This window comes from Prionailurus viverrinus, chromosome C2 (genome assembly GCF_022837055.1).
Source record: "Prionailurus viverrinus isolate Anna chromosome C2, UM_Priviv_1.0, whole genome shotgun sequence".
Classification (NCBI taxonomy): domain Eukaryota; kingdom Metazoa; phylum Chordata; class Mammalia; order Carnivora; family Felidae; genus Prionailurus; species Prionailurus viverrinus.
The window spans coordinates 43,369,533-43,492,600 of record NC_062569.1 but is presented as its reverse complement, the minus strand read 5'-3'; the positions used below and the strand labels follow the sequence as shown (position 1 = coordinate 43,492,600).

At 37.7% G+C, this 123,068-nt stretch overlaps 1 protein-coding gene across 1 annotated transcript; it reads right to left on the bottom strand.

The window, feature by feature from the left end:
* Nucleotides 1-10,855: 10,855 nt before the first annotated feature.
* AGTR1 (angiotensin II receptor type 1) lies at nucleotides 10,856-64,144 on the bottom strand. Its single transcript, XM_047876573.1, has 3 exons — nucleotides 63,919-64,144; nucleotides 48,213-48,297; nucleotides 10,856-12,895 (listed from the first exon to the last, which is right to left on the bottom strand). Exon 3 carries the CDS (start codon nucleotides 12,847-12,849, stop codon nucleotides 11,761-11,763), a length of 1,089 nt encoding a protein of 362 aa, XP_047732529.1. The 5' UTR covers nucleotides 12,850-12,895; nucleotides 48,213-48,297; nucleotides 63,919-64,144; the 3' UTR covers nucleotides 10,856-11,760.
* Nucleotides 64,145-123,068: the final 58,924 nt, after the last annotated feature.

Below are 123,068 nucleotides of genomic sequence, written 5' to 3'. Positions count from 1 at the left end.
GGGGTGACTTGTCATTTCCTCTAATTGCCTTTTCCTATTATCAGGGTTGACCTATGGTGTGATTTTAAGAGTCCTAGAAACATCTTCTCCAAAGTTCTCTCCCTTCTGTCTGATATTTAAGAGTTGGAATCCCATTTTCAAATCCCATTTCTTGTAAGGTGTTGTCCTGTGTTAAAGCAGAAAGCCTCCAAGAGGGCTAGGTTTACCTTGTAGGTAATGAGGGGTTGCAGAAGATCATATTCAATGACTTTTCCTTTCCTAAAGTTGATAACGTGTGAAACTTTATTAGATCCTTTATGGTGAAACCGATAATGGACAGGGGAAGAAAATTTATAAGAGTGTAAGGTATTTGGGAAGTAAGACATTAGCCCTGAAGGTTATGAAAAGAACATATAGTTCAAGGGGACAAAAATTAATCTTTAACTTCAGTAAAATTAATCACCTGCCACCAGTATTTTTTAAAACGTGAGGTTGTATTAACACTGATAATTTTTAAGCTCACATATGGTAAATTGAGACTATTTTACTTAGAATGTGTACATTTAGGTATTAGCTACATAATGATTTATATTTAAAAATAAAGATGATGTCATTTTAAAATTTTCAAGCAATTGTAGAATATGAGAGAGCTTAGGAACTAAGCCCAGTAGATATGTTAAATGGATATAAGGGGAAAAAGGTTGAGAAGCTGGTTCTACTTAAAAATCCACTGGATGAACCCCAGGAGTGTACCTTCATGAGTGGATGTCCACACAGATCGTGAGGGCACTTTCATATACAAAACAGTAGATAGTCCCTGGCAGGTAGGAATAGCAAGAAGTGACATATCAGACTGGCAGAAAAATATGAAGATTGGTGGAGGATGAATCCTGAATAAATAAAATTATGAGATCCTCTATTCCATGAGGAGTTTTTCTGCTTTCCACCATTTCAGACTGGTGCTGATATTGAGCATCATTAAACTATCAGTAATGGGTGAACAATTGTCTTAGTTGTATGTGTTAGAATTTCTCTAAGGAAGTATTCTGACGATCCGCTTTGGGGAGAAGACGACTCTTTGCTTCAGGTCTGGTTGATATTCAGCAGTGGGGAGCTGTTGGGATGAATGGCCAGGCTGCTTTATGTGAGAAAATAAGGGCAACTGGGTTTGGTTTCTCAAGGGAGGTGGTAACAATAGAGGAAAGTGCAGAGAAAGAGAGGGTTGTGGGTGAGATGGCATGAGGCTGCGGACTACATGGGGTCTCGGGAGAAATGTCCAGAGGGACGGAGGGCTCTTTGAATCAAAGGTGTCCTTTAATGCCTATGAATGTGGTGCGTGTGTGTAATTGGAGCTGTTTTACATGTGTATCACATGGAACAGGGGCATCCTACAGCCTGTATGGAATAGTGAGATGATGTCTAAACTGAACTGGGGGAAGCAGGTAGATAGAATGAGACCATGGAAATGTAAACTTCACAGACTTCTGCAGAAAATTTTGGAGATCTTGAACTTCCTCATGGAATGAGTCAATCTTATCTAACATTTTAATGGACCCAGAGGTCCCCACTGACATCACAAATCCATCACTACTCCTGACAAGCACACCATTGGATGACTCATACCACAGTACTGGATACCCTCATGTCACCACCTTCCTTGAATTGCTGGTGTCATGCTCTTGCTCTTTATGGAAACGGTACAAGACCAATCACATAAAAGTCAGGCCTAAATGAAAGATGCTGCTTGAAAATGATCCATCATATGGCTTTTTATCTGCATCAACAATCCTCTGTGAGAGATTCTCTTAAGGATTCTAGTGTCAGGAAGACTCCGCTCCATTTGGGAACCTGGTCTGCTGTTAATAACAAGAACTGGAGGTGTTGTAATGTTCTTCTTTTCATCCCAGCTGTGAGAAGTTCAGAACCCAGTGTTTTCTTTTTCAGTCGCAACTACTCTGTTAGCCTGCATTGTCAGTGGTTTTGCTTTTTCTCTTCTGTGGCCCTTATTTCTGGTTTCTATAATATCACCCTGTTTTACTGTGCTGTTTATTGGAAGCTGCTCAAATCCTCTGTGGAAATATTTAGAGTAAAAATAAAATACACCTTTGATTTTGCTCAATAAAAATTTTCATTAGAATCACATCAAATGCTAGAAATCCTATAGAGTGCCCTGGAAGAGCAACCAGCTGTCCTGTCATGCCCACGTCTTTCATTTTTGGACTTGGTGTCTTCTCTGAGGATTAGCTGCTCAGTGGGACCCACACCTTCATTTTGTCTCCCATGCAAGTGGAAGTGCAACCACAGGCTTTACATCTTGCTACCGGCTGCCTTTGTTCCCCACATTCATGAATGAATTTAAAATATAAAACATTTTGCACAAGCGTAGTAGATTTACCTACTTAGCCCCGGAAATGATGCTGCATTTTCTATTACAGTTTTTCCACCAAATAGATTGTTTGGATGAAGTTCATGTGCAGTGCGGTTTAGAAGGTGAGTGGGAGCACATAAAAGAGTTGGGGGGGAGAGGAGGGGAGAAACATGTAAAAGAGAGGGGGTCATAAAACCTGGGAGACCAAATGCTTTCTTATTTACCCCCATATATGGCTGCTAATACACACTGCTTGAATGGTGCTCTTCCCTTCCTTCTTGATCCCAAGGGTTGTCAACCTTGGCCCTAGTGACATTTTGGAGTAGATAATTCTTTGTGGGACTGTCCTGGGTGTTATGTAGCAGCATCTCTAGCCTCTCCCCACTGGATGCCAGTAGCAGTTTCCTCACCTGAGTTGTGATAACCAAAAGTTTTTCCAGACATTGCTAAATATGCCCTGGAGCACAAAATCATCCCCAGGTGAGAATCAGTGATCTACCTCTATGCCCTCCTTTCCTATCATGATAGGTTTCATCATTACTTTCTGATTCATCTTGGCTGCTGGAACTTTCATCATGTCATGGTCATTCTTTCAGCCTGTGGCCGAATTGCCTTGTTTTTTTAATGTTTCGTATGTAACTACTGCTTTCTGTCTGTCCTGCAGCTAGAAGCAAAAGGTGGAGTGGTGAGCGTGTTTTGCCTTAACAGTTGCAACTCTCTTCTTATCTCTCAGTTTTAAGTACTATCCACTTTGTGGCAATTTTCTGTCATCCTCCTAGAACTGTCCTCAGGACTCATGGCTGTGATCTTATCACCTTTATCCTCCCATTTTCTGGGCATAGTTGAAATAAATCATACTTTGTTTTTATCCAGGTGTATTCTTCATCTAAATTTATTGTCAAATCTTAACTGTATACCTTAAAAGAAAATCTGTCTCAGAATGTAATATAGTTTTCTCCACAATGCTTTTTTTTTTCTTTTCTTTTTCCTTTTTTTTTTTTTTTTTTTGGAGAGGGAGTGAGAGAGAGCAAGTGTGCAGGCGCACATGGGGGTGGGACAGAAGAAGAAGAAGAAGAAGAGAGAGAGAGAATCCCAAGCAGGCTCCACACCCAATGTGGAACTCAATGCAGGGCCCAATCCCATGACCCTGGGATCATGATTGGGGCTGAAATCAAGCATTGGGCACTTCAGCGACTGGGACACCTAGGTACCCCCATAGTGTTTTTTTTTTTAAACATCATTCCATTAGGTTGTAAGAAGGTGAAATTTGTAATGAAAATTATTTTAGGAATTTCCTTACCCCTCCCATTTAGGAAATGCTATCTAAAATCTTGGATACAGAGAGGACCAGAGAGAACTGAACTAATTACTGTGACGGTTAGCAGTCATAGCCTGCTTATTTGCAAGACCCAGGATAAGCTCATCCAAAATCAAATTACAATAAATGTAAAATCCAGTGTTATATTGTATAAGGTCAATTAGTACTTTCCATTAATGAGCCCAACTTTCAAGGACAAAGACTGTTGAAATTCTAGCCTGAAACCCAGTAAGTATGGGTTTAAGACAAAGTAAAATATTACTTACATTGATTTTGAATAAGTAGATATGGGCAATATTTTGGAAGGTACCTATATGATTTGTGTTTATGATGCCCCCCCCTTTTTTTGGAGGGATGCCACATAGTTTAGTAAATATGAGCATAGATGGTGAAGTCAAAATGACTGTCTTCAAATTTCAGCTCTAACAGTTAACAGTCATGTTATCTTGCACTGACCGATTATACAAAATCTCTAAGCCTCTTTTTGTCTCATTGGATAATGATAGAACTGATAAGATTGGTTGTTGTGAGGATTAAATAATATAATACATATAAGCAGAGATCTCTGATGGTCCTATGTAAGCATTTGATAAATGGTGGCTGTCATTTCGATTTTGCTGAAGATTGGATTTTGGTGGATAATTGTGAGAGCAATCCCATTCGCAGCTGGTTTAAGAGAAAAGAGAAGTCTGTAGGGTAATGCTATCTCCTGGAACAGATAGCGAATTTTAAAATGATGTCGTCAGGACTTGGTTTCTCTCCATTTCTTGGTCTAGACTTTCATATGTTGGTTTCATACATGGACTTTGTTCTTAGGCTTCCTGTGAAAATGCCAAGAAATTCTCACCTCTCCCTTTGGAATAATCAAATGGTTACAACCACTCCTCAGGCATTTTGTCTCCTAGCCCCTTTGAAAATCAGGAAATTGACCTTGATTGAGATTATTTAGGTTATGTGCCCATCCCATTGCAATCAGAGGAATATGATGGGCAGATTTGGTTAGGCCTTCTCACATTCCCCATTGGATATACTGGCAATGGGAGTAGAGCCCTAACCATACTCTGGACTAACTGTGGGAAGGGGCGGACACTGAATGGAGATAGGGGGCTGTTTCTGGAAGAAGGTGGAACAGATAGGGGGACTCAAGGAACAGCCATAAAAGTGATATCAGTGGAAAGTTTCCTTCTTTCCTCCCTTCCTCCCTTCCTCCCTCTCTCTTTCTCTCCCTCTCTTTTTCTTTTCTTTTCTTTTCTTTTCTTTTCTTTTCTTTTCTTTTCTCTTTCCTTTTCTTTTTCTTTCTTTCTTTCTTTCTTTCTTTTTCTTTCTTTCTCTCTTTCACTCGTTCTTTCTACTATCCACTTGCTACACGAATGAACGAAAAACACAGTTATTTATTTGTAAGGGCATCAGATTATGTATCTGGGGACTCTCTTCTTCTTTGTTGGTGCATATCTTCAATGATTGAAATTGAGATACAGTTTTAAAGAAATACTCACATGTCCTCTGGCTAATATACTTTGCTTTGTGTCCATTCAATACTCCTTAGAAATGTGGCTATAACAATAGCAGCCAGGAGAATGCCAGATCAAAGAGAATCCAGATCTGTGGTCTTTCCCATCATACGGTGCTGGCTGATTCATAGCAACTCTGCCTAAGAGTCTGCATATATGATGTTCTCCTCTCTGTGGTGAACTCTATGAGGGCTTCTTTCTGTTGGTGAACCCCAGCGTGCTTTCAATCTGCCATTTAGTAGAATTGAAGCTTATTTTGTGAAAATTATCATTTAGCAACTGTGTATACTGATATGGTACAGCAGAACATCGTCATGCATAGAGGTTCTGTGAGATAGATCCCAACTCATTGGGAGGGTCAGCTAGGATTACTATTTGTCATTTTGTTCAGTTTTTCAAAGGAAGCTTACTAGGACATCGAAAGAATGAAGAAATGGGCTCAGAGGCATATATGGCTCCTTACCGTTTTGATATTTGAAGCAAAATAATTATAGTAGCAAACTGGCTTTTAATAGTTTAAAAATTAACATTAATCAAATTTACATCTCTTGTGCACATAGATAAGTATTTTTCAATCATTCTGCTTGAAGGGCAAAACTTAGGGTATTTAAACTCATAGAGGGTTATTATGCAGAGCGTTGTGTATGAGTGATTTAGAATTAAACACTATTAAAGCTGAATTCTCTTCTTCTAACTTACAGTCTTTTGAAAAAAAGATAGTAATCTAATTCTGGCTCTTTCTGATTGTGAAAATTTATTCCGTTGGACCTCATTTACCTTATTTCTCAAGTAAGTTAGATTAACTCACTGAACGAAGGTCTTGTCCATTCATTGGATTTAGGCAGGGTAGGAAGTGGTACTCACAGGTTTGGTGAGATTTAGAGAACATGCAGGTCATTTGAGCTCTCGAGTGATATGGGGTGCTCATTTCCTCTCTGTACTTACCATTTCACATGGTCCAGATCATATAATTGTTTTGGCAACACAAGAGTGTTTTATCAGTGTGCCACCTCAGGGGGAGATCTCCATTTACAATAATGTATAATAGTAAGTACTATCAATAAGTACCCTTAGTTCCATCCAACTGCAAATCCTTCCATGTCACCACACCTCTTTCCCTCTAACATACACACTACGCTGGATGTCCTGTCCCCACCCTGTCATGAGGAGACCTATGAAAGAGGGACAGCCCATATGACCCCTTACTTTTTAAAATGTTTTTAAAGTTTATAAATGTTTTTTAAGCCTGTTTATTTTGAGAGAGAGGGAGAGAGCAGGGGAGGGGCAGAGAGAGAGAGAGAGAGAGAGAGAGAGAGAGAGAGAGACAGAGGGAGAGACAGAGGGAGAGAGAATCATAAGCAGACACCACACTGTCAGCACAGAGCCCCACGTGGGGCTTGAACTCATAAACTATGAGATCATGACCTGAGCCGAAATCAAGACCAGATGCTTAACCAACTGAGCCACCTAGGTGCCCTATGTGACCCTTTAAGTTAGGGACCAAGAATATATTTTGGGACCTAGACTGGTATCATTCCTGCTGGATGGCAAATTAATGATGTCCTGGCTGCTACAAAAAAGAAAAAAAATACATTTTTTCAATTAAGCATTTTTTTAATTTTTAGAATTTATTTATTAATTGAAGTATAGTTGACACACAATGTTACATTAGTTTCAAGTGTACAACATAGTGATTCAATAAGTCTATATGTTATACTGTGCTCACCACAAGTGTAGTTACCATCTATTACCATACAACATTATTACAGTACCATTGACTATATTCCCTATGCTGTACCTTTTATTCCTCTGACTTATTCCATCACTAGAAACCTGTATCTTCCACTCCACTTCACCCATTTTGCCCATCCCCCTACCTACCTCCCCTCTGGCAGCCATCAGTTTATTCTCTGTATTTATGGGTCTGTTTTTCCTTTTTGTTTGTTATTTTTTAGATTCCACATATAAGTGAAATCACATAGTATTTGTCTTTCTCTGTCTGACATATTTCTCTTCGCATAATACCTTCAAGGTTCGTCCATGTTGTTGCAAATAGCAAGGTTCATTCTTTTATGGCTGAATAGTATTCCATTTTGTGTGTGTGTGTGTGTGTACACACATATATCAAATCATCTTATCCATATCACTGGACACTTGGGTTGCTGCCATATCTTGGCTATTGTAATAATGCTGCTGTAAACATAGGGGTGCATATATCTTTTTGAATTAGTTTTTTTTATTCCTTTGGGTAAATTCCCAGGGGTTTAATTAGTGGATCATTTGGTATTTCTATTTTTAACTTTCTGAGGAACCTCCCTGCTGTTTTCATCAGTGGCCACACCAATTCACATATCCATGAGTGGTACATGAGGGATCCTTGTTCTCCACAACCTTGTCAACACTTGTTATTTCTAGAATCAAAAAGATTCTAGCCATTCTGATAGGTTTAAGGTGATATCTCATTGTGGTTTTGATTTGCATTTTCCTAATAATGAGTGATGTTGAGTATCTTTTCATGTGTCTCTTGGCCATCAGAGAGGAAATTCTTATTGGTCAAGCAGGAAGGAACACATATAGATATTAGCTATGCACGCTGGTTCTGAAGTATGACATGGCATTAGACACAGGTAGAATCAAGGACTCAAGCATCTCAGGACTTTTTGTCTTTTCTGTTAACTTCACTCTCACTGGGGATGTGGTTACTAATAGATTCCAAACTTACATTTCACAACTTTCAGCAGTGGGGAAGGACCAACTGTTCATCAGTGTCTGTTCGAAGGATTCTTAGGGAAAAATATATGTAATTGGTTCACTTCAAGCCTGGGCCAATAAATGGTGGTGGTCCTGTCCTTGGGTGAGGTGGGGAAATTCCTATGATAAAGGGTGAAGGCACCCTGTGTAGATAGTTGCACAGGTGTTCACTACACAAATATATCAGACAATGGTGAATATAGTTACAGAATCATATTTTAACTTTCAAATTTTTAAATTTTAAAAATCTGACTCTCTGACCACTAGCTCAAATATTCCACCTCTTCCATTTTCTTATTCCCATTACATTTATTTTTCAGTCTTATCAAAGCCTCCAGTGTGGTTCTAGAGAGGACCTTTTCCTTCCTAACATGCAGCCTGAAATAAATAAAAATCATACAGTTGAGTGTTGCCCCATACCATTGTCTACTGTTTATAACTTGCTTCCCTCCTTAATATTTAGGTCTCATCTTCTGGTTGGTCTGGGTCCAGGGGAAACATGGCTCTGGGGACCTAAACATCCCTGTGCACCTCTTTTATGAGGGTTGCATCCTGACCATTGAGGCAGTGGGTGGCTGCCTCCAGACTTCTTTTCACTCCTCAGTCTCATCTGCTCCTAATTTACTTCCTTCTCTACCCTCAGGGAAATCACCTTTTGTTCCAATATCCAAAATTCCCTGGGACTCATTTGCTTCATTCACTTCACTTTTGTGATTTGTCTAAATCTGTTTTCTCTTGTCTGGTTCCCCATTTTGGCATGTTTTCTTGGGGGAAGAAAAGTGGCCCAGTGTATAGAGTTATAAAACTGAGACTGTGGTATCAGATCTCTGTGAGTCTTTCCATGGCTGCCAATCAGGGTACTTCACACTTGGCTCGATCTCATACTGCCCATGGAAGCTGATTGAAATGTTTACTGTTGGACTGTACATGGGGATGGGTGGGCACCTGTCTTTCTGAATAGTTTTATTCCTTTATGGTTAAATTTTAAAATATCCCAGAATATGTCCATGAAGCGTAAATTATGGCATCTCATCCTAACATTTTGGTAAGTAGAGTCTCCACTTCAATACTAAGTTGTTCTTACTGAAGAAGCAAGATTAATCACTGAAGTTACCAATGTCCATTTCACAAAATGGGATTGGGAAAAAATCACAATATAATTTGATGAAATTGAAGTGAAAATGAGGCTTGGAACATGTTATTCATGCCAGTTAATAAATACATGAGATAGAGGGTATCTAAATATAGTTATCTGCCAGAAATCTTATCAACTGTAATTTATCAAATGGTTCTGCAAGTTTGAAGTACTTGTAATCACTTAGTTTGGGATGACTATTGAATAAAAAAAATGAACAGTCATATGTTTGATTTGGAGGGAATTCAAATAGGATAAGTTTACACTATAATTTGGGATGAGCTAGAATTTATTTTTTAGAGGTAATACTTTGTGAAAATAGTAACAGAACTTTGGAGAGTTAGCGGCTGCTATTATATTAATGAAATTAAAAACAATGTAAAGGGGAAATAATATGAGACATATGTAACCACATTTATTCTCAAAATAAATTCTCTGTCCTTTGGAATGTGAATGTAATAGGCTGCGTTGTGGAGATTCTGGCCGGCCCACTAAGGGCTCTCTGAATGCCCCACCCCTTGCTTGTAGCTTCCATCAACTATTTCATACATCACCCCAGTCTTTTGATCACTGTTCATTGAGTCAGATAATCACATCAGCCTGTTCCAGGTGGACTCTAAAGCCAATGATGCCTCCAGTGAGAAAAAGTAGGCAACTTCCCAAGGGGAGCAGAAATGTTACTGTACTTTCTTTAGGGCAGGTGCATCCCTGTTTGTGCGTGTAGAATGTGGATCCTTACAGTAAATTTTACTTTTCTGTTTAAATCTAGTAAATATTTCATGCTGCTGGGACTGTGGTGAGATATGTTCAGACATATAACAATTGTAAATTGTTATAAGGTTTCTGTAAAATATTTGATAAAACGTATTAAGAGTATTAAAAATGTTCATAAAGTTGTACCACATCTAGAATGTGAGGAATTTATCACGTTCATTACTTGAACATTTACCACAGTGCAATTTATAATACCGAAAAATCAGAAAAAGCTAAATGTCCCAATTTGAGGACTAGCTAACTGTATCAGAATGTCTTTCTCTATTTTGTAATGTTATGCAATTATTAAAATATCTTAGGAAAATATTTAACGGTGTAGCAAGCTACTATGCTATGACATTATGAGAAAAATCTGTATACAAAGTACATATTCTGACTCCAATATCACAATTTATGTATGGATGTGTGTATAATGAATACAAAAATGTAGAAGAAAATGCACCCAAATGTTAAAAATGGTAATTTTTAATAAGGAGAACTAAATATAACTTATTTTTTAACACTTTCCTTATATCTTCTACATTTCCTACAATGATCATTCATGTATGTAATCAGAAAAGTCCTACTATTAAAAATATTATGTGGGGGTGCCTGGGTGGCTCAGTTGGTTAAGCGTCTGCCTTTGGCTAAGATCATGATCTGACAGTTCATGGGTTCGAGCCCTGTGTCAGGCTCTGTGCTGACAGCTTGAAGCCTGGAGCCTGCTTTGGATTGTTTCTCCCCTTCTCTCTGCCCCTCCCCCATTTGTGTTCTGTCTGTCTGTCTCTCTCAAAAATAAACATTAAAAAATTTAAAAATAATTATGTGTAAAATAATGTTTTATTTTAGTGTTATAAAAATTAATTTTTTCTTTGTTGTATGAAAAGCTTTGAAAAACTCAAAAGGGTGTATTTATTCCATGCTGTGGATATAAAACCTATAAGCAATCGTATTAAACTATCTGTTGTATTAAAAATTTGAATGGAATTGGGTTCATAATTACACTTGTTTGAAAAATAAATCAGCATATATTTTAAGCATTGAAGATTAAACACATTACAATAACAGTATTTTAATGTAAATATAACTTTGCCAGATTTTAATCAAGTGCAACAGTTTAGAGATATAGAATACATATACAAGTAGAACATACACTTTCTAAAACATAAGGCATACTTTACGGTATACAAGGTATACAATCTTTTTTTTCCACAAAATATATATACTTCTCAGATATGAAACAAAACTGATATGACTGGGAAGACACTACTTCCTGGGACCAGAGTAACACTTTTACAAGTAGTTTAACTTTAATATATGACTTTAGTAATATCTGTATACAAATAGGCCAATTAGCTGGCGTGTTTCGGCCGTGTGAATCTATAAGACACTAGCTGAATTTCGCAAAAGTGTCTGAAAGTTGACAAGTACTGCTTAGCAAGTCTCTGCACAAAAAGTGCAGTGGCAGGTCCAGGTGGGCCACAGCTGCTAGTAACTCCATAGGCACAAAAAAGCTTTACTGCCCCTTGGAAACTGGGCAGAGCAATCTTAAGCTCTGACCTCCTGTCGCTCCTCTCAAGGTTGAACACATTCCAAATACCTTCATGTGGAAGAGTCAAAAATAACAGAACAGGAGCCGGCTGCGGAGACGGCATTTCTGCCAGTAAAATTTTCCCAGTGAACACATTCATCTAGCTTCTGACATCGTTCTTGGAGTGATCGTTGTCTGTCTGATGCAAAATGTGGCAAAATGTGGCTTCACTTTATGTTTTGTTGCACAGGGAAAGAAAAGGTTTTGTTCAGAGCTTTAGAAAGGTTTGTTGAGACCACATAACCTTTTTCTTATTAAATTCTGGAAAGTAGCTAATGTTCCTTTGGTAGTGAGGTGCTGTAGAGGAATGTGTTTCTTGCTTCTCCTTTCACAGGATTACTTCACAGATAGGCTTCAAGTGTGTGACTCAACCTCAATACATGAGGCAGGCTTCTTGGCAGATGTGTTTCCATTATCTGAGGGGCGGTAGGAAAGTGTGCTCATTTTTGTTGATAGGTTTGAGTGGGATTTGGCCTTTGGAGGGATGTATTTCAGAAGCTGGAGAAAATATTTTTTAAATTTTTTCCCCAGAAAGCCATAAAAGAGAGGATTCAGGCAATTGTTAAAATAAGCTATGCAAATAGTGATGGGCATGGCGGTGTCCACAATATCTGCAATTTTACAGTCATGTATGATGCCCAGCTGAATCAATACATCCAGAAAAGTGAATATTTGGTGGGGAACCCAGGAAAAGAAAAAGAAAAGCACAATTGCCATAATTATCTTGAAAATATCATCATTTCTTGGCTTGTTCTTTTGAATCTCATAAGCCCTCTTCAGAGTCTTCCAAATAAGAGTGTAACTTGTAAGAATGATCAGAAAAGGAAACAAGAAACCCAGTATATTCTTAGTTAAGCCCAGCCCAATGGGGAGGGTTGAATTTTGGGATTCATAATGGAAAGCACAAACCGTGATATTGGTGTTCTCAATGAAAAACACGTTTCGGTGGATTATAGTTGGCAAACTGGCCAAGCCAGCCAATAACCAAATAACGATGCAGGTGACTTTGGCCATAAGCATTGTACGCCGAAGGCGGGCTTTCATTGGATGAACAATAGCCAGGTAACGGTCGATGCTTAGACATGTGAGTAGAAACACACTGGCATAGAGGTTGAAACTGACACTGGCTGAAGCGATCTTACACAGGTAATTGCCAAAGGGCCAGCGATATTCCATGGCAGTGTAGACAGCCCACAGTGGTAAGGTCAGTAAAAAGCATAAGTCAGCCAGTGCTAAATTCAAAAGAAAAACACTGGCCACAGTCTTCAGTTTCATGTAAAAGTAAATGACAATCACTACCAAGCTGTTTCCAAATATTCCCACCACAAAAATGATACTGTATAAAGTAGGGATCATGACAAATATGTAATTGTGCCTTCCAGCTTTAGGACAGTCATCTTGGATTCTTTTAATACCATCTTCAGTGGAAGAGTTGAGGATCATTTTTATCTCCTGGGTTAATTAGTCTTAGACACTATGCCAGATGCACCTGGAGAAAATAAAAGTGAAAAGGTAAAAAAAAAAAAAGAACTTTCAGATATAAACAAATAGTTTTATTTTTCAGTCATAAATACAGTAACTCCACTTTAGTCTTAGGAAAAAAAATAGATCATATTTTCTGGAGAAAAACTGAACCGAGAAAGGGTAGGATTACACATTTAAATTAATTTTTAGAACATATCGCTTTTCTAGAAAGTAATAAATATCCTCCAGGTAAACAGAAATGGGGGTGCTATGTGAATAAACTTATCTAGGTTCTTTGCATTTTTTCTAGAAGTAAATCCCAGCTTCCACATTGATTAAAAAAGCATAGTCTAAATCTCAGAAAATGCTACTGAATTAAATTAGTTATTCAGGAAGACTTGAGTTTTTCCAGAAGCTTCTGCAAATATTTGCTTCAATATTTTACATAGTCAGTAAACAAGCTATTCACTTACATGATTTAGAAAATCAACATACTCTTCCCTAGCAGAGTCCATCAGAAAACCCTTGGGAGGGAGGCTGAGGATGCTGTGGGGGTAACATCACAGGATGAGGTACAGGCATACTCTGAGGTAAAAAGCTCAGCGTATGGCATAGGCAAGTCTGTCTGGGCAGGGGGCGGGTGCTGGGTAAAGATCCTCTTGCTACCCCAGGAGCAGGTCCCTAGATGAGCGTGGCTGTGCGTTCTTTTTGTAGCAAAGTGTCCTGGGCAAGATGAGGAACAGGAATAAGACTTCCCAGGATAGCTATGCTTGGCATCCAGGAGAGCTGTATGAACACACACACCTAAGGTAGTGTCCATCTTGGTGTAAAGTGGTGCCGTGAGAGGGATGAGACTCAGGTAGCCAGGTTTTAAGAGAGAACACTAGAAAGAAAAAGTTTCTTAAGTGGCCTCTTTGCCTTCCCCAAGGAGGTAGTTATTCTCCTCATCCAAGATTTTTTTTAAATATAATTTATTGTCAAATTGGCTTCCATACAACACCCAGTGCTCCTCCCAACAAGTGCCCTCCTCAGTGCCCATCACCCACTTTCCCCTCTCCCACACCCCTCATAAACCCTCAGTTTCTTCTCCGTATTTAAGAGTCTTATGGTTTGCCTCCCTCTGTCTCTGTTTGTAACTTTCCACCACCACCCCTCCCCCCATGTTCTTCTGTTAAGTTTCTCAAGATCCACATATGAGTGAAAACATATGGTATCTGTCTTTCTCTGACTGACTTATTTCAAGGTTCTGGCTTCAAGTCCCCATTATCTTCTCCTTTTGTACTCAGCCTTATATAATTTAATTTTTTCCCTCTCTTTTTGTTCATGGGGACATTAGCATCCACAAACAAGCAAATGTCACATCCTCTGTGGAGCCTTCCTGACTTATCTGGGCCATTGACTGTTCCATTTGCCAAGCCACTTCAGCACTTTGGATGTAGCTTTTGACACTATGTCATAGTGGTGTTGACCTGTCTTCTCTATTGGTATGTCAGCTGCTTGAGGGTAGGGCTTGTTTCGAATAATCTCATTTACTAATGTAGGCCCCAGCCAATTCCAGGGGACAGATGATACATGTCTGATGAATAAGACAGCCAATGGATGAATGAATGAGTAAATAGCATATAACTTAAAAGCTAGGAGTATAGCATAATGAGACTAGTTTCTGTGGGGCTAATAACACAATTTACATTTTGCTCCTGAGAGGATCAAGATAGAAAATAGTCATTGTTAACCTAGGCTTCACCTTGGATTAAAAAATCGAAACCAAAACTAAACAAAACAGAAAAATCCTTGGTACTTTTAGAAATATGTGGTTTCTAAAACAGAAGATGAAAAGAGGGAATAATATAATGGAAACTAGGGCTAGGCTCTCAGGGAGATATGACCTATTTCTTTCTCACCCAGAAGGATTTCCCTACATTTTGCTGATTTTTCAGTTTATTTTATTATAGTTATTGAAATTATGCCAGTTTAGAAGTATAAATTCCTTTAGGTAAACAAATACTCTCTATTAAAAATTAAATACTTCATGAAAGGTTTATGTGCTAGCAGTCATTTACACCTTAATGTGTATTAATTTACTTATTCTTCTAACATCTGGTTGAGTTCAGTTGGATTTTGCCTAGGAAAAAAGTGGAAATGTCAAGGTTAAAGAATCTCAAAGATTAAAAAGCAGCCTGGGTGAACTCCATAACTGAAAACCAGGGCAGAGGTAAATATTTGTTTCAGCTTGGGCACAAGGACACTACTAACAGATAGGAAGGGATAAACTTAATGCATTGGAATCCCTTTGGTGCCCTGAGCTTGAGTGCTTGAAAGCAGGGAGGAAATTCTCCTCTTTTTCTTCTTTTCTCTCTTGAGCCTAACTCTAAGACTATATATCTCAGGCTGGTTCCACTAATACTGTATCTGGAATGAGTAGAATTTTATTGACAAGGTGAGAATTGTAACCATCATTTATTAAAAAAAAAAAAATCTATGGGAAAAAGTTTGCATTTGAAAGGACCAAGTTTTAAACATAGTTTTGGACTCCAATTCCATCACAATCTGAGGTCAGTTTCTTCTTCAGTTCCCATTGATCCATATCGACTAATATGTAATACATAAAAGGTTGCTCTGAACATATAGGGGAGCATCCCTGGAAATTTTAGTAAGGAATTTATTATTTAAATGAGAATATCACTGGAGAAACTCTGGACATCACATTAAATATACTAATAATACTTTACATCAATGTTTATATAAGTAATGACTAAGACTTCCTGCCAGGAAAGGAAACAAATTCTCACATACTGGAGGGTAGAAGAAAGGGGAGAGGAATTTTAGGTTATAGGACCAGTGGGAACAAGCACAGGAATTTTAGGTTATAGGACCAGTGGGAACAAGCACAAATGAAAATAGTGCATCCAGTGGGCTGTCATCCATTTATCCCATATTCACTGAACATCTACTAGGTGCTGGAGTTAGGGATGCAAAGTGAACAAGTTCACAGTCCTTCTCCTCTTTTGAGGCATTTGAGTCTAGTTGTGGGGGGACAAGAGATTTAAAGACAGAATTACCTCCAGTGTTGAATACTATACCATAACAGGGTCATGTGGAATGTTCTGTATTTATCATTGACCCAGTTTGTTGGTGGGGGACTTGGGTAGTGATCAGGGGCACTTCCCAAAGAAGATGGCATTTGGACTTTGGAGGATACATGGAAAACAAAGTGGTTAGAACTTAAAGGCAACAGCTGGCCAGCCGAGGTAGAGTAGAAATTGTCATCACTTGAACTTCTCTCTCCTTATAGATGTCTGCAGCATCAGCTATGGGAGGCTGCTCTTGTAAATTTACAGATATCGCACAACCCTCTTGGCAGTGGTGTGGGGAAAATGGAATCTTTGTGACTGGTAGGCACCTATGATTGATGCTAAGTGAGTGGGAAAGAGTAGGGTTCTTTTCCCTTTGAAGCTGAAAGGATGCTGTTTTGATGAGGAGCTGAAGGAAAGAGATGTGATCTATTAGGAACAGCAAACTTATGAGTCCCAGAAAACAGCTACATTTCATTCTTCTCCCAGTTGAGTTTTAGGCAGGGAGGATATACTGATCAAAAACACAGGAGGATCCACCTCTCCCTATTTTTGGGTCTCACCATAGCTTTTACATAAACTCTGTGGCTTATATGAATTCCATAGCACCATTTCTTCTTGGGGGAAAGAAGATGGGATTTGGACTCAAAATACTTATAATAGACTCTTTCTTTGCCAATTACAAATATGTACGGCTCTGGGTAAATCACCCCATTTCTTTGAACATGAGCCTCAGTTTCCTTATCTGTAAGAAATGGGAACAGTGATTTTTATTGCACATATTGTTGTGGGAATTAAATGAGATAGTATGAAAGTATTGGGCATATCTTTCAAAAAGTAAGTGTTTAATTAGATGTGTTTTTTAAAAATCTCTACTATTATTTTTTGAATGCAAGTTAAACATTGACTTAGCCATGGCTTAAAAAAACATGAAAGATTTTTTTTTTAAGGTTTATCATTGGTAAGATCCTTCTTGTGCCATTAAAAGGCTAAAAATACCAGGATGTTGTTCTTTCAAACTGTGAGTAAAAAAATCATCTTAAGCAGCTGAATACATTGGCCATGAGTCAGGTGGGAACTTTCAGTCTGCTGTAAACACAAGGTTGGCTCCTGGTGGCTGCACTATTTATCCACAGATTGCTTTCATACCAGATACCTTGTATTTCTTGACAGCTTCCCTCATTCTTAAAAACAAGCCTAAGAAAGAAGATTTGTCCCTCCCTCCCTCCCTTCCTTCCTTCCTTCCTTCCTTCCTTCCTTCCATCTGTCCTTCCAAGAATATTTCACCAAGACTTTTGATTAGAATATTAATACCTTCTTAAGCTTTTAGGCAAGCCAAAACCAATCTAATTAAATTGTTCATTACATGCTCCTTTTTTAATGAGTTTGCAATCTAAGGGAAAAAATACCACATAGTTTCCTATGATAATAAAGAGAGAACTAAAAGACAAAGTAATTATATTTTAGAATAATCTTCTATCAAAGTATCTTTCTCAAATATCTAAAAGAGTAGACTAGTGTTTGTAGGTCATTTGCTTGTAGTGCTGGGCAGCGCAATAAACCATCCTGTTCAAAAGTCATTGTCTTTATTGCTTTTATTTTATAATTCAGACTTTAGAAGGCAAGTGTTTCTGTTCCTGTGTGTTTTTCCCCCTCAGTAATGAATGAGGCATTCTACAGGGAGCAACTGTTAGTATCCATTTGTGAATTCATTGAATCATAGAAGTTGGCAGTAAAATTTTTATGGTTTCTACTTGTTTCTTTTTCAAATTCACTTGTTCTTATTTCTTAACCTTCTGTTCTTATTTTATGGGGTCTATTTGTACCCTTTTCTCTTTAAACATGTTGAACATCTGTATGTTAAGAGCCCCTATCAATTGCTTTACTATTTGTAGGTTGTAGTTCTTGTATGAATTCTATTTGTTTCATCTGTGGACACTCCTTCTTGGCATTTGCTTTCATCTTGGGTTTTATAATCTTTGACTACGAGTTAATCTGTAGTGGGAATTAACTTCTTTAGGAGGCCTGGCATCTGGATGGTGGTGGCCTGTGAAATTTCTGCTTGGGCATACAACACTCACTTGATCTGGAAAAGTCTTTAACGCTAGTTCTCAGCCTAGTTTCCAATGCTGTATTTTTTCTTCAGATACTGCAAATGAGGCCCCCACCCATTCTCAAATTTTTGTTGGTCTGCAGAAATTATCTAGTCTTTGGTCACAATAGGCAGTGATTTTCCAGTTTCTGGCTTTAACCAAGAAAGCCAGTTTCATTTGTCTTCAGTATGCGCGTCTAATGATCCTGACTTCCATCCTGGTAGACTTGTTGAAACTTTATCTTGGCTGTGTAACTGGTATTGGTTCTTTTCTGGCCCATGTGGTCTCAATTCTTATTCAGAGCTGTGATTTTCTATTTTATATGTTTCGAGAAAGAAGGGTAGTGTTCATTATGCTTACGTTCATTGTCTTCATCTTGACTGGAATTTGTCCTACACATTATTTGGAGATAATGGTTAAATTGCTTGGACCCCCAAATCTTTAGATTATAGTCTTGCCCCTATTCATGCCCACCCCAACCCCCATCATGCCTTTCAATGAATAATCCAAGACCTTCTGGTGGTACTCTCCTCCATGGTGGTAATCCTGGCAGCCATGAAGAAGAGAGCATGGTAGAGAGCTTGGCACCATGGGGTAAATGACCAGAACTGCTTTTAAATCAGATGCATGAGAAAATGGCTGGCAATCCCAACCTAACTTCTCTATGTTGTTTTATTTTTAATTATTTTTTCATGTTTACTTATTTTGAGAGAGACAGGCAGAGAGTCAGAGAGAGGGAGAGGGAGAGAGGGAGAGGGAGGGAGGGAGGGAGGGAGGCAGGAAGAGGCAGAATGAGAGGGAGAGAGAGAATCCCAAGCAAGCTCCACACTGTCAGCACAGAGCCCAATGAGGGGCTGGATCCCATGAACCTGAGCCGAAATCAAGAGTTGGACGCTTAACCAATTGAGCCACCCAGGCGCCCCTAATCTCTCTATGTTAAATACTTTCCTTGGAGCTGATTTTGCTCACCTGTGCAATTCCTAGGTGAATGTTTCTCTTAGCATACACAATATATTTGATTACATTTACTAATGCCACACTAAATAGGTACTCAAGATTCAGTGTCCTTAATGAATGGCTACATGATATGTGTAAGTGGTAAACGGTGGTTTCTGGCCCTCTTCCCAAGTCGACAGCATCCACTATGGCCTGCCCTCACAGGAAATGAAAACAGCACAAGCTGCCATCTTATTTCTACACACACCAATTGTAACCACCTGTGGTGATGGTGGTTAAATGTCCTGTCATCCTCAACTAGCCCTCCCCTTTGCTTTCCAAAATATCCCCCAAGAATAGGAAGAACTTAGCTTTATGAAAGGAAATTCAGTAGTTCCTTCCAAGTTAGGGTATACATTTCAAGGAAAGTAAATTGTGATCCTAAATTTTTGCTTGTTAGAAATTATTCAATACTTTAATATCTAGTAATGTAACACTAAATTACAATTAAATTTCTCTCTGTTTCAGAAGCTTCTACTTATCATGTTATAGTTTAAGCAACCTACTTGTCATGAATATCCCAAGCCCCCAAAGAGCTCCTTTCATTCCTATGATATTTCTTCCCATTCTTTTCTATTCTAAACTCTTGGCTGTCTTTGTTGTATGCTTTTTTTTTTCCCCCAAAAAGAAAAGAGAAGCAGGCAGAGATGAGATATATGTCATTAACTCTAATCATATGCTAGAAATCTTCCTCTGACATATTGGTGTTAGTAGAAAATATTGTTATGTTCAATATAGAGGCCCATTGAAGGCTTTAGTGAGCCTCAAAAGAGCTGTGCTCTGCAGACTAGGAGAAAAATAAAATAAATAAAACTTGGAAAAAAGCTTGTATATAAATAAACTCTCTTGTCCTCTTATACTCCCAAATTCCTCAAACTTAGGGACTTGGAGAATTTCCTCAAGGGAATTTTAACCACATTTTAAAGAATCAGCATCTCGGTCATTCATCAAAGGGGAGGAAACATAATTTTTAATAATATGGCTCTTGGAGACTGTTCACAAGCTTTTCTTTTTCAACAGATGAAAAAGGCAGCTCCTATGTGGGCATCTCAGTCAACAGCTGTTTTATCTGACTTGTGAGCAAAACCCACAATTTCATATGTTAAGCCACTGCATATTTGCTTCTCTGAGACTCTAGATCAGCAGCATAAACTGCTTATCTCATTTCAGATTCCACTTTAAGGGGTATGAGGGAAGTTACTGGGAAGGAGAGGAAGCACCAATTAATTTATATTTTTAAGAAATTATGAAATTTTTATAGAATTTCTATGTGTTATCAGCTTTATGTTAGAATTTACTGGCCACATGACAATTCATTTCAGATTAAAGTTTTTAACATTTTGGAGCCCCTGGGTGGCTCAGTCAGGTACGTGTCCGACTGTAGCTCAGGTCATGATCACGTGGTTCATGAGTTCGAGCCTTGCGTCAGGCTCTGCTGACAGCTCAGAGCCTGGAGCCTGCTTCAGATTCTGTGTCTCTCTCTCTCTGCCCCTCCCTTGCTCATGCTCTCTCTCTCTCTCTCTCTCTCTCTCTCTCTCTCTCTGTCTCTCTCTCTCTCAAAAATAAACATTGAAAGAGTTTTAAAAAATAAAGTTTTTAACATTATAGAAATCACATAATCATAAATTTTAAGTGAAGCTAGAAGGATCAAATATTCCCTGTATTATACATGTTTCCCCCAATTGCCCAACGTTCAAATTGGTCCTACACAATGTATAAGGAGACTAGGGTTCTAATTTTGGTTTTCTTATTCACTAGCAAGGTGACCTTGAACCAGTCACTTAGCTTTTCTACACCTCTGCATTCTCAGGGAGCTGACACATGGCTAAAGAAATCTCCTGAAACACTGAAATTTTATAACCTTTTTTTTTGGAATAGGTATTTATCTTTTGAAGATAAAGGCAATGATGGCTTGACAAGTAGAAATGACCTGATAAATCATTAAATCAGCCAAAATCTATCGATTGATATAGATATTATTAATGCCACAATGATTTAATAACATTCTCTAGTTAGATACAAGAAGTCTTTTTCTTAAAAACGAAATGAATTTTACCTTTTACTGGGGATAAATAAACTCCACATAAGAGTATTATATTACAGTGATATTCCCCCCCCCCCATTTTTTAGATTATCTACTCAAAGAAATGTTTTCCCAGCACAGCATTTGGATAGCTGGTTGTGACCCTAGGTTATCGTGGTCAAGGTTATAGAGGTCGACTATCTAGACTAGCTAGATTAGTTTCTAGACTGTGAGTCTCTCAGGCATCCCCTGTGTTATTCATTGGCCATTCCACATGAAAAGGTAGAGACAGATTGTTTCATGGCTGCAAATCAAAATTAGAAGCAGGCCCTGCAGTTAGGGAGTCGGGATTATGTTATTTTATGAAGAAGGTGGCAGAATGTGTTATTGTTAAAATAACTCCTACAAAACAAACCTACTTTCAGGTAATTTTTTTTTTTTTTGGTGGGGAAAATACAACTTTTTAAAGTTTAGTAAATAGTTAATGTGATTCATTTGCCCAAATAAAAACACACAGATGAGGACAGAGAATTATAAAAGAACCCACGGTAATATATTATTTGCAATAACATTTTCAAGTATTTTATTAGTCAATATTTTGAAGTGCTAAGTGGACTTTTGTCCTAAGAAAATGAATTCTGTAAGGTAATGTTTGATTTTATCATAGAGTTACTTTTTGTTTTTTGAAACACAGTTTCATATGCTTCATTTTTTTTTAAACATTAAAATGCTATAAAAACTGAGAGCAGAATAGTCTGGCAGAGAAAACACTGGACTAGAGTCCGGTCAAAGAGCCTGCTCTGTCACTAACCAGTGACACAATCAGACACAGGTAATTTAATCTCTTACTTTGTTATCTCTTAAATATTAGAAAATACTTAGAATGGAAATACTAACACTTGTTCTCACCTCTGTTTCATAGGTTGTTAAAGGTAAACAGTGAGGTCTTAGGAAAAGATAAAAGCACTTTGAAAATACAAATTTTATAATATCATTTATGTAATGCAAGGGTAAGTAAAATTTAATGAAAGAGAGCTCAGAACCTCAAAAATAAATAGAATTATTTTCATTCAAAAATTCAGCAGAAGTATTTTTCATTATTTTCATCTAATGCATTTATTTCAAGCATTATAATGAGGCACTTGATGAATGTGGAAAGAAAGGTAAAATGGTAGATCTTGCATGGCTTCCACAGTTAATACTTGTGGCAACAAATGTTTAGGTACAAAGTGGAGCCCTAAGGTTAAATCTGACCAACACATATATTTTCCTTGGCCCCCAAAAACTCTATAATATATCTTCTGGAATTTGAATTTTCTGTAGTTTACTAACCGCTGCCACTCTGTTTTCTGGTTCTGTTGGTCAGTGCTGTCTAAAAGAAACTTAATGTGAACCACATACATAATTAAAAATTTCCTAGTAGCCACACTAAAAAAGTCAAATTAAACTCCTCAATAGTAGACTCCTGAAATACAGCTTGGGAATTATTCATTAGACTGTGTATTTCTTTCAAACATTCAGGACTGGTATAGTTAAAGGGTGCCCAACAGGATGCTATCTGGTAAAATACTCCTTGCGCTCATTCATAAATGTCTAGAATTTCTTTAACTGGGATTGGGTTGGCAATACCCACTTCCATGCCTCCAACATCTCCCTGAGGAAGGAGATACACTGACTCAGATGAAAGCCAGACTAGCAGTAGAAGGGCATGGTGATGGTAACCAAAAAATCTGAGGCAGTATGTGATTTACCTCTTCTGACCTATGGGGTCTTTTGCTTTTCTCTTAACCTGTGACTCATTTTCTTCATCTGGAAAATTATAATAATAATAATAATGAAGTTAATGATAATGATGAAGTAAAAAAATATCTGTCTTGTCAGGCTCACAACGTTGTTGGGAACATCATGAGGTGATACATGTGGAGATATCATAAGATTCTGTAGATTTGAGACTTTTGTTAGTGTTCTTAACTTCATACTATGGTATAAATGACTAACTTCCCCTGTACCAGCAAATCTGGATAAGGAGAATTGGGAAATTGCACTCAGTGCTGGAAGTGGAAGAAGAGGCTAATGTACCAGAAAGAGGTAGAGAGGCTCAGAGAGGGAGGCTGATGCACTGACAAGCTACTTGGATTGGACACCTCTGCTAGCTCTAATCGTTCTCTTCAATACCTATATGATTTTTAAGTATAAATTACAATGATACTACACCACTGATTATAATGAAAAGTTTAGACCATTCTGTCTGCTGTTATATTACCACTCCATTCATTTCTATGTGGGACTACTTGTGTTTTCTAACGAAACAGCCTGTGATGAGCGGCACAAATGCTGGGCCAATAAAAGGTAACAACGCTTTGCCGATTGAAAACTACGATGAGATACTGGTGACTGCTGCTTCCTGTGAAAACTTCATTAGCAATAAATGGGTTACCAGATGTCACATGTCAGATTTGAAATTAAAATATATTCCCAGTATTTGTGTGCAGTCTGAGCGGCGGGAAAAAAACGAACTCTTTCCAAGAGAGCTGCATAAGATACTGTACCACTTTTGCCTTTGATTGTTTGTTTCTCCTCTAAATGTAAAACGAAAGCATCCCTTGGTTTGTAAAGTGGAAATACAGCATTTCTGCATAGAGGGGCTATGTGCTGAAGTGGCACATTACCCGTGCAGCAACAACTCTTTAAGGACAAGGGGAGTATTTTTGAATATTCTCTGCCACACCAAGACCACCATCTCCTCTTGTTTTGCCATAGCAATTTCTCCTTTTCTTGGCTTCCCTTTCATCAAGCCATTTCTGCTTTTATTACTGACAACAAAACTGTTTAAGTCAGCAGCTGTCAACCTTGACTCCACTCTTCCTGAACCTGCTGTAACAATAATGCTTCCCCCCTTCGTGATAGTAAAACTCTCTTCTTGTTCTTCGAGCTAGCTAAGTCACTCTGTTCTGGTCCTCAAAGTTGCAAGCCTCCAATCCGAAATCAACTGTGGTTAGGGAGGGAACCCCACAATTGGAAATAGGACAGCACAATTGCGCTTGAACCAGCAGAAATTTCAAATGCTAAGCCGGTGTGACAGAAGTATCTAACACCCTCTAGTTTTTATAAACAAGTATTTTTGGCTAAAGAGGGTCCATGTTCCTTTGCAATTTCAAAATCTCCAGTTATTCAGTTCCAGCTGAAGACCATGGATGTTTGAAACTATTTATTGTTTTTTTCCCCAATTTATTTTTGTTCTGTCTTCTGTAAGATAGATGAAGCTTATAAATCAAATTAAGAGGGTAAAAGTGAATTATCACTCTTAAGCATCTTCTTGGAGAAATATTTACAGTACTCCTCCCTTATTTGTTGGGATACATTCCAAGACCCCCAGTAGATTCCTGAAACCACAGATAGTATCAAACCCTACATATAGTGTGTTTTTTCCTCTACAAAATTACTTATGTTTCCTCTACAAAATTACCAATGACCTATGATAAAGTTTATAAATTAGGCATAGTGAGAGATTTACAACAATAACTAAAAATAAAATAGAACAATGATAACAATATACTGTAATAAAAGTTATGTGAATGTGGTCTCTCTCTAAAATATCTTGTACTCTATTGACTTTTCTTCTAATGATGGGAAATGATCAAGTACCCATGTGGTAAGATGAAATGATGTGAATGACATAGGCATTGTGACCTAGCATCAGGCCACTCTTGACCTTCTGATGGTATGTCAGGAGGAAGATCACTTGCTTCTGAACCACGGCTGACTGCAGGTAACTGAACTGCAGAAAGCGAATCCACATGTAAAGGGGGAACTACTGTACCTAGAATTCCTTTACACACAGAAATTGCCCAAAGTACTTACAAGTTTGTTTCTGGAACATTACTCATCAGATGCTGGTGATGCAAGAGCTACTGCCCTTTGACCTTCGCATAAAGGAAGACAGAGCACCCATTAAGTGATTAGCTATGTCGGTGGGGAAAATGTCAGTTTCAACTTTTCAGTTACATAACTTCAGCACAAAGTGACACACAAGAGTTCAAATAAGCTTATTTAATGTACAGTTGTTTTATGCTCCTCTAGGATTTTACTGGTATCTGTTTCACAAAGAGGACTTATAAAAGTGGCTTAGTATTAACATTAGTAATATTTATGAGTTGTGATTAATTGAATGTTTATTATGTGCCAAGCATTGTGATAATTGCTTTCATATCTGCAAGAACCCTGTTATGGACTGGATTGTGTCCTTTCAAAAGCCATAGTACCCAATGCGACTGTAATAGATATAGATGTAATTATGGGTAAATGAGGTCATGAGGTTGGGGTCCTAATCCAATGTGACAGGTGTCTTCATAAGAGGAAGAACACATCAGGAATGTGCTTGTACAGAGCAGAAGCTATGTGAGGTTAATGAGAAGGTGGCTATCTGCAAGGGAGGGAGAGAGGTCTCACCAGAAACCAACCCTGCCAGCACCTTGATCTCGAACTTTTAGCTTCCAGAACCATGAGAAAGTAAATTTCTGTAGTTGAAGCCACCCAATCTGTGGTATTTTATTAAGGTAAACATAACAAACTACCACAAGGCCTATGAGGATAAGCACAATTATTCCCATTCTTCAGATGAGGAAACTGAGGCTTAGAGAACAGGTCCTTTTTTTTTTTTATCAAAAATAGAATCTGTATTTTTGAGATTTTAAAGTTTCAAGGTTCAGTTATTTTTTTGAGGGGTAATGTCATCATTTCATATTCTAGTTCAATGCTTCTCAATGGGGGATAATTTTTCCCTCCAGGGACATTTGGCAATGTCTGGAGACACTTTTGGTTCTTACAACAGGGGGGAGTTGGGAGAGGACAATGTTACTTGCATTTAGTAACTGCTTAGATGAGATACTGCTACTCATCTTACAAGGCACAACGCATGACCCCACAACAAAAAATTATCTGGTCTAAGATGTTAATTGTGCTGCTTGAGAAACCTTATTCTAGTCCCTATTTTTTTTTTTTTAAATTCTTGATAATCTGTAGTTCTTGTCTTTTATGGCATAAGTTAACTGTATACTATATTGGTAGTGCTTTTTTCGTGTATTATATTCATATCATCCCAGGGAAACTACAGATCAAAAGATAAAATCCTGTTGAGTAACCTTCAGATATCCAAGACCATGTTGAGTACTTAGTAGGAGCTCTGAAACTGCAAGTTGACTAAATATTTGTTGTGTCAGATCATTCTAGAAATTACCCTCTCTAAGCATTTTCCAGAACTCTAGGATTCTGCACCAGAAAAGAGAATTTGAGCTGGGATTCGTTATAAGGTCTTTAACGGGTTTGATGGCTATTGTAGGGGCCCCAAAATTGCTTCTAGAAATAGGAAGCCACCATGTCCGGAAGTCAAACCCTGCCCTCTGGTGGCATCACTGCCATAGACACTGCTGGGAATCTGACAGGGCCAGAGTCAATCTGCAGTGTTAGGTTCTAAACTGATTGCAATATTTAAATGGAAATTTAACTTTATATTCACATGAGGGCTTTTCTCCCCCTGCAGAATAACATATTAAGTGTAGCCTGTCATCGAGGCTCTCATAGAATAAAACAAGTACACTCATTTTTGTGAGAGAGGATGAACATACCATTAGTTACAAGCCATAGTGTGCAAGTTTGGCAACCCGAGAGTTTCAGTTACTTAGTTTGTCTCTCTTACTTGCCTCCTCTACCCAACTGCTTTTCTGATCCATAAAGGCACTAAGTAGTTGTTTTTGTAGCCAAAGAAGAACATTTCTGGAAAAAGGATTTCTAAAGGAGTAATATTGATAGAGTCCCATGACCAGAATTTTAAGTATTGGTTCATGTGGTATTGTCTCTACAAACTCCTTATAGGTTAGTTCTAGAAGACAAGTACCATTGTGTTTGAAATACCAGCTAAATCTGAGGAAATTATATTGCCCCCTTTTCCCATGAAGAACTCTATTCTCTCACTAGGAAAACACCACTGTACTTCTTATCACAGAGTGCAGCCTTTTCTGTATACTGATGCCAAACGGGTAACATTTTAGTGAGGCATTTGAAGTTGTGATATGCAACTCCATGGGAGACAAACAAGGTCATTTAGAAGGTCTTTTCATTGAGAACATCAGAGCTTTAAAAAGATGTAGGCAGCCTTTCCTGGATAATTGGGGTAAAGTAAATAAAAAAACCCAACAAAGTACAAAAATAAACAATCAGATGGAAACATTCAGAATTAAGAGTGAAATGATAGCAAATGCTAATGTCAGATCTTAATAATACATATAACCAAAGCCATAAGTGAAAAAGCAACATAATTTAAGAAGTTGAAGAGTAGAAATCAGATGATTGCAGGATTTAGCAAGGGTAAAAAAAGACTTAGTACAAACACTAATCTAGAACTGGGGGTAGGGGATTTGGAGGCTTTTTCTTTGTCTGTCTAGAAATTGAGACCTCAGGCAAATTATTAAACCTTCATTCAACGTTGATCTGACAAATGGGAATGAGACCATAAAGCCTCTACCTTGCCCTCGGAAGAATGTTGTTAAGATGATGTGTTTAACATAATTTCCTCAAAACACAGTATATCATACCCATTCATTATGAATAGACTAGATACAGTAAAAACAAGTTTAACACATGGCTGAAGTGGAAAGCTAATGGTTATATCAAGAGGCATATATTCAACATTTAGAATTTTAAAAGGAAGCATTAACTTTAGCAGAGTCTGTTGGCTATCAAGCACCATAGAAAATAACTCAGAAGCTTTGCAGTCACAAAGTCAGTTAAGATCCTGGCTTCACCTCTGACTAATCATGTAAATGGTTAAAATACTTACCCTCTTTGAGCCTTAGTCTTCTCATCTTTAAAATGGGATAAAAACTTAGTATATGGCACCAAAACAGACACATAGACCAATGGAATAGAATAGAAACCCCAGAACTAGACCCACAAACGTATGGCCAACTCATCTTTGACAAAGCAGGAAAGAACATCCAATGGAAAAAAGACAGTCTCTTTAACAAATGGTGCTGGGAGAACTGGACAGCAACATGCAGAAGGTTGAAACTAGACCACTTTCTCACACCATTCACAAAAATAAACTCAAAATGGATAAAGGACCTGAATGTGAGACAGGAAACCATCAAAACCTTACAGGAGAAAGCAGGAAAAGACCTCTCTGACCTCAGCCGTAGCAATCTCTTACTCGACACATCCCCAAAGGCAAGGGAATTAAAAGCAAAAGTGAATTACTGGGACCTTATGAAGATAAAAAGCTTCTGCACAGCAAAGGAAACAACCAACAAAACTAAAAGGCAACCAACGGAATGGGAAAAGATATTCGCAAATGACATATCGGACAAAGGGCTAGTATCCAAAATCTATAAAGAGCTCACCAAACTCCACACCCGAAAAACAAATAACCCAGTGAAGAAATGGGCAGAAAACATGAATAGACACTTCTCTAAAGAAGACATCCGGATGGCCAACAGGCACATGAAAAGATGTTCAGCGTCGCTCCTTATCAGGGAAATACAAATCAAAACCACACTCAGGTATCACCTCACGCCAGTCAGAGTGGCCAAAATGAACAAATCAGGAGACTATAGATGCTGGAGAGGATGTGGAGAAACGGGAACCCTCTTGCACTGTTGGTGGGAATGCAAATTGGTGCAGCCGCTCTGGAAAGCAGTGTGGAGGTTCCTCAGAAAATTAAAAATAGACCTACCCTATGACCAAGCAATAGCACTGCTAGGAATTTATCCAAGGGATACAGGAGTACTGATGCATAGGGCCACTTGTACCCCAATGTTCATAGCAGCACTCTCAACAATAGCCAAATTATGGAAAGAGCCTAAATGTCCATCAACTGATGAATGGATAAAGAAATTGTGGTTTATATACACAATGGAGTACTATGTGGCAATGAGAAAAAATGAAATATGGCCTTTTGTAGCAACATGGATGGAACTGGAGAGTGTGATGCTAAGTGAAATAAGCCATACAGAGAAAGACAGATACCATATGGTTTCACTCTTATGTGGATCCTGAGAAACTCAACAGAAATCCATGGAGGAGGGGAAGGAAAAAAAAAAAAAAGAGGTTAGAGTGGGAGACAGCCAAAGCATAAGAGACTGTTAAAAACTGAGAACAAACTGAGGGTTGATGGGGGGTGGGAGGGAAGGGAGGGTGGGTGATGGGTATTGAGGAGGGCACCTTTTGGGATGAGCACTGGGTGTTGTATGGAAACCAATTTGTCAATAAATTTCATATAAAAAAAATAAAAAAAATAAAATAAAATAAAAAAGGTATCATCTAAACAAACAAACAAACAAACAAAAAACTTAGTATATACTGTTATTGCGAGGATTAAATAATAAAACATGGCGGGGTGGGGTGGGGTGGAAGATTCCCATATAGTAAACAGTAAATGTTATCTGTTGTTACCATTATTTATACTCTCAATATATATTCATATGTCCCCACACTAAGTAAATTACCCCATAAAATTCTACTTTACATATGTGTAATTTGTCACATAACCTATGGTTATTACACATAGCCAAGAAGCAGATTGGAATGATGTGAGGAGCCCTGTCCATACAATACAATATGGTGATACAATCTGTTATTAATACCATAAAGCAATATAAAGGACCCAGGAAGGACCCAGTTTTTAAAAGAAGTGAAAGTATGAACATCTGAAGGGCAGATGATTTTAACATTACTTTAAGTTGGAGGAGGAAAAAATATCACACTATAGACCTTTGGTTGGTGAATCAAACCTCAACTAATTAAATGGGAAAATTTTTCCTCAAAATGAAGAATTCAGAGAAAAAAATTTCTTTGCCAGCAACTCCCCTAGTATTCATATAAGTCTCTTCCTTGAATTATCTGACTTAACATGTGGTAATTGTTGTTCTTTAATATGATTTCATGAGATTCACTTTCTAATAATTATACAACACTATTGTTTCTGGTAATAACATTTTTGGTATTACTTTATTACTATATAAAATAATGGAAAAACAAATTAGGCTAAATATTTTGTACTCAGAATAGAGCAGGCAGATTTGTGAAGTTCATTAGAACTTTGTGAGAATAACGTAATGTGCTAATAATTTTGGTTATATTGATATGAAGACATCTAATTCAAAGGAAGTGTTTAGAAATCAGTCTGTTTCAGTAGGCATAGTTGTACACAGGTCAGTGATCAGTTTAAAGCCATTGTCTAGATAAACTACACGATTTATGTTATACCAACAAATTAAAATGTTCTCTTTACATAAAAAGTCATTCTGCTGTGGTCTTTCAGCAGCTTTATCTCAATGTGGATCAGAAAGTCACAGAAATTTCTGCTATAGAAGGAAATTGATAAGTCATATTTATTCCTTTTCTTCTTCAGAAAAATACAGAAAATACAGAAAAATATATATGTATGCCCTTTGTCCCTGTAAAAATGCACAATTACTATACTCTAAATGGTGTTTTTGTTGTCAGGTTCTTCAAGCCAAGTCTATTTTCACCTATAATGTAGTTGAACTGTTATTATCTACAGTCTTGCTTTTATTGAAACAACTTAAGTTAAAGATTCATAACATTTTATTGCTGGAATAGTCTCTAGAAATTACATGCTCCAAGGTTCACATATGCAAATACTTACAGGGGCTGGGAATAACAGAGTTGAGTGAAGCAGTCATGTTGGTGAATGGAGGATCCTTCCTTTTTCTCAGAGGAGGTGGGGGTTGGGGAGCCTCACTTCTCAGGTGTAGCCACTTATGCTAATTACGATATGGGGAGACGCAAGCCGATTTTTTAAAAAGATGAAGCTGGAAATTTCAAATTTTATTTGAAATCTCCTATTTTGAAATGTTTTCAGTTAATGCAAATAATGATAATTAGCAGTAGTAGTAGTAATAAATGTAGAACTAAATAGAACTCTTTTGCAGATCAAGTTGGGTCCAAGGGCTGTCAATTTATAACCTAGGATCCAGGCCAACTACTTAATTTTACAACTGAGTAAACAGACTCCAACCACCAGCAAGATTCTGCAGACCCCCATATTTCAGTGTTTTTATATTACACTAAATATTTGAAGCATACCTCTTTTAGAAATCCCCCCTTCCATTTCCACATTCAACAACAATCTGTGATGGAGGAATTAGAGATAGTGGGAAAACAGAGATGCGATGGGCTGAGGTTATTGTTCATCCTTGCTCTCTTGCAGCCAGGCTGCCCCACCTGGGTATGCAGAAGGGTAGTCCAGCTCAGAGTATGAGAGCTGTCTCAGAATGTCTAGATGTCACTACCTGCTACACTGTTCCAGACAGAAACTTATTTTTCCCTTTTAATTGTTCCATATTGTTTAAGGTACTATTAGCCTTTTAGAGCTGTTGGTGCATTTCGCCAAAGTGATGTCTCCAGATGGGTGAATACAACATTGAATCTGCGCTATTTGGGTATTCTTGCATATTACTTTAACATTTATTCAAAAAAATATCTAGTACCAAAAGGATGATCAATAATGAAAGGGACTGATGTTATTTCATAGAGCCATATTGACCTAATGACCCTGGTTACATAACTAGTAATGAGGTTAAATTTTAAAATATTTTTAATAAGTGCTGAAAAATATTTATCTTCATTGTCAAGTAAAGTGTTTCTAAAGTGAACTGTGATGCTCCAAGCATGGAATTATCTACACACTGGGTGTATGTGTGGTTTTAATGTTTATTTATTTTTTGAGAGAGAGAGCATGAGCAGAGGAGGGGGAGAGAGAGAGGGAGACAGAATCCGAAGCAGGCTCCGGGCTCTGAGGTGTCAGCACAGAGCCCTAGCAGGGCTTGAACTCACAAACTGTGAGATCATGACCTGAGCTGAAGTCAGACGCTTAACCGACCGAGCCACCCAGGCGCCCCTACACATTTATGTTTTTGATACTAATATATTTTCTACATTAATTCAATACAGGTTTAAAAATACATACAAAAAGTACATAAAAAGAATATATCTGGCATTAACTGAGGGTGTTATACAGGATTAATAATGAACATGGAGTATTTCTGGTGAATGGTAACACTTGGCTAGCAGATACATTTCTTTGGCTTCTAGCCCTAATATAACTTCCTGGACAAGCTGATTTTTCACTTTTCTTGGAAAAGTAGTTTACTTCTCGTGAGCATGTTTTGCATTCTGTAATAAAAGGACAGCATGTGCATTTTGGGTAATTGCTTGGTTAGCTGGAAGAACACAGTTTGTGATTTTATACATAAGACCTTAGATGGGTAGAGTGAGAAGTTGGAAAAATACTAACCTGTGTTTTAATTTTATTTTGTGTGAAAAGATCAAACTTCATGCTTTTTCAAACTGTATAGTTTTCAAGGTAAGAGAGAAAACAAATACAGAAAATGTTGGTCTGATAATGTAAACTTCCTTATAACTCAGGAGATGTCATGCTAAGGACTGTTAGCAGTTATTTTTTTGATAAATCTCTTTGCTAGAATGAAGGAGTAGCAGTCCTTGGAAGGTAGTGGAATTTGCTCCACAGGCAGAGACAGGCAGGGAAGTAGGGGGATCAAAGTGAGGCGGGAAAGGGCCACATGGCCCATGAAGGCTCTATGCCTTCAGGAATGCTGCTGTCTTTAGCTGGTAATCACTTTTAAAGGAAACATTCACCTAAGAATTTTAGTAAATAAGCAAGCATTCAGTATTAGGCTGCTGGGATCAAACTCAGGGTCCAGGAAAGAGTATTGTGGGTACAGTGGAAGGAACATCTTAGTATCTTGAGTCTTGATGTGTGTTTTCGTCTGAGATACTGTAGTTTTCATCTCCAGAAATGCAATTGCTGTCTTTTTTATATCTTCCATGTCTCTACCTTTGGTGTTCAAACTTTCCTCTAGCTTCTTGAACATATGAAGTACAGTTATAATAACCACTTAATATCCTTGTGCACTAATTCTATCATCTGTATCATTACTGAGTCTATTTCCATGGATTGATTTTTTTCTCTTTATGGATTGTACTTTCCTGCTTCTTTGCTTGCCTGGTAATTTTTGAATGAGATGCTAAACACTGTGAATTTTGCCTTGTTGGTTATTGGACGTTTTGTACCTTATTAAAATTTTCCATCTTTGTTCTGGGAAGTAGTTAAATTACTCGCAAACAGTTTGATCCCCTCAGATCTGGCTTTTATGCTTTGTCAGGTGGGACCAGAGCAGCATCTAGTCTAGGGCCATTTTTTTTTCCTTATTCTGGAGGCAAAAAACCCTCCTGAGTATACTACCCGATGCTCCATGAATTATACATATGCACTGAAATGCAAGGGGGATACTTTGCAGATTATCGGGCTCTTCCTTTGCAAAGCTCTCTACTCTCTGGTGCTCTGCCCTGTGAACTCTAGCTCCTTACCTCTCTGGACTCCCAGTTCCATCTCCTCAACTCGGGGAGACCTGGGAGCTCCTTCTTAATTCTTCTTTGTGCCATGGCTGGAAACTACCCCCAGGTAGTGAGCTTGGACAATCATAGGTTTTATTTCATTTGTTTCTCATCGCTCAGAGATTACTGCCCTTTGTTGCCTGATGCATACTGTCTTGGAAACCATTGTTTCTCATATATTGTTTCATATATATATATATATATATACACATATACATACATATATATGTATATATATATACACACACACATATATATGTATACATATATACACACATATATACATATATATACACACATATATACATATATATACACACACACATATATAATATGCAATGTATATACATATATATGTATACATATATTACATATAATATATATACACATATATTACATATAATATATATACACACACACATATACACACACATACCATTGTTTCATATATATGTGTGTCTGTTGACTCTATCATCCATCTATCTATCTATCTATCTATCTATCTATCTATCTAGTTGTAGTTTTAGGTAAGAAGATAAGTCTCTGTTACTCTATCTTGATTGGAAGCAGAAGTTTCTGGGTTTGAGTTTTGACCCTACATCTTGTATGCTATTTGATTTTGGAAGAATGCTCAACCTCTTCCTCTTCTTTGTCTATTTATGACATGACGATAATAATATAATGATTAACCAATGGAATTCTATACGGGAGAATATGTCATAGTCTATGAGATTAGTCAAAGGAGTATCTATCCATACACTGAAAGTGAACTTAAAAAACAAAACAAAGCAAAAAAACACCTCAGTGGGATGAACTTTCTCTCTAGCACAAATCACCTGAACCTTTTTCTCTTGCCGGAACACTTGCCTTATTTTTTGCCCTCACTCCAACTTAATGACCCTGCCCTTTATCTTGCAGACCTACTGGTAAGGGGTCTAAAGGCCAAAAGGCAACATGTCTTCTCTGAGAACCCATGGGTCAAAAAACAGGTTTATCTGAAACATTTTGCCAAAACTACACCACCATATAATTATAGTACCATTAAGAGAGTCTGTGTAATTTGTGGTTAAAAAATTGATTTTTTTTCTTATTTCACATTAAAGTAGTCACCAAATTCCTGTGAAGTAAAATGCATAACTATAAATTGAGAACATCTGCCCACAATTATAAATATGTAGAACTCATTCAGCTTATGATCAGTACGTTGACATTTGAAAAGAAAGTGATTTTTTTTTAAAGAAAAGATATCTTTTTCTGACATATTAAAATTCCAACTCAGTAAAGTAATGTGAGGAAATAATAAAATTGTATGGTTTTCTTTATTGCATGTTTATTTAGGCCAAACCAGTATGAGGCAGCTAGATTAATTACTTTTTTTACCGTTAAGTACTGTACATAGTTAATTATTTCATCTAAGTCATGTCTGAGACAAACCTGTGAATTACTGTTCATGCAGGGCAATGATGATAATTTATGTACTCCCTCCATGCTATGGCTTGTTAGTATATTATTTTTGATTTGAAACTAGATGTTAAAAGTTTGCAAGAGGCTTTTAAAGACTACTCTGTGACATAAGTTCTAAAATTATGGATTTCAAAATTAAGGTTGACAACATGCTATAATAGGAAGTTATTTAGATGATGGAATTATAATACGTTCTGTCTGAAAAATATATTTTCCTGTTTTCTGCTCTGATCTGTTGACTCTTATGGTTTCAGCTTGTGCTTTTTTTTTCTGCCTGATTTTATGATCTAGATATTATGTTGGGCCCTTAGTAGTTTTTCAACATGCACAAAACCTGATCTCACCCACTGTCCCAATATAGCTAATCAGATATTTAACTGTGGCTACATGTGCCCAGTGACTACCAGTGCTTAGAAAGGTGCCCATAACCACCACGAACCAACTGAGCTAAACAGATGACACGGAATCCATTTTTAAAATGTATGATCATCTTTATGAAACTTGAGTAACGGGTTCCCAGTGATAATTGTACATAGTCAAGTGAAAGAGAACTTTAAAAAGTTTTATAAATTCAAAAATTAATTTTTAACAGATGCCATTAAAGTAAAAAAAAAGATAAAGCATCAGTAAAAATAAAAACTATAATTAAAAAAAATAAAGAGAGATGTTATAAAGTCTCCTTGCTACTCCCAGAATAGTTCTGGAAGAGCCACATTAGCACCACTGGGAGTTCACTAGGAAAGCAATCTCAGGTTCCATCCACCCCTACTGAGCCAGAATCTGCATTTCAACAAGATTCTGCAGGTGATTTGTGCATTTATTCAAGTTTGAGAAACCTAGTCTAGAGGGACATTTAATAATCCTTTAAGCTTGTGCATGGGTCCAGTACTTTGCCCTTCACGTAGACTGGAGAGCACCCCAATCAGTGATTCCATTCCAGTGGAGTGTGGCTGCCCTTGAAGAGACCTGGGAACATCAAGGTAAGTTTCAGCTGTGTGAGGGTTTCTTGCATTTTCATGGGAACTTTAGAGGAAGAAGAGTCCCAGTGAGCAAAACTGTGTACCAAGGAAAAGAAATCTTTTTCACATGACACAAATATCTGTCAGGGCCATTCATATAAGAAATGAATTGTATGTTAATCTTTTAGAGGAAAATCAATACCAATCCAGACTTCTTGCTGGGACTTTGGTGGGAAGGTCCTTGCTTATTTTAGGAGAACCAAGGAGCACCGATAAGGATGGAAGGTGCCTCACGTTTCCTTGGAGCTATGCTTACCTTTTTATTGTTTGTGTGAAATATATGAATTTCATGAGTAATTTTACCTACCAGCTGTTTGTTTTCTCCTCAAAATGCCTGCACTTGCCTTGCAATTTCCTTTCCTTGCAGAGGCTTTCAAACTGTTCAACCACTAGAGGTCTGTATTACCTATTTAAAAAATCATACCCAACTGGCTGAACAGTTCAGTTCTCAATTTCAGTATATGTTTCTATTTTTTAAACTTTAAAATCTTTTTAAGACATAACACCTGGGAATTAAAAAATCACAACATTTTAGGAAATGAAGGGGAAAACCTAATAGGAACCCTTCCATTTGGAAGGGTATTGAGTCTCCCCCGCTATTTCTAATAGACAGCTGAGAGCACACCTTCATACTCTGAAACTCAGAACTCCATGGCCAGTCACAAATCAGAGGAACACCATTTATTTTCTGCAAAATAGTTTCCCTGATTTATTTGAAGATGTCTGTGTTTTGTAACTTTAAATTTTAAAGCATTTATTTTTCTCTTTCAACAAAAGTTATTCTCAGATTTAAGACACTGATTTTGCATCTTTTATGAAGGTTTTGAAAATAAGATTTTCTTTTATTGGTCACCCGAGATTAGATGAAGAATTAATGTTCTTTCAGACATACTTGATAAAGTTCTGCTGCAATCTTCTAAAGTAACACATCAGCCTGGGTTTGCATGGTTCAAGCTGTAATAGAGGTGATGACTGTTAGTGGTACCTAGTGCAGATTGGGTCCCCCAGGTTTTCACTGTGTTCCATGTTTACCCAGGGATTTTCACTAGAATAGCCCATTTGGGTCTGCCCTCTGCTAGTAGCAATACAGGCTCTGAACCTTCCAGAAATCTAAAAATGAGGTGTCCTGTTTACAAGACACCTGATTAATAATAGTAAAACCTTTCCATAGCCTCATAGAGCAGGTCTCCTGAAACAGAGCGCATTCATATATTCACATATTTAAATGGAGTGGTTGAAAATATTACAGACATAAAAGCTGTAATTTACAGTGTATTGCACCAGGGGTTTGGGATTCTGATGCTAGATTTTCATAGCTTCTAATTATGTCTACATTTGGAGTAAGTGGCTACATTTGTTGCCAGGCAAGGTATAATGCTAAGAGGCTCCCTTCTTTTAAAAGGCATTATTGCATAATGTTCCTGGCCTGCACTGCTTCCAGAAGCATAAGCAGGTCTAGTGTGGCTTCTCTCTCAGTCTGTCACTTTATTAAAACACAACAATTTGCAAGTGTTATTTAGCAGATCAGCTGGGTTCATTTCAAAGGCTAATATTTAACAGAGAGGGAAATAACCCATCCCAATCCTTTTAAAAAGTATTTTCTGTGTATTCTTAGGCAAATTGCCTAGTGTCTTACATAGATCTCAAAGCTAGGATTCAAGGATAATTTTAGTAATGTCTTACCCTGCTTGCCAACATAATTCAAATGATCGATTCTATAGCAGAAGGAATCTAATTCACAGAGCACTCATTTGTACTACATACAGACCACATTATTTAAAGTAGTTAAATTTTTCTTCATTTCCTGTTGCATTTCTGTGTATGGCTGGTGGCATGTGAATGAATTCACAATTAATTTCCTCACTGAAATGTGACAGAAAAATATCTGCTTTACCTTGTCTTCAGCATTCCTGTCAGAGCTTTGGACTCTCCTATTCAATATGATGCTAGCTTAAACAGGCACCTGGTATCACTATAAACAAATATTGACACGGTGTTCACTTATATACATATATGTAAAAAAAGTGCTGATGGTGTAGCAGTTAATTAAAAGCAACAGCAGGAAGAACTCAGCCTCTGGAGAATTTGATGAGTTACATCTGGAAAAAAAATGGTCAGAACAAGGGTGTTGGAGTCAGTCCCAAATTCCAGTTCTGTTCCTGACATTGGTTCGCAAAGCGGGCCCCCTTAGGCTCAGTGTCTGTGAAGAAATGAAGCCAATAAGACCACCTGGCCTATGGGGTTTGTTTGTTGGCGGATTAAGTAACAAAATGCGGATGAAGTGCGTGACCCAGTGCCTGATCCAGTAAGTGTCCAGTTAATGGATGTTAACTATTCTCTGCTTCTTTGGGTCCACATTTATAAAATAGCAATATAATACTATGGCAACAATCATAGTTATCTCTTAAGTGTTGCTCTGAGAAGTGAGATTATGTACATGAAATAGTACCTGGCATGGTTGCTTCCCCAAACTGGTCTCCCAAAGTTTTCATCCATAAAACTAAATTGCAAGTTGGGAGAATTTCAAGGATGATTCATTCCTGAATTTGAGACTTTTTTTTTTTTTTTTTTTTTTTTACTTTTTTGAGTGAGAAGATTTGTCATTTAGATTCTTTAAGTTTTACTTACTTTTTCTGATCTGGATGATGACTTAAATTTGTGAGCCTACCAGATTAGAAGATAAAATACTGCATTGAAACAATAGTTAACTAGAGACAGAAATTATTTTCAGGGAAGTTAAAAAACTGAAATTAAGAATCTGTTCAACCTCAGGGAATGGAAAGGAAAAACATGATGGTGCTTAAAATACTATTTTCAAACCTTTCATTATTCTGGCCTTAGCAATTGAGGAAACTTTGTTTTCCCCTAAATGCTGTATAGTAAGTATCTCCTTTCAGGAGAGAAATCTGTGGGAGAGGGATTTGATGGAAGCTGTGACTAACTAGCTTTTTATTAGGGACCGAATACTGATTAAATTACAGGCATTATTTTAACTCAACTTGTCTTCCCAATACTATTGGGATTTAGAATTAGAATTGCTGTATTTTGCAATGAGTGCTGAAGAGAACAAAGACCAGCTACTGACATACAACTGAAAAGGTTTTTCTCAGCAAAGGACTAGACTTGGCAGTTTGGCCTTTATGCAGCGATTTCCAAGGACACACTGGAGTTACAAAAGAGGTACATGCTTTCTGAAATCAGAGGCACTCACCTGGGCAGAAGTCCACATCAGTTCAAACTGACTTTCATGTTTTTGTGTGAGAAAAGGAAAACCTCTCATTTAAAGTTATGTATTGGATATTCTTAAAATGTTCTAGTTCCTTGCCAGGCTGATTTTATGGGATGTCATTGACACGAGGGGTACTGGGAAATAAATTCCTGTACTGTTATAAATAAATAACTATTTGTACTATTAACTAGCCTTAGGACCTGAAATTATACCAGAAGTTCTTTTTGGATCATATTTCAGTTTAGAGAGCCAGCCACACATCAGCAGTTAAGGGCTGAACCCCCATATCTTTCTGTCAACTCAGCACCACCCCATTTCCAGGAATCTCCTGAAATTACCGCCACTTTGGAAATCAAATCATCATTTCCACTTCTGAGTACATTAAAACTCTCCACATGTGCAGGAGAATATACAAAAACATTCACTGTAGCGTTGTTAACCAGCCATTGAGTACTGCTTTTCTAGAATAAAGGAAGTTGCATTTTTTTTTTTTTTCTCATTCTGGTCATGATCACTTTAATTTATTACTCTTGGGGAAGTCTCTAATGGAGACCTATAGAGCAGCTGGCCCATTTGGGAGAAGCGTGACATCAGAGATGCTTGTCTCTTCCTTGGCTTCATCTGCTAGAAATAGTAACTAAGTCCTTTGCCTATGCTGGTAGGAGAGGAGCTGTAGAAAATCAAATTAGCAGGAAAGAAACTATTAGTCTTCATTTTCTTGTTTCCAACCTGCAAATACAGATTGTTAAATACACTTGTTCCCTAATGCTCATTAGGAAATCCTGAAGAATAGCCGGACAGGAAAAAAGCATGGGGATTATGAGCAAACAATACCACTAAAATATAATGCAAAGTCAGGATCATTGCTTCTCATTCAGACGATCTTACATGTTTAAGGTTGGTTGAATTTGAAATTTTCCATTAGATAATTTCATACCTAGTTATATGTAGACTAATGTCACATTTACAATCCCAAATGTATCTTTTTATTTAGAGTTTTCTTTTTGTTGGACTTGAAGTTAAAATAGCTGAAATGGGATTATCAATATATGAAATCATTTTCCATCTGGTAGTATCCCTAGGACTTGTTAAGTTCACTGGTGTTAAGTTCACTGGAATATTTGTTTGTCTAAGAATGCAGAGCTTTTACTAAAAATAATCTAATGGCAATGTTGTGTAGCTCCAACTCTTTATTGCTTGAGGAGTTTTACTTTCAGAGACAATGGATTACAGGTTAGTGATAGGCAAAGCATTTTTGGAGTATACCAAAGGCCCCAAACATATCATTTGGGTGTCCAGGAGGAAGTGACATTAAATACAGGATTTTAATATTTAGAGTTTTATAGCCATAGAACCATCCACTGGGGATTGAATCATAGACCTGACTTCTTTTAAGATTAAAATCTTCAATTTTGGAAACATTTTACTACATTTCAAAGTATGTTAAGTCTTTAAACCATTTAGGTTTAATCATTTGTTTCTTCTCTTGTAGCACCCATTCTTAATATCTCCAGTTTTTACCTATTAGTCCTACTAGCCTTTGATAACTTGATCTCCCTTTTGTTATCCATTCTTCTTTTGTGGTTTCTAAGAATATTGGCGTATTTGCTGTGCCTTGAATTTGCTGGTGTCGTACTGCCAAGGGCCTTTGCTTTTGCTTTATGCTTTGCTTCTGCGTAGAAGAGTCCTTCCCCAGATGTCCATAGAGTTCCTTCCTTCTTACTAAGGAGGCTTTCTCTAAATACCCTTTTAAAACTGCACTTTCCCCTCTCATTTCTAGCTCTAGTCTCCATTTTATGCAACATATTGCATATTTTACTTGATTGTTTTTCTGTGTACATGCACTAGAATGTAAGTTCTGTGAGGCCAGGGGTTTTTGTCTGCTGTTCACACTTTGTCCTCAGGGCTGAGAACAGGAACTGGCACGTGGGTATCCAACAAAATTACTTATTAAATGAATCACAGCAGATTATGTTACAAACTGCAACCCTAAATAGGAATAACTTATATTTAATTAATTCTCATTCAGAAGGATTCTTATGGTCATGACATTTGATATTTTTATTTTATTTAAATTTTTTTTTAATGTTTGTTTGTTTGTTTGTTTTTTTTAAGAGAGAGAGACAGAGACAGAGCACTAGCAGGGGAGGGGCAGAGAGAGGGAGACACAGAATCCAAGGCAGGCTCCAGGCTCTGAGCTGTCAGCACAGAGCCCAACACAGGGCTCAAACCCACAAACTGTAAGATCATGACCTGAGCCAAAATAGGATGCTTAACCGACTGAGCCCCTGATATTTTTATTTTAGAGTCAGAGGAAAGAAACTTTACAATTAACCAATACCCATTCAATAATATGTAAGATCACAATAGTTGTAAACTGAAATGTCATCAGGATTTGGGCAGTTAAATAAATGTGTGAAGCACCCTATCGGGGAATGATGGGGTCTGTGGTAAACAAGAGAGTTTATATACTGTCCTACTTAAAGGCATTTGGATTTGAAAGAGAAATTTAAAACACAGCACTGCCTGAAGGAAACGTATCTACCTGTGGTTTCAAAGGCCCACTTCAGCTGTCAGTATGTGGCTGACAGGACCATGAAGACATTTTCTAAGTCACACTGTTTTTGAACTGCGTTTTAACTATATATTCAGGTTTGGGTATGTGCCTGACTCCACATCAGGACAGAAATACTCAACTGATCAAATCTAATTACATTTGCTTCCCAACTAAATTGTGTATCACCTTCCCCTCTTGTGAGAGATATGGCCCCTCTTGGGTCCTCAGCATCTGATTATTGCAAACCTAATTGATTTGCGACATTTCATTAATAAAGTTAACTAAAACTAATTATACATATTGAATAAAAGTTTCCTGTGAAATGAATTATTCTATTTAGCTTAAGGGTTCTTAATTGGCAGAATGAATTGCTGAGGAGGACTGCAGAATTAGTTTCTCTTGGGATCTTTATATCTATCTATCTATATCTAAAAAAAAATATATATATATATATATATGTATATGTATATTTATATAAACTTAACCAATATGGGTTGATGGATAGTGACACCATAGAAAATAAAAACAGAAAAAAAATTGATAAAATGTGAAAATTAAAGATGTCAGACATATTCCTAAGAAGATAAAAATCATCAAATAGGTTTCATAGATCTCTTCCTTTTAAGATGTTAAATTAGGTCTGTTAAACTTGTCATATATCTTAAAGAAGCTAAAATAAAATTTTTAAAAATATTTATTTATTTTTGAGAGCGTGAGAGACAGAGAGTGTGTGAGTGGGGGAGGAGCAGAGAGAGGGAGACCCAGAATCTGAAGCAGGCTCCAGGCTCTGAGCTGTCAGTACAGATCCCAATGTGGGGTTCAAACTCGGGAAGAGCGAGATCATGACCTGAACCAAAGTAGGATGCTTAACTGACTGAGCCACCTAGGCACCCCTAAAATAAAAATTTTTAAGTTATTGACATTTATTGTCTTATTCATAATTATGAATCTTCCTTCACTTATTTGGTACATATTCTATTTCTTACTCTTTAATTCAGATGGCATGTTCTGTCTAACTCACCCATCTAATTAAGTCTACATTCTAGCAGAAATCCAGGGGTTGCTTACTACTACTTCAGTTATCCCAAATGAAGCTGATGTGCTGTGGGCAGTACTTCTCACAAATAGGGCCGTTTCCAAAGCTCCTTAATTGTTCAGCTGTATACAGATAAACATGTTCTATGTAAAATGAAGACTAGCATTCATCGGTGTAGAGATGAATAAAGTACGTCTGGTCCATTAGTGTTATATGTATCACATAAGAAGCTGTTGTCATTACCGACTTGAATTTGCATTGCTTTCACATTGCCAAAACGGGTTGGACTTCTGGCTTTACATCGCTGAGACAATTGTTTTATCCTCCTGCTCTGGACACTGACCATACTAGAGGGACCAGAAGCAGTGAAATGCCTATCTTGTTCTTCCTCTTTGACTTGGGAGCATTGCTGAGGAGCCAAGGTTCAGGGTCTATGTCAAGAGACAGCCTTTACCCACTGCCTGGTTTTATCTACAGCAGCTCTGTTTGCTTTCTGTAGTGACCCATATTGTGTATAGAAGTATTTTGGCCTTGCCTGGATGAGAGGAGGAGGAAGGCTGCTCCTGATTGGATTTTGGGCTTGAAATATGACATTGTTCCTGTCGTCCCAGGGCCCCCAGCATATGTTTGAATTCTGGAAAGGTGCCAAAGACATAGTCCCAGATAACTGGTTACATTCTACCAGGTCTGTGCTGTATTATTACATTTCTAAGATATCCCACACCTTCTGAAATTAAAAAAAAAAAAAATTCCTATATGTATAAACCTTGTTAAAAGCCTTTTTAAAAAAAATGTTTATTTATTTTGAGAGAGAGAGAGAGAACGAGCGAGGGAGGGAGGAGCACAGAGGGAGGGAGAGAGAGAATCCCAAACAGCCTCCATGCTCACAGCACAGAGCCTGACATGGGGCTAAATCTCACAAACCCATGAGATCATGACCTGAGCCGAAATCAAGAGTTGGACACTGACCGAACCATCCAGGTGCCTCTAAATCTTAAAAGTCTTAAAAGGAATGACTAGTTGAAGGGGAAGGATGACAATTTTTTGGTACTAATCAAAAGTTCTCCCTGCCAGCAAAACAGCCTCTACATTTAGATGCTAATTCTCTGAGTTCTTTTAATTATTATTATCTACAAAAAAAAACTTTTTTAATGTTTATTTGTTTTTCAAGGAGAGACAGAGCGTGAGTGGGGGAGGGGCAGAGAGAGAGGGAGACACAGAATCTGAAGCAGGCTCCAGGCTCTGGGCTGTCAGACAAAGCCCAATGTGGGGCTCGAACTCACGGGCTGTGAGGTCATGACCTGAGCTGAAGTTGGACGCTTAACCGACTGAGCCACCCAGGCACCCCTGAGCTCTTTTAATTATTAAAAATAGTAACAGTAATCCAAATGTGAGTCTCCTACCTAGTCAGTTAGGTGCTAAGCATATCTAGTTCTATTTTTTTTCAAGCCTAGGAACAGTGTTTCTATACATATATTGTGAATAATAGGTTATTTGGAGTAAACCTGTTACTCTATAAAGAAACCTTTTTTTGTTTGTTTATTGAAAGAACCACCCCTCAAATGGCTACCCTTTACTTTGCCTTTTTTCATTGCTAAGACTCTAGGATTCATACTTGATAATTCCAAACTGGGTGCAAATTTCTATTATATATGCTTTTATTGAAAAATAATATTAAATGCGTAAAGGGAATATAGTGTGGATATTTAAATGCTTTTCTCACAGTTAGTTATATAGCTGTTTCAAATCCTTGATGCTTCGATGACTCAAAGACAAAGTTATTTTTAATTTTTTGCCTTGTGTAACACACAATCATTAGTCCAGGAACCAAATGTAATTGAGCTACTAGGTATAAGTTTCTAGAAAGTAATTGAGACTGACATTTTAATAATGGGATCATGTTAGTGGAAAAATGGTGACTAAGAACTTTAAGAATATACTATAATGGGATGGTTACATTAATTAAAAACTGAAAACAAACTACTCTTCTCTGTGGTACATATAATTTGGAAATAGAAATAGGGACTTCTAATATCTTGTACATTTCTATAAAAAGAGAAGAAAAGAAATAAGTGGTCTAATACTTATTTTTCTTGTCTCTCCAATTTCTTAAAATATGTGAAGTCAGCTGTAGTTAGGTCAGTACAATTGAGACATACCTATTGCTGCAGGAAAAACAAACCTCACAGAATATACAGAATAAAAAAAGTATGGGTCATTAAGATGACCCTACATCTTTTCTAGTTTTGTTTTACTTGGAGTTGTCAATGATGCGGGTAAAGAACCCAACAGCTGTATATTATTAGTTCAGTATAATTACATGTACCTCTTCTCACGATTTTTAAGAAAACCAAGAACTTCTAACTTTAGAAGAGTACATAAGATACTTAATCCCATGTATCTTAATACGCAAATAAATAAGAAAAAGAGAAAGTTACTGCGAAAACTATATACCAGATACCCAGCAACTGAGAAAATTAGATTTTAAAAAATACTTTAAAATTTCCAAATTAGTTTAAAAGAGCGTAACAATTGCTTACCAAGTAGCAGTGGAAGAGTCCACTCTGTTGTTAGTACTATCAATAGAATACTATCCAATAGAACTTTCTATGATGATAGAAATGTTGTAAATCTGTGCTGTCCACTAGAGTAGCCACTGGCTAGGTATCTACTGGAATTCTTGAAATATGCCTAGGACAACCGAGGAACGGAATTTTTAGTTTCATTGTATTATAGTTAATTTACACTTACACTTGAGTAGCCACACATGACACAGGAATACCACACTGGATAGTGCAGGCCTACAGATTTTAAGCTATGGAATATGATCTTTATTGATTCTTTTAAATGTCCTGGTTTTCCCCATTTGTCCTAAGTAGATTTCAACTTAAATTCTTTTGGTCCTATAAAACAAGCCCTGAAATGCTGTTTACACATTACTGGTTTAAATCAATAAGAGATCAGAGTTCTCTGCTCATAAGTTGGTAAAAGAGACATTGCAATGTTCAGAAGATCCTTCTGAACACACCTTTTGTATTTCAGTATAGTGCCCATGGATGGCATGGGGTGCCTTGGAGATTGTTTTATAGGAAACCCAAAGCAAAGTTTTGGCAGTTAGTGGCCAAATTGGTATAGCATCAGTTCTTTAGCAAACAAAAAATAACTTAGAATTAAGCATGTTTTGCTTATTCATCTGAAACTAAAAGTTTGAAAAAGTTAATTTTATGGAGGGTTTTTTCCCCCACTGTTTTGTTATTTGTAAGCAAAAAAATCATATTTATTTTGCTATAAATGTGTGAATGTTAGAAAGCAGGGGCTTCCAAAACACAGGAGAAGGGAGGCTGTTATATAGAAATTTCTATCAGGAACTCCCCTGGATTACTGTCTTGCTTCTTCTGTTACAAGGTTGATGGCATACTATGGACAAAGAGTTTCTTCTGTTCAGTACTCTTAGGATGTAAAATAAAGCTTCCTATCTTAGTGCCTTTCTAATTAGGACATACATTTCAGTGTACTTTTCCCAGAGCTGGATTTTTACTGAAAACATGTACAGCCCAGCTTTCTAAGCTTATCTATACTTCAAAAACAAAAACAGAACAAAACAAAACAAAGCGAAAAATCCCCAAAACCTAAAGATTTCCAGTGTCAGAACTCTGTAGGATGTACCCATTTTCGTCGCCAAGATTTTTTTTTTCAATATATGAAATTCATTGTCAAAATGGTTTCCATACAACACCCAGTGCTCATCCCAAAAGGTACCCTCCTCAATGCCCATCACCCACCCTCCCCTCCCTCCCACCCCCCATCAACCCTCAGTTTGTTCTCAGTTTTTAAGAGTCTCTTATGCTTTGGCTCTCTCCCACTCTAACCTCTTTTTTTTTTTCTTCCCCTCCCCCATGGGTTTCTGTTAAGTTTCTCAGGATCCACATAAGAGTGAAAACATATGGTATATGTCTTTCTCTGTATGCCTTATTTCACTTAGCATCACACTCTCCAGTTCCATCCACGTTGCTACAAAGGGCCATATTTCGTTCTTTCTCATTGCCCTGTAGTACTCCATTGTGTATATAAACCACAATTTCTTTATCCATTCATCAGTTGATGGACATTTAGGCTCTTTCCATAATTTGGCTATTGTTGAGAGTGCTGCTATAAACATTGGGGTACAAGTGCCCCTATGTATCAGTACTCCTGTATCCCTTGGGTCAATTCCTAGCAGTGCTATTGCTGGGTCATAGGGTAGGTCTATTTTTAATTTTCTGAGGAACCTCCACACTGTTTTCCAGAGTGGCTGCACCAATTTGCATTCCCACCAAGAGTGCAAGAGGGTTCCCGTTTCTCCACATCCTCTCCAGCATCTATAGTCTCCTGATTTGTTCATTTTGGTTGTCGCCAAGATTAAAGCAGTCCTCAATAGTTGCCTAACTCTACCATGGAGTGCCTTCTGGCAACTGTTTCCTCCTTGCCAATGAAACAAAGAAGAATAAAATCAACATTTGTCTACCCACCCACCACTTATCCTATCTATCTTCTGCTTTGATAAAATATAATCCCAAGATATTCAGAAGGAGATAAGCTACTCTTTTCATTCTCCCTGGAGGGACTAGGGGATGTCCTCCCTGTTAATTTAGGAAGTTGAGGGTTTGTTCCTTGAGCTGAGTTTTTGTCAGGAGAAAAAAGTCTTTTGATCTGGAAAATCCAGGAGTCTTTTTATGAAAAATATCAGGCAGGGCCATGTGACAGGAAATGGATGGAGAGAGCAGTCCCTGATTACTTGTGCTGCCCTCTCAGGTTCTGACTGTAACGCCCAGCGGCATGATTCATACCTACCAGAGGACTAGGCTATGTGGGGATTAAAGGGTACCTTGTCTCCAACTCCACATTGCCCTTTTCCCTATATCTTACTGGAGTAAGGGGAACTTTCATGAAAATAAGACTGAGAGACATCTGGATTTTCTGAAGGTGAGCAGGTCAAGTTTTAAGGTTTATGTTCTTTGGACATATGGTCTTTGGACATGGCTTTTGGAAGTGAGTGCTTCACAGAGCCCCATTGGGTGGCTGAGGAGAGAACACTATCTCCCGTTTCTCTTAAAGCCCTACATAGTGTGAAGAGTACCGTTCAGAGCAATCCATCCGTGGCCACAAGGAGATCCTTGCCGAGGGGTTGCAAATCTCTCATATGGTTTATATTAATACATGAATATCTTGGTAATATTCTAACATGGTTTGCCTTTAAAATCATATAAATATATGCTCTTAGGCTGCATATAAGGAATGAGATAAGAGGGGAATTTCATTTTTTTCTGCATCCTCTGTTTCTGTCACTAGACAATGATATATGTGACTTGTTGTGCTGCCTCCACTATTGACACATTAGAGAAAACAACCGCCCAGTACCGTGCTATAAGTGTAAGACATTTACCTGGATGCAGAACTTCTAGGATGGCTTCAGTGTCTTATTCAGATGAAAACTTGGCCATTTTAGACCAATTTATCATGTATTAAATCTGGAAAGACAAAAAGATTAGTGTGATTCACTGAATATGGCCAGATTTTCATTTTTTAATTGACAGAGTAAGTATTAACACTACATCTTAAAAATGTTTTTGAAGGGAATGAAACCATCTGGTCCACATCAAGAATGTATTTTTCCTTATGTAGAGTTAGGCCGTACTAAGTGTCAGTCTGTCGTGGGGTTACGTCCTCTTCCTGGTTGTAGTCGACGTCTTCCCTCATACCCTTGTAGATACTCACCGGAGAAGGAGAAAACATGTTTTTGGGTAAAATAGTGCAATCTTATTCTAAGACACTTCTGTAGACATAGTTCCTAGTATAAGAAGTATCATAATAGATTAGATTTTTAGTTGTGAATCTACAGGTAAACTTTGGTAAATGATCCTTTTTAATATAAACCTGTATGAGTGTTATTTTACCATAATTTAAAAAATCGTCTTAAAAAGAGATCTTTTTTCTGTATTTCTGTTTTTATTTTTCATTGTAGTAATACATACATGTGGTTTAAATGTCAAGTTACAAAGGAGTGTAAAATAAAAGTACGTGTCTCCTAGCTCTCTGTAATGGTCTCTCTAGATCCACTTCCTAGAGATACTTACTACTAATAGTTTCACGTGTATCCTTTTAAGACTTTTAAAAATGTATACACATGCATACAGATGTGTATATCCACGGTTTTTCATTTTACACCTCCTACTATTCTGTTGTGTGTTTTTTTAATTTATTTTTTATTTTTTTTTAACGTTTTATTTATTTTGAGACAGGGAGAGACAGAGCATGAACAGGGGAGGGTCAGAGAGAGAGGGAGACACAGAATCTGAAACAGGCTCCAGGCTCTGAGCTGTCAGCACAGAGCCCGACGCGGGGCTCGAACTCACGGACCGCGAGATCATGACTTGAGGCGAAGTCGGACGCTTAACTGTCTGAGCCACCCAGGCGCCCCGTGTGTTTTTTTTTTAACTTAACATGGCTAGATCTGTAATATATGCATAAATCTACCTCGTTTATTTTGATGACTATACAGTATTCATTGCACTGATTCATGATAATTTATTTAACCAGCCCCCTGTTAATGGATCTTAAGGTTTTCTTTTTTTAGTTTCTCATTTTGGCTGCTTAAAAACATGCGTCAATGGTTCTATTTATATGTGTGCTTTTTTTAAAAATTTTTTTTATTTTTGGGACAGAGAGAGACAGAGCATGAACGGGGGAGGGGCAGAGAGAGAGGGAGACACAGAATCGGAAACAGGCTCCAGGCTCTGAGCCATCAGCCCAGAGCCTGATGCGGGGCTCGAACTCACGGACTGCGAGATCGTGACCTGGCTGAAGTCGGATGCTTAACCGACTGCGCCACCCAGGCGCCCCTATGTGTGCATTTTTTAAGTGGTATATCAGTAGAAAAGTTTCAAATGTGATTGTTAAAGCAAACTGCATACTCCAAGTTTTTGAAAGGTACTTAAAAATGTCCTCTACAAAGGCCATACCAATTTTTGATACCCCAAATCTGGCTTTTATCAAATCTTAAATTCTTTTTGTCAGTCTTATAAATGAAAAGTACATATTTGTCCTGATGTGCATTTCTTTAGTTATAAATGAGGTTGAGCTTTTTCTGTTGTTGTTGTTTCCTTATTGTATGTAGTTACTCTTCTACTAGTTTGCCCATTAATGGCCTTTGCTTATTTATTTTTTTTTAAAGTTTATTTTGAGAGATGGGAGAGCGGGGAGGAGCAAAGAGAAAGAGAGAGAGAGAAATCCAAGCGGCTGTGTGTGCAGTCAGCGTTCCTGAGTGGAAATCAAGGCTTAACTGACTGAGCCACCCACACACCTGGGGTTTTGCTTATTTTTTAGTTGGGTTGTTCATTGCTTCTCATGTTAAAGAGCTCACGTGCTATTCAGGAAACTGGCATTTTATATGTAATGTGTGGCAAGTAGCTTTCTCAAGTTCCTGTTTCTCTTTTGACTTTGTTTATGGGTCTTTTTTACCATATGATATTTTAATTTTCTTATGTAGCCAAATTAAACAATATTTGTCATTATGGATTTGGAGGACACTTTTCAGTAAGAATATTATTAAAGCTGAAAAGTTATTCAAGAAGACTATAGGTGTGGTGTAGGTTACCTTTTTAAACCACAAGTATATCAACTTTACTATAATGTTGTTATATGGAAGGATTTTGGCCTTAGAGAATCTCTTTTTATCCCTATATTTCAGTGGTTTTGTTGTTATAGCAAAATAAATTTCCCATAAGATTATTTCTCTCATAAAAATACTACCATGATATTAATTTTGTAAACTCTTGTAGGGCACTAGTGTCCCTCAGGAAAAAAAAATAGAGAAAGTATCAGATTTACCAATTATCATTCTCTACACAGATAATGGCAGTTGTCTAAAGATCTGAAATCTAGAGTGGGTTAGATTGAAAGTAATAGTAATTCCGAGACAAACAGAAAGTAAGAAGTATAAAAGTAATAGAGGTTCATTATAGGAACTTTTGAAACCACATACAAAAAAAAAGGAAAGAAAAAAGTCACTTTTGATCTTAGCCTTGATCTTAATAACCCTCAAAAGCTTCTAAGATTTGTTATATATTTTTCCTAGTCTTATCTGGTTCACAGTGATGCAGACATTTAAAAAAAAAAAATCGGTTATTTTAATCACAAATCAGTGCTAATAGAACTGTTTCCATTAGAATACCAATGACCCAAGTAAGGCCTTAATGGCAACTTGACAGTAATCTAAACACCCACACGCACACACTGGACCACACTCATGATTTATGTTTATATATTGCTCTATAATGATTATCTTTCCTTGCCGTTAAATATTATTAAATATGTAAAAATGGCTATATAATGTCACATCATATGGCTTAACCTAACAGAAATGTAAAAGAATAGATTTGTGTTCCTCTCAAAAATGTATTCTGTTAACTCAGTAGACCAAATGCCACAACACATTCAAGAAATCATTACGTAGGAATCACATCAGATTCTTTCCCATTCCTGATAAAGTGGCAGCAATTAACTGTGTGAAGGTTAAGGGCTGGGATCCATCATGGTACAACATGTTTTATGTGAAGTGACATCATTTGAATGGAAAGATTACTAAAGCTGGGTTAATGGAACATTCTTGTTCTAGCAGCATACTACACAGATTTAGAAGCATGTAAAATACATTTGAATTGGATATCAAGAAGAGTTTGGGTCAAAAAGTGAAGGGAATAATAAAAGTATAAATGTATAAAGTTTACTAGAAGAAATGCTGTGAGGTCATTCATTCATTCATTCATTCAATTTGTTTAGGAAAAAACCTGGTGCAGATTCTATGCAGCCCCAGTCACAAATATTTGGGCTCATTGAGACCAGCAGGACTGTAAAAGGTCATAAGAGAGTCACTGCTGTATCATTTATCACTTATTAGCTTTAAGAAACTCTGCTGCTACATGCAGGATGTCTCCTGGGCACTACCGCCCCTCTAAGCCCCAGGTACTTGGCATTATGGCAGCCCTGGGTTGGTTGTGTCCTAAGCCTTAAGTTACAAATTAGACACTGTACTGTTAGGGCTGCTTAAAGTTCTCGATCTAAGCAGCTGGTGAAGTTCCATCTCCCAAGGATGTCCCTTTATCACTGAGAAAATTATAGCTGCTGAGTCCTGTTGACACACCTCTCCTCTCAAACATGATCACAGGGAACCCAGACTCACTTCAGTCTTTTGACCAACATCAATGAGCCCCTGTCAGAACAACAGGCTTTTGGCCAAATCCAACTGACAGCTCTCAGAAAATCTACATGCACTGGGAGAAATCGTTCAGAGACTGAATCATCTGGGGAGTCACTGGCTTAACATAAGTCACCATTTGCTTGCAAATTGACTAGTAAGTAACTATATTCAACTAGTTTTGTGAACCATGCTTGTAGTTAAGTGTTTATATTAAAAGCTGAAAGAGTGATATATAATTTGAGTTGGAAGGCTGAATAGTTTGTATACGTAGGGAATGCCTTGTTCAAGAGAAAACATTTTTTATAGCATCAGAATACTCAAAGATAAAATGAGTAAATTATAGGTAAGTTATGAGAAAAACAGAGATATCAAATCTTAAGTTTTAAATAATGAGCTTTCATAATTTTAGTATTTATTTCCCAACTAAAGAAAGAATTTTTAGAATTCTCCATTATTTCACTTAAAGGTAATATGACAGGCAAATGTTGCAACTAAAATAGAATAGATCTGGAGTTGCGGCAAGATGGCGGCTTAGGAGGACGCTGGGCTCACCGCACGTCCTGCTGATCACTTAGATTCCATCTACACCTGCCTAAATAACCCAGAAAACCGCCAGAGGATTAGCAGAACAGAGTCGCCGGAGCCAAACACAGACGAGAGGCCCACGGAAGAGGGTAGGAAGGGCGGCGAGGCGGTGCGCGCTCCACGGACTGGCGGGAGGGAGCCGGGGCGGAGGGGCGGCTCGCCGGCCAAGCAGAGCCCCCGGGTCGGGCTTGCAAAAGCGGAGGGGCCGGGCGGACTGTGTTCCGACAGCAAGCGCGACTTAGCGTCTGGGAGGTCAGAAATTAACAGCTCTGCTCGGAAAGCGGGAAGGCTGGAGGACAAAGGGAGGGAGAGCTGCTGAGCCCCCTGACAACAGAGCTCAGTTTGGTGGGGAACAAAGGCGCTCGCCAGCGCCATTTCCCCCGCCCATCCCCCAGCCGAAATCCCAAAGGGAACCGGTTCCTGCCAGGGAACTTGCTCGCTCCGCGCAAACACCCAACTCTGCGCTTCGGCGGAGCCAAACCTCCGGCAGCGGATCTGACTCCCTCCCGCTGCCACAGGGCCCCTCCTGAAGTGGATCACCTAAGGAGAAGCTATCTAAGCCTGCCCCTCCTGCCCCCCGAGCACCTTGCCTACCCACCCCAGCTAATACGCCAGATCCCCAGCATCACAAGCCTGGCAGGGTGCAAGTAGCCCAGACGAGCCACACCACCCCACAGTGAATCCCGCCCCTAGGAGAGGGGAAGAGAAGGCACACACCAGTCTGACTGTGGCCCCAGCGGTGGGCTGGGGGCAGACATCAGGTCTGACTGCGGCCCCGCCCACCAACTCCAGGTATACACCACAACACAGGGGAAGTGCCCTGCAGGTCCTCACCACGCCAGGGACTATCCAAAATGACCAAGCGGAAGAACTCCCCTCAGAAGAATCTCCAGGAAATAACAACAGCTAATGAGCTGATCAAAAAGGATTTAAATAATATAACAGAAAGTGAATTTAGAATAATAGTCATAAAATTAATCGCTGGGCTTGAAAACAGTATACAGGACAGCAGAGAATCTCTTGCTACAGAGATCAAGGGACTAAGGAACAGTCACGAGGAGCTGAAAAACGCTTTAAACGAAATGCATAACAAAATGGAAACCACCACAGCTCGGCTTGAAGAGGCAGAGGAGAGAATAGGTGAACTAGAAGATAAAGTTATGGAAAAAGAGGAAGCTGAGAAAAAGAGAGATAAAAAAATCCAGGAGTATGAGGGGAAAATTAGAGAATTAAGTGATACACTAAAAAGAAATAATATACGCATAATTGGTATCCCAGAGGAGGAAGAGAGAGGGAAAGATGCTGAAGGGGTACTTGAAGAAATCATAGCTGAGAACTTCCCTGAACTGGGGAAGGAAAAAGGCATTGAAATCCAAGAGGCACAGAGAACTCCCTTCAGACGTAACTTGAATCGATCTTCTGCACGACATATCATAGTGAAACTGGCAAAATACAAGGATAAAGAGAAAATTCTGAAAGCAGCAAGGGGTAAACGTGCCCTCACATATAAAGGGAGACCTATAAGACTCGTGACTGATCTCTCTTTTGAAACTTGGCAGGCCAGAAAGAATTGGCAAGAGATTTTCAGGGTGCTAGACAGAAAAAATATGCAGCCAAGAATCCTTTATCCAGCAAGTCTGTCATTTAGAATAGAAGGAGAGATAAAGGTCTTCCCAAACAAACAAAAACTGAAGGAATTTGTCACCACTAAACCAGCCCTACAAGAGATCCTAAGGGGGACCCTGTGAGACAAAGTCCCAGAGACATCACTATAAGCATAAAACATACAGACATCACAATGACTCTAAACCCGTATCTTTCTATAATAACACTGAATGTAAATGGATTAAATGCGCCAACCAAAAGACATAGGGTATCAGAATGGATAAAAAAACAAGACCCATCTATTTGCTGTCTACAAGAGACTCATTTTAGACCTGAGGACACCTTTAGATTGAGAGTGAGGGGATGGAGAACTATTTATCATGCGACTGGAAGCCAAAAGAAAGCTGGAGTAGCCATACTTATATCAGACAAACTAGACTTTAAATTAAAGGCTGTAACAAGAGATGAAGAAGGACATTATATAATAGTTACAGGGTCTATCCATCAGGAAGAGCTAACAATTATCAATGTCTATGCACCGAATACCGGAGCCCCCAAATATATAAAACAATTACTCATAAACATAAGCAACCTTATTGATAAGAATGTGGTAATTGCAGGGGACTTTAATACACCACTTACAGAAATGGATAGATCAACTAGACACACGGTCAATAAAGAAACAAGGGCCCTGAATGAGACATTGGATGAGATGGACTTGACAGATATATTTAGAACTCTGCATCCCAAAGCAACAGAATATACTTTCTTCTCGAGTGCACATGGAACATTCTCCAAGATAGATCATATACTGGGTCACAAAACAGCCCTTCATAAGTTTACAAGAATTGAAATTATACCATGCTTACTTTCAGACCACAATGCCATGAAGCTTGAAATCAACCACAGGAAAAAGTCTGGAAAACCTCCAAAAGCATGGAGGTTAAAGAACACCCTACTAACGAATGAGTGGGTCAACCAGGCAATTAGAGAAGAAATTAAAAAATATATGGAAACAAACGAAAATGAAAATACAACAATCCAAACGCTTTGGGACGCAGCAAAGGCAGTCCTGAGAGGAAAATACATTGCAATCCAGGCCTATCTCAAGAAACAAGAAAAATCCCAAATACAAAATCTAACAGCACACCTAAAGGAACTAGAAGCAGAACAGCAAAGGCAGCCTAAGCCCAGCAGAAGAAGAGAAATAATAAAGATCAGAGCAGAAATAAACAATATAGAAACTAAAAAAACTGTAGAGCAGATCAACGAAACCAAGAGTTGGTTTTTTGAAAAAATAAACAAAATTGACAAACCTCTAGCCAGGCTTCTCAAAAAGAAAAGGGAGATGACCCAAATAGATAAAATCATGAATGAAAATGGAACTATTACAACCAATCCCTCAGAGATACAAACAATTATCAGGGAATACTATGAAAACTTATATGCCAACAAATTGGACAACCTGGAAGAAATGGACGAATTCCTGAACACCCACACGCTTCCAAAACTCAATCAGGAGGAAATAGAAAGCTTGAACAGACCCATAACCAGCGAAGAAATTGAATCGGTTATCAAAAATCTCCCAACAAATAAGAGTCCAGGACCAGATGGCTTCCCAGGGGAGTTCTACCAGACGTTTAAAGAAGAGATAATACCTATCCTTCTCAAGCTATTCCAAGAAATAGAAAGGGAAGGAAAACTTCCAGACTCATTCCATGAAGCCAGTATTACTTTGATTCCTAAACCAGACAGAGACCCAGTAAAAAAAGAGAACTACAGGCCAATATCCCTGATGAATATGGATGCAAAAATTCTCAATAAGATACTAGCAAATCGAATTCAACGGCATATAAAAAGAATTATTCACCATGATCAAGTGGGATTCATTCCTGGGATGCAGGGCTGGTTCAACATTCGCAAATCAATCAACGTGATATATCACATTAACAAAAAAAGAGAGAAGAACCATATGATCCTGTCAATCGATGCAGAAAAGGCCTTCGACAAAATCCAGCACCCTTTCTTAATAAAAACCCTTGAGAAAGTCGGGATAGAAGGAACATACTTAAAGATCATAAAAGCCATTTATGAAAAGCCCACAGCTAACATCATCCTCAACGGGGAAAAACTGAAAGCTTTTTCCCTGAGATCAGGAACACGACAAGGATGCCCACTCTCACCGCTGCTGTTTAACATAGTGCTGGAAGTTCTAGCATCAGCAATCAGACAACAAAAGGAAATCAAAGGCATCAAAATTGGCAAAGATGAAGTCAAGCTTTCGCTTTTTGCAGATGACATGATACTATACATGGAAAATCCGATAGACTCCACCAAAAGTCTGCTAGAACTGATACAGGAATTCAGCAAAGTTGCAGGCTACAAAATCAATGTACAGAAATCAGTTGCATTCTTATACACTAACAATGAAGCAACAGAAAGACAAATAAAGAAACTGATCCCATTCACAATTGCACCAAGAAGCATAAAATACCTAGGAATAAATCTAACCAAAGATGTAAAGGATCTGTATGCTGAAAACTATAGAAAGCTTCTGAAGGAAATTGAAGAAGATTTAAAGAAATGGAAAGACATTCCCTGCTCATGGATTGGAAAAATAAATATTGTCAAAATGTCAATACTACCCAAAGCTATCTACACATTCAATGCAATCCCAATCAAAATTGCACCAGCATTCTTCTCGAAACTAGAACAAGCAATCCTAAAATTCATATGGAACCACAAAAGGCCCCGAATAGCCAAAGGAATTTTGAAGAAGAAGACCAAAGCAGGAGGCATCACAATCCCAGACTTTAGCCTCTACTACAAAGCTGTCATCATCAAGACAGCATGGTATTGGCACCAAAACAGACACATAGACCAATGGAATAGAATAGAAACCCCAGAACTAGACCCACAAACGTATGGCCAACTCATCTTTGACAAAGCAGGAAAGAACATCCAATGGAAAAAAGACAGCCTCTTTAACAAATGGTGCTGGGAGAACTGGACAGCAACATGCAGAAGGTTGAAACTAGACCACTTTCTCACACCATTCACAAAAATAAACTCAAAATGGATAAAGGACCTAAATGTGAGACAGGAAACCATCAAAACCTTAGAGGAGAAAGCAGGAAAAGACCTCTCTGACCTCAGCCGTAGCAATCTCTTACTCGACACATCCCCAAAGGCAAGGGAATTAAAAGCAAAAGTGAATTACTGGGACCTTATGAAGATAAAAAGCTTCTGCACAGCCAAGGAAACAACCAACAAAACTAAAAGGCAACCAACGGAATGGGAAAAGATATTCGCAAATGACATATCGGACAAAGGGCTAGTATCCAAAATCTATAAAGAGCTCACCAAACTCCACACCCGAAAAACAAATAACCCAGTGAAGAAATGGGCAGAAAACATGAATAGACACTTCTCTAAAGAAGACATCCGGATGGCCAACAGACACATGAAAAGATGTTCAGCGTCGCTCCTTATCAGGGAAATACAAATCAAAACCACACTCAGGTATCACCTCACGCCAGTCAGAGTGGCCAAAATGAACAAATCCGGAGACTATAGATGCTGGAGAGGATGTGGAGAAACGGGAACCCTCTTGCACTGTTGGTGGGAATGCAAATTGGTGCAGCCGCTCTGGAAAGCAGTGTGGAGGTTCCTCAGAAAATTAAAAATAGACCTACCCTATGACCCAGCAATAGCACTGCTAGGAATTTATCCAAGGGATACAGGAGCACTGATGCATAGGGCCACGTGTACCCCAATGTTCATAGCAGCACTCTCAACAATAGCCAAATTATGGAAAGAGCCTAAATGTCCATCAACTGATGAATGGATAAAGAAATTGTGGTTTATATACACAATGGAATATTACATGGCAATGAGAAAAAATGAAATATGGCCTTTTGTAGCAACGTGGATGGAACTGGAGAGTGTGATGCTAAGTGAAATAAGCCATACAGAGAAAGACAGATACCATATGGTCTCACTCTTATGTGGATCCTGAGAAACTTAACAGGAACCCATGGGGGAGGGGAAGGAAAAAAAAAAAAAAAGAGGTTAGAAAGGGAGAGAGCCAAAGCATAAGAGACTGTTAAAAACTGAGAACAAACTGAGGGTTGATGGGGGGTGGGAGGGAGGAGAGGGTGGGTGATGGGTATTGAGGAGGGCACCTTTTGGGATGAGCACTGGGTGTTGTATGGAAACCAATTTGTCAATAAATTTCAGAAAAAAAAAAAAAATTAATAAAAAAAAAAAAAATAAAATAGAATAGATCTTACTTTTTTCTATGAGGGAAACAGAACTTGATTTCAAATGATAATGTGAAATAAATTCTCAAATAACTAGCTGGCCTTAAAAAGCAGGCAGTGTAGTGTAGAGCAGACAGTGCGGCGTGGCAGGTAAGAGGACAGGAATCAAAATTCCTGTGTTTCAATCTTGACTCTACCAGTTACCACATTTGGGTGAGTTTCTTATCTTGTTATTACTCAGTATCCCAGCCTATAAAATGAGGATAAAGCAGTGATTATTTCATAGGGATGTTGTGAGGCTTATATAAAAACAATATTAAAGTCTGAACATTGTGTCTGGCGTATTATTATATGTGCTCAATAAATGTTAGCTATATGTAAAAATGTTAATTTATTAAAAAGCCAATATAATCTTTAGGCAATTATTCCTAACAAGTCCTGGGTACTGTATGCACACTTGGACTTCTCTAACTTCATTTTGCATTTGAATCACCTGGGGTTTTTGTTAAAAATGCAGATTTCAATGGGTCTGGGTGGAGTCAGAAAGTCTGCATTTCTGACAAGCTCCCACATGTTGCCCACGAGGCTGGTCTTTGCCTTAACACCTGAGACAATTGTGGATGGTTGCTCCTAATTTATAATACAGTGGTTCTCTGTAGGGAAAATGGGAATAAGGGAAGTGTAGACAATATGTACAGATTTAAAATCCCAAGTGATTGTAATATGCTTGCCTTGCCTTTTCCCTAGTGCCTGAAGAACCACTGATTTGCTATTTCAACTTCTATTTTGTTTCTCCATTTCTTACTCTATTCTCTACTTTCCCCCTTGCCATTACTGTTTTAGACTAAAAAAACAGTATTAATAGTTCCCCAGTTACTAAGAATAAAGCATCAATTTCAAGCCATTTTATTGTGTATAATAGGATACTCTACTCAAATGAGGTTAGACAAATGGTTTCTCTCTAATATATCTCTTCTAAACTATAGGGATCTGAAAAATATATTTTCCATAGCTTTAGCTGAAAACAAACAAACAACAAACAGGCAAGAAAGTGATGTGTGGAGCATTCAGTAATAGAATACAAAGATGAATTGGATGTGGTTCATAGTATCAAAGGAGGTATACTCCCATAAGGAAGGGAAAGTTGTGGATATTATGGAAGTGGCTGAAATCAAACAGTGTGACCCCAGCATACGTTCTACCTGCTCTGAAAGGTAGGACAGAAGGGGGCTTATTTTTAAATGGCTTTCCACCCCAGTGGCACTAAGATGTTTGGAGAGACTCATAGCCAAATATATACTCAGTTTGACCAACATCTCTCTAGGGCAAAGACCATTTTTATACTTTCATGTGTTCGTAAGGATCTAACATCACTCAGATCCATAGTATTCCCTCTGTAAGTATCTTCTACATATAATTCTTTATTTCCCAAGTTGGATAAGAGGAGCTTTGATTAATATTAATTGGTAAATAGCTAAAGACATCTTAGAGAGCAAATTAGCAATCATAAGCTCTCTTTAATAGTACACAAACATGTATTTGACTCCAACATTCTTACTCTGAAGTTAACCAAAGTATTACATCCACTGATCTAAATAACTTTTAACATAATTTGGTGAAGAATAAAACAGCTTATATGTGTATATAAGGAACAAGAATTCACATAAAATTTCACCCAACTGAAGGATTATTAATCTATAATTTAAAATTTTAAGGACATTTAGTCCTAGGACTTTGAATATGAAGGCTCAATGTGATTAGGAAAAACAAAGCATACCCATTTCTTCATCCATTTTCTAAACTACTAAATGTTAGAAAAATAATTAAATGTGATACTAGCAACACAATTTAAAATATTCTTAGATCTATGAAGGAAACTCTAATAATCATTTGCAAATTCTAGACATTTATTTCCACTTAAGACATTTGAATGATGCACCTATTTAGGAACCAGACAAATAAAATCTCTTTTAAACTGAGTTATAAGAATAACGTAAAATATAGCAGTCACACAATATTTACAGCATGTAGTGAATTCTATGTTAGTAAAATATTTGAAAGATGATTTTGTTTTTAATACTCAATGGAATCTTCTTCCCTTGTGACCATATGCTATGAAGAGAAGGAATCAAAAATCAACAAAACTTTTAATGTTAATACAACTACTAATATCAAGATTCACTTATTTCCGTTTCTATCACTGTTCTAGATATAAACTTTTGTTTTCTACTTCCACTTGTCAAATATCATTAAAATTATCACTGACTAATAAAACATTTGGCAAATTTATAGCTTTTTTTTTCTTTTTTTGCTGTCATTTATTTTGGATGTGTTTTAGAGCTTTAAGAGGATAATGGTGGTCATTTGCCAGTTCAGTTAAATAGTACCTTAAATCCCTAACGGACTACTTGATTTAAGATGGTTTTATATATTAAGCTATCAAAAAGTTGAATTTTGGTAGCTAAAATTCATATAATGAATAAAATATAAAATAATAGCTAAATTTAGGCTAGAAATGGAACAAAACTTACTTTTACTTATGGGAACTATGGCATACTATTTTAATAAGTACCTACATGACAAGATACACAAACCATGTAATCCAATGACTTTAGACAGTTTTGTAAGGGAACCCTTAGACATATTTTGAAGAAAAATAACAGCACTTTCCAGTGGTAATGAATTTAATAGGTGATTTACCCGGTTTACTAGATAACCTGGGAGAAGAGCATTCCTAACCTGGCCTTGACTGCTTTGTCATAGTTTGCTGGTCTGGCTCTATATTTGTTTATTGCCACCGTGTGTCTTCAGGACAGCTTTCTAACCCTCACAACACTTGGATTTACTTCCAACAGCTAAATAAAATTCTTAATTTGCCAGCTTACTTGGGAGACTCTCTGGCATAGCCCAATCATGACTGAGTAAGGCAAAGCACTAGGAAAACTAATGAGAGTGGGGGGCCAGAGGCCGGGAGCCTGCATCAGGCAGCCAAAACATGCAAGTGTTATGGGATTGGTCTAGGTCCCTGTAACAAATTTGAAAACAAAACATAGCAAGTCCGTTATCTGTTTGAAAAGGACATGGAGATATTCACCATATAATTAAACTCTTAGTTTTAAATGCCTCTCAGCTAAGTATTTTACCTGGGCTTTTGTTAAGTAGCAGATTAAATTTTCTTTCATTTATTTTCCCTCTCGAATTGGGCAAATAATTAGTGATAGTAACAACAACAGTAATAAGCAGCAGCAACAGACCAAAAAATGCACACACACCCCCCCACACCCACACACTTCTTACCTCAAACTAGAACACACACACACACACACACACACACACACACACACACACACGGCAAGAAACCTGAACAATCCATAAATTTGCTTTTTTTTTTTTTTTAAACACAACCAGGGTTAGAGAATGACAGTAAAGATTTAAGCTCAGAACTCTTGAGATGGGGAGCATTGGCAAAGCGATGTAGTGACTGAAAGACATTTTATAAATCTCAAGGAAGGTAATTCTTTCGCATCAGTGGAACCAGTAGAAGAACACTAGGTTTCTTCTGAGTTGGATGATGGAGCAAGTGATTCAGTTTAAGATCAGAGAAGAGCCGAACCAGGAATCGAGGCTTCGGGATGGCCACAAAGAACAATGAAGTCAGGAAAAAAAGGAGAGACAGAGTAGATGACAGACTCGACACTCATAAATGTGAAACTTTAGCAAATGCTGAGACCTGGCAACTCAGGGTACACTCCCTGAGCTTTACACCACATTATGGGAACTGCCAGCCATTATCAGGAGGGATGGACTTTTGGAGCCAGTGCTGGAAACCTAATGGTTTTCCAGAATAGGTAATATACCAGGAGAGTTATTTAGAGAGTTTTGAAGGTCCTAAGCATGGGCAAAAGGGTAATTATTTTAGACTACTATTTTTTAAGCAAATAAATAGGAAACAAAAGGAATCAAGGAATTTTATCACTGGAGGGAACCTTATGGTCAGGGACCGGAGGTTCAGGGTTGTGAAATAACTCTCCTGAAAGCAAGCAGCCAGTTAAGTGGGTCTCTCCATTCACCGGCTTCCTGTGCTTCCCTGCCCCTGCACTGTCTGCCAGGAGGGTGGCAGAATCCACCACAGCCTGAGACAGATGACCTAGGTGGGGCCTTTAGAGCTAGGGAAACACTACAGGAGGCAGGGGAGCAGGCAGTTTCTTCGAGAAGACTTACAAAAGGGTTATAGCTAATGCTAAAGGAAATAAACACCCGGGGACCCAGGACACTCAGGTGGTGTCTATCAAGACAATCATGTTGGGGATGAGGTACCTAATAGGAGAAACAAGTTGCTCAACAAAGTTATAAAACAGAACAGTGTGTGCCAGATTTCTTGCATCCTTCACTGTTACTTTCTCTTCTCTGAATGACACTAGACATAAATATAGCCAACTCCCAAATTTGATCCCAGGGGAAAATGAGCACCCAAACTTTTACTGAGAAGAGGAGGCTTGGAGGGCTCCAGTAGTGGGATTCTGATACACTGCCAGAAAACAGAGATTAGGTAAAGAAGCCCTAGATGGATACAATAACGGGGTTTCTACTAGGTGCCCAAAGACGATGGGGCAGGAGACACTTTGGGAAAGACTTGCTGAGGTCTTGGGGAGAAGTAGCAGGCTGGCGCTGTAGAGAGACTGGGCTGCACAGTTAAGAGAATTGGAGAATGGGGTGCTAGATAGGTGGTGTGGAGGAAAGGGGCCAACCAGAAGCTTCTCTTAAAATCGCGCCTCAGTTACAAACGTGGACTGACCAGGGCTATGGAGATTGGGGTGTCGAGACACCCCAGCTTCTCCCCCTCACCAATCTGATGAATCAGAGGGCACCTGGGGACACCTGAAGGTGGGACAGTTTGTCCCTGGTGGGGGCGGCGCACAGTACCAAGGACACACAGGGTTTGTGGGGAGGGGTGAGGGGAAGAAGAGCCATGCTGGGCGTTTCCTGGGAAGCAGAGGGGGAGGGTGGGGACACTCTTAACTTCACCTTCGGAGTAGCGTAACTTTTAAATGGACGCCCCGCGGGGTTCTACCGGCTTCTTGCCCCGGACACGGTTAAAGGACAAGAGTTAGCTAAAAGCCTTGGAAAGAAAGTTTATTTGGTTGGATCCCATTTTTGCAGATTCCTGGTTTGTACTCGAAAGAGTCTGGTCAAATCAGAGTGACCTTTTGGGGGCACGCAGCAAGCAATCTCAAGTTGTTCCCTGCAACCCAGGCGCCCCTCACCTGATTTGGGGAAAGGCAGCCAGTTCCCGGTGGGCGCCGACCGGAACTGAGCTCTCTCTCTCCTTCGTCCCCGGGAGCCCACCAGCACAGCACCCGCGGTGAGGACACCTTGACAGGAAACTGACCAGCCCCGCCCCGCGGCCCCCGAATCTGCCTGGGCAGTCCTGGTCGACTTACCCGCGCCCGGGGCCCTGAGCTCACGTCGGACAGCGAGTTGGCAGCGCTGGTGCGGGGCTTCCGCCCGCGTCTTCCGCGTCCCGGCGGTGCGCCCTCACTCCCGGGGTTCGCTCGGGCTGCTCCCCATCAGTCGCCGTCCCAGCCCGAAACAGATGCTCGCCGTGCCTGCCACCACTGCCTGGGGCCCTGGGCTGACGAGCGCGCTGGAATCGTCCGCGACGCGGCAGCTCTGAATTTATAGCGAGGGGCGTTGCTGCTCGGTAGGTTCCAGGGATGAGGCACTGTTTTGCATTCTCTCCTCCTCCGCCCCGCCCCTGGAGACCCTCTTGGCCCAACCCCCTCCCTCTCCAGATGCTGACGGAAGCGGGAGGATGCCACAGTCATCGCCAGTGTCACCTACCAGATCCCTGCGCACGAGGCTCGGAGCCCTGCGTTGGGGAGGGTCGCTAAATGGAAGAGAAGTGGGGGTACAGGAGAAACAGTTCATGCCCGGGATAAATGTTTCCCTCCTCTCTCTCTCTCTCTCTCTCTCTCTCTCTCTCTCTCTCTTTAACTTGGAAAACTTTTTAAGGACGAATTCGGGAACTTCTTTTTCCTGTGACTAACTCAAACTTTGACAATAGGGTTGTGGATCATAAATGCCATAGGTTAATTTCAGGTTTACAGAGTGAAAGGGTGGACATTTATATCCTCCCATTGGGCATGCTATCAGAGTTGCATGTTTAAAACTGTAAAAATAGAAAAACTTGAAGAACAAAATATGACCAAATATTTAAGGAAGAATTAGTATAATTTCTTCACAAGCTATTCCAAAAAACAAGAGGATCATTTCCCAACTCATGCTATGAGGCCAGTATTGCCCTGATCCTAAAACCAGATAAGACATCAGGAAAAAAAGAAAACTCAAACAAATTATCTCTTATGAATGTAGATACAAATCCTCAATAAAATCAACAAATCAAATCTAGTAACATATAAAAATACCCGTGATCAGGTGAGATTTATCCCAGGACTGCAAGATGAGTTTACTGAAAATCAATTGAGGGACTGCATCATATCAATAGAATAAAGGACAAAAACCACGGGATCATCTTAATAAATCAGAAGAAGCATTTGACAAAACTCATCACCCTTTCATGATAAAAATACTCAACAAACTAGGACTGGAAAGGAACTTTCTCAGTCTGTAAAGTCCACCTGTGAAAAACTAACATGATACTTAGTGGTGAAAACTGAATGTTTTGTATCTAAGATCAAGAACAAGACAAGGATGTTGGTTCTCCTCACTTCTATTCAACATCGTGCTAGAGGTTCTAGCCAGGGAAATTGGGCAAGAAAAATAAATAAAAGCCATCTATGTGAGAGTGGAAGTAAAAGTATTTTTATGTGCAAATGACATGATCTTATATTTAGAAAATCCTAAGGAATCAGTGAAAAAAAAAAACTAGTAGAGCTAATAAATAAGTTCAGCAAGGCTTCCAGATATAAGATCAATATACAAAATCAGTTGTGTTTCTGTGCACCAACAATGAACAATCCAAAAGTGAAATTAAGAAAAATTGCATTTACCACAGATCAGAAAAAATAAAATACTTAGGAATAATTTAACAAAAAAGGTAGAAAACTTATATCCTAAAGACCGTAAAACATTGAAAAAAATTAAATTAGACCTAAACAAATGGAATGACATTCTATGTTCATGAATTGGAAGATTTCATATTGTTAAAATGGTAATACTCTCTAAATAATGTACAGATTAAACAGAATTTGTATAAAAATCCCAACAAGCTGTTTTTGAAGAAATTAACAAGATGATCCTAAAATTCGCATGGAAGTGCAAGGGACCCAGAATCGCCAAAACAATCCTGAAGAAGAAGAGCAAATTTGGAGGACTCATTTTCCTGATTTCCAAATTTACTATGAAGCTGTAATAATGAAAACAGTGTTTTACTGTCATAAAGATTGATATACAGATCAATAGAATAAGAATTGAGTCCAGAAATTCTAGGATATTAATGGTCAATTTTTGACAAAGGTACCAAGACAAATCAATGGGGAATGAATAGTCTTTTCAACAGTGTGACGACCAGTGCCAGTCTGTGAGTGAAATTTGGAAATGCTCCTGTAATTATTGTGTGAGATTCAGGACTGCTTTGTATCTTTATATCTAAATTTAGTGCTATAAATAATTAACCATAGTCAGATCTGTACTAAATTCCAGCTTAGTTTTAGAAATGATGATATTTTTGAGGACCAGAAGTCTCTTAGAGAGTCAGCTGTTTTGGGTGCAACCTCTTCAAAGGGTGGGCTTTGCTCTTAGGAATATTATATTATCGGAAACAAGCAGATGAGAGGGAAAAGTTCCCAAGAAATTAATGGCATCGTTATTACTGTGATGAATCAGCTGAGTAATGGTATGGTTTAAGCATTGGCTTTTCTGGATATAATAACACATTAATACTATTCAAAAAGATGGACATTAGAGTTGACTAGAGACAAGGATTTGAAGCCCAGCTGCAAATATATACATGCATGCATATGCATAGAAAAAAATGAATGTACTTTCAGTAAAATGCATGCAGTGGTTGTTCTGAAGTTAGTACTTATGGAAAATTTTAGATTATATTTGCTTTTTATGCTTGTGTTTATTACCCAAATTTTTTATAACAATTACACCAGTATATCAGGTAAACTAGAAGGGAGGGAGCTTAGCATAGGGACTATTTGGAGAGCAAGGAATGTCTATGTGGACACGTTTTGCTCCCACTAAACTTGAAGGTCTGATGGCTGCAACCACATGAGTATGCCTATACCTGAACTTAAGGGTATTCCTGTAGTTTAGAATATGCAATTGGTTCTCTCACTTATGACAATTCAGTACTTAGCATTTATATAAGGAGGAAGTGTTATAAACATATGTAAATATTCACAATATTCAGGTTTGTTTCCAAATAGAGGTCCATCCTTGTGACTGTAGAGTAGTCTATTCTAAGAGAATAGAGCCAGGCTTTTGAGATGGATACCATGGCAGACATTAACCTAGTCTGCTATTGCATGTGCTTCAGCTTATTGTCTCAGAGAGAATATTGGGTAAGACTGATGACATTATATACTCTTATCCTATGTGTACTTTCAAATGAATTCGTAGTATATATCTGCTGGTGATTGTAAATTGGAACTCACACATATGGCCACTTACATTACTCAAAATGGAAAAAAAGAACATTTTCTGTATTTCTCTTGTTCTAAAATTTAATATGTCATTAAGCCTCATCAACTTTAAACTTACTGAAGGAACTTCATTCCAATTTCTCTCTCTCCACTTTTTAAAATTTTTACCTCTATGCCTAGATTCTCTCAGATGCCTTTCACATCTCTTCAGGTTTTTTATTTCCATCATTTTGCCCATGATGATCCATTTCTAGACTACCTTCCAATCTTTGCCACTTGAAAACTTGCCTATCCTCAAAGACTCAGATCACATGCCAGTTTTTAATTTTCCCACTTACATCTGCCAGAAGTTACCACTTTCTCCTTTGAACTTTGTGTGACTGTTTCTGAAAATATAAAGTAGCATGAATTTATGGAAAGAGATGTTCACTAGATGTTTAGAGACCTGGAGTCCATTTTCTATTCTCTCAAGAGGTATCAGTGAAGGTTGGCCAAGCCAATGGATATCTAGATCTTTCCTTAGATTTAGTTTTTCTGATATCCAGTTTACAAGTTATGTGAACTTGGGCAACATATTTAACCTTTTTATGCTTCAGTTTAATTATTAGTAAAATGTGAGTACCAATAGACCTAATTCATTGTGAATGAGGATCAAATGAATTAATACATGTAAAGTAAATAGAACAATGCCCGTTCTATATTAGTGCTTAAAAATATGTTAGCTTTAAAAGAGAATAACCCCAATAATTCTAAACAGGTGTGTTGTCCAATTATCCAAATATAGTCCCTACTCTAAGAAATATTTTTGATAAGATAGGGATCTTACTCAATGTACTTTATCAAAATTGATACCCCTGCTTTTTAAATAGTTTTATAGGAATATAGAGAAAGAGAAGACTATGACAACAAAAGAACATTGTTGAATTTTTTTTTTTTCATTTTTGAATATTCTTGATTGGGGCACGTAGATAGCCTCATTAAGTATAACTAAGTTTTACAATGCTATGTATTATAATGAGGATCTATGTCTCAGGAAGTTTATTTCAATTGTCCATATGGTGTTTTCACTCTTATGTGGATCCTGAGAAACTTAACAGAAACCCACGGGGGAGGGGAAGGAAGAAAAAAAGACATTAGAGTAGGAGAGAGCCAAAGCATACGAGACTCTTCGAACTGAGGGTTGATGGGGGGTGGGAGGGCGGGGAGGGTGGGTGATGGGTATTGAAGAGGGCATCTTTTGGGGTGAGCACTGGGTGTTGTATGGAAACCAACTTGACAGTAAATTTCATATATTGAAAAAAAATTGTCCATATGGTATACTGTAAGGAACTAATATGTAGAGTGAGTAAACAACTGTTTTACCCCTCTTATTTTCTATGTTTTACTTATGTAACTTCTTAAAAAAACAAATTATAAATATCACATCTCATTAACTAGACAAATATTCTACTATTTCTTATCACCTTCATTTATAAAGAGAGAATGGACATTTGCAAGGTTCTGTAACTCACTAGAATATAAGGGTATTCCAGTAATTGTTATTCCGTAAGCTGGCGAGTGTGATATAATCTGTAGAGGCTTGGAACAATCTAAAAGAGTAAAATATTTTATTCTAAGTTATATGTGGCTTCATGAGTAAGACATTTAGCAATTATTTAAATATTCACAAGGAATGAGGGAACAACTCTTAGGAATAAAACTATTCTTAACTTTAGAGATAAACTCAGGTGTAGTAAATGAAGACGGATCAATTTAGTACTGAATTAATTTCACTTTCTAAAAAAAAAAAAAGACAAGGTTAGTAAACTCACCAATAAAAGTGTTGATAGATGATAGGAAAGAATGAAAAAATACTACGCAAAGTTCCCAACAAGAGAGTTGTAATATGTGTTTTAAATCTATGAACATCATTATTAATAATCATTGAATAAATACATCATGCTCAGAATAAATGAACTGACATACATAAGAATTATATCAATTTATTAAATATTTAATTGAAAAGAAGGAAGTTTTATATAATTGCTAAAAAGATGGAGGTGCTGAGAAATGAAGCATCTGGGAAGAACAAGGTAAGTGTTTAGGGTGGCAAACAGGCTATATTTTGACTCATATAAAGAATTCAACAGACTTTCAGATTAAAAACTATTGAAAAATGAATGACATTTGTAGAATTGTGTTTGAATTTAACTGGTTGAGGACAGATAAGGAGATTAGGCTATCTCAATTTTATTTAAATTCTCATTGTCTTCAGAATAGTATAATCTAAATATTTCCCACCATATTTCTTATTTTGGTTCAATTTTGGTGGTTGGCCCCTTATTTACTGTCAGATTGTTCACTCACACAATCCTGCTGGCTGTCCTTTACTCACCACAGAGGTCATGATATCAGGCTGCCCACTTGGCTGCTGCTTCTTTGGCATCCAGCCACCGTGACAACACCCATGTTGGCCCAGGATATACTCCCACCCTGCTGATTGAGCTGCAGGATTCCTGGTCCAAGCAGAAGGCTCCTCCCTGACCAGTGAAGGGCATGTCTTTGACAAAGGAGATGCTTATAGCTCATCTGAGCTCCACTGGGTTAGAGACAATTCCTAATGTATGAAGCTTCCTCTGGCCCATTTAGAATTTTTAACTTGACCATGCAGTCCAAAAATACTTCCTATACATAAGCCAGTTATCCTTAAAAGAGTAAAACTTGACGCACTCACCTGCCACCCCTGTGTTGCTAACAGCTGTCATTTGTCAGGATTTCATCTATACTAGGTTTCATGCTGGAGGCATTCACAAAGACAGCCTATATAAAAAGTCCACATTTGGAGGGCTTGAAAACCACTTGTTAGCAAAGTTTGAGCAATTGTTTGTTGGGAGATGGAGTAAGAGTACTGAAGTAATACCATCAGCACTCATATGTACCACTTGGAGTCCAGTGGTGGAAATGTGGTTGGTGGAAGGTATCTTCTGGCTAGCAGGTTTTTTGTTTTTTGTTTCTTGTTTTTTTTTTTTAATTAAGTCCTTTCTTTTCTAGTATATCAGCCAAAAGTTAATTTTATATTCATCCTTGTAGGATTATTTTAAGACACTTTTTCAATGGCTATTGTATAATTTTAAAGGGACAAATTCAGGTTCCTTTGGCTGACTCTGCTTGTACTCACACTTTCTGTCTGGTTAATATTCCACAATCTTTCTACATGAACTCATGCTGCTAGTTGTTCATTAAATTATTCTTGCCTAAGTACTTCTTGATCAATTCTATTATTATTTGTTCTTATTCTTTCCTAGTATTGATGTTAACCTCTCAGTAATTTCCTGGATCTCCCCTTTGGCACATCTTAAAGATTAGAATAGTTATTATTATAATTATTTTCTTGAATCTTTCTGCAGCCCATCCATCATTTTCTTATTTTCTGCATTGTTTATGACTTGAAGATATACAGGATGTAAATATATTATTCATGTAAAACAAATATCTTACTGTGAGGATAATATTCTCAAATATTTCTTATCAAAGAGATGTATACTTTATTAAAATATACTTTGAACATACTAGAATAAGAAATAAAGTTAGCAGATAAAAATTAAGGATTAACAGCTAAAATATACTATTATAGGCAAATTATTTGGCTTTTCCTGAATGAACAAAATGTAAAAGTAAAATTCTTGAAATTAATTACTTAAAAATGTAAATAAAGTACTATTTTATTCATATCAATTATCCTTGAGCAACATACGTTGTCTCTAAATATTTTCTTACTATTTGATTTTTTTTTCATATACAGCCTATTATAGTATAGACATAAACCAGTGTGGGGTCTTTAGTCACAGAAGAGACATAATTAATTAATCAGAGTACCTATAATAACTGCTGGATTAGGCATGAGGACATCAGTAAGACACAGCTATTGAATGTAAAGTGTTCATAGTGCAGGGAGGTAGAGTAGGCAGGGATATATAACACTATGTTTAAATATTAAAGATATGTTCAGAGAATGCAAAGAAGTCTAGAATTAACTCTGATAGCCACAAGCTAGAGAAAGTTACCATACCAATGGAGATGTTTGAGCTATGCTTTGGTGAGGGTGTTCTAGACAGAGGTCACTACATGTGCAGATGACACTATGACCGTTGTGTCTTTTCCATTATGGGTAGAAGAGAAATGGTTCTTTTTTCTAAATCTTGATCTCTTCTTCTGGGTAAGAATCCCCCAGCAAGCGAAGATTGTGGTGACTTTATTTACTCCTGTACCCATAGTCTGGCATAGCAGTTGGCACATAGTACTTGCTTAGTAAATGTTTGTTGAAGGGATGAATGGATGAGGTGAGGGTAAGATTTTGAAAGGCCAGGTTCAGTATTTGGACTTACCCTATGGGTAATGAGAGTCATGAGGGTCATTGGGGAGGGAGTCCTATGATCTCATTGGTTATGTCAGAAGGTAAAAAGTAATTCTAGTGGAAATAGAAAGGATACATCCAAATGGGACCAGATTGTGGGCCCATTGAGTTAGAAATTCCAGGAGATGAATTAAAACTATTAGAAGAAAAACGAAGAGGACTTAAACTAACGTGGTAGCTCTATGGATGGGGGAAAAGGCTTCTGAATTGCAGTGGAAAGAATTCATTGACTGACTAGTTGGATATGAAGGGTGAGAAAGAGGCAGAAAGGAAACAATGAAATTTCTGGGTTGGAAGGTTGGGTGGATGGCATTGCTATTAACTGAGATCAGGAATACCAAAAGGGAACATATTTTAGAGAAAGGATGAATTTAATTTTGGATATGTGCAGCTTGTTTTCTTGAAGGGCATCCAAATAAAGCAGAATCTGGGCTGAGATATGTAGTTTGGGGACTCAGGAGTGTGGAAATGATGCTTGAGGTTATGGGAGAAAATGAGGTATACAGAAGAGAGTGAAGACAAAGGGGAGGATAAAAATGAAGATGAAATCCAGGAACACACATCTAAATGATAGACAGAGGGGGGAAGAGTCAGCAGACAAGAGAGCTAACATTGATTTGAACACAAACTGTGAGACAGATGCTGTCTTAGTTACTTTGCATATGTTGTCTAGTTTAATCTTCACAACAACTCTGGGAGAGCTTATCAGAAGAGTAGGAGCTTTTCCAGGAAAGGCATCCAGAAACCTTGGTTGGAGTAAATTTTAAGTAGGTATTGGCAAACTTCTCCAAAGGACCAGGTAGTAAATATTTTAAGCTTATTAGACAAACTCTGAGGTGCCTGGGAAGCCATAGATAAGCAAGTAGGTATGACTGTGTGTTCCAATAAAACTTTATTTATGGACACTGACATTCAAATTTATTATAATTTTCATATGTCAAAATGTTATTCTTCTTTTGATTTCTTAGAACCATTTTAAAATGTGAAAACTATTCTAGGCTCATGGGTCCTATAAAAACAAGGAGCAGGCTGCGGTTTACTAAACCTTGGTTTAAAGAAAAAGCGGTGTTAAGTGTGGGATGCAAACATGTGACCCCAAGAAATATCACTGAATTTTGCAAATAAGAGGTAGTTGATGACCCAGAAAAACTGGTTTCGGTAGAAGGAAGGGGCAAAACACCATTGTAACAGGTTGGGGAATAACCAGGAGGTTGACAGAATAAGTATAAACTTTCTTAACAAGTTTGTCATGAAAGGAAAAGACAGTGTTAAGGTGATACGTTAAGGGAAAGGTGATGACTAGGGAGTATTTTTGTGTTATTTTTTCATCTTAGGATTTGGTTTCTAGGGTAAGTCATTTAAAAGAAAAATATGATTTTTGTAAAAATACGAAAAAAGTTGGGACTACATCAAAATAAAAAGCTTCTGGACAGCAAAGGAAACGGTCAACAAAACTAAAAGGCAGCCTACTGAATGGGAAATGATATTTGCAAATTATATATCTGATAAAGGCTTAGTATCCAAAATATGTAAAAGATAAAACTCAACACCCCAAAACAAATAATCCCATTAAAAATGGGCAGAAGACATGAACAGACATTTCTCCAAAGAAGACATACAGGTGGACAACAGACACATGAAAAGATACTCAACATCTCTGATCATCAGGGAAATGCAAATCAAAACTACAATGAAATATCACCTCACATCTGTCAGAATATATAAAATAAAAAAAAAAAACACAAGAAAAAACAAGTGTTGGTGAGGATGTAGAAAAAAAGGAACCCTCTTGTAGTTGGTGGGAATGCAAACTGGTGCAGCCACTGTGGAAAACAACTTGGAGATTCTTCAAAAAGTTAAAAATAGAACTACCCTATGATTCAGGAATCACACTACTGGCTATTTACCCACAAAATACAAAAACACTAAATCAAAGGGATACATGCTCCCGTATGTTTATTGCAGCATTATTTACAGATTATGAAAGCAGCCCAAGTGTCCATTGATAGATGAATGGATAAAGAAGATGTGGTGTATATATACAATAGCATATTATTCAGCTATAAAAAAGAATGAAATCTTGCCATTTACAACAACGTGGATAGAGTTAGAGAGTATCATGCTAAGCAACATGTCAGTCAGAGAAAGACAAATGCTCTTTGGTCGTACTCACATGTAGAGTTTAACAAACAAAACAAATGAACAAAGGGGAAAAAAAGAGAAGGACAAACCAAGAAACAAATTATTTTTTAAGTTTTATTTATTTTGAGAGAGGAAGAGAGAGTGCAGCCATGGGCACAAGGTCCTCAAGTGGGTGAGGGGCAGAGAGAGAGGAGAGACAAAATCCCAAGTGACTCTGGGCTTAATCTCATGAATCCGTGAGCTTGATCTCAGGAACCTGTGAGATCATGACCTGAGCAGAAATCAAGAGTTGGTTGCTTAACTGACTGAGCCACCAGGTGCCCCAGAAAGATTCTTAACTGTAGAGAACAAACTGGTGGTTACTTGAGTGAAATAGGTGGTGGTGATTAAGGAGTGCACTTACCATGATGAGCACTGAGTAATATATAGAATTATTGAATGATTATATTGTACACCTGAAACTAATATTACACTGTATGTTAACTATTCTGGAATTAAAAATAAAAGTGCAAAAAAAAAGTTAAAGAAAATTGACAGAAAAGGTTAATACTCAAGCCCCCTAAATTATTACTTCAGTATTTCTTATTACCTAGAATATATGACATCTCCAACATGCTTGCATATGAAAGGAAAATAATGTCAAGGTGAATTAGAACTTTTCTAAATTTCAAGGAATAGAAATCAAATATGTCATATTAAGCCTAGATTATTCTTTGAATAAATTATTTCACAGCTCTAATTAAGACTAAGCTACATTTAATTTCAGAAGTCCTTTTCCTCCTGCCCTAGAGTTGCTTTCTCTCTGCTTCTCTGTCCCTGAGGACATCACCCTCTCATCAGTAAGCTTGCCCCTCACTATGATAAATCCCAGTCCACAGTCACCCAAAACCAACTTTTATATATATTTGGCACATTGGTATTATTTTAATTATTGTTTATGATGTTTTTATACTATAATTCTTCCCTTCTGAGATTAAACCATGCAGTTATTTTTTCTATGCTGTATCTCCTTCCAAAAACAGCTGTTTTGCACACGTGTTCTGGGACAGTCTTCATCGATAAGGATACACCTATGATGTCTTTCCCAAAGAGGTTTCAGAAATAAAATGTTTTGGATTTTTCCTTCTAATTTATTACATCTGGGGAGTGCTCTAATTAAAGATTAGGAACCAAAGGAAATTATTTCAAAGCATAAAATTTCCTGGAAAGGAATTATCTAATTAAGAAGAAATCTCTTTATTGTAAAACTCAAAATATTCAAGTAAAAGAAACTCAGGTAATAATTTAAAAAACAATTTTGTTGTGAAATGTTACACACGTATAGAAGAATACATAAAATAAACATACACTGTAGTAAATAAATATAAAGCAAACATCCATGTAAGGACCATCAGTTATGACACTGAACTTGGTTCTCCCAAAATTCGTATGTTGACCCCCTTACCCCAGTGTGACGGTATTTGGAGATAGAGCCAACAAGTAGGTAATAAAAGTGAGGTCATAAGGGTGGGGCTTTAATCCAATATGACTGGTGTCCTTACAAGAAGGAGGAAAGGCACAAGAGAGCTCTGTCCCCCTCCATGAGTACACAGAGGAAAGGCCATGTGAGGACACAGTGAGAAGGCAGACCTACAAAAGCCAGGAAGAGAGAGGCCTTAATCAATTCTGACAGCACCTTAATCTTGGACTTTCAGCCTCCAGAATTATGAGACAATAAATGTCTGTTATTTAAGCCACCAAGTCTGTGGTATTTTGTTAAGGCATCCCTAGCTAACCAATACACCAAGCAAGCAAAAACATAGTACATTGCCAGAATGTCAGAAGCCCTCAGTATGTCTCCTTTTTATCAGATTCCCTTTAGAGGTCACCAGCATGCTGATCTTTATGGTAATTATTACTTTGTGTTACTTTATACTTTTTCCACATATGAATGTATCTTTAAACAATTTAGATTTTAAACTTGATATAGATAGAACCATATGTATTTGCCTACATCTTTCTACTTTTGCTCACATAAAGTTGGTATGAATTTTCCATGTTGCTACGTATAATGGTAGTCTGTTCATTTTCATTATGATAGAGTATTTCAATGTGTGAATGTACCTACCACATGAATTGTTTTGTGGCTAGCTATTTCGATTGACATTTTGGCTAATATGAGTATTATTTGAAAGAACATCTTGTATATGGCTCCACTTACATACACATTTCTCAAGGGTGCATACCTAGAATGGAATAAGCTGGCTCACAGGGTCTGTTGAAATAATTTTCAAGTACAAATTATTTTAGAAATGTGACTTCATACTTACGTTCTTCACACCAGAAGATAAGGTCACATCTTTTTTGCTGAGAAAAAACCCAGGTGGTAAAAGCATTGATTTTAGTTTGGCCATTTTGTGATAGCTTTGTATAACCACTCTCTTAGGGAATAAATTTGAATGCTTTTTCTCTTCATGCTGTTGTCACTTTACGTGAACTCCATAAAGGACCCTGTTTATGTCTCCAATTGCTGTTTTAAATCTAAGGTCACTTAGCTATCCTAATGTGAAGATTAATCTCCATTTGCAACCCTAAACCACTCAAATCAATTTTGTGTCCTTCTCTATCCTGTTCTACGCCTGGGGAGATTCACTACTACTGGAGACATCATCTCAGTCTTCTGACTGGCTGATGGGCTTTTGGTTAAAACTGGTCAATGATAGATTGGGTTTGGCTTCTGGTTCTGGCACGTTGTTGGATTAGGTTAAGAGGAGGCATAGGCAGGAAATCTGAGGGGTGAGAGGTTGGGATATTTCTTCTCAGCTCCCTCCCTGTTTTGGTATTGAGTCTCTGGCATTAGTGCCACTCCTTCATGTGTCTAGTTCGTTATGGGAGACTCCTTTTTTATGTCTCCAGTTTTCACTTGGTTCCAGGACCACCATTTCCTTTTCATCTCTTTAGTCCTAGAGGTGGTAATGGTTTCCTACTATTGATTGCCTCTAAGTACCTTATTTGTTCCTTATTCCTACCCATACTTCTGTAAGGAATTTGAAAGTCTTCATTGATCCTTCTAGGGAAAATTCTGTTTCTTACTGGGACCCTGCCTGGTAACGTGTATTTTAAATTTCTATTAAATAGAAATTGTGTTTCTTTAAACACAATGCCTATTCAAATTTTCTGAATAGTTGTCACATTTTATTTTAGGTTTAAGTAGAAAGTGTTGCTAAAAATGAAAAACCCATCCAAATATAAAGAGATATCAGAGACTGACTAATGTATAATTAAACATTAGGTGATGTGCATGAAAGCGAATCAAAATATGAAATATATGATTTAATCTAGAATCATAAATCAGAGCCCATATGCCTTGTCTGAAAGTTGGTGACTAATCAAATTATTCATGGTTTTCTAAATCTCTAATACTCAGGTTTTATCATTTGCCCCACTTTTATAATTGTGTTTAAGAGACTTTTCTTTAAGACCAACTAAATTATTCCCCTGCATTTTATCTAACGTCCTTTTGTTCTGGTCTCCGAAGAGTAGCAAAGCTGAAACTGTTGAAAGAACCACAATTTTCAACATTTCACCGGTCATAGATTCAACCTCAGTTTTCCAGCATTTAAGCTTGGAAGAGGGAAATATGCACAGCCTTTCCAGAATTCCTGCTCTGTTGACCTTAGAAGAGCATATAATCCTAGCTTAGCTTTCATAGGCATTGGGGTTGATAGCTCTAAGCTTGGTATGAATTCTTAAGTCTACATTGAGGAAACACATGCTTGCTAATCTGTTTTTGTTTTGGATATTTTGATTTTATCAAATTTTAGCCAAATGGTTAAAAAAATTAATTTTTAAAAAACAGTTATAGTTTAATTTGAACATAATATAAAACACTCTCTTTTCCTATCACTATTATGTTACATCAAATGTATAAGCATACAAACATGAAATATTTAAGCACAAACACTCAAAGGCTGTAGACCTTTATAGGAAGCAAAACCAAAAATAAGGGTGAGTCTATTCATTTGACTCCAGAGGTACTGTTTTACTCTTGGGTAGGTAGAAGTGGTGAAGATTTTATTTGTTGAAATAATTTAGTTGACTGCCTTTGAATACATAAACCTGAGTAAAACTGAAACAATAGAAGAAACCTTGGTCTTGGTCTTTTCCTTGGCCAAGGAAAAGGATGGTATAATATTGCCCTTGATATTCCTGTTGCTCAGAACAGTGCCTGGCACGTGTTAGATGCTTCATAAATACCATATGTTGTTGAGAAAGCCAAATGTCATCAGTTCATTGAAGAGATCCATTCTGATTCTTTATACCTGCTAAATATTTATTAATATACAAGCCTCATTTGCTGTTCTAACAGTTCTGTTGCTTATAGCTTTAGTGTTTTGCATGCAGTTTGAAACAGATTGTAAAGAAGAACTCCTATGGAATATGTTGTGATTGAGGCTAATTCCCAAACACTAAGATGTTGTTTGTATTGTTTAATAGCCTTTGAAATCAGTATGAGACTAATGTACAGTTAATAATTTTACAACTGTCCTTTCCTAACACAAAACATAAGGCTTTTAAATAAAGAGAACAAGTTTAAATATAATTTTCATTAACACATGATAGTAACATTTGTACCTAGGGAAAAGATAAAAAATGAAATGGATTTTAATGCATACTGCAGTATGAATAGATGCTCAGTGTTGCTTTGACATTGCAGTATCTTTACAGTTTTCAAAATTAATTATTTTTCCTTTTCTATTAACTTTTAATTGCTTAAAGTTCTAAATAAGTGAAATTTCTGAGCATTTAGGATGCATCTATTGTTTTCTATGTGTGTGGAGTGTGTGTGTGTGTGTGGGTATGTATATATCTATATATCTATGTATCTATCTATATCTGTATCTCTCCCTATATATATAATTTTTAATGCTATGTAATTACTGACTCTGGTTTCTGATCCTTGACTATATTTTAATTGAATGTTCAGTATGTTGAAAAATACATGATGAAACCAATTAACATCATAGAAAAAATCAGTACTAAGGTAAGATGCCAAAGCGAAAGTAGAGCATAATTAACATTGGCAATGGAAGGAGCAGGTTTAGCAGTACCCAATCATCATTTCCAGGTGAACTGATTAAAGTTCTTGGGATGATTTTGATCTGTGTGACATGAGAGTATGCATAGGAAAACATTTAGTACAATATCTGAAAAACAGGAAGAGCTCAATGCATTATTAGTAACATCCCTCTCCCTTCTTTTGGGGGGACAATATTCCATCAATGTGATATGTTGTATTTAACCCATACATTCTTTAAAAGTTCCCTGTTGAATAAATTTGTATAGATTTCTTTCTTTATTTGCCACGAACGTAGTAAAGCACATGGAAAGTGTCCTATTAAAATATACTAATTTATCACAATTCTTAGAGCTGTAGGGAGCTGAAAGAATTTAGAGGACCCTCTCATTATATAGGTGAGAAAATTGAAGCTGAGAGCAGTGAAGTGACTCATTCAGATTCACCTGTTACTGATAAAACCAGGACCAGGAGTCAAATCTTCTAAAGAATTATAATTGATCAGAAAAAACTCTATTTTTATCATATAGGTTTTAATTCCCAACCTGATCCCCATATGCATTATTAGAGTGTAAATATCTTTCACACATGCAAAAAGAAGCACTAAATGAAATGAGTAAATCCTGGATATTTTAAAGGAAATAGCGTGATTTGACCAGAAAATAAGAATTTTCACTATATCCATGCATTTCACAGGTTGATAATTTCAACTTCTTTTATAAGGAAGCAGAATATAGAAGAAGGAATGCAGATTGGGAGAAAACTGGAGTTCTTGTCCTGGATTTATCACATCTCAGCTGTTAGACTTTGGAAAGGTTACTTAACTTTTCTGAGTCTCAGAAACTTCAGTTTGAGATTGGATATATTTACTTCTTGGTTTGGTGAGAAGATTATGTGATAGCATTTTGTAAACTGCCAAGCATCACATAATGTTATTATGACAGGGCAGACAACAGTAGTTGAGAATGACCTTTGAGCTACACCATCTGTGTTGTAGTAGTGTTTTGCCACTTTTTGGCAAGTAACTTCCCTAGGCCCCAGTTTCCTCATCTATAAAATGGACGTAATAATAGTACATTCAGATTTTATGAAGAATAAATTGGTTAATTAACATGAAACTAACATAGTGCCATGATATTTTCTATTTGTAATACAATTTTATATATTATCTTTATGTGTGAAGAGCTAAAACAACTTGAAACAACTGAAATATCTATCCACAGGCAGGTACATAAATAAACAATTTGTGGTATATCAATACAGTAGAATACTGGTTTGCCAAAAAGGAAAAGAAGCTATTGTTGATGATTTTGTTGGTGGTTGATCATGATTGAGAAGGATAATTATCAATACTGATATTAAGATAAATCTTCATTTCCAGTTTATTGAGAAATAATTGACATATTACTGTATAAGCTTGAGTTGTACAGTATGAGGTTTGATTTACAAATATTGTGAAATGATAACCACAATAGATTTAATCAACTTCTGTCATCTCATATAGATGCAATAAAAACAAAAAATAAATTCTCCTTTTGATGAGAACTCTTTGGATCTACTCTTTTAACAATTTTCCTGTATACCATGTAGTGTGTTAACTATCGTCATCATGTACTTCATCTAATAACTGGAAGTTTGTATCTTTTGACCACCTTCCTCCAATTCTCCTTCCCTCCACCCAGTGTCACTGTGTTTTCAACATATTGATAATGACCTCAAAATGTTTTTATATTTTAAAATCAATTTTAACTGACTAATTAATAATATGATATCATGAGGGTAGTTATTAATAAATAAAAATATTAAATATTCTAAAATGGCTTACCTATTAAAATATATGAAATATTGGCAAAAATTAAGCAAAAGAGGAATTTCCTTCAATAAATTCATGTAGAGTGACTTGAGGATGCACATGGCTATTTAAAAATCAGGCTAATAACTATCCTTGCGTATCATTCTTCTCATTTCTTGGCTTAAGTGACTGTTATAAACTTATTGGTCTTAAGGTAATTCCTCATTTTATTCTTAGCTCTTCACTATGTGCCAGAATTATAGAGGAGAAAAAGTTGACAGATTTTGGCCTAAGTCCAGTGTTCAGAGAGAGCAATTAAACATGTGAAGATTAGTAAAGCAGTTTGTACTTTGCATCTGAAAAAGAAGGAAATCAGAATCAATAAGCAACAGGTAAATAGGATTTTAAATAGAGCAGTGAGATTTTTGATTGCTGGATAAATCTGCCTCCATAGTTTACCACTATAACCTATTTAGTTTAACTTTTTTCATACAAAAGATACATATTTTTAAAATGTTTATTTATTTTGAGTGAGAGTGTGTGTGTGCGTGTGTGTGTGTGTGTGTGTGTGCACAAGCAGAGGAGAGGAGAGAGTGAAAGAGAGAGAGAGAGCGAGAGAGAGAGAATGAACCCCAAACAGACTCCATGCTCAATGCAGAGCCTGATGCAGGACTTGATCTCAGGACCCTGAGGTCATGACCTGAGCCAAAATCCAGAGTAGGATGCTCAAGTGACTGAGCCACCCAGCTGCCCCACAAAAGATATTCTGAATAGGGAGAAAGACATTCAGTTTGCAGAAGAGAAGTGTCAGGAACTCAGACTGAAAAGTCTTTGAATTGATAGAAGTATAGATTCTTTAATTTGGGGGAAATCATATACTTGCTTGAGATCTTTTTAGTGAACAATCATGAAAATATTATCCTCAATGCAATTTTAGGAAATTTTAATTCTTAATTGCCTCATTATAGTTCATTGATTTTGAAAGAACACATTGTTGGGCAAAGAAGGGGCAGTTTTCTCTGAGCACACACCAGGCCTCAGAGAGGGGCATTTATTTGAGGAAACTCACAGCGATAGGACACGTGCAGGCGTGTTGCTCCTGGCGGCCTGAGGAAGCACACAGGGATCTAGCAGTAACGTATGCTATTGCCAGACTCTAAGAGAAGGAACCTTGGGCTGAGGACTTTTTGTTTTTTAATGTTTTTATTTATTTTTGAGACAGAGAGAGACAGAACATGAGCGCAGGGGAGGGGCAGAGAGAGAGGGAGACACAGAATCAGAAGCAGGCTCCAGGCTCTGAGCTGTCAGCACCGAGCCCGATGTGGGGCTCGAACTCACAGACGGTGAGATCATGACCTGAGCTGAAGTTGGACGCTCAACCGACTGAGCCACCCAGGCGCCCCTGGGCTGAGGACTTTTAAACTGAGTGATTAGAAAACTGGCCCTCACAATGCCATAAGTAGGAGCTGAATAAACATCCCTCAAAGACTGTGAAAGGACTTCTACATTCTCTTTTCAGTTGTACATGGGATAGTCCTATCATATTAGCTGGAATTATGGCTTTGCTATTATCTTTATTTGGAAATTAAATATGGTTTAAAGGTGTGTATGAGTGCCATAATGACAAGGGATAGACTGCGGTGTCTTTGTGAATTGTCAGCTTGGCCAGGCTCAGCTTTATTTCTTAGAATTCCCTTCACCACGTTTCGAGTAGGGGTGAGCCACAGGAGATTTTGCAAGGTTTGGAGGATGGAAGAGCAGTGTGCTTATTGCTTTTACCCTCAGGAGGTCAGTGCAGGTGCCATTATGGCTCACTCATGTTGTCAGTGGCTGGTATGGGGCAGCGACCTGTCCTACAGCCACTTCACCTTCCTGTGTATCCTCTTTCAGCTTCCTCAACTCGTGGGCAACATACGTGTTGAGTTCCATGATGAAGAGCTCTAGCTTTTTTTGTAAGACATTAGCAAAGTCAGGGGTAGTCAGAGCCTGATTGGGTTGCAGTCCTCTTGGGTTCCAGTTTGAGCTTGTGGATTACAGTGTCTCCTCTCTCTCCCTCATTTTACATCCATCTTCTTAATGGCTTGCCCTGTAGACTTCAACCACCAATATCAGAGGTGAAGACCAACTCCTACAATTGCATAAAATCACATTCTGTCATAAATCATATATATCTCATAGTGTTTCTGCTTCTTGTATTAAACTCTGATTGATACAGAATTTAGTACCAACGGTGAAATATGTTTTGGAAGAATTATGCTCCCTGTAGAGGGGCAGAGAAATGATTTGATGTCAGGGAGAGTGAGATGTGCCCCAAATAATTTATCTAGAATGTTCAGGAGATGAAGAGATTAGTTTGGGCAGGCACCAGAAAATACTCCTTGGGAAGGACAGTATTTAAGCTGTCCCTGAACTGTTTGTACTTAGACATATAACACTAGAGGAGTATAACATTTTAATAGAGGGAATAGCATTAGTAAAGTGACAGAATACTTCCTGTTTTTTCTTCTTATATTTTCTACTGTATATCTAGTCACTCAGACCAGTGGGAATTGTTTTTGATTTCTCTTCTCCATTGAAATAACAAGATAGTCAAACTCAGAGGGGGAGGGGACCATAAAATTATAGCTCAAAAGGCTGAGTACAGGAAGATCAATTACTGGAGCTGTTAGTATCATGAGTCTACCATTCTATATATCTAATCGAGTCATTAAACCCAATTGATTATATCTTCTCCAACTCTCTTGAACCTATTTCCTTATTTTTGGTTCCCTGTCACTACTTTAGTTTTAACCCATTCTCATCTTTTAACTGGGATATTGCAATAGCTCCTGTACTGGGTTTAATAATGTCCCTCCCAAATTCATGTTCACCCAGAGACTCAGAATGTAACCTTATGGGGAAAGAAGATCTTGCAGATGTAATCAAGTTAACTCATACTGGATTAGGGTGGGCCCTAATCCAATGACTGATGTTCTTATAAGGAGAGGGAAATGTGGACACAGACACAGATAGGAGAGAATGTCAATTAAAGATAGAGACACAGGAAAACTGTCATGTGGAGATGAGATAGCTTTTGGAGTTATGCATTTGTAAGCCAAGGAATATCCGGGATTGCTGGCAACAGACTAGAAGCTAGGAAGAAACAAGGAAAGATCCACTTCTAGAGGCTTCAGAGAGAGAATGCAGCTCTGACACCTTGATTTTAAACTTCTATTCTTCAGAAAAGTGAGAAAATACGTTTCTGTTCTTTTAAGTTACCTGGTTTGTCTTAGTTTGCTATGGCAGCCCTAGCAAATTAAAACAGCTATGAAACTACTCTTCTTCCCTCCAATTTTACCCTTGGTGTGTCTGAGAATCCGTCCTCTACATTACCTAAAATGGAACTTTCCAAAATAGAAATCTTTTCATGGGATTCCTCTACTTCAACATTTTGTTGGAGATTTCAGAAAAACTATCATATCCTTAGCATGGTGTGGAGAGACCTTCATAATTAAGTCTTCTACAAACCTCTCCAGTTGTGACTCTTTCCACACCTATGCAAACATCCTAAGGCCTACCCATTCCTAAAGATACTAGCAATTCATCACATACTCTCAACTCCTGGTCAGTTTTAAGATCAACTCAAGAATCCCTTGTGGATTTTCTTGGATCATTTAAGATTGGCCGAGATCTTTATACCATTTTAATGGAACATTTTATATTGTACTTTAATTTTTCAATTACTTCTTTGTCTCACACACAAGAAACTAGGCTTTTTGGCATCTGATATTCTTGAATATAGTATGAGTTCAATAAGCAGTTTTTGTTTGAAGACACATAAATAGATGGATGGGATTACATGGGAAATAGAGCACAGCTTGGTTTGGCTGAGGAATCAGAGAGTCTTCCTTGGGAACTCTCCAGATTGTCTCTTTATTTTCTTCTGTGAGATGAAATTAGTACATAAGTCTACCCAATTTTCTGCCCTTAAGGGACTTCAGCTTAGTCCTGTTTCTTGCAAAAATGCTAAAATTTTTAAAACATTGGAACAAATGTTTTGTTTTGTTTTTTCCTCACAGATATGCAGTGATTTCTTCATAATGCTTAGGAATTAGCCAAGTGGAGTGGTCATTCTCCTCAGGCTCGAATCCCCAATGGGATTTTACTTATTTACTGATGTCTTCCCAGCACACAGAACCACACCTGGCATATAGGGGACACTCAATAAGTATTTGTGCAATGATAACTTTGCTCATTATGCTGTTTTGACTTTATTAATGAGATTGAATTGTTAATTTTTTTTAAAGAGAAGTTTGATTTTTTTGGTTCTATTTTAGGGTTCTTATAGTCTACTTTTTCATGTTTAATAACTTTTGGGGGGCTTATAAGTCTAATTGAGGACAGCTTTTATTAAATAGAGACACACAGCAGCATGCCATTTTGTAGACTGGTGTTTGAAGTAGACTTACTCCCTTTCTGTTGATATTTTCAATCATAGCAGATATATTATGTTACTTTAGAAAGTGAAGTCTGATTTTCAACCTTTTTTTTCTTTTGTTTTTCATGTATGGGTGTATGTCTATGTGTATACATACCTTTCTGTGTGTGTGTGTGTGTGTGTGTGTGTGTGTGTGTGTGTGTGTGTGTGTATGTGTTAGGGAGGAACAGACTAGTTACAGGAGAACATCAAAGTGTGGCAATAGTTATTTCATAGTTAACACACATTTTTGCTAAGTCATCCTGTCACCTTGCCTTTGCTATATTTAAATTCATGAACAATCATATATACCTGGTCAGCACTTAAAATTCAATGAATACACAATTATAAAAGTTCTTCACAGAAACAAGTATGAATCATGGAGAATCTCTCTCATTTTTAAATTATTTAATTCATTCATTTTTTATATGTTCTACTTGAAACTAATTCATATAATTTTACTCACCCATGTACTATGTATTTATAAATTGGTAAGTTGTATTTTCTTAGAATTAGGATGTCACTGTAAACAAGTTATCAGTAAAACTAAGCACCCACAATGCTAGTAATTTATTCATAAAATGCTTATGGTCTTTAGGTTTATGTGTAAAGTCTCAGAGACTTGAAAGATGGACAGCTCCCTAGGATGTAGATCATTTCTTATCCTGCAGTAATAAAACTCTGCCTTGGAGAAACAAAATAAGTTGTGAAAATTCCAGAAATAAAGTCACTTATCAAAAATTTCTCCTTTATTGCTTTCTTAGGATTCTCTCCTCCAGTATCATCACTGCAGTCAGATAGATCATATGTCACTTCTTATAGGCAGAGTGACTAGAGATATCCCAAGATTATAATTTGCTTTATCCATCATTCATCCATCCATCAATCTATCTGTCCATCCCTCCCTCCCTCCATCCATCCATTTTGCTTGCTTATTAGTTAACTGCAAATATTTATTAGGCACAAGCTATATGCCAAGCACTGTACTAGGGACTTTTTATCTCATTTAATCTTTATAAAAACTTAATACCCATCCATTTTACAGATGAGGAAACTGAGGCTCAGAATGGTCAAGTAATTTGTCTGAGGTCCTAGTCTATGAGCACTTGAGCTGGGATTAAATTCAGGTATGTCTGACACCAGACACTACCATAAAAAAAGGAGATCAGCAGTAGTTTGACTGGATCAACTTGTCTCAAATGTTTTTGAGTTGGAGGTTCAGCACTGGATTATGAATTATGTCTTTGTATTATTTATATTATACCTTTGTATTAATTAGAAAAAGCTACTTCTTCCTCTAAGCCAGAGCATACAGGTCAGAGAGCAGAGCAGGCCCACTCAATTCTTGCTTGCCCCTACTTACTTCCTTGCTAGGTGCTCTTTTGCATGGAGCAGCCTGTGCAAACATTTGTGGTGGCCCTGAAGAGAAGCATGTACCATGGAGGGTTGACAGGGTTGCATACAGGGAGACACAGCAGAAGACTTGCCTTGCAACTGACTCCCACTTAGTCCTTGCACTCTGACCTCCAACTCTCTGCTTCTTTTACAGATGGAGATAGAAAGTATAATATTATAAGTGTATAGTTAAAAATTAGATAATTTTGGGTGCGCCTGGGTGACTTAGTTGGTTAAGTGTCTGACTGCAGCTCAGATCATGATCTCACAGTTAGTGGGTTCAAGCCCTGCATCAGGCTCTGTGCTGACAGCTCAGAGCCTGGAGCCTGCTTCAGATTCTGTATCTCCCTCTTCCTCTGCCCCTCCCCCGCTCACACTCTGTCTCTCTCAAAAATAAATAAACATATAAAAAATACTTTACAGATTAGCTAATTTTCCCCATGTGGCAAGCCAGAGACCTGCATTGTTCAGAATCCATGATTGGGCTTGCAGTCAGGCTGCAAACCATCTTATCTATATCTTCAGCATGAATTCTGCTCTGCATGGCATTTTCAAGTATATGGTATTTTACACCAAATAGTTAAGAAAATCATAATAAATAATAAATGGGAAAGTCATCTAAAATTAAAACATAATGAAACCTAGCAGATGAAAAATAACATGTGAGATAAATATGTTGTATTCCAAGTTAAATATTGGAATAAAACAGCAAAAATAAAGTTGATTTCTTGCCACATGGGTTCTATGGGGACATAATGTTCAAGGGAGTTGAGAATATTGTTAAGCGATTGTTGTGGAACTGAAATATTGAGGCTCATTTTTTAAAATGTTTATTTATTTTGAGAAAGAGAGAGAGAGAGAGATCGCAAGCAGGGGAGGGGCAGAGAGAGAGGGAGATACAGAATCCCAAGCAGGCTTTGCACTGTTAGTGAACTGACTGAGCCACCCAGTCAATCCTATTGAGGCTCAGATTAAAAGGAAAATGATGAAGTAAGGAGGGATTGGTAGCTTGGGATGAAGTGGAAGGGCCGTGGGACTGGAGGGTTCAGAAAGTTACAGGAACAGGAGTAACTGCAGCAGGTGGGTCGTAGGAATGAAGATTGTATTGCCAAAGCAGGATGCTTTAATTTAATCTTTGGAAGTGCCTATTTAGAGTCCATGGAGGCTGTGAGTGAACTGAATATGCACGTCCCTAGCAATGAGAAGACCAAGGAAAGAGGTCAAGGTGCTGGGTGGTTCATGGAATGTTAATATGCCCTAGGGCAACAACAGATATTGAGGTAGAGAAATACACCAAAATAGGTGCTTATGTCTTCCAACAGTGATGGTGACGTGGCAGATATTGCCAGAGCGGGAAAGCCTTGAAGAGGCAGACATTTGCTGCACACATTAGAAAGAGGTATAGAGGTCTGGAGGTGTCCCTGGGAAGTGAGATGACACTGTCTCTCATTGTGAAACCCCAGGGAATGTGGTGTGTGATGAGAAAAGCCAGTTTCAATATGGGGAGGTGGGAGATGAAATGTTCAGTCAAGAAATGGAGGACAGAGGACAGTCTGTTTATGATTCCACAGATATTCCAGAGGATATAGCAGAAAGATCTGAAGGGAATAATCTGTGGGTGTGGGAGCCCAGAGCAGACAGGGGATTAGTGAAGGAAAGATGTGAGACAAGAAGGTTTTCACGGCTCCTAAGTTTCTCACCAAGTGTTCCCAGCTGTCTCTGGTGTCTGATAGCAAGAGAGAAGGATCCGTCCTCTCCAGAGGGGTCAGCTGCTCCTGAGGTGAATCACTTGTTCTGGGAACTCTTGGTACAGATGATCAAACTGGTCCCAGGACTTTTGCTGCTCTTATATCCAGTAATTAAAGTGTTTTGAGTTTTGCACTAAAAATTTGCATTTCTTACTTGGAGATGTCATGGGAGATAAAGCAAAGTGCACACAAGACAAGATAGCTAATTCCAAGCCCCTTGACTTGTAAGACTGAATTTCAACCATGTGTAGTATTTCTAAAGAAGAGTTAACTTCTCAGGTTAATCTTAGACTAGAGATAAATCCCATGAATGGAAAATGACACATGGGCATTCAGAGGGCAGTAACTCCCTTATGTGGGCACTTCTGTCCATGGGGCAGAAGAACATGTGCAAGTGAGAGATGGTGTGAGAGATGGTTAGAGTGTAGAGCTGGTTGAAATTTAGAGGAAGAGTGAGTCAGTAGTTCTACCAGTGAGAGGAAGAAGTGCAAGTAGATAAGTGAAAATGCCTTGGAGTTTCTTGCTGAGTTGTCTGAATTGAGGATGACTTGGGCAGGGGCTGGGCAGCCAGTCCCGTTGATCAGATGTAGACTGAATGGGAATAAAAGCTGTTCTGAAACACCAATATCTTACTCACAAATAGTTTTGTATCTCGGAGACCATAAGAGATAAAGAGATATGGGCATTCCGTCATGAATTCAGTAGGTGAGTCCTAGTTCTCCAGGTAGAGTAAGGGGGCAAGGGCACTGCATCAGAAGGGAGTGTATATAGTACCACTCAGGAGTGGAATATCATGAAATGCCTGGGAATACTGGGACAATACAGAAGTCACACTGGGAATATAAATCAAGTAAGATAGTGGACAGCCAGATTGTGAGACTAGCATAGGGATCTGAACTTCATGCCTATGCTTTATAAAGAAGACATCAGGTGATAGATATAACAGTGTAGTTGCTTATATATGAATGGAGTTGGCAGGACTCTGAGTCTCTGGAAACAGAAGGAGGTCACAGAACACTTTCTCAATATTCGTAAGCAATGAGTTAGTCATTGGTATGTCCAAAAGACCCAAATTGCTTCTCATACAAATTGCCTATTCTGATGAAATCCCTGTCCATCCCTGCAGTCTCAAACCACTTTTGCTATCAAGAGAAAGAGCAGTGTTGTTGTGGATACTTGAGAATCTGTCAAGGTTTAATTTGGGTAGTTTAGCAATCCAACAGGGAGGGATAAATAAAACATTGCTATCTGAGGGCAAGGAAGAGATTATGGATAATATAAAACTTCTGCAAAGCAGATTTGAAGGGGCATCTGGGTGGCTCAGTTGGTTGAGTGGCTGACTTTTGGTTTCTGCTCAGGTCATGACCCCAGGGTCATGGGATCGAGCCCGCATCGGACTCCACACTGCCTGCTTAAGATGCTGTCTCCCTCTTCCCACTCAATTGCTTTCTCTCTCTCTCTCTCTCTCTCTCTCTCTCTCTCTCTCAAAAAGCATATTTGGAAAGAAAGATTATATCAGAAAATAATTTTAACTCTTTACTAGGCAAAGCATAGAGATAATTTTTAAAGAGTGGAAATGAGAATACTTTCGGAAGTTAGGAATGTGAACATTTCTCCTTGAAAATTTGAAGACCTGATACATTCAAATATTCTCCTTAACACTGACTACAAAGTTTTAAAATAGATGGACTCTGTCTTAATGATTTCTACAGCAACCAAGAGCAGTGGTCATTAATCAATATTTATTAGTTGAACCTAGTTGAATTAGAAAAAAGCACAGTGACACATTCAGTTAGATAAAACAGACTGCAGGGGCGCCTGGGTGGCTCAGTCGGTTAAGTGTCCGACTTTGGCTCAGGTCATAATCTCACGGTTTGTGGGTTCGAGCCCCACATTGGGCTCTGTGCTGACAGCTCAGAGCCTGGACCGTGCTTCGGAATCTGTGTCTCTCTCTCTCTCCGTTTCTCCCCCATTCACATTCTCTCTCTCTCTCTCTCTCTCTCTCTCTCTCTGTCTCTCTCTCTGTGTGTGTCCCTGTCTCTCTCTCTCTCTCAAAAATAAATAGCTTAAAAAAATTAAAAAAAACCAGACTGCATATTGTTGTGCCTAGAATTATGGAGATATCAAAACATGTGAGATACATTCTGAAGGAAATCCAGTATTCAGTTCCTATGCTAAAGTTGTATTTCTCTGTTCTTATGTGTTAGTGACGTTACTACATATTCTCAGCATTTGCCAAAAGAGTTCAGGCTCAAATGCTTTTGGCAGCTTTGATACTGACTGGAAGGTTTTCAAATTATTCATGGTAAAAGGTTGGGTGGCGAATGGGCAGGGGGAGATGCAGTCAAGCAGAGAGAAGGAAAGGCAGGACCCAGCTAAAGTAATAAATTCAGCATTACTTACAAATTTCCAATTTTGAATAGTAGAAATAAGGATGGCCCAGACCTATAAAAACCAACTGGGATTTTACCTTCCTCAAACTTTTCAAGTTGACCTCTTGGGAGGTAAAAGAATATTCAAACAACAAATGTTAAGGAAAGAACAATCTGATCCCCGAATACATTTGCATAGTTTGAGATAAGAATTTGCTTAAAAGAATTATCTAACTACCTGTCTGTATGTTTATTGATTTTTGGATGTCAGGTATACAGTGTGGAGTTAACCACAGCCCTCAATTCATGTCATAGTATCTACATTGGTCTGTGCAAATCCTTTCTTTTATTTTGCTTATTTATTCTGTTTTATGCCTATTCCCCACTGACGTGCTGTTTCTAATGTGTTTGATATGCTTCCTTTTATTTATGTGTGGTCTTGAAAATATGCATTGTTGGTGGTGTGCATGTGTACTTAATTTATATAAATAGTATCTTACATTGGGCTTTCTGGAAGCAGAGCCTGAGACAGGAATTATTATTCAAGTGATTTACTGAGGGGACAATCTCAGAAGAAGGGGAGCAAGGGAAGTGGGATGGGTCAGGGGAAAAAGCTAACCAAGGATGTAGTCTCATAGACTAGCTTCAGTCTGATTCCACAAGGAAGCTCTGGAGCCCAAATTACAGTACTGAGGTGATCTACTTTGAAGCAAGGGGGGTGACCTCTTGTGGGCACTGCCACTCAGTCACTGTCTGAGGTCCTCTCATTCCTGGCTATGTGAGGGAAGTACTAATTTCCAGAACCAGGAGGCTCCCAGAAGGGGGCATCTGTGAGCCATTAGCAGCCAACACTCAACCACTAGGAGAGGGGTGTACTGGCCAGAAAGAGAGTCTAGGCTAGGCATCAGTAGTGTTCATTACAGACTTACCCTTGCACAACGCAGTAACACTTGCTTTTCACCTTAATTTTACTCTATCCAAGCACAGCTTCTCCAAGATTCTTGTTTGGTTACAATTTCTGAAAACTGACAAGAGGAACATTACAAGGTCATCAGCCCTGTTGCTGTAGTGGGTCCCAGGCTAGAACTGATCCTCCTCATTTTCCCCTCCATCACTTATTCTAGCTCCCTTCCACTTTGGTTAGCACTTCTACTGGGCTGACTTTAAGCTTAAGCTTTCCTGACTGGAAATCAAGGCCTTTAATCCTACATTGTCAAAAGCTGCAGGGACAGGAAACACAAATTACTCAAGTGGGTCACTGGGACTGATGGTGGCCAGTGCCACTCCTTCTTCTACCACTTGGTTTCTAGAGCCATGTATTTTACCAATGGAGGACCCAGCACCATGTAATGGCTTTGGTTTGGTGTATATCCTCATAGGATGTCATATCCAAGCTGGTACCTTAGCTATGCCTTTAAGAAGCCATTTCCTTACTTGGTCATTCTGGCACCTTCTGAATTGTGTGCTATGTGATAGAATCATTATATCACACACTTATTTACTCATCACAGCACTTTCTTTGCTTTAAAGTAGATTTCCTGGTTTAAGACATTGTTATGTGGGATTCCATGAGGGTAGAGCAGACACTTTATGATGCCTTATATAGTGGTGCTGGCTGAGGCACTGCAGGCAGAAAAGTCAGCCATACCTAACATACATGTACTCTTGGCGATTAGGAAACCAAGGTGCAAGGGGCTCAATGTAATCAACTTGCTACCAAATGGCTGGGTATTGTCCATGAGGTATGGTCCTCAGACAGGGAGCTCAGCATTAGTCTCTGTTGCTGGCAAGTCAGTAGTGTCAGTAGCTAGATCAACTTTGGTGAGAGTGAGCCTAGGCTGTTGGGACCAGGCAGCATACCTCCAGCTCTGCCCCTATGGCTACTCTGTTTATGATTATTGTGCAAATACTGTGGTAATCAAGGATAGAGGTTGACTGGCATTTGTAGACTAAGTCCCCTTGGCTTAATTAGTGCCTTTTGCAGAATGCTATTTGGTGAGCATTAATTGCAATAAAAGTATCTTCATACTTTGTGGTCACTCTCATAGGTCTCTTCATACACCTCTTCCTTTGATGTCTCTTTTTCCAGTATTGTTTCTTCTAGGCCTTTGATCAACCACCCAAGCCATTCTACATAGGCCATGAATCTGTGTGGACCCTTACTTTGGGCAACTTCTCTCTTCACACAAAGTGAAAGACCAGGTACGCTGCCCAGTGGGATGACTTCCCCTCAATATTTTAGGACCACCCTGAGTAAGGCCTTCATGCAGCACCAGTCTACTTGTGTCCTAAAATCACTTAGTAAGCCAGCCCATTCATGAACCAAGCTCAGGCGTTTTCCTTCTTTATTCACTGGTCATAAATGTGAGAGGAAGAAGTGATGTCAGTGCAACAGTGACAGGTGACATGAAGTATGGGACACCTGGTGACTTTTAGCTGACTTTTCCCTCTGAACTTAATCCCCAAACCAGCCCGTTTGGGTCACTATAACAAAAAACCATAGACTGGGTAGCTTGTAAACAACAGAAATTTATTTCTTATGGTATGGATGCTGGGAAGTCCATCATGGCTTCAGCAGACTTGGTGTTCTTGAGGACCTGATTTCTGAATCATAGGTGGAGACTTCTCACAATGTTCTGACAGGATGGAAGGGGCATGGGAACTCTGCATGGTATCTTTTATAAGAACTCTGATCCCATTCATGGAGGTTCTCTCCACATGGCCTAAGAACCTCCCAAAGGCTCCAGTTTCTAATACCATTATCTTTGGGGGTTAAGATTTCAACATACGAATTTTGGGGGACACATTCAGACCATAGCCTCAGAGATGCCACTTCCACAATCCATTAGTAATGGATTACTACTGCTCTCCCAACTTTATTAATTTATTGGTTTGATAGTAGGCTGTATGATCACTTGATGTGCAGTTTCTATCACCAGGCTAGGACTGGTGATACATTTTTGAATGGTAAATTTTTCTCTGCTATAGATGACCTCATCTTGCTCTAATACTCTAGAGGTCTTTACAACAGATCTTCTAGCATGCCAAAGACTTCCTATGATGTTTTTGTTGCCACTGCTTGGATCTGTTGCAAAGCCCTAATCTATTTGGGGCGCCATTCAAAGCAACCAGCCTTCTGTATGACCCAATGAAAGAGTCATTACAGTATTCCAAGCGTGGAATATGCTGCTTCCAAAATCCAAAACGGCCCACCAAGTATTGTGCTTTTTTTTCTTAGTGGTATGAGGTAGTTTTTACTTTAAAAAGGGTATTCCAGTATGCCTCAGACCACCAGATGCCTATGTTGAAGGTCCTTGATCATTACAGGATTTTTCTTCCACCCTCTAAATCTTATGTGTCTTATCAAGGCATCCAGAGTACTTGACATTTCCTGCCTATCAGGTCTAACAAACATGATTCATCAATATAATGGACCAAAGTTATATTCTGTATGATCAGATTATACAGTCTCCTTTGAACTATATTATAATAGAGAATGGGAGAATTAATGTAGATCTTGGGCAAAATTGTGAATATGCTCTGCTGTCCATTCCAAATGGACTTGAACTGCTTCTGATCCTTCTTTCTAATGTGTATGGAGAAAATGCATTTGTCATATCAGTAGCTGAATATCATGTACCTGAAGCTGTGTTAATCTCTTCCAATAAAGATACCATATTCAATATAGCTGTTGTAACTGGAGCTATGATTTGTTTAAGTTTGTGGTAGTTCACTGTCACCCACCATGATATATCTAGTTTCTGTGAAGGCCAGATTGGTGAATTAACTAGTGATATTACAGAGCCTGCAATTCCAACATCTTTTAGATCCTTGAGAGTGGCATTAATCTCCTATTCTCCTGGGTTGCAGCGTTATTTTTGATTTAGTATCTTGGTGGTATAGAAGGGTATTCTCAGGGGCTTCTATTTGGTGTTTCTTACTATATTCTATAGGTCAAAGGATCATTCTGACAATTTTACCAATGCTTAGTATATGTATCCATTCCAAATATTTATTTGAGAAATGGAGAAATGACCATGAGATGGATCCTTGGACTCCCTGTGAGATGGATCTGGGCCAGGACTGTAGTTATTACCTGTCACCCATATGTACCTGCTTTAACAGAGGAGCCATTATGGTGCTTTAGATGCCTGAATCAGCATAACTTGGGCCCTGTGTCCAACAAGTATTCCCTTCCCTCAGTATATTGATACCTAAGTAAGCGGCTGTAAGACCCTTTGGGGGAGAACTTGGGGAATCACTGCTATGCTCATTTGCCTGGTGTTGCAGGGTCATTTATTATGGGATGTCACCTCTCCTTTAGTTGACAGATTTGTGTTTGAGAATTAGTCATCTAGTTCATACTAATGCTCCAAAGGTTATTTTTCAAGTTAAAAAAATAGTTGGAAACTCTTCAGAAACAAACAGTCTGGTTAGAAAGTGGGCCAAAGACCTTAATAGATTCCTCACCAAAGAAGAAATATATATGGCAAACAGCATGAAAAAATGCTCCACATTATATGTCATCAGGGAAATGTAAATTAAAACAACATTGAAGTACTACAATATGCGTTTTAGAATGCTGAAACCTAGACACTGAAAACACCAAATGCTAGTGAGCATGTGGAGCAGTAGGAACTCTTATTTATTGCTGGTGAAAATGCAAAATGGTACAGTCACTTTAGAAGACAGTGTGGTGGTTTCTTATAAAGCTAAACATACTTTTACCAGAAGATCTCACAATGATGTTACTTGGTATTTACTCAAAGGAGTTGAAAACTGCTGTCTGCACAAAAACCTGCATGTGGCTCTTTATAGCAATGGTAGTTTTATTCGTAACTGCTCAAAGTTGCAAGCAACTAAGATGTCCCTCAGCAGGTGAATGGGTAACTAAACTGTGGTGCATCCAGACAATGGAACATTATTCAGTGCTTAAAAGGAAATGTGCTACCGAGCCATGAAAAGATGTGGAGGGACCTTAAATGTGTATTGGTAAGTGAAAGAAGCCAATCTGAAAAGGCTACATACTGTATGATTCCAACTATTTAATATTCTGTAAAAGGCAAAACACTGGAGACAGTAAAAAGATTAGTGATTGCCAGTGTTTGGGGATCAGAAGGGGAGAGATGAATAGGTGGAACACAGAGGATTTCTAGGGCAGTGAAAATACTCTTATATCATAATGGTGAATACATGCCATTATACATTTGTCCAAACCTATAGAATGTATAATACCAAGAGTGAACCCTAGTGCAAACTATGGACTTTGAGTGATTCTAATGTGTTAAGGTAGGTTCATCAATTGTGATACATGTACCATTTCTAATGGGGGGTGTTGATAATGAGGGAGGCTGTGCATGTGTGAAGGTAGGGGATTTATGGGAAATTTCTCTATCTTCTCAATTTTGCTGTGAACCTTAAACTGCTCTAAAAAGATGAAATCTTAATAAAAAAATTGGATAGTAACCAGCATTTTTTGACAAATGGGAAAATTGGAAATACAGATTCTTCTAGAGGAAAAGTCAGCTTCTGAGATGGTATACAGTATAGTAATTCCTACCTTCACGGAGTTCACAATCCAATTATGGAATCAATATCTATCCATATGGAAAGGTTACTGAAATGTGTTAACTAGGTTGCCTATTATAGTTTATCATAAAGGAGTTTTCTGAACATTTTTGAGCCTACCCAACATTGTTGTGGTTGGGGAAATGAGGTTTTCAGAATCTGCTCTTGCAAGATTAACACTGGTCCTAGCATTACATTCCACCTATAAAATGAGAATCTTCTGCAGACTCAACTCCTCTGACAAAATGTAAATTGTTTTCTCCTTCAATTTAGAAAGCTTTATTTAGAAAAGCCACATATAATCACTTGCTAGGAATGGAATAAATTCAAATGCACATAATTCCTGAAATTGAGTGGATTAAAAATGAGGAAATAAGAAATGAACCTCTTCTTTTAACAAGTAAATATTATACTGTCAGCACAGAAAACCCCAAGGAACGACAAACTACGTTTTCTTTGTAGTAGGGGTATGCTTCCCCAATATTAGTCATATCTCTTTTGGTTCCCAGGAGATGCTATTTCCAGGGAAATATCTGAAGGAATCTATAGGAGGTAATTTTCATTTGGCTCAAATGATGCACCAGGGATTTCTTAAATCTAAGCTTAAATAGATTAAATTTACTTTTATTTACAGTCTCTTCAAATAACTTTCTTTAAAGTCATCATTCTTTTAAATATTCTTCACTCACCCCAAGTTCTCCCTTAATTGTAAAAAGCCATGTAAAATGCCTCTAAGTAAAAAAAGTTTTCTTAGTTTTGATGATCACTTTTTAAAAAAGGAAACCTTAGTTTTTTCAATGTGTTCCTTTTTCTTTCCAAGGCTTTCACAATTGTTCAGATGCCTCAGAGTCTCGTATATACATGTAGTAAATACAAATATAACAAGTGGTAGATTCCCTTGTGTAACAAGGGATATTAGAGCTTTCCATGTTTCCATCTTCAACATTACGTATCCTTAAAAACACGGTTTAACCACATGAACATCCAGCTAAAGAACTAGGAGTGGAAAAGATGTAATTCCTAGAAACAATGCCCTTAAATGCCATCAAGAAAAGGAAGTTAAGACATGTTCTAGCAATATAGACATAGTTGTAATCTCTCTTGCACACGTTGCTGTGTCACACCTGGCAAACTTGGTTTGTATTTTTCTCTCTGACAGAATTCCTTTTCTCTACTTCCCTTTTTGCCAGATGCTTCCTTTGTATCCTCACATTCTTTAAAACCATTTCCATTGCCATATAATCCAAGAAAGGCCCCCTGAAACCCACCCTGGGCTGATTTCCCTCTCTTTGTATCACTGGCACATTCGTGTGGCCTTTTCCATTGGACCACGATCTCTGGACCCTCGGGGACTGTTATGTCTAGTGAGGTGCCCTTCACAGAGTTCTGCCAACAAAAGAGGAATTTTTCAATTTGTTGCCTATTGTCTAAGGAAATTTATTGTTTTAAGTAGTTCCTAAGGATTTTCTGAAAGTTAAGCAAATATTGCTAATCATATGGTAGAAGTCATTTGGAATATAAATATGATTTTAAAATATAGTAGGTGCTAACTATAAAGGACATAGAAGCTAAAGAAAATGCCATTAGCTCCCCCATGATTTGTTTTTCTCTTTGAGAGTTATTCTCTGTGAAATAAGCAAGCCAGGAAAACTGTTTGTTTTTCCCTAAGCTGTGTTTATGAAATACTGTGTTTAACACAGATATTTTTCTGAGTTAGATAAATTCCATACAAGTTCATCCATTGAAGCACAAAACACTTGACCCTCATTTCATTTCAGTCTCCTAATCAATTTAAATGTACCACTGGCCTCACTCTCACATATTTCAAAATTCATTCCACTCTTTCAGCCACCCCTTCCCCTCAAATAACCCTCAGAGGAAGAACAATTATTTGAGAAAATAAAATCAAGTAAATACACGCTATTAAAAGAGAAACCAACTAGCCAGCCATATTAAAGATATGCCGGGTTTGTGTGTCTGGGTGAAACAACAATAAATATTTATTGTGATGCTTTTTTTTTTTATGAGCATTTCAGGGCCCATCTGTGGTATTAATGGCTTCTCCAGCAAACCTATGCATTAAGGGAAACTGTTTTCATTTAGATAAATGAAAGCAGAGGCAAAGGAAAATGATGCAAGGTTCACCTTGTAAAAGTCACAAATTAGATACCAAGCACTGCCACAGGCAAATTTGAATTCAATAGAATAAAGCTGGCAGCCATGAACATAAGGTAATAGGCTTATCAAATGAGGTTTTTTATTTTTTTATAATGTACATTTTATTGGGACCAGTGTAAAACTAGTGACTAGAATAAAATATAATTTAAAAAGAAAAATTCAGCGAGAGGTTCTCCTTCTGAATTGAAAAAACAACCTGTCTCATATTTGCACCAAATGAAGGGCACAGAAAAGTTTTTAAACATGTCCTCTCACCTCCCAGTGCCTTATGACTATCCATAGTGTCTCATATTCTCCTCCCATGTATCATTTTCTAACACTGTGTCAAGAAAGGATTAAGAGGATGAAAAACCTAGGTCAACACTTAGGATGTAAAACCAGATGGATTTGGCTTAAAAAATAGTTATTGTTTTGGTCCTTGACATAATTCTGTAAGTACATAGGTCCAACATTTATTGAATACTCATTATGTTCTAGGCCCTGTTCTAGGTGCTTTCACGTGTATTATCTCATTTGGTCCTCACAAAAATGCCAGAAAAAAATTGGAGTATGTCTTTTAAAATAAAATCCATTTATATGAAAACACAAACACTGCATGCCATAAACGCCTTCTATTGAACCACTTGGCTTTAACCTAAAAAAATCAGGCCTTGCCCCATATCAGGATCTGTGTTTCCCTTGAACTTCTGCCAGATTTAGAAATCGGTAGAAGTGCATGTGTTCTCTTGTTGTTGTTGTTTTTTTTATTTGCAAGCTTGCATTGCTATTACGTATTCTGTGAGTAATTAGCAACATACAACAGGATTCCTTTCCTTCATTGCTCGCCTCATCTTCCAGTGGTCAATAGATTCTGTTTCTGATCCTCCATGGATCAGATTAATTTAATATAAACAAAGTTCTAATTAGATAGGAAGCTAGCATACTATTACCACTGTAGTAGGAGCCTGAGAATATGGAAACATGACAAGTGTGTATGCTGTAAGGTTGACATATTTATAGACAGAGTATCCTAAAATATTGTGACATGTGCAAAAGTGGAATCATATACAAACTAGGGAAGTACATGGCAGGAATGGATCCCACTGACAGAGTAATTCTTCACAGAAGCTGAGGAGCTGCATTTTTAAGGATTAATACGGGGCACCTGGGTGGCGCAGTCGGTTGAGCGTCCGACTTCAGCCAGGTCACGATCTCGAGGTCCGTGAGTTTGAGCCCCGCGTCAGGCTCTGGGCTGATGGCTCGGAGCCTGGAGCCTGTTTCCGATTCTGTGTCTCCCTCTCTCTCTGCCCCTCCCCCGTTCATGCTCTGTCTCTCTCTCTGTCCCAAAAATAAATAAAAAACGTTGAAAAAAAATTAAAAAAAATAATAATAGTACCTCCTTGATGGGGTCTGGTATACAGTAGGTGCTGTATGCATGTAAGCTGTTATTATTAAAAAAAAAAAAGGATTAATACAAGTATATCAAAGACAAAGTCGGGGGGTACCTGGGTGGCTCAGTTGGTTAAGCGTCCGACTTCAGCTCAGGTCATGATCTCATGGCTTGTGAATTCCAGTCCTGCGTCGGGCTCTGTGCTGACAGCTCAGGGCCTGGAGCCTGCTTCAGATTCGGTGTCTCCCTCTCTCTCTGCCCTTCCCCCACTCGTGCGCTCTCTCTCTCTCTCTCTCTCTCTCTCTCTCTCTCTCAAAAATAAATAAACATTAAAAAAAAAAGACAAAGGGTCAGACAGGTAGAGAAAATTAGGGATTATAAGCAGAAGCACCAGCATGTATAAACACATGGGGGCATGTGGGGCGTGTTCAACCTAGGACTTTGTACATAGATCGTTATTGCTGAAGCATAAAGTGCAAAAGGTAGGGGAATGTATTTATTATTATAATTCCTGCTGTTCTAATAAATGAGTCTTCAAGTTTCTGTGGCTTAACATAACGCAGATTATTTCTTATTCATTAAGGGGGCAGCGAGGGCATTCTTGGCGGGAAGTGCCTTTCTTTTATCCCCATATAGTGATTCACGGGTCCATGCTCCTTCCATCTTGTGGTTTTACAAACATCCCTCGAGACTTAGTTTTTGTGTCCAGCTGGCGAAAGTGGAAAGAGGCAGTGAGGAGAAGGTACACCTACTTCTTCACATGCCTGAGCCCAGAAGTGACACATCTCACTTCTGCAGAGATCCCATTGGCAAGGACTAGTCACGCTGGTCCCACTTCAATGCAAGGAGAGCTGGGAAATACAATCCCCGACTGGGCAGCCACTTCTCAACAGGAGCTTATATTCTGAAAGGGAGAACTACCACGTGTGTTGGAGAGCTAGCCGTCTCAGCCACGAGGAACAACTTATCCCTTTAGCCACATTGACTTCTCGCTGATCAGTTTGATTAAGGCTGTAATTAGAACTGAAGAGATGTGGTAGATAGCTCGTAGAGGGAGCATAGATGGTAGAAACCCCTTGTTTTTTTTTCAGAGCAAGTGTGGATCCACTGAAGGGAAGATTGATTCAGAGGGTGCACAGATGTGGCCCTAGGAGACAAGGAGATTTAGTTATCGAGAGAGCAAAATTATAACCTTTGATTACATCAAATCCTCACTGGAGATGTCAAAGAATTAGTACTCACTTTACTAATTCACTGATGGAGATCTCGGATTGTTTTGTTGAGAAGCTGTATGAAATCACCTGTCCCACAATGATTTCAAGAATTTAGACTTTAAATCAAATGTTAAAATTATCAGTTTATGTGAAAAGCTTACAATTGATCCATAAATTGATTCACTCATTTATTTAACATCATCTATGCACTTGTTATATACTAGGCATGGTGCTTGAAGAGGAAAAGAACTGTGAGTATATTTCTGAGTGGGTGGTATTTAGAAGAGGAGTCCTCAACTTTTTCTATACCAGCAATCTAAGGGATACCACATATTCACAGGCAACAACAGTAGCTCATGGTGGCACTGATTTCTAACTGTAGAATGTACTGTTTTCTCCCATTCCTACCTGCCAGGGAAGCAATGTCAGATCTCCCATGATGGATGTCTATATGTGCAGCGTGACAAAGTTCTATAGATGATTCTGATATGACACTCCTTGTCAGGTCATGTCTCTTTCCTGTGTTCCACCAATAATTACTGGTTCTGAGATTAAGTTACCATCTCAATAAGAATAAATGGATTCCACATGAGTAAGCCAGAGATCTCCTTAGTTAGAATCCAGGGTCTCTAGAGAGGAGAAAAGGCAATAGGAAACACAGTGTTGTAACAGAGACAGGTACATCCCATTAAAGAATTGTTTTAAAAATATTATGTGCCAACTCTAGCTAAACCATCTGACTGTGCAATAGCTACCTAATTACTAAAGACAGCTTTTTGACAGATATAATCTGTGTGGGTATTTTTTGCACCTGAAATCAAAAGAAAAAAAGTCCTAATATGCAAATTTAAGATAAAAAAATACAAGGAGAACGTTTCAGAACCTGATGTTCTTATCCAGCTTGACAATGCTAATGCGCTTGAACACTGTTGAATAAAATGGCCCAATTACAATGGATGTTGAAAAGAAATAGGTTCCTGGTGAGTCTTAGGTCCTTTGAAAAGTGTACATCACACAATCACTGAGAACTGTTTGCACAAAACCAACTACCTGGTCTACTTATACTTTGGTATATAAAACTTCCTCATATCATTTAGATTAATTAATAACTAGTATAGCATGTAGCTTCATAAGAGGCAGAGACTCTATCTTGAATCTTTATAGAAGGAAACAATTTGCTACTATTGTGGATAGATATCAACTGTCAACTCAGGTTCTACAGGCCTGAAATAGTTTTTTACCTTCTGTCACTTTGGGGTCAGTTTCTTATTATGAATGAGAAGCTGCCTTTGCCCTTCAAGAAAATGAAATAAAACTGGAATAACCTTCCTGCTTCTACTGCCTGCCTCCCAGACTAGTATTTCAGCATCTGAAGAGTTTATTTTTGGATGTCATTAAATATAGCTAGTGATCCTTTAAATGAAATGGATTAAATGGCAAATGGCTTACTATCTTCTACCCTTCAGTTTAGTCACCTGAAAAAATTCACAATTCAAAATATGATTTATAAAATAACACTAGCTCATTTCTATTTCTATTATTTCTTGGGAAAAAAGTTTCATTGGTGATAATGCTGTATTGTATGCTGATGTGAGTATCTCTCATCAGTATCTTTTGGTGGAAAAGAGACTACCCTCGGTTGTCTCACTTGAGGTTTGGAAATTGCCATGGTTTCCAAGACTTTATTGGAGAAGGAGACATGTAATTTCTCCCAGGATATATTTTGCCAATGGAAAGTTTCTTGCCTTTAGGAATTTTCATAAATGTGTGATATTTGGAGATATTTTTGTTAATTCTGACAATTCCTTGCAAATAGCCCTGTTTGTAAAACCTAAGGATGTACTGTAGCTGTGACTACAATTTAAGTAATAGTACATATGTATATGCATATCTATATCTATACACACACATATATAGTTGTGTATTTGTGTAAGTGTATGTAAACATATATGTGTATATAAACATCTGATGAAATTATGTGAACGCACTATGAATTGTAAAGTGTTTTTATTTATTTATAAATTTTTATTGAATACATTTGACATACAACATTACATAAATCTAAGGCGTACCACACGTGACTTTGATACATTTATATATTGTAATATGATTGCTATTGTAACAATATTTTTCATATGACATACAGTATAACATTTCTGTCTATGTTTATTCGACTGTGCATTAGACATATCTTCTAAGAAGTCGCTATGGCTGATGTCAAAGAGGCTGCTGCCTGTGTTCTCCTCTAGGATTTTAACTGTTTCCTGTCTCACATTTTTAAGTCTTTCATTCATCCATTTTGAGTTTATTTTTGTGTATGGTGTAACAAAGTTGTACAGTTTAATTCTTTTGCTTGTTGCTGTCCAATTTCCCCAAAGCCATTTGTTGAAGGGACGATCTTGTTTACAATGGATATTTCCTTATTTGCCAGAGATTAGTTCACTACATAATGCGGGTCTATTTTTTTTTATCTGGTACATTAATATATATGTCTTTTTTTTTAAAAACATTTATTTATTTTTGAGACAGAGAGAGACAGAGCATGAGCAGGGGAGGGTCAGAGAGAGAGGGAGACACAGAATCCGAAACAGGCTCCAGGCTCTGAGCTGTCAGCACAGAGCCCAACACGGGGCTCGAACTCACGGATGGCGAGATCATGACCTGAGCCGAAGTCGGACACCCAACCGACTGAGCCACCCAGGCGCCCCTATATGTCTGTTTTTGTGTCAGTACCGTATTGTCTTGATCACTATGGTTTTGTAATATAACTTGAAGTCCAGAATTGTGATGCCTCCAGCTTTGCTTTGCTTTTTCAAAATTTCTCTGGCTATTTGGCGTCTTTTGTGGTTCCATACAAATTTTAGGATTGTTTGTTCTAGCTCTGTGAAAAATGCTGGAAGTATTAGAAACTGTCATCTGATAGGAGAGTTAAATGAATACTTATAATGTAGGCAAACTGCAAGAGAAATACTGATTTATGCAAGAATGGGATATCCCACTTCTGTCTCACCCTTGCTATAATAATTACTTTGCTTATCCTTTCCAGATCAATAAAACATAAGTAGACTATCATGGGCTGCTTGGATAGGAGAGAGGAGGACTAGTGGGTTCACAGGATCTGATGGTAGGCATGTTCAACTCTAAAATTTTCTGAAGAGTAATTTGGTGATAGGAATCAAGTCTTAAAAATATGCTTTTGCCCAGCAATTCCACTATGAGGAACTTATCTTCGTTAAAAAAAAAAATCAGAAGACTGTACAAAGATAAATGTATAAAAATGATTATTTATCACAAGGCAACGGAATAATGAAAAGTCCTTTCAAACAGAGAATTATTAAATCAGAGGCACTAACCCAAACGAAAGGTGACTGAAATTAGCAAAGTAGGCAGGGTATGGGATGAGAGGGAGTGGTGGCAAATCATACACGTAGCTTTAGTGGACGGTTGCCATGTGTGGGTATTGCGTCAGGCTTGCTAGAGTTTTTGATTTGTCAAAATAGACTGGAAATCTATATTTCTTGTAAGACATTTCTAAATTTTAAAATTATATGCAGGAAAAAAACTTGAGTCTAGTTGTGGGCCCTATGTCATGGGGTGCTACTATACAACATTTTAATGAATACGTTGATTGAAAACAAAGCAAACCGCCCCCCCCCAAATAAATGATATGAAAATCTGTAGTAGAACAAAATGCCATTACTAAAAACATTGCTATATTTGCGTCTTTACTGACATACAAAGATGTTCCCGATATTGCAAATAAGCATGTGTAGTTTAATCCCAAGTTTTACAAATATATATAACATGTATTTGTTGCATTTGTAGGTAGAGAGAAAAAGATTTGCAATATGTTCACTAAAATCATCATGGCTATCTCTGGGTGAGGAATTCAGGGAGAATTTGATTTTATATTTTTTATTTTTCTCCTTTGATTATATATTGTATAATGAAATTTAATTAAAAACAGCAAAATGTGTTTTATTCTACAATGGCGAATGCAAAAGAAAATGTAGCAGGAGAACAGAATGAGAAGAACCTGAAGATGGCAGAGAATTTAATAGGAAATTAAGGAGGCAGTAAAACTGTTGGAGAAAATAATTAATGCGTTCAAAAGTCAATTTGACAAATATGTTTTCTATTACTAGCAGGGTTATTTTCCAAAAGGGTACAAGATAAATAAGACAGAGTCTCTTCCCGCTAGGAGCCCACAGTCTCATGAGGATCTCCCAGTGTTACCTTTTAATTGTGTAACTTAGAAATGTAATCACAGAGTAAAATGAGGCCAGAAGAACAAAGGGATTTAGAAATTGAGAAAACTGTAATTTTATTTTTGTTCCCTGATTTAGAATAAGAGGATAATAGTAGTCACAGACATCAATATCATTATGGAATTATACTTGATTTTAACTGGGAAAATGTCATGACATAATTTAGAGGTATTTCAAAATACAGAGGAAAAATTGAATACTAATAATTTTATAAGAAAATTCTACACAGAAAAGTTACAAGTGATTTATGTAATTTGTTTTCCTGGGATTCCACACATTATTAGATAAGATTCCATGTTCCAGATATAATGGTTGCTCCCTTTTTGCTAGTGTCAAAATCTATATAAGGCAGGTGTATCTTGGACAAAAATATAAAGACGTTTAGTTGCTATAAAGGCTCCCAGTCATGAAAAGATGTTACAAAAGTCACATACCCCAAACATGATTCTTTTAGGAGACCGATATATTTTTTATTGCAATGAAAAACATGGGAGAATTAAAAAATGAAGATTTGGGGCGCCTGGGTGGCGCAGTCGGTTGAGCGTCCGACTTCAGCCAGGTCACGATCTCGCGGTCCGTGAGTTCGAGCCCCGCGTCGGGCTCTGGGCTGATGGCTCGGAGCCTGGAGCCTGCTTCCGATTCTGTGTCTCCCTCTCTCTCTGCCCCTCCCCCGTTCATGCTCTGTCTCTCTCTGTCTCAAAAATAAATAAAACGTTAAAAAAAATGAAGATTTCAGCAAGTTAAAATTTTAATTTGTGCTTTGTAAAAGCATCTTGTAGCACTTCACCAGACGCATTAGGGACAATTAAAATAGACACCTAGAACAATCACTTGCAAAATGAAATGTGATGGGATGAAATGTGCAGATGACATAACATGGTGGTGGGGGATGCTAAACATAAAGGACACAATGAAACTGAGGGTATTGACACTAGAAAGAGCACATGTGAATAAATGGTATCTGTTGTTCAATATATAAGGATATAAGGTAAGGATCCTAGACACTGAATTCAAAAGGAATGCTCTGTCAGTAGCCATATGCTGCAAAACATTTAAGAGGGAAAGAATCTCTGGGTCCTGGTAGAAAAGCACAATAAAAGTTCCTCCATAGGTTTGCGTAAACAATAACCCCCTGCATGGTTCCCAGAGGCACTAATAAAAACATCAGGTGTAAGTAGAGGGAATTATGAAAGGAGTTTTTTAAATGTTGGTGGGATCGTGTATAGAAAGCCACATGCACTTTCTTTTACTTAATTTTAAAGTAGAGAGATGATAAAGCTTAGAAAAACAACAGCATAATACCCAAATGATAAAATCTAAGATTTACTGAAGATTGAAAAAGAGATACATGAAAGAGTACCAGTCACAATCAAGGCTCAAAGAAAAAGTTTAGGTCACAATTCTGTGCTTTTCTAGTGATATCTCTTTTTACAAATCACATTTTCAAACTTGTGTTATTTTTATAAATACCCTTTCTGCAGTGTTTTTATTATACTGATGTGGACATTGCACTCCTTTCAAACAAAACTAGATTGGTCCTGAATAAAAAAGCTCTTAGGGGCGCCTGGGTGGCGCAGTCGGTTAAGCGTCCGACTTCAGCCAGGTCGCGATCTCGCTGTCCGTGAGTTCGAGCCCCGCGTCGGACTTTGGGCTGATGGCTCAGAGTCTGGAGCCTGTTTCCGATTCTGTGTCTCCCTCTCTCTCTGCCCCTCCCCCGTTCATGCTCTGTCTCTCTCTGTCCCAAAAATAAATAAACATTGAAAAAAAATTAAAAAAAAAAGCTCTTAAACCTTTTTCCTTAAAGACTATACCTGATGGCACGGAGCTGAATGTTTATCATTCTTGTGCACACTTTTTCCATTAACTTCCTCATCAGACCCAGGTTTCCAGGCACACTGGGCTTGCAGGAAGGGAACACTGGCCTCAGTTCCAGCTCACTTTGGACAGAGGCCAGGATGACAATACTTGCTGAACCACGTCAGGTTTCAGGGCCCAAACCTCTTTCTTCTCTTTGACCTTTGCTATCACTTCCTCTTCCTCCTCTTTCAGAACGAACTCTTTCCCCCATGTGATGTTGGACCTATAACCCCCATTTCACAGGCCGTACTGTGGGGAAGAAAATCAGGGTGCTTGCTCTGTAAGGGGTCCGGGGATTGATCACATTTTATACAAACTTGAGTTATGATCATTTGAAATATTATGACTTAAAATATTAATGAAATTTCACTGCCACGACAAATTGGAAATCAAGTGACATTGCTACAGTAACTTTTCTTGTATCTGTTTTAAAACCCAGAAGTTCAGGGTGATCTCAGGCTCTGCTTGCCTGTTTTGCATTTATGCTAAAAATCAAGATCAAGAGTTTGTCCCACGCTCCAAATTAAAAGTAAAAACAAAAGCAACAAAATCAATACTTTTGTAATTTCAATGACTGACAGGTCCAGTAATTTGCAAACTAGTCTATTTCTATAGCTGGTAAACAGAAATGGCAGCTAACTGTGTCACAGTCTTACAGAACCTGGTACTTCTTAGGGAGTGGGGTTTGGTCACTATACAACTCCTAATTTTCATGGTTATTATCCTTTGAAATCTTAAAAATTATCCTCTGAAAATACCATGAATATTCACTAAGTGGTGGAGATAGAGCAATTTTGGAACCAAAGCTAGATGTCTAAAAACAGTACGAAGAAGGCCAAATATTGCCATGGTAATTTAGGAGAGAGCTCTTTGCAAAATATCAGGGATAATATTGAGACAATAAAAAAAAAGCAGCATTAAGCAAAACTACATTCTAAAGATTGTAGATATATGCAGGCTGGATGTATCCCCAACACTTTCCATTCATTCCATTGGGAGAAATAATCTTGAATAATGCCAATTTTGAATCATGGGGGGGAACCTTCAAGAATGCATGCCTCCATTTCATAGAACTCAACTACCCTGTAACCCTGAGGTTGCCATGAGAGGTAACCTTAACCACAGCCCTGCCTCTCCCACTGTACTCTGACTCCTCTGAAGCCTTCAGCTTACTTGAAATTTCTGAGCTCTAATAACCCAGACAACACAAACTCCAGGAGGCCAGCAGTACTTGAAAGTCTGCCCGCAGCGTCACTTGTCTCGCTGCTGCATGCTGTCATGCAAGCAAACTTGGTTCCATTTCTCTAGTAATAGAAGATAAACCCATATACTTGATTGTGTACTGTTCAAAACTTACCTTGTTTTAGGTTGAATTATCTATGCAGATTTTTGGGAGGGTGGTATGTTCGTATAGAACACTGCTGGAAAGCCTGGATATATGTCCCTGGTACAAATTCTGAGTTTCTTTTCTGTTGTACTAGAATCCACAGTTTCTTAGATTGTGCCTGATTGGTACTTGATAAACACATAACGGAAGGATGGGAAGTATGAAATAAGTTTTTTGTGATCTTGCCTAGCTGGCTAAAGAATATTCGTAATATTTCATCCACAGTAAAATACACTCTGAGCTCCCAATAACTGAGTTACAAGGGCGCTGTTGGAACTTATTCTGATGGTTTAAATTAAAGCTGGTTTATAAACAATAAGTTGAGAACCATTGCTGCAAATGGATTATTTGTGTCCACAATTACACTGCAGAAAGCAAATTATGCCATATCTCTTAGGCAGCAAAAATCCTTTTCTAGTCAACCTATGACGACTGTGTTTTAACTTCCCCATCTTCAAGAAATGAATCCATTCTTTTTAGCTGTAATTATCTTGGCTCAAAAGACCTAGGCATTTTTTTTTTTTTTTTTTGCAGAGGCTCTATGATTCATCATAAGGAACAGAAACTGGCCAAAATAAATTGTGCAAAGATTCCTCAGGGGAAAGAGCTACATAACTGATTGTGGATTCAATTTTGCAGCCAGTATTCTTTCAGTAAGTTAGTTGTGTCCATTTAAGGTCATCAAAACAAAAAGCACAACAAATAAACAAAATACATTTCACTTAGGACATTTTGTTCATGATAGTTTTGTATCTTTAATAAAGATGCACATGTATCCCCTTCAATCTTGGGCTAATAATGCCGCATCTATGAAATTGCAGCCTCTGAAAAGACATATGCATCACTGTCATGCTGTTTCTTGACCTCACATTGGTTCAGAAAGGTAAATACATCTAATGATTATTGTACCACTTAATGGCCTACTAGATCCATAAGAGATTGCATAGATCAGTTTCAAAGGATTGTTAAAAGCAAAATTATTATTCGAATATGAAATCAAAATCTTCTGGTTTTAGCAAAAGAAGCCTAAAGATGGAGGGCAGCTTGCAGACTGGTGAATGTCTGTGGTTTATGGCATGTTTCCTTTTTTTTTTTTTTCTGCATAGAAAATCTAGCTAGAACTTAAAAAATTTACAAAAGGAACTCCTATATAGCAAGAATATACGCTAACATGGAGGATGTTAATAGTGCTATTAGCCAGTGTGATTTCTATCATTATCAGCCATTATTCTAAGAATGGTAAGTGGCAGATAAAGAGCTCAGCTGAAATTTCCATCTTTTTTGTAGTCAGCATGTAAAATGCATATACTATCTCTAAACTGTCACCCTTTTATCACAAATTGCTCATTATATTTGCTTAGACTTGTGAAATGGAAAATATTTTATTTAAAGGAAATAAAGGCAGAAAACACTGAGTAAAAGACCTGTGACTGTTTCTAGAGTGTGTATCTTAAAATCTTTAGTAGTGGTCCTAGACTATGAATGAGTCAATAGGAGCTAGGAATTCTCCTAGCAATTAAAAAAAAAAAAAAAGAACAAAAAGAAAAGAAAAAAAATGAGAAAAAAAGAAAAAAAAAAAGCTGAACGGTGACTAATGTGACCTGGAGAGAAGCTCTAAATTTTTTTTTTTAATTAGAGGTAATTTTGAAAGTCTCATTTAAAGGAGCCTCAATGAAGCATTTCAGGAAGCTCTTGGAATCATCTGTAAGTGAGAGTTTGATCAGAAGTTATACTGGTTAATATTTACTGATTGTGCATACAAGAGTGAGTATAATGCTACCCACGAAAGTTGTTAATTCTTACACGTCACATTCAAAAATTAAAATGCAGATAGAATATACAAGAATTTTGGTCTGATCTAAAGACCTGAAGACAGAAAAGGAAGTAAGGAAAAACGGGTAGTTTATATTCTCTTCAGGAGAGAATGTGGCAATATTAATTTATTCCAGGATAATATGGTCTAGTCTTTGACATTTAGTTGCTCTTCCATTGGTGGAGCTGTTTCTTAGATACTTAATGTTGGAACAGTGCCTGGACATCCCAAAGCCAGGGGATACCATGCTGCAGAATTTGAATTTATGTTAAACTTTTCTTTATACAGATTTCAAACAGTTTGTACTTCGTAAATGTCCAGTATATAGAATTTAAATTCGGATAGTGTGCAATGAGAATGGCTGCACATAGTGAAAACCCACAGATTACCAGAACTTCCAGTGATTTTTTGCACCACCATCATAGAAAAATTAAATTTTGTTCCTGAGTGGCGTTAGTGCAAAACGTATATTGACTGGACTTGAATTCTGTAAGAAGTTTGAATATGTATATAACATGTATGAAAGCTCTCAGCTTATCGAAAAAAAAAAATTATCTCCTGCCAGTCTGAATGCATTAGAATTGACTGCATTATATTATGGTCTCTAAAAAATGCTATGTAAAGGCAAAATGTTTCATGAGTGAGTAGACTTTTATATTATAGAGAGCATTATTATAAACATTAAAATGTATTTATTAAAAATAAACATTTTATTTACTAGAAATACTTTAAAAGAATAACTGTTTGACATCCACCATTTTAAACCAGTGCACTAAAACATTGCATCAGTAGTGTGTGCAGTTTCTAATATATGCTTTTTAATCATTCTTCTTGCTTCTTCAAGCAAAAACAACAACATACACTCATTGGCATTAAATGACAGAAATCACAGTTAGTAATTCTGGTTGAAGTCTTTTGTTAATACCTCATATTTATCAAAAAAATTCCCTGTTCTAGGTTATAATGTATACTGCAATGGAAAAAAACACAAATGGTACCAGAGAGCATACGGTTTTTTAATTTCCTTAAAAATAAAAAGCTAGGGAATTAAATGCCTGCTAATGAAGTGTTACATTTCTTAGTTTTCTGCAACTCATTTTAATTGAAAAAAATCCCTTAAAGTGTCTCCCATTTTCCAATTCTCAGAAGAGAAATAAGAATGATCTATAAAAGAACATGCAGTTCAATGACTAAAATACGGAGGCAAAAGGAGCCTTTCTTTTAAAAATTTGCCTTCCTCATATATATGTGAGAAGAGGTACAGAGTTCAGATGTTCAGATTCATTTTTAACAGATTTCTCAAACGCTCAGATAGATATTTCTGTAGAATAATCTTAGTAGTTTATGGGAGTGACAAATGAACATTTTAGGCTCACCTGACCCCTGGCAACACTGAACTAAATTACCTGTTCTCCAAACAGAGCCCTCTATATATCTCTTTCTTCCTTGAAATGCCAATTAAAACAGCAAGAGGCTGATGAAAAATATGTTGTGTTGACACAGGCATAAAGCAATAATGGAAATGTGTGGAATCATAGTGTGATTCTGGGACCAGGTACAATTTGGATTGTACAGTATGAGTAGACTTCCTGAGGCTCAGTGCCATCCACAGGGAAGGGCAATTGTCTGAGGACTGGGGAAAGGTTGAGGTGCTTAGTCCAATGGGGGGCAGGGTAACCTCATATCTGTAAGGGAGGTTGGATGACCTGGGACATCTAGTTTCTCCTCTATCCTCTGCCTTTTACTCAAGGAAATGATTGTGCTGTTCATGAAGGAAAATGTTACAACATCATCCCTTAGTTTTTAAAAACTTTGTTATTAGCCATGAAATGAATGTAAGAAGCCCAGAGAAGTGCTCCCACATATTCAGGATGTTGTCAGAAGCTAAAGAGAGGAAGGTGATGGGGAATGTGGAAGAAAGGGGAGGGAGAGGCATGCCTGAAGGGAAAGCAGGGAGAGAGGAAGAAGAGAGAGAAGAAGGAAAAAGTGGGAGAGAAGGTGGAGAAGAAAAGAAGAAGTAGAGTGGGAAAAGGCTAATGTCTCTGTCTTTTCAAGCATGCTCACCTAGAATCATGTATGCAAAGGTGCCATTTAAATGGTGTCAAATACTATGTGCATGTGCACCTATGTGTACATGAAAGTACTCTTGAGCCCCCATGCAATGGTATGTGCAGTTTTTACTCAAACATCCTCTAAAAATGCAGAGTGGGCACTTGGCCTCGGGATGACAGGGACCTCAACGGTACAACGGACAGGGCTCTGTAGTCTCTGAGAAGACTGTGGACTGGCCTGCCAAGCCAGTGGAGCTTTTCACACTGAGAAAATGTTTTTTCCCCACTTCCCCCAAATCCTCTGCTATTTGGCTGACCAGTCTCCAAAATTCTGAAGATGCCTGTCACGTTGTTATAAAGGAATATCAGTACTTGAGATGTCTTGGTATCCAACCATGCAACACAGCTGTTTTATTTATCTAGATAGACGCTGTCTTTTTCTTGAAGGATGTTGTATCTCGTAACCGGAAGAGGGAAACTGTTAGTATCTGCTTCAGAAACCTGGAAAGCAATGAGGACTACATCTGAATGAACTTATCTTTTTGATGGGAATACTCTTCTAGAAAATATGAAACATTTACAGTGTGCAACTTTTACACATTTCCACGGAGTACACGTATTTGTTTTACTCATTTATATACCAGTTTTTGCCACTTGGGATTCAGAGCGACAGTGGAGACCATCTGCATCAGGCTCCCATTTTTAGAAAATGGGTCATGAGAATGGTAGAGCAGGAAACAAAGTAAGGGTGAATAATCCTATAATAAAATAATTATCCCCTTTATAAATCAGTTCATCAAGGAATTCTTTAAATTCAAGCTGATTGCATACAATAATCATTGATTTATCTGACACAGATGAAGAAAGGCTAACATGTAAAGTTAAAATTTAGGTACCACTAGTGGGTAAAGATCAGTAAAAATAAGGGTGAGGGAGGGGAAAAGATTATTGATTGCCATATTTTTTTTTTCAACGTTTATTTATTTTTGGGACAGAGAGAGACAGAGCATGAATGGGGGAGGGGCAGAGAGAGAGGGAGACACAGAATGGGAAACAGGCTCCAGGCTCTGAGCCATCAGCCCAGAGCCCGACGCGGGGCTCGAACTCCCGGACCGCGAGAACGTGACCTGGCTGAAGTCGGACGCTTAACCGACTGCGCCACCCAGGCGCCCCTGATTGCCGTATTTTTAATTCACATACATTCTCCCCTTCCAACCTCTAGAGCTAAATTCTGAGACTATTTTTTGGAAATAAATCACAAATTGATTAGACAAGTTCACCAGAGGCCTTTTTGCGTGGGGGCTGCGGATTCTCCTTGGAAAACACTAACCCTGAAGAAAAAGGCACCTGGATCAAGACCATGGATGAGTGAGAAAGTCTTTTTGAGTACAACACAGTAACTGACCCTCAGCTTTATCATCTTGCTCAAGCATCTTTACCCCCATACTCATGGGTGAGTCCTATGCAGATTAGAGCAGCTACAAGAGAGACCTGTTTACCTGAAAACTTTGCAAGTCATTGGAACACAAATAACACAGCTTTAGAGATGCCTGTAGACATCATGAAGCAGGTAGGGTAATAGGCACATTTGAGCCCACGATGGACAATGCTTCCTTGAACAATGGGACATCAGTAGGCAAGTTTGGTTCCTGGGGAAAGATGGAAGAACAGCTTGTTAGAGATTGTGATGCCCCATTGGAGTATTCTTGTTTGTGAGGTATCCTTTGGGAATTACCACAAATATTTGATGGGGATTTTGTAGGGCACTGAAGGTTTTCTGTCAAAGGCCTGAGCCTTTGTAACATGTAACATGTAACATGTGTGTTACAATTTTTGCTGTGATCCTGTTCTTTCATGAAGCCCCAGCATATTGAGTTTAAACAGAAATTTATATGTTGGGTAAGATGAGCTGGAAATTTTGGCCAGGTTTGATATTTCAGGGGGCTTACAACAATGTTATTGGCTTGCAGGCATTTTGGATGACCCTTGTGGTGGGGAAGAGACTCCTGGTTTTAACCTCGGAAACTGTCAGAGTGATTTAGCACTTTAGGGGATCTGCATAGAGGGTTATGTACTTGCCAATGGAAATTGGGATATAAAATACTCTAGGCTTATGGTTAAACAAGCTCAAACCACGGCCAATATTCTAGGAGTTTTCCTGGAATGTGTCTTGAGAATGTTTCTGCATGAGCCAGTTGCCACAATAGCCACACTCACCTGGCAGCACAATAACGTGGCATTGTTGGTGAAACCCCTTGTTAGTAGATCTTTACAAAGTTTTTACATGGTAATGTCTTACTTGGCCAGAGGTCAGGCTCCCAGCACCCTCTGTTCCCTGGAATGCAAACTTAGAAGTAAGCAAAAAAGGTCCTTGTGTACCCAAAATAGACTATGTCCCCAGACTAAAGCCATGGACTTCCCTTCTTGAAGGCTTATGTGCTCTCACTTAGAGATTGTTTATTCTTACTTAACTGAGGTCATAATAATAGTGGGTTTTCTGGTTTCCCAGCTCAAAGTAGATTAGAAGTAAGTTAGAAAGGGGCAAGGGAATGTTAGAAGCAAACAAACTGGCAATAATGAAGTGCCAGTTATTAGGTAAGAAAGGGAGAAGCAAAAAATTAAGAACACAGACACAGAACTGTGTGTGTTTTACAGAATTGTGCAGTGATAACGATTCATAATGATGGCACAGTTATCAAAAAGGCCATTTTATGTTCAGCAGTTGCTATTTTAAAAAGGCAGAGAAGAATTTAATATAGTTTTCAAAAATTTACATAAGATGATATAAAAAATAGGTTTGAGCATCCAAAGGGGTAAGTTTGAGCTATCTGGATGAAATGCATGGTCTGCCTCTTTCCCAAAGATGATTACTATATTTGAATTCTCAGAGCACTCTATTTGTACCTTTCTAATGGCACTTGCTGTTTTCATCATTGTATTACAGTCATTTGAGTTCATGCTAAATGCCATTTAACTCACTTGGAGGCATGGAGGAAGCTGGATTTAGTTTCTATCATGCCATGATGTATGTGACTTTGATGAGCCAATCTCTCTGAGCTTTAGCTTTTTTTGTTTATAGGACATGGGATTTGGAACAAATGAACTTGAAGTCCTTCCAGTTTGTAAATTGTATTCCTTTATTTAGTAAATTATAAGAATTTTATAGTGATGTGCAGAAGTATAGATGGATCCCGGTTTTACACATTGAGGACATCTGTAGTCACAACCAAAGCAATTACATGAGCCTATTGCCTGATAAATACTCATCCCTTAAACATAAATAAAGGCATTTTTCCCCCCAGTGTTTCTTGGCTTCCATTGTTCTTACTTGCTTCACAACAATTTTCCCTTCTGATATTACTTCGGAAAAAATGCCTTTGCTATTGTCTCAGTCCTAGTGAAGTGACCTTATCCATTGGCCCTAATGTGGTCGAATGACCCAGGCTGACAAATCAGCATAAGCTAACCTTTAGGGCAGAGTGATTGGTTCAGTGATGGACATGTGACCTGAGCTGATAGAATAGAATAGAAGTAACTTCCAGGACTTTTTCGGGAGGTATTCACACATTCAAGAAATATGTAGAAGTTGTACCTTGTTAGTGTGTTATATTTTCTAAAAGAGTGTATTCCTTTTTTTTTTTTAATTTATTTATTTATTTTTTTTCCTGAAATTTATTGACAAATTGGTTTCCATACAACACCCAGTGCTCATCCCAAAAGGTGCCCTCCTCAATACCCATCACCCACCCTCTCCTCCCTCCCACCCCCCATCAACCCTCAGTTTGTTCTAAAAGAGTGTATTCCTAATACAAGTGCATTGAGATATAGCTCTCATTAATTAATATATAAATCAACCTATGTCAGCACATATATTTCTTTAGTTTTCCAAGTAAATTAGGTTATTTAGTAACACAAATTGGTCATAAATCATCCTAACGAGTTCCAAATTTTTGTTGATTTTAGGTATTATCGATGTGACTTTTTTGCATGCATCTGTCCCTTGCTAAATAATATTCCACTCAGGTGATGAGTTGAAATAGGAAATGACAGTAGCCCTTTCAATGACTTCCCCATTCTCACACTCTAATTTTAGAACATTTTCATCATCCCCAAAAGAAATCTCATGCCCATTAGTTGTCATGCCTCATTCCTCTGCCACCTATCACCACCCACCCTCACACCCTGTCCTGCACCCTGCTAGCCATAAGCAACTACTAATTTGCTTTTTCTGTCTATCAGTTTGCCTCTTTTGGACATTTTATATAGATGGAATCAGACCACATGAAGTCTTTTTGACGAACTTCTTTTACTTAGCTTAATGTTTTTAAAGTTCCTCAATGTTGTAGTATGCATAAGTACTTCATTCCTTTGGGGTTTTGTTGTTGTTGTTGTTGTTGTTGTTTTGTTTTTTTGCTCAATAATATTCTACTGTATGGATAAGATATATTTTGTGTATCCATTCATCAGTGAATGGAAATTTTGCTGTTCCCTTTGTGGGGATACTATGAATAATGCTGCTGTAAACATTTGCATCTGTTTTTGTGTGGACAAATGTTTTCATTTCTTTTGGGTATATATACCTAGGAATGGGATTGCTGGGCACATGGACTCAGAGATCTTAAACCCAGGTCTGTCTGACTGTGAGCCCTGTTCTGTTCTCTTCCAATTACTAAAGACTGCTTTTTCATCTTCCATATAATTTATGTAGAAGGATGTTCTACTGAGATTTTAACTTCCACTTTGTTCTTGGTTCTATGGGAAGTTGAATGAATAGTAATTTTCTTCCCTCTGTCCCTCACATTACCCAACATACCACCTTCAGAAAACAGTCTTGCCAATCTGTTCTGGGATCTCTTGTCGGGAGGGAAATTGAAGCTATTTTGTGTTTCAAAGGCAATAAACAAACCCCATTAGGGGAAAAGGATGGGAGAATGGAGGGTTTGGGTTTAGTGAATTTCTAAGAAATATTTAGGATGTGTTTTGTAAACGGAGGGAATAGTTGTGTATATTTACTGGGAGAATTCTGAGGAGCAAGGTGTGAGGTACCCCTATGACTATGAATAGCTATCAAGGGCATCTCTGTGACCTGTCTGGAGATAACAGTGAAGGACCAGAAGGTCGCAATAATAAATGGAATTGTGATAAAAGTGGTGACCACCAAAGTTCAGGCCCATTCCCTGGTCTTCTGGAGCCACATAAATTCCCAGGGTCCATGCATAATCTTGAAGGTGACAGACCCAATAATGACCAGAACTGGACTGATTCTGCCAAACCTGGTGGAAGCAGCCATATTGATTTAGGGGAAAACAAGTTACTTATTAGTTACATCTGTTATAAGTTTATAAAAGGTGCCAAGCTATATACCAGTCTTTTAAGATATATGCTTTTAAATAGCATAAGTAACTTTTAAAGCCATCAAGCTTTTATGTAGCATAAGTAACACTATTATTGACCACATAATATCCCTTGTTTCAAATAAATAATAATTGATTGTGTCATTTCACTGAGCCAGAGAGAAAATAATTACCAGTATAAGGACTGTCTAACATTCTATGATGTCCAGATGTGAAAATTGGCAGCCATAGTCATTACTTTTTCTTTCATGCCCTTGGAAAGGTATTTTAAAATCAGGAAATGGTTATGAAACCTGTTTAGCAGGAGGCATTTAGCAAGTTATATTAAAATGAGCACAACTTTCAATGACTTTTTCCCTCTTTGAAAGTATATTTTGGTCTCAACGTTTTTCACGATCTGAATATAGCTACATATGTGTATATATAAACAATCACTTTAGAAACAGTAATAGTTGATCATTTATGGATTGCCTAGTAGTTCTTGCTTGATATTTACTGGGTGCTTGACATAAATTGTCTCTTCTGACTTTTACGACGGAAGTTTTTGGTGGATGTGATTTTCATCCTTTTATTGATGAAAAACAGGAGCTTAGAAGATCAAGGAAGTAGGGATGCCTGGGTGGCTCAGTCAGTTAAGTGTCCAACTTCGGCTCAGGTCATGATTTCACGGTTCGTGGGTTTGAGCCCAGCGTCAGGCTCTGTGCTGACAGCTCAGAGCCTGGAGCCTGCTTTGGATTCTGTATCTCCCTCTCTCTCTACCCCTCCCCTGCTCATTCTCTGTCTCTCAAAAATAAATAAATGTAAAAAAAAAAAAAAAAAAAAAGAAAACGAAGATCAAGGAAGCTGCCCAAAGTCGTACAAGTTAGCTTTTGATCTTGGTCTTTCTACCATGTTTTGTTCTGAGAATCATTGATTATGGTAGTAATTAACATTATATTATTGTATGCTTACTCTGTGCCAGGCACTTGCAATTATAGGTAGGTTCTCCCATATTGTCACTTAAACTTAACTCTCGTCAATATTTCCCTCACATCTCCTCCTTGACTACTTGTTTCTTCTCGTCTCCCTGTTTATATTCCACCAGCACCACCACCTTTTTCATGGTGTCCTGACAGTACATATCCTGCTCAAGATGATCTAGTAAAACAAGTTATATATGGTATAAAGCAAGGAAAGAAAAACATCAAAGGGGCAGTGCATTCACCAGGCTTCCTGGGAACGGCTGAGTGTGAACATTGACCACAGGTTTAGGTTTAAGGAGTTAAGGAGAAAAATAATTTACAGTGTCAAATACTGTATGGACACAAGTACATTTTATGCCACAATCAATCCAAACATATCAATAAGACCTTTGAAGCAAAGTCTTAATATAATAACATGCAGTTTCAGAAATGCAGAGTAACATTGAAGATAGATTTAGCAATTTCAAAGTGCCAGTCACTTAAGGAATTAACTCCAAACTCAGTGGACTCTAAACCACATGGATTCATCCTCTTTCTTCCAAATATGGAAACCAAGAAATTAACTTATTACTTGATTAGATTTTGACCAAATACATGAACAACCAGGAGAAATCAACCAAAAATATGAAAGTGAAATGCCAGTTCTCAGCAGGTTGGACTTTCAAAACCCTTATACATACATACATACGTACATACAGACATACATACATACGAAGCAAAACAAAAACCTCAAATATCAAAAATAAACCAAAGTAAAATACCATGTAAAGTATTTCTTCCTTCTACTCTGTTTCTGTCGGGTAAGTTAACTTGAAGGAATTCAAATTCTGTTTTGATAATATCACCACTTACATTGCCTGCCCCAGGGATTTATGCCTTTCCTGACTTAGCACCAAAATCCCGAAAATAGAGTGAACATTTGGCTTATATACCCCCACTGGAAGAGTATTAGAAGCATTAAACTCTGGACTGAGACCAAATGCTCTGATTGGGTCTGCAGATGAAGGATGATTATGTCTGAACTTGTTTATTTTTGTGGTGGGGCAATTAAATTTTATTTCATGTGTTACTGTATACCAAGAATGAATCAGTACTGTTTCAACGTTTATTTATTTTTGGGACAGAGAGAGACAGAGCATGAACGGGGGAGGGGCAGAGAGAGAGGGAGACACAGAATCGGAAACAGGCTCCAGGCTCCGAGCCATCAGCCCTGAGCCTGACGTGGGGCTCGAACTCACGGAGCGCGAGATCGTGACCTGGCTGAAGTCGGATGCTTAACCGACTGCACCACCCAGGCGCCCCGAATCAGTACTGTTTCAAAGCAAATGCCTAACATGTTCACTTTTCAGTAACTCCCATAGTTTGCCATTTTTTTCATGTTCCTTTTCCATTAGTGGGAACATTTTATATAACAATAGAACTGTAAAAACACTGTGTTTTCATTTTACATTGGTTTAATCCCTTATCTAAATGTTCTTCATTGTTTTATTACTTACACACATTTTCCTTCATGACTGCTTCCTTAAGTGAAAGAAGAACGCATTGAAATGATCCAAGTCAATCTATGGAGTTGTAATATATGAGTTTCCCTGGCTGTGTGGAGAGTGTCACATTCATATCTTTTTCCAGCAAGTTAATAGGGAAAAGCGTTTTGGAGATAATTAACCGGGGCTGAGGTCTAAGTTTGTTATTTCATTTACCAATACATTAACATACTCTTAAGTTTTATTTCTTTTCCACTGTTGACTTGTTCTAGCCATTCCAAGTTAACATTTAACATATAACTAATATATATACATGTAACTAATATATATATTATATGTAATGTATATATACATGTAACTATTATATATACATGTAATATATACACATGCAATATATATGTGTATATATATATATATATATACATATACATACACACATATATATAAATCATGGTGACTTGAAAGAATATAGATTCTATGATTGTTTTGGAATGTTATTGAAGATACCCAATTCAAGAAAAAAAGCATTGTCAACACCCTAGAAACCCTCGTGTCTCTTCCCAGTAGTATCCCCTCCCTCCTTCCAAAGGTGACACCATTCTGGCTTATAACGCCAGAATAATCTAGAACATTTTAAAATTTACCTACTAACCTAGTAACGTTTGGGTCTGGCTATTTTCTCTCAACATATGCTGTACAATCATTCATGTTCTTTGTAGAAGTCGTTTATTTGCATTTCTATTGTATTCCATAGTAGGGCTTCAGTGAATTATTTAATTTTGTATCATTTTTACATTTGAATTGTTTCTAGTTTTTATCCATTACCATTATTGCTACTCTGAATATTTTTGTACATGTCTTCTCATGAACATACGCACCTTTTTCTGTTGGCACATCCCTAGGCGTGAAATTACTATGTCAAAGGGTGTACATTATTCATTCATCTTAAGTAGATTTTGCCCGTTTTTCGAAATAGCCCCAGTGTACACTTCTGCTAGCAGAGTATTAGACTCCAGCTGGTCTATATTCTCAATATCACTTGATGTTGTTAGTCTGAAAAAAAAATTACCTATTTTGATGTGTGTAGAGTGATACCATATTTGGACTTAATTTTCATTTCTTTGATGATTAATGAAGTTGAACACTTTTTAATATATTTATCATGCATGTGAATATCTTTTGAAGAGCCTATTCCAACCTTTTGCCCATTTTTCTATTTTCTTGTCTTTTTTGTATGATTTCTGGTGTCTTTTATATATTTGATATAGAAGTCCTTAGTCAATTATATATATATTATAATTAATCTTCTGTACTTTTGTGTCTTGATTATTCACACATTTGAAAAGAAGTTCTAAATTTTCATATCATCCAACTCATCAACTTTTATTTTATGGTGTTCTTTGGTTTTTACGTTAGTAATTTTTGTTGCCCTAAGATCATTACTATATTCTCCGATGTTATTTTCTTGAAGCTCGGTTGTTATCCTTCATCTCTAGATCTGTGATCTACTTGGAATTAATTTTTCTGTGTGTTATAAGGAAGGGTTATAGTTTCATCATTTCCATATGGACAGCTAATTCTTCCAGCACCATATAAGAAGTCTTTAACCATTGCTCTACAATGCCACATTCCCCAGATGTGTGAGTCTGCTTCTGAAATTTGATTTTGCTCCATTGGTTTGTATTTGTCCACTTTTGCAGAAGAAAAACTGTCTTTTATTACATGTTAGTAGTAAGTCCTAATGTCTAATAAAATAAGTTAGAGTTGTGTCCCAACTTGTTTCTTCCCAGAGATTGTTTTTTGGCTCTTCTTGGCCATTTAAATTTATGTGCTTTTAAGAATCAGATTGCTATACAACCGTTCTGCTAGAATTTTATTTTGTATTGCATTGAATCTAAAAAGTAATTTGGAAAGAACTCACATCTTTTATACTCTTGAGTCTTCTAAGTACAACAACTTAGTTTTAATATATTTTTCTATTTATTTAAATATTATTTATTTTAAATGATGTTTTATATATATATATAAAACCATATATATATAGCCATATATATATATATATATATATATATATATATATATATATGATGGAGAAATCTGTTATATTTTTGTTGGAAGATCCCCACTTCTTGAGTACTAAAAGCCTTTTTATTCTACCCTAAATTATTATTTATTTTATTTTATTTTTTTTAATTTTTTTTTTAATGTTTATTTTTGAGACAGAGAGAGACAGAGCATGAACGGGGGAGGGTCAGAGAGAGGGAGACACAGAATCTGAAACAGGCTCCAGGCTCTGAGCTGTCAGCACAGAGCCTGAGGCAGGGCTCGAACTCACAGACCACGAGATCATGACCTGAGCCGAAGTCGGCCGCTTAACCAACTGAGCCACCCAGGCGCCCCTAAATTATTATTTTTAAAATTTAATTTTCAATTGTTACATCTCATTTATAGAAATAAAATTGATTTTATAGTGATTTTGTATCCAGTACCCTTGCTAAATTGATGTATTAATTCTAAATATATATTCTTTTGAATTATCTACATAGAGAATTATGTCAATCATGTTTTTTTTTTATTGTTTTCTGGAAAAGTCTGCATAAAATGGGCATAATTTCTTAAAAGTTTGACAGAATTCACGAGTGCAGCATATCTGGCCTTAACATCATCTTTGTGTAGAGTTTTAATAATCATTTTAATTTTGTTTATTAGGTACAGAAATATTCAGAATTTCTATTTCTTATGTCAATTTTGGTAACTATGTTTAGTTTTTCTTTTTAGAAATTTATCTATTTTTTAATTATTCTGGATATAATTCCTTTCTTTTTCTAGCTCTTTGAGATGAAACTTAGATTGTTAATTTTAGCCCTTTTCTTTTATGATTTTATAAATTTCCCTTTAATACTGTCAATTTCCCTTTATGCTCAGTTTGCTGCATCTTACACATTAGATTTAAAATATTTTCTTTATTTTTTTTAACATTTATTTTTGAGACAGAGAGAGACAGAACATGAACGGGGGAGGGTCAGAGAGAGAGAGAGAGGGAGACACAGAATCTGAAACAGGCTCCAGGCTCTGAGCAGTCAGCACAGAGCCCAACGCAGGGCTTGAACTCACGGACCG

What these genes read in the sequence shown, in the direction of transcription:
- AGTR1 (XM_047876573.1), bottom strand. Translation starts at nt 12,849, where the DNA reads ATGATCCTCAACTCTTCCACTGAAGATGGTATTAAAAGAATCCAAGAT.